Source organism: Salvelinus fontinalis, chromosome 32 (genome assembly GCF_029448725.1).
Source record: "Salvelinus fontinalis isolate EN_2023a chromosome 32, ASM2944872v1, whole genome shotgun sequence".
NCBI lineage: Eukaryota > Metazoa > Chordata > Actinopteri > Salmoniformes > Salmonidae > Salvelinus > Salvelinus fontinalis.
In genome coordinates, this window is record NC_074696.1 from 23,097,666 (window position 1) to 23,237,728 (window position 140,063).

The 140,063-nt window shown below is 43.1% G+C and overlaps 2 protein-coding genes and 1 long non-coding RNA gene across 10 annotated transcripts; 1 reads left to right on the forward strand and 2 right to left on the reverse strand.

The window, feature by feature from the left end:
• Positions 1 to 27,380: 27,380 nt before the first annotated feature.
• edn1 (endothelin 1) lies at positions 27,381 to 31,018 on the reverse strand. The gene is made up of 5 exons (XM_055893794.1): positions 30,605 to 31,018; positions 30,150 to 30,309; positions 29,891 to 30,040; positions 29,400 to 29,525; positions 27,381 to 28,447 (listed from the first exon to the last, which is right to left on the reverse strand). The coding sequence occupies exons 1-5, from the start codon at positions 30,663 to 30,665 to the stop codon at positions 28,327 to 28,329; spliced, it is 618 nt and encodes a 205-aa protein (XP_055749769.1). The 5' UTR covers positions 30,666 to 31,018; the 3' UTR covers positions 27,381 to 28,326.
• A 3,706-nt stretch (positions 31,019 to 34,724) lies between these two features.
• Positions 34,725 to 108,749, reverse strand: LOC129830941 (zinc finger protein 40-like). Of its 8 annotated transcripts, none has more exons than XM_055893802.1 (9): positions 108,672 to 108,749; positions 105,744 to 105,872; positions 61,585 to 61,641; positions 45,033 to 50,836; positions 44,698 to 44,825; positions 44,399 to 44,574; positions 39,364 to 39,462; positions 37,183 to 37,721; positions 34,725 to 36,835 (listed from the first exon to the last, which is right to left on the reverse strand). In XM_055893802.1, the coding sequence occupies exons 2-9, from the start codon at positions 105,781 to 105,783 to the stop codon at positions 35,615 to 35,617; spliced, it is 8,064 nt and encodes a 2,687-aa protein (XP_055749777.1). In that variant the 5' UTR covers positions 105,784 to 105,872; positions 108,672 to 108,749; the 3' UTR covers positions 34,725 to 35,614. The 8 variants fall into 8 exon arrangements, with proteins under 8 accessions (XP_055749777.1, XP_055749772.1, XP_055749773.1 ...); XM_055893797.1 differs by having other exon boundaries at positions 108,628 to 108,743; XM_055893798.1 differs by lacking the exon at positions 108,672 to 108,749 and adding an exon at positions 108,205 to 108,514.
• LOC129830942 (uncharacterized) lies at positions 107,759 to 120,818 on the forward strand. Its single transcript, XR_008755655.1, has 3 exons — positions 107,759 to 107,847; positions 108,727 to 108,800; positions 120,607 to 120,818. It is a non-coding gene; the product is annotated as an uncharacterized LOC129830942 (long non-coding RNA).
• The last annotated feature ends 19,245 nt before the right edge of the window (positions 120,819 to 140,063 follow it).

A 140,063-nucleotide genomic window follows, 5' to 3' on the forward strand; every position in this document is an offset into this window, starting at 1 on the left:
ATATTTAGTCAATTTTAGAATAAGGCTGTAACGTAACAAAATGTGGAAAAAGTCAAGAGGTCTGAATACTTTCCGAATGCACTGTACAATGCAGTAATATATGTCATTTAGCAAACGTATCCAAAGAAACTTACAGTTATGCATGGATAAATGTTTTATGGATGGATGGTCCCGGGAATCAAACACACTATCTTGGCGTTGCAAGCACCATGCTCTACCAACTGAGCTACAGGGCCCGAATTGTTTGTATTGTTTGTAAAATATTAATCAAATTAATACCATCAGCTTCCAAGCAAATTCACATTGAAAAACACAAAAATGCCATCTTCATAATGCATATTGTATCATTCTGGCTATGGAATGGGAAAAAAGTGTTTATATTTAAATATATTTGTAAAGAGCTGGCACGGGCTGGCAGATTGATGTCTAGTAGTGCATTCATGTGGTCAGGATATCTCAAACAAATATGAGCTGATGTAAGAAAGGATGTTGTGTAGACATGGCCAACATACTCTCCACACATGTGTATACAACACCTTCCTAATGTTGAGTTTCACCCCCTTTTGCCCTCGGAACAGCCTCAATTCATCGGGGAATGGACTCTACAAGGTGTTGAAATTGTTCACAGGGATGCTGGCCCATTTTTACTCCCATTCTTCCCACACTTGTGTCAAGTTGGCTGGATGTCCTTTGGGTGGTGAACCATTTGTTGACTATTTTTGACCGGGGCCATGGGGGTTCTGGTCACATGTAGTGCACTATATAGGAAATAGGGTGTCATTTGGGACGCAACCATAGCCTCTGTAGGACCGGGAAGAGATGACCTGCTGGGTATGAAAGGTGTGTGTGGGGTCAGGATGACACCCTGCCAGTACTGTGGAAAGACAATGGACATTATAACTGGAGAGGATCCAAACCGGTCTCTGCAAGAGGCCTACAACACATAGAAACAGGTCACTTCCTTATTCCTTTCAGCTTCTAGCAGAGCAGAGGGCCTCTACAGTGCATCTCCAGCAGACTCTATTCTAGGCGAGGTACAGGAAAGACACATAGAAATTCTGAGGACATGGGAGAGATTCAGCAACTTTACTTCTCTAGTAATTCACAGCAGTTCTGACTGTGTTCCTGTGTGGGAAAAGGTTAAGTCACAATCATTGACTACAGTTAAACTAGACCCAGAGTATGTAGATCAAGGTATTTCCTCTTTGCACTTTTCTGGTTAAAGAGGGATTATTGAGTGATTCAGAGGAGGACATGAGTGGTCAATTACTGAAACATCACACAGTGGAGGAGAATAGGCCTATCTTTTGTCAAAGTGTTGGGTTGTGTCAGGGTTAAATAAAATTGCAAACAATCACAGTTACCTGCAGATATGGTTAGAATAGCCTATAACTTAGTTTATTTGTCCAAGAATATTGAACTAATCTGATTCCTTGTAAATGGCTATAGCTAATTATCAAGTAATGAGAGGTAGTAGGTAAAGGTATGATGTTGTCATGAGCAGCACTGCAGATATTAAGATTAGCGAGATGCAAGACTTCACAGTCACACATGCTATCTGCGCATGTGCACGGGTTTGCTTCACGCTGTTATATAGTGGTTGCCACAGGACCAACGTGGGCATTTCCTCTCTCGTGTGAGCATGCTTTTCCCGTGTGAGCTCAAGGTTTCTCCATAATATCTGGCATGCTCACCCGAGAGCGGGAACTGCTGGATCTGGCCTACTGATTGCCCCCTCTGGCTAGCCCCACTGTTCCTGACAGAAAAATTGCCAGTGAGATGTCTCACCCTGGGGCAACCCCTCTCTACGGTGGGGGTAATAACTAGACCAGAGTGGCCCTGCCCCAATCCCCCAAAAATGAGGGAGTGAGGTGTCTCACTTTCTCTACCGTCTCGGGTTTAGCCCTGCGCTTCAATGCTCATAGTTGTTGCGGAAATTGACCCACTATGCTGTTTACTTTCTGCATCTGTGTCATATCACTGAGTCTACCTTTACTAGCTATTCTTGTATAGCTACACCAGAGGCTGGTAGAGGGAGGACACCTCATAATAATTAATTCATTCATTATCATTTGTTCCAGCCATTACGATGAGCCCATCCTCCCCATTTAAAGTGCCACCAGCCACCTCTGAGCGACACGTAATGCACCAGAACACAGTGACTGACAGGAAGATGAGGACCAGAGACTGCACTGTCATTAAATAAACCCTCTGCCTGTGCGCTTTGTCCAAGCACATAAACTGGAAGAAAAAACAAATAAGCAAAACATGCAAAACGTTGGTACTAATCTACTTCTATGGATTCATTTAACATCTTATTTGTACATTTTCTAAATAATTCAAGATTGTTCATGTATAAATATTGTTGTGAATTACATTTTTGGGGATGCAATCTAAAATGTTGTGGTGTAGGCCTACACATAGGTGCATTACTGATGTCATAGTTCTAGTATATTTCTGGGAAACCATTAATAGGTTCATGTAGCCCTTATCTGATCTGTTTGACTTACTTACTTAGTCTTCTTCTTACCTATGTGGAACATAAGGCCCCCCTCCACGTGTTGTTTGGAATGGGAGAAATGGTAAGTTTTCATGCCAGTAGGGTTTAATATTATGGTACTGGCTGCTCACTAACATTCTGACCAGACTGCACACATGCGTGTGTCTGCATGCGCCATCGTGCCCATGTTGATTTTGTCCCCCCCACACCAGATGCGATCAGGTCACGCAGGTTAAATATCAAAACAAACTCTGAATCAATTATTTTATTTTGGGGCCAGGTCGAAAAGCATTCAACATTTATGGCAATTAAGCTAGCTAGTTTGCTGTTGCTAGCTATTTTGTCCTGGGATATAAACATTGGATTGTTATTTTACCTGAAATGCACAAGGTCGTCTACTCTGACAATCAATCCACAGATAAAACGGTAAATTGAATTTGTTTCTCGTCATCTCTCCTCCTTCCTTCAGGCTTCTTTTTCTTCTTTGGACTTTATATGGCGGTTGGCAACCAACTTTACAGCATTACTACAACCGACTGGAGTGTGGACCTCAGTTCATCTTTCAATCACCCACGTGGGTATATGCTCCTAAAAACCAATGAGGAGATTTGAGAGGCAGGACTTGTAGTGCTATGAACATCACAAATAGAACCAAGTTCTATTTTAGCACCCAGCTACGCAGATGCTCGCTGGCGTGCACGAGCATTGTAAGTGCAATGATTGAACAACATGTATGTGTACATTTATTTTGCAACGCGACGCGAGCGGTGTGTTCAGCATGTAAGGCGCTGGAGAATAACAAATACTCCTTAAAAAAGGATTGAAATACATGTTTGATACAGTATGTTATGTCATGCTGCTACTGTTGCTGTGCATACAGTACATATTTTGTTTATTTACATGTTTCATAAAAACCCAAACATTATGGTCAGCGTGTCTCAAGTCAATTCCATGCTATACTAACATATTAAGGACTTTATGATTAATTGACAAGTGTGCTAGCTCTGGAACAGATCAAACACATGGAATGGCTGGGGGTCCCAGAGGAGAGGTTTGAGAACCCCTGGGTTAGGTTACTGGGTCTGGCCTTCCTATATCAAGGACTCTAGTGACATCGTAAATCGAGTAAATGACAAATCAGTGATTTGTTCTGATCTGAAACACCTGAAAAACAGCGGCAATTGTTACTGCATGGACTATCCTGGCTAAACACACATTCAACAGGTACAAATGGGGCGTCACAGAATGAGCCTAAACATTTGACCATACTGACTCAATCTGGTTCATGTTTTAGTTGAACAAATAAAACAATGTCCCCTTCATCCTTTACCACGTCAAAATGTAGGTCTCTACATGCGTTCAATTGTTTTACAGGGCCGAAGCTTGCTGCCATCGTGTGTGGCGGCCATATTTCTCTGGGTGAAATATGAAGGCTGGGCCATACGGACACAAAACAAGGGGGAGAAGGAAAAGAATGACCTCATCGGCCACCGCCCCTCCCCTCTGTCTCCCTCTGAGCCCTGAGGAATGCGTCCCAAATGGCAACCGATTCCCTATATAGTGCACTACAAGGACCCCCCCCCCCCCCCCAGAAGGAAGGTCACCATTTCATGAATGGCATCCTAAATAGCCCCCCTCATAAAAGGCTTGTTCAGGGACCCTGAATGGAACAGGTAAGTACATGGCCTGCACTTGAAAGCAGCAGTGAGAGGGGTGAGGGAGAGAGACCTTTGTGTGTATGTGCTCTGGAGGCATTCTTCCTTTCTATCAGTCAGACCCCCGGAACAAAGAAAACAGGTGGCCATGCTGTCGTTTTCCGCTTAATTTCACAGCCAAACACTAACAGGCTGGTGGAGAGAGGGAAGGAATGCCTCCTGTTCCTTCTCTCTCTCTCATGTACAGTGGGGCAAAAAAGTATTTAGTCAGCTACCAATTGTGCAAGTTCTCCCACTTAAAAAAGATGAGAGAGGCCTGTAATTTTCATCATAGGTACACTTCAACTATGACAGACAAAATGAGGAAAAAAAATCCAGAAAATCACATTGTAGGATTTTTTATGAATTTATTTGCAAATTATGGTGGAAAATAAGTATTTGGTCAATAACAAAAGTTTATCTCAATACTTTGTTATATACCCTTTGTTGGCAATGACAGAGGTCAAACGTTTTCTGTAAGTCTTCACAAGGTTTTCACACACTGTTGCTGGTATTTTGGCCCATTCCTCCATGCAGATCTCCTCTAGAGCAGTGATGTTTTGGGGCTGTTGCTGGGCAACACGGACTTTCAACTCCCTCCAAAGATTTTCTATGGGGTTGAGATCTGGAGACTGGCTAGGCCACTCCAGGACCTTGAAATGTTTCTTACGAAGCCACTTCTTCATTGCCCGGGCGGTATGTTTGGGATCATTGTCGTGCTGAAAGACCCAGCCACGTTTCATCTTCAATGCCCTTGCTGATGTAAGGAGGTTTTCACTCAAAATCTCACGATACATGGCCCCATTCATTCTTTCCTTTACACGGATCAGTCGTCCTGGTCCCTTTGCAGAAAAAAAGCCCCAAAGCATGATGTTTCCACCCCCATGCTTCACAGTAGGTATGGTATTCTTTGGATGCAACTCAGCATTCTTTGTCCTCCAAACACGACGAGTTGAGTTTTTACCAAAAAGTTCTATTTTGGTTTCATCTGACCATATGACATTCTCCCAATCTTCTTCTGGATCATCCAAATGCTCTCTAGCAAACTTCAGACGGGCCTGGACGTGTACTGGCTTAAGCAGGGGGACACATCTGGCACTGCAGGATTTGAGTCCCTGGCGGCGTAGTGTGTTACTGATGGTAGGTTTTGTTACTTTGGTCCCAGCTCTCTGCAGGTCATTCACTAGGTCCCCCCGTGTGGTTCTGGGATTTTTGCTCACCGTTCTTGTGATCATTTTGACCCCACAGGGTGAGATCTTGCGTGGAGCCCCAGATCGAGGGAGATTATCAGTGGTCTTGTATGTCTTCCATTTCCTAATAATTGCTCACACAGTTGATTTCATCAAACCAAGCTGCTTACCTATTGCAGATTCAGTCTTCACAGCCTGGTCCAGGTCTACAATTTTGTTTCTGGTGTCCTTTGACAGCTCTTTGGTCTTGGCCATAGTGGAGTTTGGAGTGTGACTGTTTGAGGTTGTGGACAGGTGTCTTTTATACTGATAACTGTCACGTTCCTGACCGGTTTTCTGTTATTTTGTATGTGTTTGACGGTCAGGGCCTGAGTTTGGGTGGGTAGTCTATGTTGTGTGTTTCTATGTTTGTTAAGGGTGACCTGATATGGCTCTTAATTAGAGGCAGGTGCAGTTTCATTTCCTCTGATTGAGAGCCATGTTAAGGTAGGTGTTTTCACACTGTTTGTTGTGGGTGGTTGTCTCCTGTGTCTGTGTCATTGTATGTTACGCCACACGGGACTGTTTCGGTATTGTTCGTTCGTTCGGTTTGTATGTAGTCTGTTTCCTGTTCATGCGTTCTTCGTGTTATATGTAAGTTCGTGTCCAGGTCTGTCTACATCGTTTATTTGTTTTGTAGTCTATCAAGTGTATTTCGTTTCGTCTTCGTCTTGTTTAATGAATCATTATGTCACATAACCACGCTGCATTTTGGTCGAATCACTACTCCTCCTCTTCGTATGAAGAGGAGGAGGAACGCCGTTACAGAACCACCCACCAATATACGACCAAGCAGCGTGGGGGAGCGCGACAAAATAACCAGGACTCGTGGACATGGGAGGAAATATTGGACGGAAAGGGACCCTGGGCTCAACCAGGAGAATATCGCCGCCCCAAAGCAGAGCTGGAGGCAGCGAAAGCAGAGAGGCGGCGATATAAGGAGCTAGCTCGGAGGCAGGAAAAGGATCTGGGCTACACTACGTGGGAGGAGATCGACAGGTGGGCGATCAACCCAGGGCGAGTGCCGGAGCCCGCCTGGGATTCTCTGGCGCAGTGCGAGGAGGGATACCGGCGTATGGAGGCAGCACGACGACGCGGTAGGAAGCCTGTGAGTAAACCCCAAAAATTTCTTGGGGGGGGGGCTAGAAGAGAGAGTGGCGAAGTCAGGTAGGAGACCTGCGCCCACTCCCTGTACTTACCATGGAGAGCGAGAGTACCAGCAGACACCGTGTTACGCAGTAGAGCGCATGGTGTCTCCTGTACGTGTGCATAGCCCGGTGCGGGTTATTCCACCTCCCCGCACTGGCAGGGCTAGATTGAGTATTGAGCCGGATGTCATGAAGCCGGCCTTACATATCTGGCCACCAGTACGTCTCCTCGGGCCGGCTTACATGGCACCAGCCTTACGCATGGTGTCCCCAGTTCGCCTACATAGCCCGGTGCGGGTTATTCCACCTCCCTGCACTGGTCGGGCAACGGGGAGCATTCAACCAGGTAAGGTTGGGCAGGCTCAATGCTCAAGGGAGCCAGTACGCCTACACGGTCCGGTATTTCCGGCGCCACCTCCCCGCCCCAGTCCAGTACCACCTGTGCGTCTCCAGAGCCCTGTACGCACTGTTCCTTCTCCCCGCACTCGCCCTGAGGTGCGTGCCCTCAGCCCGGTACCTCCAGTTCCGGTACCACGCACCAGGCCTATAGTGCGCATTGAGAGTCCAGTGTGCCCTGTTGTTGTTCCCCGCACTAGCCTGAAGGTGCGTGTCCTTAGCCCGGTACCTCCAGTTCCGGTACGATGCACCAGGCCTACAGTGCGTCTCAGCCGGCCAGAGTCTGCCGTCTGCCCAGCGGCGCCTGAACTGCCCGTCTGCCCAACAGCGTCTGAACTGTCCGTCTGCCCAACGCCGTCTGAACTGTCCGTCTGCCAAGCGCCGCATGAACTGCCCGTCTGTATTGAGTCTTCAAAGCCGCCCGTCGGTACTGAGCCTTCAAAGCCGCCCGTCTGCCATGAGCCTGCAAAGCCGCCCGTCTGCCATGAGCCTACAGAGCCGTCCGCCAGACAGGAGCCGCTAGAGCCTTCCGCCAGACAGGAGCCGCTAGAGCCTTCCACCCGACAGGAGCCGCCAGAGCCTTCCGCCAGACAGGATCAGCCAGAGCCTTCCGCCAGACAGGATCAGCCAGAGCCTTCCGCCAGACAGGATCAGCCAGAGCCTTCAGCGAGCCATGACCAGCCAGAGCCGTCAGCGAGCCATGACCAGCCAGAGCCGTCAGCGAGCCATGACCAGCCAGAGCCGTCAGCGAGCCATGACCGGCCAGAGCCGTCAGCGAGCCATGAGCGGCCAGAGCCGTCAGCGAGCCATGAGCGGCCAGAGCCGTCAGCCTGCCATGAGCGTCCAGACCCGTCAGCCTGCCATGAGCGTCCAGAGCCGTCAGCCAGCCATGAGCGTCCAGAGCCGTCAGCCAGTCATGAGCTACCCCTCAGCCCAGAGCGGCCATTTATCCAGAACTGCCCCTCAGTCCAGAGCTGTCTCTCTGTCCGGAGCTGCCCCTCTATCCTGAGCTACCTCTCTATCCTGACCTACCTCTCTGTCTTGAGCTATCTCTCTATCCCGGTGCTGCCCCTTGTCCCGGTGCTGCCTCTTATCGTAAGGTTATCATTAAAATTAAGTGGGTGTAAGATGAGGGTGGTCATTCAGAGGGGGAGACGTAAGCTGGGATTGACTATGGTTAGGTGGGGACCTCGCCCAGAGCCTGAGCCCCCACCGTGGTCAGACGCCCACCCAGACCCTCCCCTAGACTTTTGGTGGTGCTTTCGGAGTACGCACCTTGAGGGGGGGGGGGGGGGGTTATGTCACGTTCCTGACCGGTTTTCTGTTATTTTGTATGTGTTTGACGGTCAGTGCGTGAGTTTGGGTGGGTAGTCTATGTTGTGTGTTTCTATGTTTGTTAAGGGTGACCTGATATGGCTCTCAATTAGAGACAGGTGGTTTTCATTTCCTCTGATTGAGAGCCATATTAAGGTAGGTGTTTTCACACTGTTTGTTTGTGGGTGGTTGTCTCCTGTGTCTGTGTCACTGTATGTTACGCCACACGGGACTGTTTCGGTATGTTCGTTCGTTCGGTTTGTATGTAGTCTGTTTCCTGTTCATGCGTTCTTCGTGTTATATGTAAGTTCGTGTCCAGGTCTGTCTACATCGTTTATTTGTTTTGTAGTCTATCAAGTGTATTTCGTTTCGTCTTCGTCTTGTTTAATAAATCATTATGTCACATAACCACGCTGCATTTTGGTCGAATCACTACTCCTCCTCTTCGTATGAAGAGGAGGAGGAACGCCGTTACAGATAACAAGTTCAAACAGGTGCCATTAATACAGGTAACGAGTGGAGGACAGAGGAGCCTCTTAAAGAAGAATACAGGTCTGTGAGAGCCAGAAATCTTGCTTGTTTGTAGCTGACCAAATACTTATTTTCCACCATAATTTGCTAATAAATGCATTAAAATCCTACAATGTGATTTCTGGGAAAAAAAATCTCATTTTGTCTGTCATCGTTGAAGTGTACCTATGATGAAAATTACAGGCCTCTCTCATCTTTTTAAGTGGGAGAACTTGCACAATTGGTGGCTGACTAAATACTTTTTTTGCCCCACTGTATATATATACCCTGGTGATCTATGCTCTGGTCCTCTCTGCTCTTTATCTCCAAACCTTCAAAGTGTTAGAAAGGCTCAAATGAAGTAATATGCCCTCACTTATGTACTCGCCTATACATTCAGACATACACATAGTGATTCTGTATAATGCAACGCCACAAATTACCTTAATTTGCAAGTTCTTTAGGGTTATGGTGTTCCTGTTAGTTGTTTGGGTTAGTTGTGTGACTGAGACAGAGACTTATTCATCATTTGACCCATATGCTGTTGACAAAGTGCGCCCTTTATTTTGGGACTTTGATTCAACGTACAACTACATAGTGCAAGTGCAGACAATATTGTTTTGGTTCTGCAGCCAGATAGCTTCCCTGAAGCCAGTGTGGGGAGATTCAAACGTACCTGTTACAATACATGCAGGCACAGGGCGATTATCTTAATAGACTTTCACTGTACATGGAGTAATTACAGTTATGTATTACATAAAATGGTTTGAGCCTTATAAACGTTTGAATCATACAATTGATGACAAATGTAAAAATAAATGAAATTACATAATGATTTGAAACTGGAGGTATTCATGTTAGAGGAGAGTGAAATAGTGAAGCCCAGAAGAACCAAATGAAACATGTCGTCTTTTTTTGTTTTCTGTGTGTCTGTGAGCGTGGTATGCAGTGTCAAGTGGGGGAACCGGGGCCTTAGGTTGAGACTGGCAGCTAGGTTTGAAAAAGCTGCACCGCCCTGAAAAAAACACAGCCAGGAATGTGTAACCTCTCATTTGGAAAATACCATTAATCCTTCTCAGGTATCACCCAGAGAGAGAGAGGGAGGGGGATAAAGTGTCTGTGTCTGTGTCTGTGTCTGTGTGTGTGTGTGTGTGTGTGTGTGTCTGTGTGAGAGTGAGAGAGTGAGAGAGTGAGTGTGTGAATGAGTGAGTGAGTGTGTGAGTGAGTGTGAGTGAGTGTGTGAGTGAGTGTGAGTGAGTGTGAGAGTGACAGTGAGAGTGAGAGTCAGAGTGAGAGTGAGAGTGTGAGTGAGTGAGTGTGTGAGTGTGAGTGAGAAAAAACCAAAGCCACCCCAGCAAAGCTAATGAGTAGACACTATGTCCTCTAATGTCATCATAATAGTTTCCTAATATGAAACCGTGTCTACCAGGTGTGGAGAAATACACAGGGGTTTCCTACCAGGTTTGAAGTATAGTTTCTATTTGTTTTGGATGGGTCACCCCCCATTAGTATTGTTAGTGCCTGACATACCTGGGTTCAAATAGTATTTGAGTACAAGTGATTGTTTGTACTCTATATTGAACTCTTTTGACAATTGTATTGCAGTGTGATATGCTGCTTGTTTGTCTGAATGTACATTTATTTTGTTACCTTTATCATCTGAAACCTGTAAGTAATGTGTGACCTAGAAGCATTAAATAAAACAATTAAAATAAACACAATCTAAAAAAATCCAATACCACAGTAGCTGTGCCTGATTGGCCTCTTGAAATGGAACCAATAGAAACGTTCCAAAAGTGTAAGCCCCCATCGACATGGGTTGTGGAACTTCTGTTAAAGTTAGCCTTGTCTGAAGGTTAATGGGTCAGTGCATTAAGGATCATCGCTGCACCCTATGTAGCCCAAGGGTGTGTTGTATGCAGCACCGGATCCCACTGAGAAACCAAGGGTAGAGAAATCAGAAGTTAGATGAAAGGTGAGCCACAGGTGAAGCTATTTAAAGCCTCTTTCTTTAATCGGCTCTGATGGGAATGATGAATAATAGGCATGGATTCTAAATGTGATTTCAAAACCAAATGTTAATGCTCATTGAGTTTTCCAATCGATTTGCTGAGGGATAGAGGGTGACTCATCGGAGGAGAATAAGGATTAGGATTAGTGCATTCCTCCCGGAATAGGTAGGTCTGCTCCACAACAACAACATCCAGAGGTTCATCAAAAAGTGTGCGGCACCAATTCTGATCACTTACTCAGCACGCCAACTGGTATCACTCCAGTGTTTATTAGTAGTAGGTAGGTGTGTGTGTGTATCACCTGTCATTGAGACACAGGGTCACCGGAGTGCCCAGGGGCCTTCTCTTTGCGTGAGAGGATCAGAACTATCATTCTGTGCCAGAACTCTAGTTTTCCACACAAGGACGCTTGAAGCGTGGAGGCAATAGTAAATCAATAGACCTAAATAGAACATCACCATGGGAAAAAATCTAATGTTAAGCATGTTTTTCATGGCTGTCGTCAACATATTGTTAATTTTTAGGCAACTAAACACCAGTTTCCCATACAAAGATCCTTGAGCTTCAGAGGCAGTAAGTAGCATATCATCTACAGAACATCACCAAGGATACAATCTTCATAAGCTGTAGTCAACAAAATATTCATCCATAGAAAACTAGCTAAACCCTTTCTGGGCTTTGCACTTCTTTGTACAGACCTGTAGTAAAAGGCCTGCAGAGCTTACATCTTTGACCTAGGCCTGCACAAATCAGATCAAAGCAGTTTGATGTTTACATCCCGGGTGCATCTTCTTTGTAGCAGTGCATACATGTCAACACACCCATCATTCCTGGAAGGATCCAGTATTTATAGATCCCATTTCCAACCCAGCACCCGTATTGTTGTTACTCCCATATTTCCTTTCCCTGGCTCCCTCTGGATCTGAGTGTCACAAACTTGTGACCTTCCTCTGAACCCAATCTCATTGAGTGTTACAGGACCAAGCTTATTATTAGGCCTACCCTATTAATTTTCAATCTATCTAATGAATTACCTCATTGACATTCTCTTGCTCTTGCTACGTCTCTCAACCTTTCTGCTCCAATATCGGAATTAATCTGAGGAACTGACACATTTCTCAGTGGGTCTATTCAGAGTCCGTGACAAATTCCTCTTTAATACAGTATTCCACTGATACGGGTCTAAATGCATCACCAGACAAAGTAATTTGATTGGCTGAGATGAAATGTCAAATACGGCAGCAGGTAGCCCTTAAGCAGGGCACTAACCCCTAGTTGCTCTGGATAAGCGTTGACTAAAATGTGAAGATTGTTTGATTTATGGTAAAATAATGTTCCAGTTTCACCATGTTTCTTTTTCACAATGTTGGCACAAAAAATGAGTCACGAAATGAACATGATAATCCAAAAATACTGCCAGGAACTACTGACTGTATACGCAGAAATTCTAGTGAGGCACCGACAGCAATAATAGTTGTTATCACTTACTAAATCATGAATAATGTCAGATCAAACCACAACTTGTTTGTGGGACAATGGAAGGGCAACACCACCTGGCCAGGGATGTGAATTCAAACCCTACCATTAACAATCACTTTAAGTGTATTCCAAATGGCACCATATTCCCTATATAGTGCACTACATTGACCAGGGCCCATATGGCACTATAATAGGGAATAGGGTGCAATTTGGGACACAAGCCTTGGCATAAACCAAAACAATGAAAGGCCACTAACACAAAAGAACACGGAGGAGAGAAAGAACGAACCCTGAGCAGCAGAGTACACAATGAGTCTAACCCACTAGTTTATCACTTGGCAGTAGTCCTGTCATAACAACTACCCATGGTTCTTAGTGTTGTTGTCCCGGGCCGCCTGCCGTTGGCAGCGTGATAGAGGAGGCTCTGAGCTTGTGCCCCGTCCATGCCCCGATTAAAAGCCTAGGGCTGTGTTCCAAAGGTACCCCATTCCATATATAGGTCACTACTTGGAAATGGAGCCCAGCACCCTATTCCCAGGGCTCAATAGGGCTTTGGTCAAAAGTAGTGCACTATTGGGGAATAGGGTTCCGTTTGGGACGCACCCTAGGTATGTCTTGGGTCAATATTGCATCCTCTCTGGCCTGGTACTTTGGCGCAGGTGGCACAATTGCTGTTGCTGCATTGTTTAACTACTGCTGTTTTGTGGACATTTATCGATTGGTAACTGTGAGAAATCAATGAGAAGAAGCATGAAGAAGTCCTGATTGTCACCAGATCTTTAGGTGAGACTGTACTTCGTAAGGTCATAACAGAGCATGTTGATCCCCCCATTTGGTATTATAACAGGTGCTCAACTTTGCCCTAATTAATAGGTTACTGACTTTCATAACAGGTGGTGACATAGCAGATTTAGCATGCACTGTGATTCATCTTTGTAATTAACCTGATATTGATATCATTCCTGCATGCATCATCTACCTACTAATCTGGTCCAACGAGCCAACTACTGTCTCTCTCTCAGTCGCAATTGAGCCTGAGGACGAGGTTATCCACTTGTAGTATGAATAATGCAGCACACAGGAGTCGAAAGTAAAGATAATTAATTAATTACACTTCAGTTAATAGTTGCTCCTGTCAATGCAGGGTGTGTATCTAGTATTTCAAGTAATTCTTTATAACGAGCAGCTCTACGACAAACAGTACATAAGTTCCAGTAATTGTCCTGGCTCTCAGTATACAGATTGGACCCTTGCCGCAATTACAGCATTTTGAATACATTTGCTGTGGAGCTACCGAGAGAGAGAAAAAGAGCTTAATCGGCACCTGCATAGCAATGTACACAACGGATGGCAAAGCAAACAGCAACACTGTAGGTTTTACCACCAAGTTTTACCATCATTTGGGACGCATCACAAGTGTTACAATGTGTGCTAAATTACTCTCGGAAACGTAATCCCGAAATTATATATATTTGCTTGCAAGGGTGATTTACTGTAGATAGCAAAATGCACACTTCATTCCAATACGTTTATCAGACTCAATGTTGCGAGAGAAAACCAAGATTACACCTCTACCGGGGAGAAGCATTTGGGTACGGATGACGCGTGTTGACGCCACCGGGTCGGTATGTGCGCACGCAACCTGAACTCGTGAAACTCATTCGGGTGAAAGTGAGTTGAAATTTTGGAAAGCACAATGGGGAGATATGGCCTATTTCAGTCATGGATCAAATCATTCTGCTGGTGTTTTAACACTTATTCACTCGTTTAAAGGTGACCTTCTAAAATCCACATTTTCACAAGACGGCAGATGGGTCATAGTAAATGTTAAACTTGACAATGCTGTTTTCATCATCTGTAATGTATACGGACATAACTCACATGCTCCTAATAAGACCCTTTTTACCCAATTTACCAGGAAAGTACAGGATTTAAACATCAAATACTCAGAGGCTTTTCTAATTATTTCAGGGGATTTTAATGAAACACCTGATGCATCTGCTGATCGTGTTCCTCCAAGAACGAGTCAAAACCCTCAAAATAGTAACATTATTACTACATTATGCAAGGATCTCTGTGTTGAGGATGCCTGGCGTTATTTCAATCCGGATGCTAAGGGTTATACCTGGACCAACAAAACTATGTCACGTAAATCTAGAATAGATTTATTCCTAATTTCAATTTTTTTGTTACAATTTGTTAAAGATGTAGATCATCAGTTGGCTCCCTTTTCTGATCATCAATTGATTTCCCTGAATTTACAAGCTACTAAAATATCAAAAGGCACTCGAGGGTATTGGAAATTAAACAATACACTTCTTAAAGATACTGATCTCATTGAAAACATCAAATCATTAGCTAAAGATATTTTTGCAAGAAAAGACTTGGGTCATGGAAGTAGATGGGAATTTTTCAAATATAAAGTCAGAGTTGTAGCCATTAAACGCGCCAAAGAGCTGATGCAATTAAAGAACCATAGAGAAAAGGAGATGATGATCAAGTTTGACAGTTTTCTAAAGAAAGATAATCTATCTGAAGAAGAGGAGTCTGTGTTCAGGTCTTTACAACTAGAATTAGAACAGACTTACACGGATCTGGCAAAGGGTGCCTTTGTAAGGTCAAGAGCAAAATGGATTGAAGAGGTGGAAAGAAACACTAGTTACTTTTTTGCACTTGAAAAGAGAAACTACAAAAGAAAATCTATAACTGCACTCAAAATTAACGATGTTTTATGCAAAGATCCCATTACAATATCATCATTTGTCAATTCCTTTTATGAAAACCTTTACAGCTCTCAATTTCAGGAAGATGGCTGTGAAAGCTACATTTGCCACATTCAGAATTGTGTCCCTGTAATTGAGGATGATTTCCACTCAGTTTGCGATTCACCTGTGTCAATTGGAGAAATTAGAGAGGCTCTGAATTCAATGAAAAAAGGGAAATCACCTGGCCCTGATGGCCTGTCAGTTGAATTCTATAGACAGTTTTGGGAGTTGCTAGAAGACCCGATTTTCAATATGTTTCAAGATTGCATTAAAAATGGGGAAATGGTCTCCACTATGAAACAGGGGCTTATTTCATTGATTCCGAAGCCTGATAAAGACCCTTCTCTCATTGACAATTGGAGACCAATTACTTTATTAAATGTTGATTACAAATTGATTGCTCTGGTTTATACCAAAAGATTAAAGAAAGGAATAGATACCATTATAAATGAGACTCAAACAGGATTTATGAAGGGCCGTCACATAAGCTCTAACATTCGTTTAGTCTTGGACCTTATAGATTATTCAGATGCAATTGACTCAGATGCAGTTGTCCTATTTCTGGACTTCTGTAAAGCCTTTGACACAATTGAACATGAATTTCTCTTTAGGTCTCTTAAACTTTTTGGATTTGGTGAACATTTTATTAAAGTAATTCGCATGCTTTACAAAGATATAAATAGTTCTGTGCTACTAAACCTTATTACTTCCAAAAGATTTAGTATCAACAGAAGTGTACGATAGGGATGCCCAATTTCGCCATTTTTATTAATTTTGGTTGTGGAACTTCTATCTCTAGATATTCTGAATGGTGCAAATTTGTATGGCTTAACCATTTTTAACAAAGAAATCAAAATTTCCCAACTGGCTGATGATACTACTCTTTTCTTAAGAGACAAAGACCAGGTCGCCCATGCCCTTAATGCTATAACGTCAGTTTCTCATGCATCAGGATTCATGCTGAATGTTTCTAAATGTGAAATCTTATGTTTATTTGACTCCGATGATAAAGAAATTGAAAATATTCCTGTAAAGGACTGTGTTAAATATTTAGGAATACATCTGTCAAAAAAAACACTTAGTCAGACAACATTTGAATTTCTCTCCTAAAATTATGAGAACTAAAAATATATTTAATAATTGGCTACAAAGAGATCTTTCTATACTTGGGAGAGTACTTCTGTCCAAGGCAGAGGGACTGTCTCGTTTTGTGTACCCCTCATTATCGTTATATGTAAATCCAGCTACTTGTAAAGAGATCAATAAGACCTTTCTTGACTTCATCTGGAAAAATAAGTCTCACAAACTAAAAAAATCTGTCCTTTCTAACAAAAGAGCTGAAGGCGGTCTAGAAGTGTTGGATTTTGTTGACATAAATAACACTTTCAAGATAAACTGGCTGAAAAAATGTTTGCTCGATACTGACTCAATATGGTATTTCCTTCCAAATAATGTGTTAAATAAATTGGGAGGTCTTCGATTTTTACTGAAATGTAATTATATTCCTGAAAGATTACCTGCTAAATTGGCTAGGTTTCACCAACAAGCTTTAATGGCCTGGAAAATATGTTTCCTGCACAATTTTTCCCCTCATAAAGCTCTTTTGTGGAATAATTCAGACATTACTGTAAGGAATACGTCATTGTTTTACCCCAGCTGGCATGAGAGGAATATTGACTTTGTTCTAGATATTTTCGACAACAAGGGTAATATTCTCACATATGAACAATTTATAACAATGAAAGAGTTTCCAATACCTTTCAGATAGTTTATTTCTGTGATCAAAGCCGTTCCCAGTGGTCTAACTACACTTATGAAAAGTCATCTTAATTTTGGGAATGATCACAAAGTTTATCCAGAACTCAGATTGGAAGGCTTACTTGAGAAATCTTGTTGTAATAAATATATAAGACAAATTCTTCATTCACAAAACCAACTTACACCGAGAGGAAAGTTTTTCTGGAACATGCTTATTCCTGATGTAACAGTATAACTTTAAACCGTCCCCTCCCCCCGACGCGAACCAGGGACCTTCTGCACACATCAACAACCGTCACCCACGAAACATCGTTACCCATCGCTCCACAAAGGCCGCGGCCCTTGCAGAGCAAGGGGCAACACTACTTCTAGGTTTCAGAGCAAGTGACGTAACTGATTGAAACGCTACTAGCGCGTACCCGCTAACTAGCTAGCCATTTCACATCCGTTACACTCACCCCCCTTTCGACCTCCTCCTTTTCCGCAGCAACCAGTGATCCGGGTCAACAGCATCAATGTAACAGTATAACTTTAGTACGTCCCCTCGCCCCGACCTCAGGCGCGAACCAGGGACCCTCTGCACACATCAACAACTGACACCCACGAAGCGTCGTTACCCATCGCTCCACAAAAGCCACCCCTTGCAGAGCAAGGGGCAACACTACTTCTAGGTTTCAGAGCAAGTGACGTAACTGATTGAAACGCTAGTAGCGCGTACCCGCTAACTAGCTAGCCATTTCACATCCGTTACACTGACATTGTCTGGAAAAATGCATGGTTAAGGCCTTACAAATACTGTATACCAAACAAAGTTACGGAAGTGCACTTCAAAATTTTACATAAGATATATCCATGTAACTCTATGATTTCCAAATTTGTGGCTATTGATGATATCTGCGACAGAATCTGTCTCACTTGTTCTTTGACTGTAAATTTGTGTCAGAATTTTGGGAAAACCTTGCAAAGTACTTATTTACCATTATGAACACTGCCTATAATTTTAACATAAAATATATAATATGTTACTATTGCAATGATAACAAAACCACTGAAATTATTGTTAATTTTTTTATTCGTGTTGCCAAATACTTCATACATAAACAAAAATTCCAAAATTCTATACCAAAATTACCAATTTTTCTGATTTAATTTTATTATCTTATTAACTTCTTGAGAATACAGGGGGTGCTGTTTTAGCATTAGCATAATTTCCACTACAGATTAAACTGCCTCTTATTCAATTATTGCTCTTACAATATGCATATAATTAATACCATTGGATAGAAAACAATCTATAGTTTCTAAAACTGTTTCAATTTTGTCTCTGAGTGAAACAGAAGTCATTTGACAGCACTTTCCCTGACCAAGAAGAAGAATGCAAGATGTGTATGCTCGCTTCAACGCTCTGCCTATATATGGTCACGCCACCTATGACCCGAAACACACTTCATTCGTCTTCCTCTGGGTGTCAAGAGGACGTCAGAGGAGAAATTTTTTGTTTATCTTGTACTGACGTGAAATAAGACCTATTTCTTTGGCGTGACCGACAACTTCCGGTTCTCTGAATCGCGCGATTTGGAGGTGCGATTGTCTACTGTTTTGCTGCCGTTACGGATGAAAACTATCTCCGTCTCGAAGTTTGTTTGATACATGTGACCATATCATCTTAATGTATGTTTTTTCAATATAGTTTAATCAGATTATTTGAATTTTTTCGGGAGTTTTGCCATGTTCCGTTCTGTGAGTTTTTTTTACTTTGGACAGAACCGTGCCAGTCGACCAGTACCTATGCTAAATGAAGAGGGAAAGTTGCCATTATGAATGGAGGGAACGACTCATCAGGACTAAGGACACCTTGATCAACATTCTGATGAAAGATCAGCAATAGTAAGACCCAATTTACGATGTTATTTCATATATCTGTCGTGCATGTGAACTGGTCGTGGGCGCCCAGCTGGTTCTGGCTGGCGTGGCTATGCTAATTTAGCGCTACATTTTGTTTTCGCTATAAAACATTTAATAAATCTGAAATATTGTTTGGATTCACCAGATGTTGGGCTTTCAATATCTGTACGCTGTGTATTTTTTCTGAAATGTTTTAAGACAAGTAATTAGTTATATGACGTTGGTCTCTGTAATTGTTCTGGCTGCGTCGGCACTATTTCAAATTGCAGCTGCAATGTAGAACTGTGATTTATACCTGAAAAATGCACATTTTTCCAAAAAAAACTATGCTATACCATAAATATGTTATCAGACTGTCATCTTATGAAGTTGTTTCTTGGTTAGTGGCTTTATATATTTTTATTTAGTCGAATTAGTGATAGCTACTGACGCAGAAAAAAACTGGAAAACTGGAAACTGGAAAAAAAAATTGTGTCTTTTGCTAACGTGTTTAGCTAATAGATTTACATATTGTGTCTTCCCTGTAAAACATTATAAAAATCTGAAATGGTGGCTTTATTCACAGGATCTGTATCTTTCATTAGGTGTCTTGGACTTGTGCTTTAATGATATTTAGATGCTACTATTTAATTGTGACGCTATGCTAGCGATGCTAATCAGTGTGGGGGGGGGGGGTGGGGGGTGCTCCCGGACCCGGGGTAGGTGCTCGGTAGAGGTTAAAACACTAACCCTAGTGAATAACAACAAGAATAACATCTTCATGAATCATTATAATAAGATATTTTCAGAGTGAATATAATTGCACTTAAATTGTTTATTTTTTGTATTTTATTTTTCTATTTTTTGTATGTTTGAGCATTGTTAATACCTGTGTTTGGTTTGCTAGACATGTTTGATGTAGCAATGTAAGTTGATTTTTGTATTATGAATAAATACATAAAAAAAATAAAATAATGTAAAAACCTGAACTCGTGACGTGTTCCAAGGTCTCGGGGTGCTAAGCACATACCAGCCCGGGCACTAGCTCTGATCCAGAGTGTTATATTAGTACGTTAGTATCGTAGTGGTCGACGTTGGGAGAGTGATAACTTTACATATGAAGTGGGAGAGCTAGTGTAACAGGGGCGAGGGGACGGACATAAAGTTATACTGTTACACTAGCTAGCTAGCTATGTGTTCAGGATGAATTTAGTTTATAATTTTTTATATATAATGTTAATACCAAAAATCACCACTGTTGCTTGTGCGTTAACTGCCTGTCACCTTAAAAAATTGCTACACTGGCTAGCTAGCTAGTAGCTTAGCTAACTAGCTAGCAAAGATACTGGTAACTAGCCCCTGTCGTCTGTGCTAGCTAGCTAGTAGTGTCTAATTCTAAAAGTAATTTCACCACACCCGCTGTTGGTGGCAGTAATGCACCATCCTCTCTGGCACCATTCCACATCCTGTCTCATCTCGCATGTCTGACAGCATCTGTGGTGTGAGAAGGTACAGTATCTGCTGGAGCCAGACCCAATTGCCACTGGGAGCAATTTATGATCCTGAAAAGAATCCAACATTAAACTGCACAGTGAACTACACTTCACCTGTGGTTTTGGCAAAGGTATTCCTGCTCTACACGGTATTAACATTCTATGGCGTGACGCTCCTGATCCAAAAATACGACTACCTGCAGCTAATTCCTCTGGTTGGAGCTTTTGTTGTGAGAAGACAGGCAGGTAGGGCAGGCAGGCGTTGCTCTCTCTGGATAACAGGCCTTGAGGCATTCTCTTGTCTGACGTTGATTAACTTTACAGATGATAAATAATTACATCTGGAACCTTTCATGAGTAATGCCTGTCGTTATGTATGGCCTATGTAAAACCTGTAAAGGAAAAATGCGAAGAGATATTGTACATTCAGTGACAGTTTCCCGGACACAGTTAAAGCAAGCTCAATGAAGAATCTCCATCGAAAATAGTTTTTTTGTCCAGGACTAGGCTTTATCTGTGGCCGGGACACCGCTGCTCAAAGTACAGAGTACTGTACATGAAGTTGCGTATTTCAAACATTTCCAAAGATTGCATGTTAAAACAGAATGCTTGATTAAGTTGATTCAGTTGTTGTGCTCCTAGCTGAAATGACTGGAAACAGACAGAGAGAGAGACAGAGAGAGAGAGAGAGAGAGAGAGAGAGAGAGAGATTACTGCAGCATTCAGACAGAGTGCTGCTAATTCCCATAATCACGCCTGAGAAGTGTGCACCAGGGCACATAGAGGATCAGTAAGGTTAGTCCCTGTGGTCGAGCAGGGTTTCGTGAGATCCGTTGGCACTGGCGTTGCTGGGAGTTGGATAACAGGGTGTGTGGAGGTAGCGAGCGGCTGGGGCAGGGCGGCTGAGGCTAAGGTCTGGCCACCCCTCCCTGACGTATCTAGCACACAGTCCCATTGTTTGCATCATAGACTCGCAAATTCCTGTCGAGTCGAGGAGATTCCTTGTGGTGTAATGGGCTATTATGTTAGAAGCTGGAACTATTCAAAAGCCTAATGAGTTACACCAAAGCTAATGTCTCTGGGGAGTCCCGTGCAGAGAGGCTGCATAACTCAGAAGGTGAGGACCATTGTTGCAAGGACTGCTAGAGGCTCGGGGCCTGTCCACAAGTTGTTAACCTTTTTTAAGCATCCAGGTACACTGATGAACTAACTGCTATCCACCACAAGACAGCAACACTTTAGAGAAAGGATTAGGGGGTTAACATAACCTCTGCATACTGACGTCATGAAAGGTCGTCTTCTCTGTCTTGGGTGAACAGATCCACAGTTTGGAACCTGAATGGAAAAGTACAAAGACCCAGTGAGTCTTTTGAAATGAGTTATCAGGGTTTAGGGGCTGGAGGGCTTTTGGAAAGTTTAAATGGTGATAATGTTAAACATGTGAATGTTTATCAGTACAGCATTACGACAGCATTTTCTAAACTGGCACCACCACCATATAAAGAGCACCACCACCATATAAAGAGCACCACCACCATATAAAGAGCACCACCACCATATAAAGAGCACCACCACCATATAAAGAGCACCACCATCATATAAAGAGCACCACCACCATATAAAGAGCACCACCACCATATAAAGAGCACCACCACCATATAAAGAGCACCACCACCATATCAAGAGCACCACCACCATATCAAGAGCACCACCACCATATAAAGAGCACCACCACCATATAAAGAGCACCACCACCATATAAAGAGCACCACCACCATATCAAGAGCACCACCACCATATAAAGAGCACCACCACCATATCAAGAGCACCACCACCATATAAAGAGCACCACCACCATATAAAGAGCACCACCACCATATAAAGAGCACCACCACCATATAAAGAGCACCACCACCATATAAAGAGCACCAACACCATATAAAGAGCACCACCACCATATAAAGAGCACCACCACCATATAAAGAGCACCACCACCATATAAAGAGCACCACCACCATATAAAGAGCACCACCACCATATAAAGAGCACCACCACCATATAAAGAGCACCACCACCATATAAAGAGCACCACCACCATATAAAGAGCACCACCACCATATAAAGAGCACCACCACCATATAAAGAGCACCACCACCATATAAAGAGCACCACCACCATATAAAGAGCACCACCACCATATAAAGAGCACCACCACCATATAAAGGGCACCACCACCATATAAAGAGCACCACCACCATATAAAGAGCACCACCACCATATAAAGAGCACCACCACCATATAAAGAGCACCACCACCATATAAAGGGCACCACCACCATATAAAGGGCACCACCACCATATAAAGGGCACCACCACCATATAAAGAGCACCACCACCATATAAAGAGCACCACCACCACATAAAGAGCACCACCACCACATAAAGAGCACCACCACCACATAAAGAGCACCACCACCATATAAAGAGCACCACCACCATATAAAGGGCACCACCACCATATAAAGGGCACCACCACCATATAAAGAGCACCACCACCATATAAAGAGCACCACCACCATATAAAGGGCACCACCACCATATAAAGGGCACCACCACCACATAAAGAGCACCACCACCATATAAAGAGCACCACCACCACATAAAGAGCACCACCACCACATAAAGAGCACCACCACCACATAAAGAGCACCACCACCATATAAAGAGCACCACCACCATATAAAGAGCACCACCACCATATAAAGAGCACCACCACCATATAAAGAGCACCACCACCATATAAAGAGCACCACCACCATATAAAGAGCACCACCACCATATAAAGAGCACCACCACCATATAAAGAGCACCACCACCATATAAAGAGCACCACCACCATATAAAGAGCACCACCACCATATAAAGAGCACCACCACCATATAAAGAGCACCACCACCATATAAAGAGCACCACCACCATATAAAGAGCACCACCACCATATAAAGAGCACCACCACCATATAAAGAGCACCACCACCATATAAAGAGCACCACCACCATATAAAGAGCACCACCACCATATAAAGAGCACCACCACCATATAAAGGGCACCACCACCATATAAAGGGCACCACCACCATATAAAGGGCACCACCACCATATAAAGAGCACCACCACCATATAAAGAGCACCACCACCATATAAAGAGCACCACCACCATATAAAGAGCACCACCACCATATAAAGAGCACCACCACCATATAAAGAGCACCACCACCATATAAAGGGCACCACCACCATATAAAGAGCACCACCACCACATAAAGAGCACCACCACCACATAAAGAGCACCACCACCACATAAAGAGCACCACCACCATATAAAGAGCACCATCACCATATAAAGAGCACCACCACCATATAAAGAGCACCACCACCATATAAAGAGCACCACCACCATATAAAGAGCACCACCACCATATAAAGAGCACCACCACCATATAAAGAGCACCACCACCATATAAAGAGCACCACCACCATATAAAGAGCACCACCACCATATAAAGAGCACCACCACCATATAAAGAGCACCACCACCATATAAAGAGCACCACCACCATTTATAAAGGGCACCACCACCATCATTACTGTTGTCATTATCATCACTACTGACCACTGGTGCAATAAACATAACAGTTATCAAACATCTGATCAGAGTGTAAATATCATTAGATTGATCTCTGATAAAATCTTTCCCCTGTAGTCAACAGGAAATCCTGTAAAAACACCATCAAAGTAGAGACAGTTCTTCAGAACAGGCCAGAGGCACAATGTTTGCTGTTGATTTGTTATTTGGCTAAATAAGCTGGTAAGGAAATGTAGACTTTTCTTCTTCTATTTGCGTGTGTGTCTCTGGCACCTGTTGTAGCCGGCATCTGATTGACAGATACAATCTAGAGAGGAGGGATCGAATAGTTTGGAAGTAAAGGACTTTAAGAAATGCTGAAGATTTTGTAAAAACATAAAACAGCGTTATACATAAAACGTCTATTTTTTGGAACTCACCACAAACACATGTTGTGTAACATGCATTGAGTGCAAGGCTGAGATTTAAGAGGGGGAAATCTGACAGTTTGAAGCAAAGCAATTTCAGCACAGTAATCTCGGCTTTGCAAAAGATGCAGAAAGTGCCCGAGGTGCTGAAAATACCATCAAAGAGCTATCCAGTTCTACTCTCCAGGCTCTAGGCTATTATAGGCTGGCATGTGGCATAACCTCTTCAGTTCCTAATGGCCTGAAAACCACAGTAAGTGATCTCTGCAATGCAGTAAGGAGTCATGTAGTGAGAATTTCACAGTGTAACGAGCATAGCATTACCCGATTAGCTAAGATGTTTTGACATGTCAATAGACTTCTACAGGGTCTGTTGAAGTTGAACCCTGAGATAATCCAACAGAGTATACCACTCAATACAGAACATACACTGAGTGTACAAAACTTTTGCACTCAGGACAGCCTCAATTTGTCGGGGCATGGACTCTACAAGGTATCAAAAGCGTTCCACAGGAATGCTGGCCAATGTTCTCCAATGCTTCCCAAAGTTGTGTCAAGTTGGCTGGATGTCCTTTGGGTGGTGAACCATTCTTGATACACACAGGAAACTGAATGGCACACATAAACAATCCATGTCTCAATTGTCTCAAGGCTTAAAAATCCTTCTTTAATTAACCTGTCTCCTCCCCTTCATCTACACTGATTGAAATGCCTTTAACAAGTTGCATCAATGAGAGATCAAAGCATTCACCTGGATTCACCTGGTCAGTCCATATCACGAAGAGAGCAGGTGTTCATAATGTTTTGTACACTTAGTGTAGGCCACTGGTCAAATGTCACATATTATGTTCTAGTGTTGTAACTTACATATAACCCACACACATGTATGTTACAAAACTAAAGAACAACCATTACATTCAGTGAGCCAATGCTATCCTTCTCATGTGTAAGTGCATCTTTACAGAGCTGCCACTGATTGTCAATCAGCCAGTGAAAAACAACACAGAGTATGGAGGACAGTTTGAATTTAGTCCCGGGTCACACTCACACACTGGCCCCAATCACTGCTCTTATTGAGTTCTATGGGCCTGTAGTGAATCTGCGTCACAAATGGCACCCAATTCCCCACATAATGCCGATAGGGCTCTGGTCAAAAGTATTACACTATAGCATACCACCCTGCATATCACTACTGGCTTGCTTCTGAAGCTAAGCAGGGTTGGTCCTGGTCAGGCCCTGGATGGGAGACCAGATGCTGCTGGAAGTGGTGTTGGAGGGCCAGTAGGAGGCACTCTTTCCTCTGGTCTAAAAAAATATCCCAATGCCCCAGGGCAGTGATTGAGGACACTGCCCTGTGTAGGGTGCCGTCTTTCGGATGGGACGTTAAACGGGTGTCCTGACTCTCTGAGGTCATTAAAGATCCCATGGCACTTATCGTAAGAGTAGGGGTGTTAACCCCGGTGTCCTGGCTAAATTCCCAATCTGGCCCTCAAACCATCATGGTCACCTAATAATCCCCAGTTTACAATTGGCTCATTCATCCCCCTCCTCTCCCCTGTAACTATTCCCCAGGTCGTTGCTGCAAATGAGAACGTGTTCTCAGTCAACTTACCTGGTAAAATAACGGTAAAAAAAATAAAAATAAAAAAATATATAGGGAATAAGGTGCCATTTAGGATAGGGAAGTCAGTGGAGGGGATAATAGCAGGGCTGATTAGAATGAAAAGAAAAGGAATGCAACCATCTGCTGTGGTGTCAGGAGTTTGGGGTGTATTGTGGAGGAGGAACAAGGACACTAAGGCCCTTCAGGCTTGGTAAAGGCTGATTAAGAGATGCCAGCTGTAAATAATGGCTTTTATGTCTCAACAGAGAGACTGGAGGAAGGTGGGTCTAAGGCCAGGGCTGGTGTTAGAGAATGGCTTCAGAGTGACTAAGGCTTTATTAAACTGTTTATGTGTACATTTTGTTGAGTCACAAGTCACTTGTCTCAGAAAATGGGTGTCAGATAGCCTAAGGATTAAGAGCGTTGGGCCAGTAACTAAAAGGTTGCTGGTTTGAATCCCCAGGTTGGCTAGGTGAAAAGATCTGTAGATATGCAATTGAGCAAGTCACTTAACCCTAATTACTTCTGTAAATCAATCTGGATAGGAGTATCTGTAAAATGAAAGCAACGCTTGCATATTCATAAGAAGAACTTCAATGTACAGTTAATTGTCCTAAAATTGACACATTTCTTGATTGAAATGCAGATGAAAAGCACCTCTGACTAGCTAAAATTATGTAGTAAGCTAAGCAATGCATGTAACTTTTGTCCTGATATTCACACAAGAGATTCTCCCTTGCAGCTGTTTGACAAATTGTAAAGTTTGCATCGGTTTAGCACAGTGATAAAAGGTTGAGGTTAGCCTTATTTTTCATATCACGCTTTGGTAAGCTTCCATATAATCATTTTTATTTAACACTTTCTCTCACATTATCCCAGGTCTCCCAACAGTCTCAGAGTGCGTCACAAATGGCACAGTATTCCCTTAAGAGTACACTACTTGGCGCTGGTCAAAAGTAGTGAACTATTTAGGGAGTAGGGTACCATTTGGGATACACACTGGGGCTCAAAGGACTTCTGTTTATTCCTGTTCTTTATGGACCTCATTATTCACTGTTGACTCAATGCTAACATGCATCCCAAATGGCACCCTGTTTCTTATATAGTGCACTGCTTTTGACCAGAGCCCCATCAAAAGTAGTGCACTACATAGAGAATTGGAAACCATTTGGGATGCAGTCCTAGTCTTCAGAGGCTGCCTGTGGTTGGTATTACCTGGCTGTGTGTAGCAGTGAAGGGGAGTGCATGTTAAAACATCTTTGTGAGTACAGATCCCATTCCCACTGCTGTGGTTTCTCTGCTGCTCCGTAATTCAGATGATAAACAAAGAGGCAAGAGCTCAGACTCGGTGAAAGGTCACTGATTTGAAATCAATCGTTCTAAGGATTATTCATAAATCTGATTTTATCACCTGTTTTTATCACTAACCACTTTGATGCATCTCTTTAACTACTTGAATTGAACCATCTCATTTGGTGTTTTTGAGAATCCAGACGTGATGTGAGTGTAACAGAAGGAATGCCAGGAGATATTTAGTGATTTTAAATAAGTGTGACAATTTATTTCCCTAAGTTTTGCCAAATGTATCTTGGCGACAAAAGCATTTCACAGAAATGACATACAATTATCACATGGATGGGGCCAATATGGCTATAAATAAATTGAATAAATAAAACATAGGGACAGAACAATGTGCATTAATTATTATACAATGTGTATAGAGAAATCTCAGACGCCAATAAATAGAACCAAATATAATCAGAAAACGCTAACGTTCTAATGGATAACCATAAGATCATTTGGAAAGGTCTGTTGTCAAAAGTAGTGAAACTTAGACAAACTGTGATAACGCCTGAAATCAATCAGTTGTGTTTCTTATGCCAGGTCATAGAGTCAATTCAATAAGTCTATGAGATTGTGATCTTCTATGAATCCAATGTTTTCTTGAGAGAGCAGACACAAGAACTTTGGACAGGATACACTGTAGCAGCAACAGTGCTTCTGATGCTGTTGTGTAGCTGTCCCTCAAACCCAGTGATAATCAGAGGCATGCATAGAGTAAAGTTTCAGCCATTCAATTTATTAGCTATGAAAGTTCTCTTTGAGGGTTGCTGCTGAAGTCCAAAGGTGTGTCAACAGTACACAGGAGGACCATCGAGTGTCCGTCTTTGTCTTTAGGATGTGGTGTCAATAAGGTTGACTCAAGTTCATTGCATTTCTCCTGCATGTGTCTCCAACCATCTACATCTCTCTGATGAAGAAGGACAAGTCCAGTGGAGACGTTATGACACTGCACCCACCATCACTGCCATTCACCCCTTTTAATGACCCACACCGTGACTGAGCCAACATGGGGTCCAGTATCAGGCTTCCTGTGGAGTATCCAATGCATCTCGAGGGACCAAATCATATGAGTCCCCAATGACAGGTGGATCGAGAGAGATAGATGAATCTCTGCCCTCTGTGTGTGAGACAGAGTATGTGGACATCTCATCTCTCTTCTCGTGCCCTGTGTTGTTGTCCCACCATCCATTTCTCCAGCAGCAAGCGAGCTTTGACTGTGGCACCAAGAGCTGAGGGGCCCACTGCTTTTTGGTCTCTGTATTTCACCCTGGAGAGAAATAGGAGAGACACATTAGACACCAATGATTAGACTTAACCCAATTCAATACAACTGTATTTATCCCCTGAAGGGCTATAAAGACTGTTGAATTCAGGTGATGTTTATTTGCATACTAAAACCACAAGGTTGGCCTGGCCTGTCATACAGATGTAGGATCTTAATTTGGTCACCCCGTTGCAGGAGAACTTTCTTGCAATGCAATAAATGTAAACTTGCAGTGTATTTGAGGTTTAAAAAGGCTTCTGAAGTTAAAAATGTGTGTTTTCCCTTTACAAAAAATGTATCAAACTCTTACAAAAATGTATATTTACTATAATCAACATAGAGTAATTCACATTTCATGTTGTTGCAGGATTATTTTCCTGCTGTAATAAACTGGCTCAAATTAAGATCCTACATCTGTATCGCCTGCAGGTTTCTTTTGACACATCAAACCTAAATGCTCAGCAATTTGCCATATATGTTCCATTTTATGACTGTGAGCAGACACTGGCGCCTGACTGAGGCTTCCAACCCTGATGCCACATGAGAAGAGCTGTGCCAGGTGAAGGCTCCATTACAGGGATCACTATGACATTTATGCAAGGGAAAGTGATACATGCCCTCAGTCTGAGTGGGGAAATTCCATCACATAAATAAATTAGAGAAAGAAAACAGTTTCTTTGTTGTTTCTAAACTTTCATATTCTTACATTTCATATTTCAGTGAGACTCTCTCCCATAATATACTATGCTTGAGGGCCAGCACTCTCAAATAACGTCTTTACATCCCCCTTTGACTATACAATGCGTGACGCCTGAGCTTCACAGCCGCACTGATCCTTTTACAGTTTTACCAACGGAGAAAGTATGCACCCTGCTAGATTGCGTCTATCTTTCGTGAGGTTATAATTACAATGTCCATTTATTTAGCAAATAGACCTGTGGTATTCTCTTCTTACCTTTTAATCCTACTCGTCTTGGCTGCCAACTTGTGTTTGCACTGATGCCTCTCAGCACAGTCAGCGCCCACGGCGGGGTGGATCGCTGTGTCTGGCGTTACTGCTGCTGCTGCTGCTGCAGCGTATCTGAAGAAGAGCGAAAGTACACAATACATGAACATAGAGTCTGTCGGGTTTCCATTAATCATATAGTTTCGAAACATTTAAGGGGGGGAAATAACAAGACGACGTGTAAACCTGTTCACACAGGTTACGGTGATTTGCATTGTTGGCAGCTCAAATGAGAATCGAATTGAATAGATTGCCAAGATAAATAGAGAAGGCGTTTTGAAATACCAAGCACAGGTGATTTATTTATCATAAGCTACAATGTTGCAACATCCACACAGCAGTAGCAGAATGGAACGCGCGTAATTACCCAACATAATGTAAGAAGTTTTAGATATGTTTTAACTAAAGTTATTGGGCTAATATTACATAACATGTTGTACCTCAGGTAAATTTCAAGCTGACAGAAGTTGGTACATGTGCTGTCATCTTCATGGACGCACTTGCAGCGAGGGTCCTGCTTGGAGATGGCGGGATCCTTGATGGCGCGCTTCTTTCTAGAAGCGTTGCCCAGACCGTAGGAAACCACGCGCCTAAAGAAATTAACGAAATTATTAGCCCACTGTAACCAAGCCAGTTACATTACATATAACAATAGAATAGAATAAATATAATCAATTGTCGGTCGGAAAAGTGACTTACTCAGGCGTGTTGACCCATATGATGTCCAGGTGACAGAAGTAAACGCACTCCTTGTCCAGGAACGTTGCGCAGGAGCATCGCTTGTTCCTGATGTGGCGCACTGGCACCGTGGTGGTTGTGGTGGAAGCCGCTGTATCCTCTTCCATAGGAGCGGATGAGACTGTGAGGGAGAAAGTATGTTAATTACCTAAATTGAATACTATTATATTGATAAACCTATGGCAGAAATTCTAATATAAGATGCTATTGCATAGGCTATTGTTACTTATCGACTACGATTGCGCAGTTATTGTGTTGGATTCATTTTGCTGCTTAAGGATTAAAGAGTGTAAAATATATGTATTGTTACCTAGCCTATTGTGGCCATTCATGTTAAAAAAGTGAATCAAATAATACTGAAAACACAAGATTTTCAATAGTTGCTAAAACATGAGGCTCGTTTTGGAAGATCTTACCTGCATGTAAAATTCCAGAGTACACCATTGACAACATGGAGCAAAGTATTCTAATATCCATTTTTTGATATTTCTTAAGTACAGTTAGAATAATCTTGTTCACAAAATGGAATATTCCCTTTTTAATGAAAAGGCTCCAAAAAGCCAGCAAACAGTGACACGGTGCCAACTGCGTACGTTCGCCTACAAGGTACGTTCACAAAGGAGTGCAACAGCATTCCACTTGCACGGTTCTGTCAGTGGCTCCACATGTGCACCTTCTGCCCTTTATATACTAAGCACTTACCACCTCCTCCCTCTCCCCCTGCAGTCGCGTGTAAACAGTTTTGTCCTTTGACTTATTCGTAGACAATGCTGTTTGTTAATAATCACCGACAAGCAACGTGCAGCCCAAGATAAGAACTGTGGATGGAGACGCCGGGAGGAGGGCGGCGACGCGAGCCAAGTTTTGACCAGGGAAGTTCTGAAGACGTAAATGCACACATTTTACAGTAGATGGCGACCAAGTATCAATGTATTAGCTTTACAATCGCATCAGCCCTCTAAAACGTTTTATTTTCCAAAGAATGTATATATAGTAAGGTCCATCATTTTTGGCAACCCTGTTTTCAATACTCTAGCACTCTCCCCTTGCGAGGATAACTACACAGGCTTGATTGGAGAATTGGCCTGACCTCTTCAATTCAAACCACAGGTTTCAATTCAAACCACAAGTCCGGTGACTGAGATGGACATTGCAGAATGTTCATTTTGTTGTAAAAATAGCATTTGTGTGTGTGTGTGTGGATTTTGATTAGTGCTTCGGGTTATTGTCTTACTGGAAGATCCACTTGTGGAAATTTGTTAGCCTCATGGCAGAGTCAACCAGGTTTTTGGCTAAAATGGTCTAGTTAACGAGGGCCCCAGGACCAATGGAAGTGAAATAGCCCCATAACATCAAACATCCACCACCGTATTTTACCTTAGGTATGAGGTAGGCCTACTTTTCTGAATATGCTTTTGTTTTTCAACGCCAAACCAACCACTGCTGTGTGTGACCAAAGAGCTCTATTTTCATGTCATCTGACGATAGCTCCGGTTCCAATCCAAGTGCCAATGCCCTTTATCAAACTCCAGGCGGGGGCAATGGGCAGATTACATGAAAATAGATATCTTCAGCCATGAACACATGTGGTGAGTTTGACTTCCAGTGAGACAATAACCCAGGATCAAGGCCTAATCAAAATCCACAAAGAAATGGTTAATTGACCACAAAATACTTTTTTGCAATGGCCATCTCAGTCTCCGGCCTTGAACCTTATTGAAACCATGCGGTTTGAATTGAAAAGGGCAGTCCATAAGAGCAGAAGAAGGATATCAAGGATCTGGAAAGATTCTGTATGGAAGTATTGTGTAACACTTTCCCTGGCTGCCACTCCTCTTGCTAAAAAAAATGTCCTGTGTGTCATCACAACTTTTGGAGATATTTTAACAAAATTGATCAATTTTCTTTTTTTTTATTAAAAAGTTGTAGGTATATTCCAATGAAGTTAGATCTATAATTGTTTTTTACATATACACGTAGGAAGGCCTTAAGATAATTAATCCACTTGTTTAGAGAGAAAAATGTTGCAAAGTTCTGAGTAAAGTAGTAAGATGTTGGATGAGTGTGTTGGAGGCAACTAGTTACCCCTTTATGGTTATGAATATATTTCTACCTGTCATTTAGACAATGACTAGCCCAGTTAGCGCTAGTTTATGCTAACGTGCTAGCTAGAAACCTTACTACCAGATCATCTGAGGTAAAAAACATTTAAAAGATAATGTAACTTAATTGCAGTTGTGAATGTTTCCAATAGTGACTGATAGCTTTACAGTTAATGTTACTTTATAGCCCTTTAGCTATTTTACACAGCATTTTGTGTAAACTGTAACCGTTTATAGTTTATTCGCCTAAGCATGACCTTCATTCACATCCAAATTTTCTTCCAAAATAGATTTTTTGTGTCATAAATTAGACATTGTTCTTACGGGGGCTAGTTACCCCCTAGTACCCTATATGTAGCCCAAAACACTTTAGGCTATGTATACAGACAAAAAACTATTTTGCCTGACTGGAGAACTGTAATTAACCTAGACTCATTCCTCAACATGTTAACACAAAATTGACAAAAGTTGATGTAAATGTGCGTCAATGAAAAACATTGATGGATGGAGGAGTAAATTGGGTCTAGGGCCCAGTCCATCAGGGATTTCTGTATAGATCTATTTAATCTATACTAATATTTTGAACCAAAGTAGCTTGCCTTCTGCATAAAGACCCCAAACTGCAAGGAGAATGTAATATAAATAATGAGCCAACTTGACGCTATGTATTTCAAATACAGTATTACGCATGCATTACACACAACATAATGTCACAAAAAGTTACCTCTGATACATGGTTTGGCCAAAATGGCGCCAAGTGCATTTTCCCTCTGCCAAACTAAAGATGGTGTGAAAAGGTAGAGAGAGGCCCCGCCACAGCTGGGGAGTGCTCTGCCATCACTTTATTCTGGCTATACTGCCATTGTGGAAAACAGTGTTCATGGAAAGTGCTCTTGACACCCCTGTACACTTTATCATGCTTTCATTGATCCTTGTCCGGTTTGATTTTAGGCCTACTTTGCATAAATTTATAAAGGTTAGCAATATGATATTTGCCAACCTGTTTCTGCATGCTCATTTGAGTGTGGAAATAAAGGCAGTTAAACTTGCAATCTATTAGCAACAGTTAGGCCAAATAAAAATAGATACATTAAAGAAATTATCAAAGAATGCAATTAATCTCAAGTGCTCTTTTGTAACCTTAGGCAAAGGCTGGCCCCAAAGTTGATGTTTAATGATGACATCATCACTGATTATCTATGCTATTTAGTTGATGCATTTATGCAAAGCAACTTAGTCATGCGTGCATACATTTTTTACATATGTGGGGTCCTGGGAATTGAACCCACTATCCTCACATTGCAAGATCCATGCGCTACCAACTGAGCTCCGTTTAATCCCAATTTGAACAGCCCTATGGAAGGGTTTGGTGGCAAATTTGACTGTTGTAAACTATTTGATGGGAGAATCGAGCTACACATTTACTAATGATGGAAAGTGACGGGGGTACAAAGAGGTGCAATGTGGAAAAACTTAAAGTAAAACATCCTGAGTCAAACAGTTCTGACAGGCCTAATCAAGGGCCTGGTGTTAGACAGTTTCCATTGGCCAAGGAACAGCTTGTGCTAATGGCTGCAGGACAGGACAGCCTGTCTGGCTCCTTTCCAGTCAGGACATCAGCCTATGATACAGGGAGCAGAGCCTCAGTTTCCTATTCATAAGAGCCCTTCTTTCAGCCTTATTATAGGTGCCATCTCAAAGGGCTTTGGAGTGGACCTAGCATAACAGACCATGAAGCTGCTTTGGTGTTGCACAAACAAAGCAGGCTCTGAAAGGAAAAAGGCTACAGATAAACCTCACTCTCTCCGTGTCTCTGATTTGGTGGGTATTCTAACTTGGCAACATTCTCCCCACCCGCTCCACTACACTAGACCCATGGCTCTAACAGGGAGGGCTATTGCCCTCTAAGCGTCTCTATTGCCTCATCCCAGGATCCACCTCAGGCCCCAACAACTACTAACTAACTGAATAACAGAGGCAGACTCTCTCTCTTTCTCAAACCCTGATAGGCAGATAAGTCACCATCTACATCACAAACGGCACCCTATTCGCTATATCGGGCCAATAGGGCTCTGGTCAAAAGTAGTGCACTATGTCGGGAATAGGGTGCCATTTGGGACGCATACACAGTTTAACTAGAGTAATGAGGAGTCTTACTGTAAAAACTCTTAAGATGAGCAATACATTCTCTTCCCCACTGATGTTCCCTCTCTCTCTGGTCTGGTGTGATAGAGGTCTGATTGCATTTGTTTGGTCAGTGCCCTCCGAGAGCATTCCTGATGAAAATGGCTCTTTCCCACGCAATATGAAATCCACTATAAGGCTGATTGTGAAATTATGTAGAGCATTGGGGAACCGTGGCGTTGAAAAAGCTAATGTTGAACTGTTACCTTATAATTGAGTGTTGAATTACACATTGATGCTAACATCTGGATGGATGGAGACATTTTATTTTTAATCCGTGAACTTTTGCTGCATGTGAGATAAAATGTTGTACATAAGATCAACATAAGATCAAGAAAAAGTATTTTGTCATATGTGGTCCAGAACTCTTGTCCATCTTCTAAACAGTATGACATTTTATTAAATGTGAAAACTTAGGTGCATCTGAGACAAAAAACATGAATACCATTTGTACATTTGTAAACAAAGTTTTACTGATACAGTTGATAATAATATTGATACCGCAATGTAAAGCTACCATATTACATATACCTATGGATTTATGAATCATCATGGGCACTAAATGGAATATAATAAATAGTTGAACACAACATCTGTACACAGAAACAATGCCCCAAATCCATAGAAATGTACATATACCAGTACAACACATTTTTTTTCTCCATAAATTTACGATTGACATAAAACCTTCCAAAATAAAATTGTTATCCTCCATTTTCACTTCCATGTCATCGAAATAAACACAAGCAACTGCTGAATTTTTAAGGTATTATTTACAGGTTCCTAAAACAAGTAACTCCAAAAAGGCACAATTGTCTATACAACATGTACAAAAAAAAAATGTCTGGAGCTGACAACATTTTTTAAAAGAAAAACGATTGGTCATCATTATCATCATCATAATAATAATAATTTATGATTGCACATACAATATGAATGTCAGAAACTGTGCTTTGAAAGGCGATTTGCAGAGAAACAAACCCACCCTGAAGTGTTTTCAGTCTTAGAAAGTGACAAGCATTACAAAACGAGAACAAAGAGCTTTTCGATAGGTAGCCTGGTAACCTAGATTGAATGCTGCGATCACCATTGTAAGCTCAGCATTCGGTTTGATTTGACCAGGCTATTTGACTGGGGGTTTCAGGTGGCGATGACTAGTCTGTCCTCGTCATCGCTTGATGCTGAGTCATTGATACAGTCTTCCGTCACCTGCTGCCGTGACAGCATCGACTGCCTCCGAGGTGTGACAGACTCACTGGCTCCCCCTGCCCGCTCAACACCCCCCCCAGCAGCTGGAGCCGGGGAGGGCTGTGGTAGAGATGTTGTAACCCTCCCTTCCTTCCTTGGAGTCTGCGTGTGATCAGAGCCTCCGGAGCTCCTGTGCCCAGAGCTGCTGGGTCTGCTGCCCGATGATGTCATTTCCTGGGCGGGACTTCCTCTCAGGGTGGCAGTGGGAAGGGATGATGCAGCAGACGGACAGCTGACCAAGGGTCCTAGTTCAGTCTGAGAGGAGAGTCGGGTGGCCCCTTGGGCCTCAGGGCTGCCCTGCCTCTCAGAGGGTCCAGGGAGGGGACTGAGGGCGGAGAGAGGACTGAGCGAGGGGATGAGGGCGGGCAGGGCAATGTTGAGGATCTGTAGGCCGGGGATGGGTGTGTGGTGGGTGTGGTGATGGTGGGGGCCCGTGCTGCTCTGGGAGCTGGGGCTGGCAGTCAGGACCTGCAGGCCCAGGGTGGCGTTGAGCGTCAGGCCGTGCTGGGACAGCAGCTGAGTGGAGGTCAGGCATCCTGAGCTGGTCAGTCCCATGACGTTGAGGGTCTCCAGACCCATGGACTGCAGTGTCTGCTGGGAGGCCCCAAGGGCCTGCAGTCCGGTGACCTGCCCCAGGGGGAAGCAGGGCATGATACTGCTGATGGGCTCCTGAACCACCAGGGGCTGGTTGGTGGGGTTCAAGGCAGAGCCCTCAGGCTGGGGGGAGTTAGAGAATTTGGGGAACGGGAGTGGACTGGTATTCCGGTGGATGACACTCACTGCGGGGATGGTGAGCTGGACAGTGCCGGCCTGGATGGGCACGAAGGTGGAGTAGGCTGGCAGGCCAGCTGGCACCAGCTGGATGCCCCCCACGGGGACCATGCTGTAGGAGGAGCAAGATTGCTGCTGGGAGTGCAGAGGCAGGTGGCTGAAGAGGTGGGTGTGTCCCCCCTGTGTGGCCCCTGATCCTTGGGTCGGGCCCTGGGAGGGAAAGTGCAAGGGGCTGTAGGAGGAGGTCTGGGGGATGAAAGAGGCGGTCTGAGTGCTGACGTCTGTCCCGATAGGGACACCTGGCTCACTCGTTGGTAGGGTGGGAGGAGCCAAAGAGCCATCCTGGGAAAGAGCAAACATTTATAAAAATGAGTAATTATGACCTTCCCTACTCTACATGTCTTATCATTGGAAACAGGACATACTCCCCATATATTTTCACAGGAAAAACCCAGTGAAGACATGAGAAGATAATTTGTTACTAGAAAACAAGCCTTCTAACAAGCTGCCCATCAGAAATGCATTCACCTTTTCAAGCATTCAGAGCAACTTTGCTGAAGTGTCTCACATGCGGGATTCAAGGCAAAGAGTTTGGGTATGAAAGTGCAGAGAGACAGGGACAGAGGGATGGAGGGAGGGATGGAGAGAGAGAGGATGGGATGGGATGAGGAAAACATGGTGGGTCTCACCTGGCCGAGCTTGAAGCAGCCCTTGCCTGGTACGGGAGGACTAGGGGGCACGTCAACGTCGGGGTAGTCGATGGACATCTGCCTGCACGGCGAGACAGGGCTCATCATGTGCACCGACTCAGTGTCGGAGGTGTGGGGGGGTGGGGAGTAGGGTGGGGGGCCAGGGCTTGAGCACCCTCCGGAGATTGACATCTGCTTGACCAGGGAGACAGGGCTCAGCATGGGCACGGACTCTGTGTCCGAGGCGTCGTGGGTGTGGTGGGTGTGGGAGTCGGGGAGCTGGGGGAGGGACAGGGGAGCTGGGTGGTGGTGGTGGATGGACATCTGAGCCAGGAGGGAGCTGGGAGGGAGCTCAGCCTGGAGGGAGGAGGGTATGTGCTGGGGGCTGGCCGAGACCGAGGGGTTGGTGGACAGGCCAGACTCAGCCTGGCTGTCCTCTTCCTCTTCTTCGTTGTCATCATCGTTGTCATCGTCAGCGCCCTCCGAGTCCTCTCCGTCTGAATCTGGGCGATCTGTACTGCCCACCTGGCTACGGTCTCCTGGGGTAGAGAGATAGAGGGCACTTAGTATACGAGACAGCAATATGTACAACTATTAACCAACATTGACACAGTCACATGGAGGCTTTGGAAATCCTATATCTGGCACTGCTTCTATATCCCACTCCTAAAGTAAGAAAACGTGGCAATGAATAGCATTAAGATTGAGTACACAATGAGTGCATCCGAAAGGGTATAGGTCCCTGGTCAAAAGTGGAGCACTATATAGGGAATAGGGTGCCATTTGGGATGCAACCTAGCATTGAACGAGGCAGAATGAGAAAAACAAATATCCTATCGGCCTGGGACCATAGAAAGCCTTTTAGCCTCTGCCTCTCTCTCTCTCTTTCTAAAATTAGACGCAGCAATTTCCCTGCTAAACGCTGCCTGTGCATGCCACCCACGTGTACTCCCAGTTAACTGATAAAGAAGCTAAATTTAGAATGTCTAATTAGAAACCTAGCAGTGGCATCATGGCTATTGATTGGCATGGCTACACAACGCAGACAGGGAATAGGCATTTCATAGCTGTGTGAAGTCATTTTCGGGAACTAAAGGAAAGGGTGATTCTGTTGTTAGAATCCATATGAGATTGGTGTAAACCTTCCTAATCAAATTCACATTTTGTGTTATAAACACAGGCTTAAATCTGAATGTTAGTGCATCCCAGTTTAGCTAGGGGATCTGTGTGGATTAAGAGTTCTGATACTGAAAGTGAAAAAAGCACAAATATTACTACAAATCCGTAATATCCCTTTGAACTAAGAGGAATATGTTAATTCCTGTTGGCTTATGCTCTCTTTCAAACCTGTGATAAACTGACTTTATAACAGCCATCCTATCACATATGTCAGTACGCCTGTGTGCAGAGATGGGCAAAATTTCTGTTACATATATTTGAAATATGTATTTAAATTACTTCAGACTATTTTGTAATTTATATTACAATGGGTTGAACACTACACTCCAATTTATTTTGTAACAAGATCATTTGGGGAGCTGTAATTTGTATTTTCTAAATACAAAATACTTTTCTATACTATTTTTTATAGAGGTTCACCATATTGTGACCCCCTTTCACCCTGCATTGTTATCATAAGTCTGATGACACTATGGTGTGGTAAGAGTGTCTGCTAAATGAACTAAATATAAATGTATATGTAAAAATGAACAATTGCAAAGCATTCTGAGTATTATTCTAATGAGCTCTGCCCCAAAACAATGCCAATAATAATAATACCCAGTGTGCTTTGCAGTTACTTTTGCTATGTTCATTTTCATATGTACATTTACATTTTGGTCATTTAGCAGACACTCTTATCCAGTGCATTCAACTAAGGTAGATGAATAACAACATATCAGTCATAGCAAGTAAAACATTTCTGTAACCGTTACAGCGAATGTTGTTGCTGTTCGGGCTGCCTAATTGCAAATATATTTCTGTATTTTAAAACGCAAAATACATGTATTTTAATTAAAGTACAATGTAGTTTATTTTGATACATTGCTATTTATGGTATTTTTTAAATGTATTTCAACATTTTTGCCCATCATTGCCTGTGTGTATTACAGATCTGTGGTGAATTCATTTTTTAAATAGCCAGCACATACGACAGTGGGTCGATGCTGAAATGTGAAGTACCTGAGTCCTCTGTATCATGGTCCTCGAGGCCTGCAGACACACCCATCTCCATGCACTTCTTACTGTGGGCCTTGGACTTCATATGCTTGGTCAGATTCCCTGTAAGAAGAGATTTAAGTTTTAAATGGAAACATCATCGCATAGCAGCAATATAAAAATGAGATGCTCTTTACAAGTGGAGGACCATTCTGAAATAAAAACCAAACATCACAACCACATCATTTCTTTTTTTGAGAAAGAAGACCACAAGTTCGTTAAGGTGGGACAAGCTTACACACCACAGGAGGAGCTTACGTAAGTCTGAGAGCACTGTCTGTGCCCCAAATGACAGCCTATTCCCTACATAGTGCACTACTTTTAACTAGGGCCGATATGGTCTGGTCAAAACTGGTGCACTACATAGGGAATAGGGTGCCATTTGAGTTGGCGCCACTATCTCTAGGCAGGCTGCATGTAATGGGTGAGTAATTGATAAATAAATGTTTTTAAAGGAACGTGGGATGATGCTCTGACACCGAGTACTGTTCTGCAGTGTCGCGTGGGTAGACAGGTTCGAGAATGGTGAATCATCCTGCCTCTTTTAGAAGACAGAGAGAGAGACAAAGTCTTCAAAACCATCAAGGCTTCTAACAGGAAAAAGATTAGAGCGAAACACAGTTGTGTGCTATTGAAAGTAAAAAGGGCCTTAAAGTAGAAACAAAGGAATTAAGTGCAATATCTGGCAGGCAATTAATGTCTGCCCACACATGTCATTTAAGATTTATTATCCTGTCATTTGATTGAACATTGCATTATTGGCCTCACAATTCTTGTTTTCTTTCCCAAAGAAATATGACAATATGACTGTTTTCTGTGCATATCCCTTATGACACCAAAGCCTGCCACAGCCAGCAGCTACTGCTCGGCATTATTTGTAACTCAAGATAGCTATTTGCTTATCTACAGGGCTGGAGTTAATTCAGATTGAAGGCAGTCAATTTAGGAAGTACACTACGGGTCCAAAGTTTTAGAAGTACTACTCATTCAACGTTTTTTCTTTATTTGTACTATTTTCTACATTGTAAAATAATAGTGAAGACATCAAAACCATAAAATAACAAATATGGAATCATGTAGTAACCAAAAAAGTGTTAAACAAATCAAAATACATTTGATATATTTGAGATTCTTCAAATAGCCACCGTTTGCCTTGATGACAGAATCCTCTATTGGCATTCTCTCAACCAGCTTCACCTGGAATGCTTTTCCAACGGTCTTGGAGTTCCCACATATATTGAGCACATGTTGGCTGCTTTTCCTTCACTCTGCGGTCCGACTCATCACAAACCATCTCAATTTGGTTGAGGTCGAGTGATTGTGGAGGCCAGGTCATCTGATACAGCACTCCACCACTCTCCTTCTTGGTAAAATAGCTCTTACACTGCCTGGAGTTGTGTTGGGTCATTGTCCTGTTGAAAAACAAATGATAGTCCCACTAAGCCCAAATCAGATGGGATGGCGTATCGCTGCAGAATGCTGTGGTAGCCATGCTGGTTAACTGTGCCTTGAATTCTAAATAAATCACAGACAGTGTCACCAGCAAAGCACCCCCACACCATACCACCTCCTCCTCCAGGCTTTATGGTGGGAAATACACACATCTGTTCGCGCACACCGCGTCTCACAATGACACAGAGGTTGGAACCAAAATCTCCAATTTGGACTCCAGACCAAAGGACAAATTTCCACCGGTCCAATGTCCATTGCTCGTGTTTCTTGGTCCAAGCAATTCTCTTCTTCTTTTTGGTGTCCTTTAGTAGCGGTTTCTTTGCAGCAATTCGACCATGAAGGCCTGATTCACACAGTCTCCTCTGAACAGTTGATATTGAGATGTGTCTGTTACTTGAACTCTGTGAAGCATTTATTTGGGCTGCAATCTGAGGTGCAGTTAACTCTAACAAACGTATCCTCTGCAGCAGAGGTAACTCTGGGTCTTCCATTCCTGTGGCGTTCCTCATGAGAGCCAGTTTCATCACAGCGCTTGATGGTTTTTGAGACTGCACTTGAAGAAACTTCAAAGTTCTTGAAATGTTCCCGAATTGACTGACCTTCATGTCTTAAAGTAATGATGGACTGTCATTTCTCTTTGTTTGTTTGAGCTGTTCTTGCCATAACATGGACATGGTCTTCTACCAAATTGGGCTATCTTCTGTATACCCCCTACCTTGTCACAACACAACTGATTGGCTCAAACGCATTAAGAAGGAAATAAATTCCACAAATTAACAAGGCACACCTGTTAATTGAAATGAATTCCAGGTGATTATCTCATGAAGCTGGTTGAGAGAATGCCAAGAGTGTGCAAAGCTGTCATCATGGCAAAGGGTGGCTATTTGAAGAATCTCAAATATAAAATATATTTTGATTTGTTTAACACTTTTTAGTTACTACATGATTCCAAAAGTGTCATTTCATAGTTTTGATGTCTTCACTATTATTCTACAATGTGGAAAATAGTAAAAAATAAAGAAAAACCCTTGAATGAGTAGGTGTTTGAAAATGTTTGACTGGTAGTGTAAGTTTAAATACAAAAATACAAAATGAAAAACAGCATCAATGACTTCTTAATAAACTGAGGCGTAGAAGATATTTATTGAAAAAGTTTAAAAAATTTTGAATATTAAATTAAACTGACTGCCTTCAATTTGAATTGATCCCAAACCTGTAGATAAGCAAATAGCTATCTTGAGTTACAAATAATGTTAGCACTTGAAGATATATGTTATACCTTATAATCATTCGTTTTAAGATATTACTAATTTATAAATCTGTAATAAATAGCTGTAACCCATTGGTTAATTTATTGTAAACCAAAGGTATATAAGGTGTACCTTATATATTAAGATACACCTGCTATACATAAAAAAGGGGTTTAAGTGGGTTCAGAATTTTTTTTGATGATCAAATAGAAATTTGACATCTTGAGTTACAAATAATGGTAACACTTTACATAATGTTACACATTATAAATGGTTTATAAATAACACAAATTATTTTAAAAAAATATGAGTTTACAGTTATTATTAATTGTTAGGATTATAATTTATTAAATGCTTATAGATAATTAATACACAGGAATAACACGCTGATTCATTTATTATAAACCAAACCATGCTACTGCTGCTGATATAAATAAGCAATAAGGCCTGAGGGGGTGTGGTATATGGCCAATATACCACGGCTAAGGGCTGTTCTTAAGCACAACCCAACTCGGCGTGCCTGGACACAGCCCTTAGCCGTGGTACATTGGCCATATATCACAAACCCCCGAGGAGCCTTATTGCTATTAAACTCAGCAAAAAAAGATTCATCCCTTTTTCAGGACCCTGTCTTTCAAAGAAAATTCATAAAAATCCAAATAACTTCACAGATCTTCATTGTAAAGGGTTTAAACACTGTTTCCCATGTTTGTTCAATGAACCATAAACAATTAATGAACATGCACCTGTGGAACGGTCGTTAAGACACTAACAGCTTACAGACGGTAAGCAATTAAGGTCAGTTATGAAAACTTAGGACACTAAAGAGGCCTTTCTACGGACTCTGAAAAACACCAAAAGAAAGATGCCCAGTGTCCCTGCTCATCTGTGTAAATGTGCCTTAGGCATGCTGCAAGGAGGCATGAGAACTGCAGATGTGGCCAGGGCAATAAATTGCAATGTCCGTACTGTGAGACGCCTAAGACAGTGCTACAGGGACACAGGATGGACAGCTGATCGTCCTCGCAGTGGCAGACCACGTGTAACAACACCTACACAGGATCGGTACATCCGAAAATCACACCTGTAGGACAGGTACAGGATGGCAACAATAACTGCCCGAGTTACACCAGGAACGCACAATCCCTCCATCAGTGTTCAGACTGTCCGCAATAGGCTGAGAGAGACTGGACTGAGGGCTTGTAGGCCTGTTGTAAGGCAGGTCCTCACCAGACACAAACTCACCGTCGCTGGACTAGACAGGACTGGCAAAAAGTGCTCTTCACTGACGAGTCACGGTTTTGTCTCACAAGGGGTGATGGTCGGATTTGTGTTTATCGTCGAAGGAATGAGCGTTACACCGAGGCCTGTACTCTGGAGCGGGATCAATTTGGAGGTGGAGGGTCCGTCACGGTCTGGGGCGGTGTGTCACAGCATCATCGGACTGAGCTTGTTGTCATTGCAGGCAATCTCAATGCTGTGCGTTACAGGGAAGACATCCTCCTCCCTCATGTGGTACCCTTCCTGCAGGCTCATCCTGACATGACCCTCCAGCATGACAATGCCACCAGCCATACTGCTCGTTCTGAGCGTGATTTCCTGCAAGACAGGAACATCAGTGTTCTGCCAGCGAAGAGCCCGGATCTAAATCCCATTGAGCACGTCTGGACCTGTTGGATCGGAGGTTGAGGGCTAGGGCCATTCCCCCCAGAAATGTCCGGGAACTTGCAGGTGCCTTGGTGGAAGAGTGGGGTAACATCTCACAGCAAGAACTGGCAAGAACTCGCAGTCCATGAAAAGGAGATGCACTGCAGTACTTAATGCAGCTGGTGGCCACACCAGATACTGACTGTTACTTTTGATTTTGACCCCCCCTTGGTTCAATAACACATTATTCCATTTCTGTTAGTCACATGTCTGTGGAACTTATTCAGTTTATGTCTCAGTTGTTGAATGTTGTTATGTTCATACAAATATTTACACATGTTAAGTTTGCTGAAAATAAACGCAGTTGACAGTGAGGACTTTTCTTTTTTGCTCAGTTTATAAACTGGTTACCAAAGTAATTAGAGCAGTAAAAATACATGTTTTGTCATACCCGTGGTATACGGTCTGATATACCATGGCTTTCAGCCAATCAGAATTCCGGGTCAGAATCAGAATTTATAATGTAATATATACATTACGTTATAATATAACTTGTATTTATAAAGGGTTTATAAGCAGTTTACAGATATAACAGCTATTGATTCATTTATTAGAAACCAAACCACGCTACTGCTGCCGTAAGCTCTGACCTTTCGTCTTGAAGGAGAAGTTGCAGTGGGTGCAGTGATAGGGCCGTACGTCAGAGTGGGTGCGGATGTGTTTACGCAGCATGCTGGGCTTCTTGCAGCGGATCCCACACTCCTCACAGATGTATTTACCACGACCACGCCCACGCACATACACATAGTCCTCGTTAGATTTGAATCTGCAGGGTTCACAAGAAGGTGAAAAACAATAAGTGCATACACTCAACATGACTGAATCCTTACAATAACTAATTAAATTGAAGAGACAATGAAAATATTTATATTACGGTTAAGACACCTACCCTCCATCAAATATTTTGACCCTCCGTGGCTCTATTTTGGATGAGGAAGAATCCTTGTCTGACTCGCTGCTCACCTGACTCTCAGGTTGCACTTTGCTGTTATTCTCAGTTTTCTGAGGCTTTAGGACCTAGGGAGTAAGTTGATTTGAGAAATTAACTAAGTTCAAGACAGAAAAGATCATGTGATAACAAGCCCTTCACAAATTTCTATCATGAAATTATGGATATATTTAATTGGATTAAGAGATTAAATTATGGAAAATTAAACACAGATAATTCTACAAATAAATGTGAAAAATGCAATTAACGTTTGACAAATTATGTTTGGTTCTTACCTTAGGCATGACGTCTTTTAGCTTGCTTGAATAGGCCAAGATGTCGGATTTCATACTTGTCGTTATGGCCTCTGTGTAGTGTATTTTCTTGGAGTTCTGCTTGGAGTCAAAGAGAGACATCACCAGTTTGGTGGACAGGCCCAGTGGGTTGGGGTTGTTGGGGCTCACCGCCCAGGTGGAGTAGGCCGAGACCTTCTGGTCCGTCTGGGGGACATGCAGAGGCCTCCTCTTCATCAGGTAACACCAAGTGAAGGTGGTGGCAGTTTTCAGGCTGGGGAAAGACAGGCGATGGCTGTCTCGTGTGTTGACGACAGATACAGATGAGGCCAATTTCACCTGTCCATGGAAAGTCGAGGGCCTAATGGGAGACTTGGCGGAAGACCATCTCTCTTCCTCGCTCTTGTCTTGAGGCTTCAGGGAGGCGTTAGCTGGCACAGAGGAGGAGACATGACTCCCTGGAGCGGTGTTTAATGCAGAGCGTGGTTGTTCCTGGGGAACTACAGAAGATGGTTCATCCTTTCCGTTGCGTTCAGGTGTCATAGTCTTGCAGTTCTTAGGAGTGTGGGCATCCTTTTCACCTACTGGCTTCTCGTGTTGCAGTGGAGGGGCCTCAGTTTCAATGGGACTGTCCACTGGTTCAGTGGTGCACACCTGCCGGACTAGCATCAGCTTCCGTTGCCTAGTTACCTCCGCCATCTTGGAGTTCAGGTAGTTGACTGACCTGCCATCAGTGAGGCATGCGGCACCATGTTCATCCTTTGCTCGCTTCTGATGTTTTTCCATGGCGATATCCAAGCTGTTGGCAGGGGAGAGCATTCTCTTGCTTGAGGCAATGGGCTCTTGTTGTAGGCAAAGGGTCACAGCTGCCATTTTCTGGGTGCAGTGTAAGGACCCCAGGGAGGGAGCTCTTTGAATTTCACCAATATGGTTCTGGGTATTGGAAACTAAACCGTGTTTTACTTGAAGGCCAGTAGATGCTGGAGGCCTGTCCTTGTTCATTTCTGGTACAGTCTTTGTGTCAGTATCTACAACATACAGGTTACTCGCCACAGAGAGGGAAGGGTGCATCTGCTCATGAGTTATCAGTATCTGTGGCAATTGGAGAGCACCTGGTAGGTTATGAGAAGGTGGGTCATTTTGAAGGCTTACAGGCAAGACTATTGATTGTGTCTTATTGTCTACAATCTGAAAACACGGTTGTGCCACACAGACATTGTGGAGAACATCTGAAGACTTCGAAATACTTTGCATCTGATTGGCAATAGGTATTGTTAGGACTGGTAAAGTTGTCTGAGTACCCTGTGTGGTAGAGAGAGAGTATGTTTGGCTTGGTCTCAGAGCAGGACACTGCAGTTGGTATTTGGGCACAAAGCTTTTCTTGTCTTGAGAGTCAGCAGATTTGTTCTGGGCATCTTCTTGGCCGACCACAACATGAACCACAGATTGCTGTATATTTTGGCATGTCTGAACCCTCGACGTTAGGTGCCAAGGGTGTGGAAGGCCATGGATTTGAGGCAGTTGACCTTGGCTGCCCAAGTTAATGCTTTGCACCATTCTTTCATTCTTCTGAGGGAGAGTTCCTCCAGAATGCACAATAAAGGGTTGGGCAAGGGGAGGCTTGTTGGCAGTCTGTTGAGGCCTCTGCTGAGATGTAGAGAATACAGTGGGGAGCCTCTGGAGAGGTATGGCATGCCTCCCGACATGTTGCTGACTCTCTGGCCCAATCTTTAAAGACATCTGGCGTACCAAGGGCCCCCTTCGCCTTTCAATGAGAGGTACCTGTACAGACGGGAAGGCTTGAGCACTCGTTGGCCGTTCCATTGGTGACATTGACCTGTTGGGTGGCAGAGACCTGCTGGGGGAGACACTGCCAAAGTCAAAGGACTTGCTGCGATAGTCGCACAAGATCTCCACTGAGGGTTGAGTGCAACTGATCTGTTCTGAGACAGCACGTCTTATCATGCCAGGGACCCCCAGGGTGTTGAAGGCTATTGGTAGCCCTTGAGGCTCAGATATTTTGTTGACAAATTCTCCTCTGGAGGGGCTCTCTGACCTGGATGGCTCATCCCGGTCAAAGGAGGCTGAGATACTGGAGCATCTTGAGAGGCTACTGTCTCTGCTGAGGCTACGAGACAGTGAGGACTCAAAGCTCGATTCTCCAGAGGAGTGCTCCATCTGAGCCAAACGAATTCTCTTTTTCTTGGGTGGAAGCTTTTCTGTCGGTAGTTTGGACAGGCTCTCGCTCCTCTGGGGCCAGTTGAATGTATCTGCAACCTTTTCCCCTTGCTCAGTGCTCTGACCGTTATGCTCCCGATCGGGTTCCTCTGTGACCAGGATTTCAGGAATGTTATTTTGGCGAACCAGACGAGACTGCTGGACAGCAGCACAGCTCTCAGCCACTGCTGCTAATGTGCTGTCGACACGGTTTTCCATCCCTTGTTTCCCCTGGTCGGCACATTTAGGAATGGACATCTTTTCATGGTAGCTCTCTAATGAAAGATTGGCAGTAGCATCGGTCTTAGTTTTTCCTGTGCTATGGCCATCTTTGTACAATAAATCAACAGGAGAGGCCCTGTCAATAGATTCAGAGTTCTCAAAGGAATTGGGCTTGCTTAAAGAGTTGGTGTGTCTGATAACTGATGTACCGCTGCCTTGCCTCTGTAGGTCGCCTCTCTCTTTACCAGAGGTGTTAACCTGGGTTTCTCTGATCGGTGACAGTCTTGATTCTGATGCATCTGTACCTCTTGCTACTAGCTGATTTTGAGTTATTTGCGGTGGGTTGCTTTTAGGCTGTAGATCAACCATGATAGAGTGCTGAGAAAATGGCCGACCTGAACTGGCTGTTGATAGTTGGCAAGAATCAAAACTGACAGAGCATGGGGGATTGGTGTCAGTTGGCGATTGGTCATCATCGTCACCAACACTCTTCATTTTCCTTCTTTTTCTAATTGATTGCTGTTGGTCCATTATACCTGAAATAACTGTTCTGGGGACTAACGGCTGCTGCATGACATGTTGAAAAACATCCTGCTCAGTCTCTCTGACAGATACTGGCTTGTTTTTCGGGCCATGGAGCTCTGAACAATAGAATTTCTTGTGATTTTCAAAGTTTTCTAGTTTTCGGTACCGATTGCGACAGGTCTCACATTCATACATTGTGCCTTTGCTCTGCAGAGGCTTTCGGTTTCGGTCTTGTGCATGCTCAAAAGACCTGCTTCTTTGCATTAACTCAGTGGAGATGCTAGACCCATGGTAGCCTTCGTCCATGGAACGGACTGAGGTAAGGCCCTCACTTGTGGAGAAATCCTCCACTGCTACTTGTCGTACAAGAGTACGAGAATGTATTGCTGGATTTGGGGTAGAGGGGGCAGATGAAAACACATCATCGTTTAAGGAACTAATTTTGTCATCAAAAGACTGACAGATCCGTAGTGGGTGGGGTTGCTGGACAATGTTTGGTGGGAGACCCGAGTGCCCTGGAGTTGTGGGCATAGAATTACTTCTTGTTATTGGTAAACAGTCCATTGGTGTATACTGATTGGGTACAGATAGAAGAAATACTGGCTTAGATTTTTCTGTGGGGGTGAAAGGGGACTTGGGTATGTCTGAGCTGGAACTCGACCTTCTCGCCATTGGTTTAAGGTCAAACTGAAAAGAGTCTTTAAATATATACGATTTGGGGGAGTCTATGCTACCTCTCCTAGAAAGAGAAGTCCTTCTTGGTTTGACACTGTCCAGCTGTTTGTCGTCAACCACTGCCTCATTGTCCGATATTAACTTTGAGATTCGTTCCTCGAGAGAGAGTGCTTTTGTTTCTAACGGAGGACGCATTTGTCCTTGCACAACACGTGGCTTCTCCACAGAAGCCACATGCATGGCAGTGGCAACCACTGCTGGGAGATTAGGAAGTGCATTTTTGGTGACATCCATGTCTGTTGGTGGGGTTATTTTGACAAAGGGACTCGGGGGACTCATGGCCTGGTCTGCACTTTCAGAACGTGAGAAGTAACCAGAGTCTGTGCTGCCTAAACTGCGGGGACTAAGCAGACACTTGCCCTGCTGCTGCTGAGAAAAGTCTGTGGCTTGCTGCCTCTGAAGCTGACCATGTCCGCCTCCTGGTGGAGTCCTGCACTGCTGATCCTCATCCTCACTTCCTGCATCCTGTAGGGGGCTTGTGCAATCCACCTCTTTCAAGGACGACAGGACGCTGATGCTGGATCTCAGATGTGCCGTTTGGAAGTCCTTTTGCCGCTGGGCAGTAGCCTGCTCAGGGCTGGAGTCTGTGACTCTTGGACTGTCTGCCCGCTGAGGGGAGACATTGACAGGATAGACAACCACTTTTGGGAGGCTAGCTGTCCCTTTGGACTCATAGCCCCTCTGACTCAGAGGGAAAACAGCCGATGGGTCCCCTGCATCCCCATGATTGCCTTGTGTTGTGCCTGCACTCTGCAAACTGCTCTCAGAGAACGCTGCAACACTGCTTTGTGACGAGTCAGGGTCCAGGTCTGCTGTGCTACTTTCCTCATCGCTGTCCCCACTTTCCTCCACATCTGAATGTGTTCCAAGTGCTTTGTCAGACTCCACGGAGAGGGACCCACTTCCAAAGTCGGAACGCGCCACAAGCCCCAGTTTTATTGCGTGAGCATGGGATTTCTTATGCTTGTACAAATTGCTCTTAGTTTTGAATGAGAAGCCACAAGTAACACACGGGTAGGGCCGCTCTCCTGTGTGAGACCTGATGTGCTTGAGTAACACACTGGGCTTTGCACATGCCCGACTGCAGTATTCACACACATACTTCCCCTGCTTCTTAGGCTTTTGGTCCTTTGCTGAGATGCTACACATCTGTTCAAGCCCAAAGTTCACAACCGTGGCCTTCTGGACTGGGTTGTAACCAGGTGTAACAGGGACTTGAATGGTGCTAGGGACACTAGCCGATAGGGACTGGCATGTGTGCACCACCGGTGGCTGGCTCTGAGGCAAGGAATTGGAGCCTGAGGGAACAGGTGAATCGGAGGAGCCAGCGCTGAAGCTCACCTGCAAGCCAGGCTTTTCCCCACAGTTGCTGAAATGCTGTGTAGCATGCTGCAAAGTCTGCAAGGGAACAGCCTGGGTAGAGGACTGCATTGTGTAGGTCTCTTGTTTATTTACAAAGTCATTCTGCATATGCGCAGGCTGAATTTGGAGTCCAAAATGTATAGCTGGCATAGCATTCACTTCACTATTAGACTGAGCAGAAAGAGTTCGGCCAGGTTTTTCAACGGCTGTGACTGGAAAAGATATATTTTTTTCTGCCAAGGAGCTGAAGTCTGGTTCCATAGCCTTGAGCAAGACTTCAAGGGGAGCGCCAGCATGGTAAGGAGAGTCACCTTCACAGCTTGTTTCGCCACTCTTACTGTCCTTGAGCTGCTGAGACTCCCCAACACCAGAGACAGATTCCTCTTTACCACTAATGGGATCGAGAGACTGTGGCTTTGAGAAGGACGTATCCCTCTGGTTTAGCCTATCATTGTCAATGGAGGATGTCACTCCCTCAGAGGATTCAGCATTAGGCTGGACATACTCCGTGTCTCGGTTCTGGCTTGGTGAGCTGGCAGGGTTTTGAGAAGGGCTGCTGGGGTAGGAGCAAGAGGGTGCAGCTTCCTTGGACGAGGCAGCTTGGAGTGTTGCCACGGAGGTCTTGGACTGCAAGGACTTCTTCACAGGAGATTTGGGTATTTTCTTCAGCTGGTTTTCTGCCACAACCTTTTTCCTCTTCAGTGCCTTTATGTTATCTGCACTTCTTCGACCACCCTCATTAATCCCTGTAAGAAAACAGAAGAGAAATTAGAATGTATATTGAAATAGTATTATATAATATACAATAACAATAATAACAACAACAACATGCTATTTAGCAGACATGTTTATCCAAAGCGACTTAGAGTCATGCGTGCATTAATTTTATGTATGGGTGGTCCCAGCGGGAATCAAACACATGACCCTTTGCGTTGCAAGCGCCATGCTCTACTGCCTGAGCTGCAGTTTATAGTTTATGCAAAATGCTAAATAAAAATGATCCGATATGCTATGAGGATCTTCACTGAGAAGAATAGATATGATTCACCAATAATTCACCAACCAGATAAAAATATGGTTTGGCCTGTGTTAGAAGAAACCACCCTGCAAACTGTGCTACCAAGCATCTGTTTTGTTGATTAATTGGAAGTGAAGTTTGTTAAGCAACACTCCTCAATTAACAAATTCTTCTCAAATTTTTCTATCAATTTCATCCAAACAATTCTGTGCGCAGGTATATTCCTAGTTTATTTTTATCTTGTACAAAATATTCAGTGCATGATAATCAATTAGGGTATTTTACAAAATAAAACGCATCACCAGTTGCATTAACCATCGGTCTTTCTACCAAAGATAAAAGGCTGTACTCTACCTGTGCATCAAGATTTTTAACGGTAGCAGCAAATCACTTGTCTATGTCTGTCGTTTGGTCTGTAAAACCTCCATCCTCAACATCAACACCAGCCAACCTTTACCGCTCACTGCCTTTTGTCTCCGACAGCTCGTTCTCATGGATGAGGCTTCTTGTTTTGGGCTCTGGAAGTTCTCCTCAGCAGCGCTAGCTGTGCGTCTGAAGCCACTGAGGCCCACGCATCATTACAGTATGAATAAAACCCACCCTCTCCCTCGCTCTCTTCCTCATTCCCACTCCTTTTCAAACCATCCCTTAACATTTTCCCTTTCATAATGATGTTGAGGATAGATTAATAAAAATCTAACTGTTCCCTATAAATGTGTACCTTAATGCAATGTTATTGTATATACATTGCATATGCATACATTAAATAGGTAGTGCATGTGTATTAGAGTATATGCAAACATGTCGAGTAACGAAGTCAATCTCTGATTGCACTTAATCCTGGAGAGAACCAGCGCTACCGGTGCTAATTATTATTGAGCCAGATAATTACATAACACCAAATACAGTAATGGGAAACAACAGGTGAATTTCATTACTATGTTACTACACAATTCAGTGAAATTGCAGCTTTTATCCTATGGGTGTGCAGTCAGTTACCCAACCAAATACAGCTTCTACTCTTTTAACCAGATAGACCCATAGAGGGCTGTCCCATAACTCCTAAACCTGGCCTTGAAAGAGATGTTAATTAAAATGTCACTATTTTTCAACTTCATATTCATCATCTCCAGCACCACCCCAACATCAACATATGGGAAAACGGCAGTCTATGTTTTGTGGGGAAAAAGACAAGTGTTTCCAATGACATCATCGTGTGCATTGTGTGATTTTAACCAACTATGAGTAGGCATCGCCTAATACTTACTAATTGGTTGATGATGTCATGAGAATCACTTATTGTCTATCTTTTTTACTATAAAACATACTGTAGAAACGTTCCATCTTCACATATGTTGATGTTGGGGTGGTGATGGAGATGATGAATATGAAGTTGAAAAATAGTGACATTTAAACATAGACCTTACAGAAAAGGTTACTTCACTAAGTATTAATAATGGCCTTGCAGTGTGAGTTATTTTGCACGCGGTACCAGAATTCTATGCTGCTGTTCTAGAATTTGATGGTTGTATTTTGCCGCCATTCTCTGCACCCCTCATTGCATCAATATCGCATTTTCTGCTTCATATTAGGCGTTTATAAAACTGTATTTTTAACCACTCAATCTCTTATCCTTTCTGCTTATAGCAGTAGCAGCAAGTATCTATAGTATTATTTATAATTATATAATTAACATTATGATCTATATTAAATTAATATTATCTGAAAGAGGCGGTGGTATTAGCCTGTCTGAGGGTCTGCGCGTGTGAGACGATGTAACGATGTGCACTGAGGGTCGGGAAGCAAGTTCAGGGAGTGAGTATTATAATAAATAAATGCAACATAATACAAAAGAAGAAACACGAACGATGCACAGACATGAAACTGAAACAGAAACTATAACACCTGGGGAAGGAACCAAAGGGAGTGACATATATAGGGAAGGTAATCAGGGAAGTGATGGAGCCCAGGTAAGTCTGATGATGCGCAGGTGCGCGTAACGATGGTGACAGGTGTGCACCATAACGAGCAGCCTGGTGACCTAGAGGCCAGAGAGGGCAAACACGTGACAGGTGGGAAACCTGAGGTGTTAAATCCGGTGTGTTTGATACAATAGTGTTGAACAAACCAAAGTGATAGCGGGGTATGAGCATATATTACATATGCAGACCATGGCTAAGGGAAACGCTGGCATCCTAAATGCTTTATGTTCATTTTTAAAAATGTATTTAATTTATTCTACCCAGGAAAAACTAGGCTACAGCGGTGCCTACATTTGATCATCCTGTCAACGTATTATCACCACTGGACATTTAGCCTAAAGATGCCTGCCTCGTCGCCAAACGATGAAGATATTTTGTGTCATCAAATGCAGTAAGTATTATGGCTTGGATAGGTTTTAGCCTGGTCAGAGCAGAGGAGAGTGAGAACAGGGTCACGTAATCAACAAAGTGCGGTAGTTTGTTCGGAAGGTCAGATAAAATGTTGACTGTGTAATCAGCTATATTGTGTGCAGAGACCATGGCATTAGTGAGGTGCGGTTGTGTATATGTGTGTATATACAGTTTATTCTAAACTATGGAGCTAATCAGGATTATCTAGGTTTATACATTGGCATCATCTATGGGCTGAATGTTACATGTGCGGACCAGTTATCCTTCCAGAACGTGGTCACATTTGTATAAACTTAAAGTATTAACGCAAACTCACCCCATTCCGTACAAATGTGCGCAAACGCAACATTCAAACGAGGCTACAAAGAAAATGAATGGGACTGTAGCGACTGTGTTGACTTCAAAATCGGGGGTGTGAACTAGGTTTCTATTCAAATGTTGATCGACATGGTAATGGTTCTATAGTATTGGAGAAAAGTTGAAAAACGGACCCTCCGTTACATCGTGACGTGTCATGTCGTAACGTACAGCACGCATAAAGCAACTATTTATGTCTTACAATCTCTCTCCACCAGGTGTAGCACTTCTCTCATCGTTTAAAAACAAGAAATGGACAGTGACAGGGGTAAGGGGATCATTGCATGCGATCATCATTCTCAAAGCCGCTGTTTACTTCTAAGATCACTTTAGCACCGCCCTAAAAACCTGATTCAAATTCGACACAAACCTTCAAATAGGTATGCAATGACACATTATATAAACTCTTTATAGTGTATTATTTGCATTTTAGAGGCGATAAGGTGATAAATTGAACAGATTGAGTGAAAAAAAGCAATTTTCCCACACATGTCTCCTTCTCACTATCACGCATTAGTTTCTCTTCCCCACCCGCCATTTTTAAAAAGACCCGACGTGGCTCATTGCCTGCTTGAATTATGCAGAAACGGGCAGCGTTTAGGTCATGTAATTGATAATGTTGGAAAGGGGAGAAATTGTGCTTTACAATGGTATTGACATTACAGTTGATCTGGAAGTGTTACGTTTTTGGGGCGCTAAAATAAGGGCAATTGTACGGACCAAGGTGATGTACGAGTTTACGTTACCTACTACAAACTTCAATAAAATGGTTTCACCCAAATCTGGCAACCCTGTTTTGCTTTCACTCTACGGCTAGGCAGTACGCTTGTAATTGAGGTGATAATCTGAGATAACATTTTATTTGCTTTGTTTTGTCAAAAGCTGTAAATGACTTGTCAAGTCATGTGCTCCGGTTTTTGTATACACTATAACAAGCACATCGAAGATTTGTTATATGCTGAAAAGTTGCCTAACTAAGTTGATCTTATTCCGGCAATGGTTGCAGCCATCTTGTTTGTTTGCATTTTATTGTGAATGGCCTTCTGGGATTAGGGAGTTTACACTTGTCAAAAAAAACATGGCTGCCATCATAAAGAATGTAGCTGCTGATAGCTTAGCTGACATCTTTTTCTAAACAATATTACACTTCTATCTTGTGCTCACCAGAGATGTGTCATATTCTAAACAAGTCTAGCTGTTAGGTCACTAATTTGTGTTATGCTTTTTGTAAGCACAACCTGTTATTTAGACTGGTTTATAGAATGAGTTTGGCTGTGGATGTGTTCCGTGTGATGCTTGGATGATGAAGTTAGCATTTATCTTTAATAAAAGGTGAAATTGAGGAATACAGTTGTGAAGACCTTTATTTTCTATCAGTACAAAACATTGTTTAGATGCTTTTCAGACAACAATGCTATTTAGATGTGTTTGTTGCATATGTTCTGTTGCTACTGTTCCAATCATATACAGTTGAAGTCGGAAGTTTACATACACCTTAGCCAAACACATTTATACTCAGTTTTTCACAATTAATGACATTTAATCATAGTAAAAATTCCATGTCTTAGGTCAGTTAGGATCACCACTTTATTTTAAGAATGTGAAATGTCAGAATAATAGTAGAGTGATTTATTTCAGCTTTTATTTCTTTCATCACATTCCCAGTGGGTCAGAAGTTTACATACACTCAATTAGTATTTGGTAGCATTGCCTTTAAATTGCTTAACTTGGGTCCAACGCTTCGGATAGCCTTCCACAAGCTTCCCACAATAAGTTGGGTGAATTTTGGCCCATTCCTCCTGACAGAGTTTGTGGAACGGAGTCAGGTTTGTAGGCCTTCTTGCTCTTTTTCAGTTCTGCCCACACATTTTCTATGGGATTGAGGTCAGGGCTTTGTGATGGCCACTCCAATGACTTTGTTGTACTTAAGCCATTTTGCCACAACTTTGGAAGTATGCTTGGGGTCAATGTCTACTTGGAAGACCCATTTGTGACCACGCTTTAACTTCCTGACTGATGTCTTGAGATGTTGCTTCAATATATCCACATAATTTTCCTACCTCATGATGGCATCTATTTTGTGAAGTGCACCAGTCCCTCCTGCAGCAAAGCACCCCCACAACATGATGCTGCCACCCCCGTGCTTCAGGGTTGGGATAGTGTTCTTCGGGTTGCAAGCCTCTCCTTTTTTCCTCCAAACATAGCGATGGTCAGTTCCATTTTTGTTTCATCAGACCTGAGGACATTTCTCCAAAAAGTATGATCTTTCTTCCAATGTGCAGTTGCAAACCCTAGTCTCTCTTTTTTTTATGGCGGTTTTGGAGCAGTGGCTTCTTCCTTGCTGAGCGGCCTTTCGGGTTATGTCGATATAGGACTCATTTCACTGTGGATATAGATACTTTTGATCCTTTGTCCTCCAGCATCTTCACAAGGTCCTTTGCTGTTCTGGGATTGATTTGCACTTTTCGCACCAAAGTACGTTCATCTCTAGAACACGTCTCCTTCCTGAGTGGTATGACGGCTGCATGGTGTTTATACTTGCATACTATTGTTTGTACAGATGAACGTGGTACCTTCAAGCGTTTGGAAATTGCTCCCAAGGATGAACCAGATTTCTTTTGATTTTCCCATGATGTCAATATGAGGCACTGAGTTTGAAGGTAGGCCTTGAAATACATGCACAGGTACACCTCCAATTGACTCAAATGATGTCAATTAGCCTATCAGAAGCTTCTAAAGCCATGACATAATTTTCTGGAATTTTCCAAGCTTTTTAAAGGCCCAGTCAACTTAGTGTATGTAAACTTCTGACCAACTGGAATTGTGATACAGTGAATTATAAATCTGTCTGTAAACAATTGTTAGAAAAATTACTTGTGTCCTGCACAAAGTTGATGTCCTAACCGACTTGCCAAAACTATAGTTTGTTAACAAGAAATTTGTGGAGTGGTTGAAAAACGAGTTTTAATGACTCCAACCTAAGTGTATGTAAACTTCTGACTTCAACTGTATTTGCAATGGTACGCTGCAGGGACCACTCAACAATGATCACAAATATGTGATCGTACGCATCAAAGGGTAAAGAGTGTGGTTTTAGTGACCCATTACATAAGGTTAGCTTTACCCTGTGTGCATCCCAAATTGCACTCTATTTCCTATATATTATGTTACTTTTGACCAGGGCCTATAGGCCTGTCATGATTTCCTGGCTTTTACATTTTGTTCCCCTCCTATTACCCATAAAATTATGTCAGGATTCCTATTAGTCTCTGACATAGATAGATATTGGTTCTACAGTGCCTTCAGAAAGTATTCCACATTTGTTGTGTTCCTGCCTGAATTCAAAATTGATTAAATATATTTTCTTCTCACCCATCTACACACAACACCCCAGAAGGAAAATTTAAAAAATGTTTTTAGAAATGTATTTAAAAATAAATACAGAAATATCCGATTTAAATAAGTTTTCACACCCCTAAGTCAATACTTTGTATAATCACCTTTGGCAGCGATTACAGCAGTGAGTCTTTCTGGGTAAGTTTCTAAAAGCTTTCCACACCTGGATTGAGCAACATTTGTCCATTTATTCTTTTCAAAATTATTCAAGCTCTCAAATTGGTTATTGATCATTGCTAGACAACCATTTCCAGGTCTTGCCATAGATTTTCAAGTAAATTTAAGTCAAAACTGTAACTCGGCCACTCAGGAACATTCACTGTGTTCTTAGTAAGCAACTCCAGTGTAGATTTGGCCTTGTGGTTTTAGGTTATTGTCCAGCTGAAAGGTGGATACTTCGCCCAGTGTCTGATGGAAAGTAGACCAAACTAGGTTTTCCTCTAGGATTTTGCCTAATTCCATTCTTTTTTTATCCTGAAAACCTCCCCCTTCCTTAACGATAAAAGCATACCCATAACATTATACAGCCACCACTATGCTTGAAAATATGGGGAGTGGTACTCAGTAATGTGCTGTATTGAATTTGACCCAAACATAACACTGTACTCAGGACAAAAAGTGAATTGCTTTGCCAATTGTTTTGCAGTATTACTTTAGTGCCTTGTTGCAAACAGGATGCATGTTTTGGAAAATGTTTATTCTATACAGGCTTCCTTCTTTTTCACTCTGTCAATTAGGTTAGTATTGTGGAGTAATTAAAATATTGATCCATCCTCAGTTGTCTCCTATCACAGCCATTAAACTGTTTTAAAGTCACCATTGGCCTCATGGTAAAATCCATGAGTGGTTTCCTTCCTCTCTGGCAACTGAGTTAAGAAGGACACCTGTATCTCTGTAGTGACTGGGTGTACTGATACACCAGCCAAAGTGTAATTAATAACTTCACAATGCTAACTTCACTGGGCTCCTGAGTGGTGCAGCGGTCTAAGGCACTGCATCTCAGTGCAAGACACATCACTATAGTACCTGGTTCGTATCCAGGCTGTAACACATCCGGCTGTGATTGGGAATCCCATAGGGTGGCGCACAATTGGCCCAGCGTCGTCCGGGTTTGGCCGGAGTAGGCCGTCATTGTAAATAAGAATTTGTTCTTAACTGACTTGCCTAGTTAAATAAAAAGGAAAATCTGTCCTTCTGCCCCTGAGCAAGGTAGTTAACTCACTGTTCCCCTGGCACCGAAGACGTGAATGTCGATTAAGGCAGCCCCCCGCACCCCTCTGATTCAGAGCGTTGGGTTAAATGCGGAAGACACATTTCAGTTGAATGCATTCAGCTGTACAACTGACTAGGTATCCCCCTTTCCCTTTCTAGATCCCCCTTTCCCTTTCCTAGATGCCCTTTGCGAGGCATTGGAAAATGTCCCTGGTCGTTGTTTAATCTGTGTTTGAAATTCACTGCTCGACTGAGGGACCTCACAGATAATTGTATGTGTGGGGTACAGAGATGACGTAGTCATTAAAAAATCATGTTAAAACACTATTTTTGCACACAGTCCATGCAACTTATTATGTGACTTTTTATGCAAATGTTTACTCCTGAATTTATTTAGCCTTGCCACAACAAAAGACATTTCAGCTTTTCATTTTTATTACGTTGTAAACATTTCAGGAAAAAAACTACTTTCTACTTTGACATTGTGGGGTATTGTGTGTAGGCCAGTGACACAAAATCTCAAGTTAATACATGTTAAATTCAGGCTGTAACACAACATGTGGAATAACTCAAGGGGTGTGAATACTTTCTAAAAAGACACTAAGTAACGCTTGGTGGTCTTATAAATTAATAAGTATAAATCAATTATTTGCACTTGCAATGAAATGCATTTTTTTCCCCAGCCATGTTTTAGCTCAGATTACTATTCTGGATGACATAGTACATTGCAGGGAATGGCCATGAGTTAGAAAGCAAGGGAGGAAAATGACTGAAAGACAAGGAAAATGAGAAGCCATTGAAATGGTGTCCTAGTAGCACCTATTGATAGTGCCTTTCCATGGGGATTAACCTGTGATTGACAGGCCTGGTGACATCACCGGTGGTGTATTTGGAGAGGGGATATAGACGATCTATACATTGTTAGTTCCGAATCCTCTCGCTTCAACACATAACCCCACCCAACCTCATTCAAAAGGAGAATGAGTCAATGTCTCAAAGGGCACCTTATTCCCTATTTAGCGCACTACTTTTGGGCCCTGGTTGAAAGTACTGCACTATAAAGGGAAAAGGGTGCCATTTAGGATGGATACTATGTAGGGCCTGCTCAGAGAGCAGGGGGGATCTAAAGGGATAGAGGAAATACCGGAACCTTCCTGATGTAGTAATCTCTTTGGCATACTAACACTAATCTTCCTAGCTAAGGAACATAGCCTTAACAGCATTCAAGGCATGAGTAAATATTTGTCTGCGTCCCAAATAGCACCCTATTCTCTATATCAGTGGCTCCCAAACTTTTTTAACCGTGGCACACATTGATGGGATAAAAATTCCACACCTAAAATTCCCCAAATGTCCCTATGAACTTATTTAGTGGTGAGGACCTCCACCTCACACATACTACAAATCATCTATACAGATGTAACCATTTGTGCCATTCAATGTATTATCTGAGTGATATTCTTTCTAGACGTGACGCTTGGCATTCAGGCATTCAGGCCAAAGTGTTCAACTTTGGTTTCATCAGACCAGAGAATCTAGTTTCTAATGGTCTGAGAGTCTTTTAGGTGCCAAGCGGGCTGTCATGTGCCTTTTACTGAGGAGTGGCTTCCGTCTGGCCTGATTGGGTGAGTGCTGCAGAGATGGTTGTCCTTCTGGAAGGTACTACCATTTTCACAGAGGAACTCTGGAGCTCTGTCAGAGTGACCATCGGGTTCTTGGTCACCTCCCTGACCAAGGCCCTTCTCCTCCGATTGCACAGTTTGGCCAGCTGTAGGAAACATCTTGGTGGCTCCAAACTTCTTCCATTTAAGAATGATGGAGGCCACTGTGTTCTTGGGGACCTTCAATCCCCACATCTGTGCCGACACAATCCTGTCTCAGAGCTCTACGGACAATTATTTTGACCTCATGGCTTGGTTTTGGATCTGACATGCACTGTCAACTATGGGACCTTATATAGTAGACAGGTGTGTGTGCCTTTCCAAATCATGTCCAATAATTAACATTTACTACAGGTGGACTCCAATCAAGTTGCAGAAACATCTCAAGGATGATCAATGGAAACAGGAAGCACCTGAGCTCAATTTCGAGTCTCATAGCAAAGGGTCTGAATGCTTATGTAATTAAGGTATTTCTGTTTATTCGTCATACATTTCTAAAAACCTGGTTTGGCTTTGTTATTATGGGGTATTATGTGTAGCTTGGGGGGAGAACAATTGAATCCATTTTAGAATAAGGCTGTAACTTAACAAAATGTGGAAAAAGTCAAGGGGTCTGAATAATTTCTGAATGCACTGAGCTGGAATGTCAAGCTAACTGAAGCTGGTTAGCTTTAGAAAACACTGAGTAGATCTAGCTTGCATCGTAGGATACCCCTCTGTACAGCAGTTTTTTTTTTACAGTTAGCATCACCCCTTTCAAAAACAAAGCCTGCGCCGTATTCCACCTCATGAGCTTCTGTGATTGACCAATTAAAATGTTCCTTGCATGTATCGTACAAAAAACAAGAACATTTTGAGTTGACTGATTTTAGGGTACATTGAATGATGTGCTGTTTACATCAGTATTATCATAGGGTTGACACAGGCTACATCAATTTATCATTAACATCAGAGGACAAAATGTATTGTGAAGCCACAAGGCTTTTTCAATAAACTGACTGTCAGAAATTGCATCCTATTCCCTATGTAGTGCACTACATTTGACCAGGGCCCATGGGGTTCTGGTCAAAAGTAGTGTACTATATAGAGAATAGGGTGCCATTTCAGACGCAACCAATAACTGCCTGAGGAAACGCAGACAGAAAATATCCAGGCAGTTTTTCCTGTGTTAAAAATGTAATCTCCATAATGTAATGACTGGACTCCACTGACACAGCGCACAAATGACCAAAACTTTTTCCTATGATGAGCTCAAAGACACTCCCAGCATTTGCCACAGAACACCAGCAGTACGTAAAATGGTACAGTACGTTCTTTACAAATCACTGCGTTACTGTAAGTATGGACAGGAAAATAAATTCCCCTCACAGCATACACTTAGCTAACTAGCACATGTTGAAAGTGAAAGCATTCCATTAATTCCCTTCGATCGTTACTCATCGATTTAGAAATTATACCTTTCTGTGCGCCGGCTTTGGTATCTTTCAGTTCATTCTGTGCTTCTTCGATTTTATCTGCAACACAAGAAAGGAAGGATACCTGTTGGTTTTCAGCACAGAGAAACAAACCAGAAATAAGAGGCTGATTATTATCCACACTATAGGCAATGTAGAAAATAACTAATGATCCTGGGGATGCTTCCTACACTGGTGTTGTGGTATGGAGAGGTTTTTTATTATAATAAGAACCAGACCTTCTTACATGGCGAAGGGATAATACCAGAGTATTACAAAAACCATCATTATGAGAACAGCTCTTAGGGCTAGTACACACATAGGTAATGTCCCAAATGGCACCCTATTCCCAATTTAGTGCACTACTTTTGACAAGTAGTGGGCCCTTTTCCAAATTAGTGCACTATAGGGAATAAGGTACGAATTGGGACAGTGTTGAGAGCTCTTAAAATGCCTCAATTCCACAGCATATGCATGATACATGTTAGTGGAAAATGAGCTAAACAAATTAACGCAGAGTGATAATGTAATTCTAATTACCTTTAAGAAACTGAAGGGATTCCATGAGGATCAATGTATCGATAAGATCAAGCACAACCTAGGCTACATGACAACACAACACACATGGCTGTGTAATATTTCCATCTCGATTAGACCTTTTATAGTGTGTGTCTTTGTCCCAAATGTATTCACACCCTTGACCTTAAGCTTACTACCATGTGAGCATTGCTGCACTTATGATGTGAAGAAATAAACTATTAGGCTATCAACATTTTAAGCTAAACATTCTGATCTGTTGCGTAAGCCACAGTAGGTAAAAAAAATGTTTAATTCTACTGGTTGTATTAATTTGTAATCTATTGCATCCCACAACTGTCCCAGACCATGTTAGGAATATTTATTTCTCACACAGAATAGGTCGACTTTGTACAATGGGGGATATTAGATTAACATAGGCTTGTGCTTTTGCTGTTCGTTAGGCCTACTCATCTTGTTGGCTGCCGAAAAGTAAATGTAGTTCTTACAATATCTTCAATATGCACCTCGGAATTGAATTAGGACGCGAGCAGTTGTGTCCCGGATGTGTCTGTCTTCACTTGTAGCCTGCAAAAGTCATGGATTTTTTTAGGATGCATTACGGCCACACAAAGGGGATGCTGCAGGGAAATTGGAGGCATTATCAAGTGCTTCTCAAATTGAAGTCTACGCAAAAAAAAACTAAGCAGAGCTCAATCCTTTCAAGCAACTTTTTTCAAATCATCATTAGTCGCATCATGCTGCCTTACAAAACATACAGCCCAACGTTTGTAGAACTAAAGTTACATTAATAACTCTAAATTAAGCATATAGGAATACCTATTTCTTTGTTAACCGCACAACACAGAATAGCCGCATGTGCTCACTCCCTCTAATCATTTGGAGAAAATATAATTTCTATTTTATTCAGCTTTGTTCATTTGTATTCTTCATACTATAAAATAATGCCACGGAATTCTAAGCAAATCTTTTCTGCTAAATGAACTAGTGTAGCCCACAGCCATTTGAAATAGACTAATGGATTTATTGTGAAGGTGTAGGCTATATTACATGGATTTATTAGACTTTTGAAAATGTAGATGTTCCAAAGGTCTGCTTCAGTGGCTTGTAGGCTCTGTGGTAGCCAGGATATTATGTGTTTGTTAATTAACTGTCAATTACCGTGAGACCAACAGTTATTTGCTTGACAATCATCGTCTGACGAAATTGTGACCCCCCCCCCCCCCCCAACAATCGTAAACAGCCACAGTTTGCGCACGTGTGTGTATTTACTTATTTGGGAGCATGTTGTGGCATGTGTGTATGAATGAGTGTGTGAACTGAGATAACCCTCTGACAAGGGATACAGACTGATAGCATGTTCTTGGCACTGAGGCCTGGTTGGTATGCCTCCAGTGACAGGATCAGTAACCACAGAGTAACAGAGTCCCTCCAACACACACACACACACACACACACACACACTTCCCTCAGCTTCAGTTCATAGAACCACATTGCCTACGAGGCATTCACGATAACTACCAACCCAAAGCTCCCTAAAGCATACCACAAATGATATTATTGCAACCCAATTTAAAATAATAATACTCATTTTCATTGGTCAGGGGATTTTGAGGATAGACTTTTACTATTATGCTTTATTGTTTGTACATGTATTGCGTTAGACCACACTGGCAATCTAATCTTCACTGATTACTACTACAACAGAACAATCTGAGGGGTAATATGGGGTATGAGACCAGGGACAGCATTCACCATAGATCGGATTACACACACCAAATGATTGACAGACACCTATTAAGTAAAAGCCACTATGCCTAGTACTGAGTGCACACCGCCTCTGAACCGCGGTGAACGACGCCGCCGCCTCTGAACCGCGGTGAACGACGCCGCCGCCTCTGAACCGCGGTGAACGACGCCGCCGCCTCTGAACCGCGGTGAACGACGCCGCCGCCTCTGAACCGCGGTGAACGACGCCGCCGCCTCTGAACCGCGGTGAACGACTCCGCCGCCTCTGAACCGCGGTGAACGACGCCGCCGCCTCTGAACCGCGGTGAACGACGCCGCCGCCTCTGAACCGCGGTGAACGACGCCGCCGCCTCTGAACCGCGGTGAACGACGCCGCCGCCTCTGAACCGCGGTGAACGACGCCGCCGCCTCTGAACCGCGGTGAACGACGCCGCCGCCTCTGAACCGCGGTGAACGACGCCGCCGCCTCTGAACCGCGGTGAACGACGCCGCCGCCTCTGAACCGCGGTGAACGACGCCGCCGCCTCTGAACCGCGGTGAACGACGCCGCCGCCTCTGAACCGCGGTGAACGACGCCGCCGCCTCTGAACCGCGGTGAACGACGCCGCCGCCTCTGAACCGCGGTGAACGACGGCGCCTCTGAACCGCGGTGAACGACGGCGCCTCTGAACCGCGGTGAACGCCGCCGCCTCTGAACCGCGGTGAACGCCGCCGCCTCTGAACCGCGGTGAACAACGCCGCCGCCTCTGAACCGCGGTGAACAACGCCGCCGCCTCTGAACCGCGGTGAACAACGCCGCCGCCTCTGAACCGCGGTGAACAACGCCGCCGCCTCTGAACCGCGGTGAACAACGCCGCCGCCTCTGAACCGCGGTGAACAACAAAGTTACAGTATGAAGCAGTGAAGGAGAGAGAAAGGGAGGCACTGGCTGCATACCAAATGACACCCCATTTCCTTTATAGTGCACTACTTTTGAACAAGGCCCATGACAAGAGTCCAAATGTCAGGGACCCCAAAAGTAGTGCACTATAAAGGAAATAGGGTGTGATTTGGGATGAAGGGTACACACTTAATCAGAATGCTAGGAGTTATTAAGACCGTGGGGAATGATTATATTGTTGTTCCTATTCCCCTCATTAAGATTCGTAGCTACTGTTGTTATTACTGTGTGTGTTATTACAGTACCCCTGTTATTAAAGGCAAGCTTTCAGAAGAGCCTTTTATGATGTGATGTTTGACATGGTTGGGATGACAGCCAGACAGCTACGTGTTTCGTGAGAGGGAGAAAATGGAGAGATGTTAATCATGCAATTTTTACATGATTAATAAAATATAACGTAAAAGATAAACACTGCATTTATGTTGCCGGTGACGATGAACAGAGCACAATCATCTATAAAACGGGTGATGTCCCAAATGGCACCCTATTCCCTATATAGTGCACTGCTTTTGAACAGAGTCCTCTAAAACTAGTGCACTATATAGGGAATAGAGTGCCATTTGGGATACATGCCTGACTGGAATTTAAACGGAGGGAGGGTCAACATTGTTTTAGGGTATTGAACTCATGAAGCTATGTTATGGTTGCCAGTGACTGGACTGCTGTCGAGTGCAGGCTTAAGGAAAACAGAAAAATCTGAAGTTCATAAGATGCTTTCATACAAGAAAGCAGAGACTATAAATCAGTTCAATGCAGCTGTTTTCCATTTGACACAAGGCACTGCACCAACCTAGGCAGAGTCTGTAGTAGTACAAGTAGGTTATAACACCCTTTGGTTACACTTTCATAGATTAATTCCTTTATTTTAGTTAGTTAATTATTACAACTTAGGCAGCTGCTTTCACCATGTATTCAAGCAGCAAAACTGGAACATAACACCCAGTATAATATGTCACATGGTTGTGATAAATTCAGAATTGATTCCCATTCAACTCATGAGTTGAAATTCAAAATTGAATTGTCCACACCCCACAGGATGTAGAATTAGAATTTCAGTTTGAGTGAGAGGAAATATAATTTCATTCAGTGCAATTCAAATAAATTCCACTCTGTCATATAACATGAATGTTTCATTGAATCTGCAAGGTCAGATACAGTTACTTTTATCTGGAAACAATGTTCATATACTCTTAACCTTAGTGTTAGAATAGCTAATTATGTTTCCATCAACCATTTAATTTGTTTGCTATTTTTAAAGCTTCATGCTCAACTTGAGGGTTAAACTAATGCATTCAGGGATTATTTTCCACATATTGAACAACATTTTTGTGATTTTGTTTTCCTTGATCACTCATTTTAAGAGTTGGTCCTGACAATTGCATGTATATAATGACATGTTTTATGTACACAATGACCAGTTTATTAGGTACACCCATCTAGTACAGGGTCGGACCCCCTTTGCCTCCAGAACAGCCTAAATTCTTTGGGGCATGGCATTGGGGTGGCAGGTAGCCTAGTGGTTAGAGCGTTGGGCCAGTAACCAAAAGGTTGCTAGATCGAATCCCCGAGCTGACAAGGTAAAAATCTGTCATTCTGCCCCTGAACAAGGCAGGTAACCCCACTGTTCCTAGGCTGTCATTGTGAATAAGAATTTGTTCTTAAAAACTGATTTGGAAAGGGGGCAGTATTGTCACCTCCGGATGAGAAGCGCGCCCAAAGTAAACTGCCTGTTACTCAGGCCCAGAAGCTAGGATATGCATATAGTTGGTAAATTTGGATAGAAAACACTCTAAAGTTTCCAAAACTGTTAAAATAATGTCTATGTATTACAGAACTGATATAGCAGGTGAAAATCCATCCAGGAAGTGCTATTATTTTTAAATGGGTGTTTTCCATTGAAAGCCTATCCACCATACAAAGGGATATGACCCAGATTGCGTTCCCTATTGCTTCCACTAGCTGTGAACAGTCTTTAGACATTGTTTCAGTTTCTTTTATTCTGAAAAATGAGGGAGAATGACCACTTTCAATGAGTGGACAGTGGAAAGTCCCAGAGCTGTTTGGGGGCGCGCGACCCCAACGATCGTTGTTTTTCTTTTATATTGACGACGCTATTGTTCGGTTTAAATATTATTGACTATTTAGACAAACAACCTGGGGATTGATTATAAACATCGTTTGACATGTTTATACGAACTTTACTGGTACTTTGAGCCAATGGATTACTGAACAAAACGCGCCAACAAAACAGAGGTTTTTGGACATAAAGATGGACTTTATCGAACAAAACGAAAATATATTGTGTAACATGGAGTCTTGTGAGTGCAACCATATGAAGATGATCAAAGTTAAGTGATTAATTTTATTGCTATTTCTGACTTTCGTGACTAATCTACTTGGCTGGAAAATGTTTGTATGGTTTTGTGTGCTGGGCGCTGTCCTCAGATAATCGCATGGTTTACTTTCGCCGTAAAGCCTTTTTGAAATCTGACACAGCGGCTGGATTAACAGGAAGTTAAGCTTTATTTTGATGTATTACACTTGTGATTTTATGAAAGTTAAATATTTATAATAATTTAATTTGAATTTGGCGCTCTGCAATTTCACCAGATGTTGTCGAGGTGTCCCGCTAGCGGCACGCCTTTCCCAAACAGGTTGCCTAGTTCAATAAAAGGTTAAATAAATCAAAATCTATTGGTATCAAGAGACCTTATGTGTGCCAGAAACATTCCCCACACCAGTACACCACTGCCACCAGGATAGATCCATGGACTCATGCCGTTTACCCCAAATCCTGACTCTGCCATCAGCATGACGCAACAGGAACCGGGATTCGTCGGACTAGGCGATCTTTGTCCAGCGTTGGTGATTGTGTGCCCAGTGGAGTTGCTTCTTCTTGTTTTTAGTTGTTAGGAGTGGAACCCGGTGTGGTCGTCTGCTGCAATAGCCCATCAGTGACAAGGTTGGCGAGTTGTGCGTTTACCTAAAACTGTCCACTAAGTGTATATTTGTATAGACTACACCTAATATAGAGTAGAAGATGCATTTTGAATTTCAGAACATTTCACTGAATTCAATTCTGTTTCCATTCATTAAAATTTCTGAATCCTGTTTCCCACTTCAATTCAAATTAAAGAACTCAATTTAATTCTGAATTAAGCACAACCTGTGTGTGTGGGCAGAGCTGCTACAGGGCAGATGGATCAGCTGCAGAGGTGTGACGGATGGCTTCTGATCCTTAAGTGGCTTCCCTCTCCTTCCTACTCTTTCCCTCGCTTTTCTCTCTTTCCCTCTCTTACCTCTTTCTTTCACCCCACCGCCCACTTTTTACCTCCAATTTCTTTACCGCTCCGTCTCTCCATCTCCCTTTAACCCCTATCTCTCCCTATTTTATTACCTTTACAGTATCTCACTCTGTTTTACCTCTCATTCACTCTCAAATCTCTGATATGGTGAGGATGAGCCCAGTCAGCAACCCATTAAGAGGCAGCATACAAAATGGCACCCTATTCCTTACTTGGTGCACTACTTTTTGGTACTATTTGGGATGCAGACAAAGTCTCCAGGTAGAGACCCTCATGTCAAACTTTGATCCAGGCAACGTGATTATATCTGGGGGTCAGATTGGTGGTGGAAGGGGCTTGTGTGGGCAGGATGCATGTCAATTAAGCTGCAGAGCCGTGGGCCTAGAACGAGTCATCGTTGGCGCTACCATGACAACCAGGAATCCTATCCTCATTGCAGGCTGCCCCCCCCCCCCCCCCACACACACACACACCCTGCCCACTCTTTGCTCACTTCAGTGTGAGGTGGAATGTGATTAAACTGATCCCCATGGATCAAAAATGACAAATCACAACCACCACATGTGAAACATAATTGACTTGGCTACAACGCCCACATGTTAGTGAATTCCCGAAACACCAAGCCACAGCGAGGAGGAGGAGCATAGCTTACTCTAACTCAATGAAACAGGGCTCCTGTCAGCATTAGGCCCAAATTAATACAATTGGAGGAGTGTGCCCATGAGGTGCAGGGCACATCTGCAGCAGACGCCTGGCTCGTGACAGGCAGCACCCACTACCTGCTACCCGTCTCAACCTGCTACTAGAAAACCACCAAGCTCCTCATCCCCTGCCTGCCCACCTCCCCCTGCCAGGCAGTAACACATTTAGCTCAGCTCAACAGCCTGCTCTGCCCTTCTGGTGCCTGGGCCTAGCCATGCCCACTATGCCAAACAACTAAGTCCATCTGTGATTGGCATATGTGTGTTCAGTTCAACAATGGAGCACAATGCCTGGTGGGCTGCAGAGCAAATAGTATGGTGGATGGCTTTATTATTGGCTGCATTCCAAATGGCACCCCATCCCCTATATAATGCACTACTTTTGACCAGGGCCAATAGTGCACTATGTATCTGGCACTAAACAGAGACTACACAGTGGCAGAAAACCTGACCACTAACTGACCCTAAATGAAGAAAATCTTTGACTATGTCCAGACTCAGGGAGCATAGCCTTGCTATTGAGAGAGGCCGTCGTGGGCAGACCTGGCCCTCGAGAAAAGACGGGCTATGTACACACTGTCCACAAAATGAGGTGGAAACTAATTTCTAATATTTTTTTGTTGATGCTGTTGTCTTCTCACTTCTGTTTGTTTATTTCACTTGCTTAGGCAATATAAAATGTTTCCAATGCCAATAAAGCCCCAATGAATTGAGAGAGAGAAAGTGAGACTGATGCTGCTGCAGATGAGATAGGAACAGACAGCCACCCCCCACTTCTCTGTCACAGCAAGGGAGGGAGATGAAGGTTGTGTAACTCAAAGAGCTACCTCAGGCACTCTTCCTGTCGTCGGAAAATGAGATATTGCTTTTTCTGCAGCTCTCAGCGGAGACCTCCTGAAGAAGATAGCTACTGTACAGTACGGTCTGTCTGACACATGTTTAGGTCGCACCCTTACAAGAAACCATTGGAGACGCCCATGGGTCTGGAGAAAACAACCAATCACAGACAAGAAAAGATACCAAAAAAAGAAGACCCTACACCCAGTATTCTAGGAAGTACAGTAAGCTCCTGGTTACAGTCATAGGGTGACACACACACTGTGGTAGATGAGATGAGGAAGCCCAGTGACTAGTGTCCTATTACCAACAGTCTATCATCACCAGCAGACTTACAGGCTAGTGCACACTGCTTTGACCTTCCCCACTCCCACAGACACTCACTGGAGCGACTGGCTCCATCAGCCTTAATAGACCAGGAGGTATGGAGAGAGTGTGTGAGGATGAGAAAGAAATAACCACCCAGACTACCCTGTGCTAGACTGCAGTGCTGTGCTGAGTGCTCCGACGCTCTCCGTCAATCCTAGTAGACATGGAGGGAGGGATGGAGAGAGAGAGAATGAGGAGAAAGAAAAAGGAAACCACGCAGACTTCAGTGCTGACTGCACGTCTGAGAGTTTCGCTTCCCAAAAGCCGTGCAGCATGACAAACAAATAATTCAAGCGAATCTCTCGCCGTCTCTCTCTCTGTAGTTACGGGATCAGCTTCCGACTACTAAGCACTCTGTGAGGAAAGGAGGAGGGGAGGCAGCGTGGGAGGATGGGATGGTGCAGCATTCCCTGTTGGGGCTCAGCGCGTCTCGCTCCATTGGGATAGACTGGGAGGGAGGTGGTTGTGGTGTGTATAGGCAAGGTAGTGAATGGACACAACATGCGTTATGCACAAACTGAGACGAACACCCAGTCACAACGTACACGTTTGGTTTCGAACATGTACACACACAGGTTTTGGTGTGGGTTCTTTACAGTGCGGCTGGCCCCACAGGAAACAGTGGGAGGTAGGTAGGTAGGCAGGCAGGCAGTAGACCGGCACGCAGCAAACAGGCGTCCATTGATTGGTGGGAATCTTCCTTGAACAGTACCAGTCAAAAGTTTGGACACACCGACTTATTCAACCGTTTTTCATTATTTTTACTATTTTCTACATTGTAGAATAAGCAGCCAACAAGTGCTCAGCATATGTGGGAACTCCTTCAAGACTGTTGGAAAAGCATTCCAGGTGAAGCTGGTTGAGAGATTGCCAAGAGTGTACAAAGCTGTCATCAAGGCAAAGGGTGGATACTTTGAAGAATCTCAAATATATTTAGATTTGTTTAGCACTTATTTTGGTTACTACATGATTCCATATGTGTAATTTCATAGTTTTGATGTCTTCTATTTATTCTACAATGTAGATAAATAGTCAAAAGTAAGAGAACCTTTAATGAGTAGGTGTGTCAACATTTGACTGGTACTGTATATAAAACTACAGTAGTCAGATTGAGATGTGTTGGTTGGGGGGTTTGTGTGGGTGTGTGTCTGCGTAATGGCGCGGGTGGTGGCAAATGTGAATTCTGAAACTTCCATCGCTATTAGACAAAAATCTGGCCTGTGTAAATAAAGAGACAGACTGCCAAACCAAAACACATGGCCAAGCAGAGCTAAATTATGATTTGTTTCTTTCTCAGTTGCCGATCATGGAAGGTGTGATTATGGTGCTGAAATAGACCCAATGATTCAGACTGGCCCTAGAAAACAGAACTAAATGACATTGTTTGTTAAATGTACATATCAACCAGCAATCAGGAACACATCAAACAGGTATGTGATTCAATGTGTCTTACAAATCACTCACGGAATGTAAAATGTCATAAAATATGTTGTAACAGTGGAATGGGTAAAAATTGATCTAATTGAAATTGATAAAAAGATCAAATAAAACAACACAAATTAAACTAAACGCTAATTAAGTAAAGAAATTAGGGAAAAGAAAATGGAGAAATCAGTCCATGTGATTGGTAATTGAAATGCTACAGCCAGCCCAAGTATGTATGTATATATGTATATATGTATATATGCATGCACACACACACACACACACACACACACACACACACACTCTCTTTCCTTTCTCTGCATAAAACTCCAAAACGGGAAACAAAACAAGCCACACGTCAAAGTTGATCGGGTTAAAATCTCAAGTTCCCCATTGGTTGGTTCTTCTAGGGGCCGTGAACCAAAGCTAGTGTGTGTGTGTGCGTGTGTGTGTGTGTGTGTGTGTGTGTGTGACAGAACGAACATCCAGACTGCAGTTCCACTCAACTGACTCCACGGACTGACAGCCAGCCAAGGCGACCGGGACCGCACGGGGCAGGAAGCCTGTTCCATTAGATTCAGTGTAAAATCTAACTTCACATGCAGTCACACACATACACACGCACAACAAACCACACACAAGCTCTTCGGACCAGCGGAGGTAAGATGAGGGCTGGGAGATTGTCACACGGCTGAGGCTTTCTTTTATGCATTCCGTAATCACATTAATTAAATAGATACTTTAGCCCGAAGTCGCCATGTCTTCTGCACACTTGGCTAAAGCTAAATGCTACATCAACACAGTCATTACCTGAAGCAGGTCGTTTGGAGAAGCCTCTGCCACTCACTCACTGCAGGTCTGAGTCCCAAAGAGCACCTTATTCCCTACAGTATATAGTGCCCTACCTTTGACCAGAGCCCTAGGGGTGGGATATAGGGAATAGGGTGTCATTTCGGACACAGCCTCAGTCACACAACTCCAGAAGACTGTGTGGAGAAATTCAGCACGGAGAAATTCAGCACGGGTGTGTGGTACATTAATATTAGGCTACCCTGGAAAAATACTACGCCTAAGAAACGCTATTAGCGCACACCCCGCTAACTAGCTAGCCATTTCACACCGGTTACACTAACAAGCTGTTCTATCTAAAACAAACCCACACCTTGCATGTTCATTTAACATTTGCTTCAGATAGGTCTACTGTGGATAAACGTTAAAACAGACAGTAGTTTTCTGAGGCAAAAACTGCAGGCTACATGAACTCTATTTCATTCCTAAAATGTCCATTCCCTCATCCCTGGCCCCTTACCATATGACTGTCCATATTAAATTGGTTGCCGTTGTTGTTACAGTTGCTCTATGAGTGACAGCAGCCGAGCTGCTCCCTGTCACCTCTGCTCTCATCAAACACGTTGCTGTGGATGGTGGCAGTTAGCGGCACTCAACCCTGAACGCTCCCTCAACCCCTGGGGAGCAGTCCACCCATTCAGCGCACACACACACACACACACAGTGTACAAGTCATGGGGGGTATATATATTAGCATTAGTGGGTGCTTATATTTGTCCTATTTCACAAAAGTACAGGTGTGTATTATACACGTGTGTGAATTTGAGATATATTTTTTAATTCCCACTCCCTCCGAGACCCTCAGAGTTGAGGGGAGCTGGGCCAGCAGGGTCTGCCATTATCAACAGTGATCCTGGAGCAATTCAAGTGCCTTGCTCAAAGGCACATCGACAGATTATTCACCTTGTCGGCTCGGGTATTCGAACTAGCGAACTTTCGGTTACTGGCCCAATGCTCTAACCGCTAGCCTACATACTGACTACTGTAAAGTATGTATCTCTCCATCCAGATACTATATAGAAGCTAGCTAGTCTGATCTCACATTAAACAAACACTTGACGACTGGCCTTTGTCCTGAAACGCAAACAACAAGTCTTTTGTATAGCTTACATACTCATCCATCAGTCAACACACAGTCATAAGTCATCATTTTTGGCCAAACAGCTGTGGAGCTGCAGCGGTAGCCACAGTAACTTGGCGATGAGGAGGGGAATTCCTGTCAGGGCAGAAGAGAGGGAAGGTGGAGATAGGAGCAACGGGGAAGAGGAAGGAGGGGAGCTGGGCCAGCCAAAACACAGTGGTGGAGTATGGTGACGTCACTAGAAAAAGCTCTGGTACCCTCCAGGGGTTCCGGCTCTCAGCTCTCTCGTTCTTTTTTCTCTCTCAGCTCTTTTTCTTGCTCTCTCTTTTTGGAACAAGAGCGTTCCTCTGAAGTGCCAGAGGCAATGGTGGAAGGAGAGGAAAGGGAGGAGCGGAGGGGGGAGAACAGGAGTTGGGGTGGTAGGCTCTGCCAACTGCCTTCTGCCCAAATTCTAACTCAACAAGGAGGAGATACAGGTGTTGAGTGAGCCAGTAAATTTTTTCCTCCTCTCTCAGATCTGGTAAACAACTCAGACTCTGTTCTTTGTCTTAGCAGCTGTGGTGTTAACTTACTAAATGCACAAAAACATTCTTAAGGTAGGCCTACTTATTTAGAGGGAAATTTAACAGATCGTAGGCCTATAGCAAAACTGGGGATACACAATTAATGTGGCATCTTAAAGGCATCTTTCAAAATGAATCACTCAATTCGTTGTTCAACTAAAACTTAAACAACTTAAAGGCCCTGTATAGCCAAAAACGGGATTTCCTTGTGTTTTATATGTCTGGAACTCTATTGGAGGGATGTGACACCATTCTCCCACAAGAAATTCCATTTGTAGTTTTGTTGACTGTGGTGGAAATCTCTCCAGAATCTCACAAATGTTCAATTGAGTCGAGATCTGGTGACTGAGACGGCCATTGCTTATGGTTTACATCGTTTTCATGCTCATCAAACCATTCAGTGACAACTCGTGCCCTGGCATTGTCATTCTATGAGGGTGTAGCCATGGTAGCCAAAATATTGGCCTGCCCAGCATTTTTATACATTACCCTAAGCATGATGATGTTAATTTATTAATTAAATCAGGAACCACATCTGTGTGGGACCACCTGCGTTCAATATACACTGTAGCCCTCATTTCTCAAGGGTTTCCAATATACCTGTACAGTATATTTCCACACTGAGTTTGGAATAATACTATGAAATTGTGAAAATGATTATAATGCCCTTTTAGTGTTAGAGCAGTTAGAAAAGACCACCTGAATGGAGTTTTGGCCTGCCTATTTGGGCCTGGCTATATAAAGAGGGAACTTCCCTGGGTTTCAGTTTTGGATATGGCTATTAGGGGAAGTCCTGAAGGCTAAAATAACCAGCCAACCTAAACAAGTGGCTTCACTCAATCAGATAAATATTTACCAAGGCCAGGGACAAACACAGGTCAATTCCCAAATGGCACCCTATTCCCTATACAGTGCACTACTTTTGACCAGAGTCGTATGGGCCCTGATCAAAAGAAGTGCACATCTGTACATAGGAATAAGGTGCAATTTGGGATACTGAACTAGTGAGTTACCACACTGTTTTTTGCAATGTCACTGTGAAGTGGTGGTAAATAAATAGGCATTTATGTGTTCTGGTAAATTGTTGCAAAACAAAACCCAAACAGTGAAAACAAACCCAACACTAATTAGGGAAACACTGGGATAATTTGGCAGTAGTGTACTGTGGTAAGTTTAGACAGGAATAAAGGTCTCAGCCTGTAAACAACAAAGAACTACAGTACGAGTCAAAAGTTTGGACACCTACTCATTTAAGGGTTTTTCATTCTTTAAAAAAATATTTGACATTGTAGAATAATAGTGAATACATCAAAACTATGAAATAACACATATGGAATCATGTAGTAACCAAAAGTGTTCAAGAAAATATATTTGAGATTCTTCAAACTAGCCTCCTTTTGCCTTGATGACAGCTTTGCACACTCTTGTCATTCTCTCAACCAGATTCACCTGGAATGCTTTTCCAACAGTCTTGAAGGAGTACCCACATATGCTGAGCACTTGTTGTCTGCTTTTCCTTCACTTTGCGGTCCAACTCATCCCATACCATCTGAAGTGGGTTGAGGTCGGATGATTGTGGAGGCCAGGTCATCTGATGCAGCACTCCATCACTCTCTTAGGTCAAATAGCGCTTACACAGCCTGGAGGTGTGTTGGGTCATTGTCCAGTTGAAAAACAAATGTACCCGCAAAACACCAGTCTCAATGTCAACAGTGAAGAGGCGACTCCGGGATGCTGCCCTTCTAGGCAGAGTTGCAAAGAAAAGCCATATTTCAGACTGGTCAATAAAAAAAAAGATTAAGATGAGCAAAAGAACACAGACACTGGACAGAGGAACTCTGCTTAGAAGGCCAGCATCCTGGAGTCGCCTCTTCACTGTTGACATTGAGACTGGTGTTTTGCAGGTACTATTTAACAAAACTGCCAGATGAGGACTTGTGATGCGTTTGTTTCTCAAACTAGACACTTTAATGTACTTGTCCTCTTGCTTAGTGGTGCACCGAGGCCTCCCACTCCTCTTTCTATTCTGGTTAGAGCCAGTTTCGCGGTGTTCTGTGAAGGGAGTAGTACAGTGTTGTCCCAGATCTTCAGTTTCTAGGCAATTTCTTGCATGGAATAGCCTTCATTTCTCAGAACAAGAATAGACTGACGAGTTTAAGAAGAAAGTGCTTTGTTTCTGGCCATTTTGAGCCTGTAATCGAACCCACAAATGCCGATAATCCAGATACTCAACTAGTCTAAAGGTCAGTTTTGTTGCTTCTTTAAATCAGAACAACAGTGTTCAGTTGTGCTAACATATTTCCAAAAGGGTTTTCTAATGATTAATTAGCCTTTTTTTAAATGATAAACTTGGAGTAGCTAACACAACGTGCCATTGGAACACAGGGGTGATGGTTGCTGATAAATGGGCCTCTATGCCTATATAGATATTTCATTTAAAAAATCTGCCGTCAGCTACAATAGCCATTTACAGCATTAACAATGTCTACACTATATTTCTGATCAATTTTATATTTTAAATGGACAAATTTAGCTTTTCTTTCAAAAACAAGGACATTTCTAAGTGACCCCAAACTTGACCCCGAACGGTAGTGTATATTTTACCTCAATAACCTCGACTAACCGGTGCCCCTCACATTGACTCTGTACCGGTACCCTCTGTATATAGCCTCCCTATTTTACTGCTGCTCTTTAATTATTTGTTACTGTGATTACTTTTTTACTTACCTATTTTTTTACTTAACACTTCATTTTACTTAAATGCTTTGTTGGTTAACTTCTTTGGGACTTGGGGGCAGTATTAAGTAGCTTGGATAAAAAGGTGCCCAGAGTAAACTGCCTGCTACTCAGTCCTAAAAGCTAGAATATGCATATAATTAGTAGATTTGGATAGAAAACACTCTGAAGTTTCTAAAACTGTTTGAATGATGTCTGAGTATAACAGAACTCATATGGCAGGCAAAAACCTGAGAAAGAATCCAACCAGGAAGTGGAAAATCTGAGGTTTGTAGTTTTTCAAGTCATTGCCTATCGAATATACAGTGTCTATGGGGTCATATTGCACTTCCTAAGGCTTCCACTAGATGTGAACAGTCTTTAGAACCTTGTTTTATGCTTCTACTGTGAAGGATGAGGGAATAAGAGCTGATTGAGTCAGGGGTCTGTCAGAGTGCCACGAGCTCAGTCTCGCGCACTCCTGTGAGAGTTAGCTGCGTTCCATTGCATTTCTACAGACAAAGGAATTCTCCGGTTTAAACATTATTGAAGATTTATGATAAAAACATCCTAAAGATTGATTCTATACTTCGTTTGACATGTTTCTACGAACTGTAATATGACTTTTCGTCTGAACTTTCGCCTGGACTTGCCCGTGCCTCCTGAGTTTGGATTTGTGTACTAAACGCGCGAACAAAAAGGAGGTATTTGGACATAAATTATGGACTTTATCGAACAAAACAAACATCTATTGTGGAACTGGGATTCCTGGAAGTGGATTCTGATGAAGATCATCAAAGGTAAGTGAATATTTATAATGCTATTTCTGACTTCTGTTGACTCCACAACATGGCGGGTATCTGTATGGCTTGTTTTGTGTCTGAGCGCCGTACTCCGATTATTGTATGGTGTGCATTTTCCGGATTTTGGGGGGGAAAATCTGACACAGCGGTTGAATTAAGGAGAAGTTTATCTATAATTCCATGCATAACAATTGTATCTTTTAGCAATGTTTATTATGAGTATTTCTGTAAATTGATGTGGCTCTCTGCAAAATTACCGGATGTTTTGGAGGCAAAACATTACTGAACATAACGCGCCAATGTAAACTAAGATTTTTGGATATAAATATGAACTTTATCGAACAAAACATACATGTATTGTGTAACATGAAGTCCTATGAGTGTCATTTGATGAAGATCATCAAAGGTTAGTGATTCATTTTATCTCTATTTCTGCTTTTTGTGACTCCTCTCTTTGGCTGGAAAAATTACTGTTTTTCTGTGACTAGGTGCTGACCTAACATAATTGTTTGGTGTGCTTTCGTCGTAAAGCCTTTTTCAAATCGGACACTGTGGCTGGATTTACAACAAGTGTATCTTTAAAATGGTGTCAAATACTTGTATGTTTGAGGAATTTTAATTATGGGATTTCTGTTGTTTTGAATTTGGCGCCCTGCAATTTCACTGGCTGTTGTTGAGGTGGGACGCTAGCGTCCCGAATATCCCAGCGAGGTTAAGGGCTTGTAAGTAAGCATTTCACTGTAAGGTCCACATCTGTTGTATTCGGCGCATGTGACAAATAAAATTTGAATTGAACTCTGGGACTTCCTTTCCTGTGGCAGTCCTCATGAGAGCCAGTTTCATCATAGCGCTTGATGGTTTTTGCGACGGCACTTGAAGAAACTTTCAGAAAAGTTCTTTACATTTTCCGGATTGACTGACCTTCATGTCGTATATAATGATGGACTGTCGTTTCTCTTTGCTTATTTGAGCTGTTCTTGCCATAATATGGACTTGGTATTTTACCATATAGGGCTATATTCTATATACCACCCCTACCTTGTCACAACACAACTGATTGGCTCAAATGCATTAAAAGGAAAGCAATTCCACAAATTATTTTTTAACAAGTCACACCTGTTAATTGAAATGCAATCCAGGTGACTACCTCATGAAGGTGGTTGAGAGAATGCCAAGAGTGTGCAAAGCTGTCATCAAGGCAAAGGGTGGCTACTTTGAAGAATCTCAAATCTCAAATATATTTTTATTTAACACTTTTTGGTTACTTTATGATTCCACATTGTTGTTTTGATGTCTTCACTATTATTCTACAATGTAGAAAATAGTAAAAAATAAAGAAACCCTGGAATGAGTAGGTGTGTCAAACTTCTCACTGGTACTGTGCGTGTGCATCCATGAGTGTGTTAATGGACGATTAAGAGTGTGCATGTGTGTGTTTGTATTAATGGAATGTTCATGGCAGGATACGAACATCTGAGTTAATGTATGTGTGTGTGTAATATTCATAGGGTTACATTTTACAACTCACACAGTTACACACACAAACATGAAATTACAAGAATTCCTCTGATTTAAAGCAATTGCTTCGATCAAACCCCCTGCCTCCCATCCACAGTGACAAAATGACAGATGAACAACGACTGTATTGAAGAAGCCTGCCTCTTCTTTAATAACATTCCCTATGAGAGGCATTTATATCAGTCTTTTCTCTAGACCGCAGCATAATGTTTGTGTCAAATATGGTTGCGATCAGAACCGCAGGAATGGGACAGAAAGGCCTCGTTCAAATGCTCCTTTATGCATCTGAAATGAACTGCTCGGCCAAGACCTTTATCAAAGATAATGTCAGCCTGTCTTTTGAACAACTGAGTGCACAGAAAATAAAATGTTCTTCACTTATTATAGCTAAATATGAAAGATAAGGAAGACACGAGGAGTGTCAAAAATGTGCACTATTAAGCTTGTTACTGTTGCAAAATGGCATAAAATCAGTGGAATCTGACACCAGTCCACAGAAAGAAAGGAGGGTCTCAGTAGGCTGAGAGGAGAGAGGCACTGCTTGCTAGCTACCTTGATGTTATTGCTGCTGCCATGCCTCTGCCTCACGTTGTTACTCTGTGCCAATCACGACAGGCAGGAGGTAACATTACATAATCACACCCAGTGGAACACCGCTGACAGAGGAGAGCCTTCTCTCTACCCTCCCCCCACTCTCGCCATCTCTCCCACTCCTCACTCTTTCCATCTCTCTCCCCCTCCCCACTCTCTCCTCCTCTCTCCTTTTTTCCCTTCCATCTATTTTGCACCTGTTTAAAAGCATAACAAAAGACATCCACTGAACATCAGGTTAATGTCGTGTATCAGACCACTGTTACAGAGTATTACTGCACCCAGATGGTAAAGAGATTGAAACAATCCTGTAAGCTTGTTTTCCCCACCATTTAATTTCATTATGGTGAATGGTGGGCCCTGATCAAAAGTAGTGCACTATAAAGGGAATAGGGTGCCATTTGAGATGGTGTCCTTGTACCTCTAGCAGAGGTAGTAGGATGATTATGTCATTAAAATACCTTGATGAAATAAAGCAGGGAGACCATGGCTATGTGGAACAAAACACTGAGGGAGGGAGATCTCTTTCTCTCTCACACACACACACAAATAAATGTGCAACCCTACGCGCATAGAAACACAAACATGACTGTGCGCATGCACCACAAACAGACACACATGCACAAACACACATCACCCTATTGCTGTCATAGGGACTAGCTAATATTAAACCATGCATAGCAGGGATTGTGTCTGAATGAGCTGATGAGCTCATGGTGGGTGGAAGAGTCAGTCAAGACCACCTCCTCTCACACATATGCGCGAGCACACACACACACACACACACGCAGCTCTCATCTGTGGGACTTGGCTGTCTGTTATGTAATCAACCCCCATCCAGCAGCTCATCCTGCTGGGTTCACCTCGTCCTCCTTGGTCCTACGTCACTCTGCCCATGAAGAAACACCACAAACATGTGCAGTAAGTAAGCCCTGCTTAAGGACTCACTCACTGATTGGACTGACTGAGGAGTGGAGTTAGCATTTAGCCTTGTTAGCCCCTGATCAACCATCCTGCCAATGTCAAGGCCAACAGACAGAGAGTAGCCTGCATTTACATTTTTTACATTCAAATGTAACCTTTATTTTACTAGGCAAGTCAGTAAAAAACAAATTCTTACTTACAATGAAGGCCTACTGGGGAACAGTGGGTTAACTGCCTTGTTCAGAGGCAGAAGGATAGATTTTTACCTTGTCAGCTCGGGTATTCGATCCAGCAACCTTTCGGTAACTGGCCAAACGCTCTAACTACTAGGCTACCTGCATCATCTGGTTGGGCACATATAATGACCAAAAAACATATCCCCACTAGGGTATTTTTCTTATTATACACTCTTAAAGACACAGGCACTCTTTAAGATGTTACACATCATCCATAACATACCATCCTCCAACCTTGATACGTATTATTTTACAGTAAAGGTAAAACAAATTCAAAAAGGATCAGGGAAAAGGGAGGCCTCAATCCCAACTCCACCTGGACAGGATATGACATAAACAGTTCACAGTGCCACACAAAAACACCACAAAGTAGCAGCAGCACTCTTAATGGTCAAAGAAGTTAGATGAAAGGAGAGAGAGATAACGAAAGGAGGTGAAGAGAGGAGTCAATCAGAACCATGGCTACAGTAGAGGAGGTAAAGAAAGAGGGGATCAATGAGGATAGTGAAGGACCGATAATCGGCCGAGCCGATATATCGGGCCGATATTTGCCTTTTCTATTTAGCCCTTCTCTGTTGGCTTTGCCGATAGTCCCTTTACATAGCAAAACTGTTGGTACTGTATGCCACGAGCACTGCAGAATGCAGAGGAATGTCTAGCTAGGAAAATCAGCAGCAAGCTAGCTGTGACTGGAAATATTAGTTTAGTTAATTCACTAATAATAAAGCTTGTGTCGACGTGCCCGGACATGCATGCAATAAACAAGCTAGCTAAGCAGACAGCTATGTGCCCTGTTAGTAAAGATTATTATAACTAACCCTTTCATCTGTGGTGCTAGCTAGATTAGCTACTATGCTAGCTACTGTAGCTGGCTAGATAAACACCCCTGCTAAGATATAAGGAGATAATAGCCAACGTAGCTAGCCAACATTAGCTGGTTATCCTTTTGAACATGTACCATTCTTGGCAACGAGCCATCTGACTTGGGGTGTAAGGTTAGCTATTTACTGGTGTGCTGATCTGACCAGCCACAATCGTAAATTGACAGTTGATAGTCAGATTAGATGATTGTTGTAATAGGGAAAGGAGGAAGTGTTTTAAACTGCCTAAATAAAGGTTGGAAATAGGTTTAGCAACCTAAGAATCTTCCTGCAGGTTTAGGGGCCAAGAAAGCTGTAGATCAGCGCGAGCGAGTGTGCATTCTCACTTCACAAACTATGGACAGACTTGAGTCACAGACAGAACATGCATAGTTTTTTCAGCTTTTTTTCTACCCTCAGTGTCCTTGTTAAATATTATTCACATGTATGGATTGGTTGCAAATGTCATTGCCATTGAGCTAGTTCTCATAGTAGCAGTAAACAGCAGCAAGTGATATGAGCGATGGGGAGATATGTAACAGTAGGATCAAGTTACAATACGCCCATTTCTTGACAGATAGCTGAACTAGCCATTTGAGTCACTTGTTAAATCCACTTCAAATCAATGACGATGAAGGGGAGGAGACAGGTTAAAGAAGGATTTTTAAGCAAACTCAATATTAAGAAGGTGTTCTTAATGTTGTGTACACTCTGTGTAAGTCCCAAATGGAAGGAAAACAAGCTCAATAACTCAATGCATGCACACACTCTTACTGACTACACAGTCACCTGTTTTGTGAGTAGGCCTATGTCATCTTAATTCATCCAGTTTATCAAGAGATTTACCATTCAAATAAGTATTCAAGTATTACAATGATGTTGCTTTGTAGTTAAATTTGCAAAAATATATATATATCTTGTTTGAGAAAAAAATGTATGCATAAATCTCTGGGAACATTTGTCATAAAAATGTACAAATATAATGCTTTTGAATATCGGTCTAAAATATCAGCCATCGGCCTCCTTCACCCCCAAAAATCAATATCGGCCCTAAAAAATCCATATTTCCACCATGAAAACCATTGATACATTAGGAGGTAAAGAAAGAGGGGATCAATGAAAAACATGGATACAGTAGAGGAGAAAACTGAAACTCAACAAGCTCTATATGAGTATATAATGCTGTTGCAATAACACGCAACCATAAATCAACGCACGCACGCACGCACGCACAAACACATCACAATACCTGTGCAAGAGAACTCTGTTCTGTTGTGTAGTCTGAAGTCTGTCTTCTCTTCTCGTCTTTCCTTCGAGTCAGACAGCATGTAGCTTACAGGGGAACACCTGACCTAACATTCCCCACACAGTCGGTCAGTCAGACATGCTCCTCCCGAACAATAACCGGCTGACATTCCTTCTTGCCCCCTCCTCAACTCCTGAAATGCCACAGCGGAACAGAGCGGAAGGCAGAGAGCCTCCGTCTGGTCAAAGTCTGTCTGTCTGTCTGAGAACTCACTCACTCAAAACTCCACTGAGTGAGACAAGCGTCTGAGCGTTCTCTTTACACTTCTGCCTGCCTCCCCTTTTGCTGGAGCGGCAGCTAGCATGCAGCCAAGCTTCCCTTCCTTCTCTCTCTTTCTGCCTTCCCTTTTTTTCATACCCCTCTCGTCCAGTTTTTTTAATCCCTGCTCTAAATCAGGGAAAGCCCTGGCTGCCACTGTGCTGACTTCCCCTACCAAAGCGTCAGCTCTCTCGCTCGCTCGCTCACTCAAATCAAATCTTATTTGTCACATGCTTCATAAAACAACAGGTGCAGACGAAATGCTTACTTACGGGCCCTTCCCAACAACTCAGAGAGAGAAAAATAGAATAATTGAAAATAAAACACGTAATAATAAAATAAGTAATAAATACACGATAACTTGGCTATATCTCTCTCAAAACAATCTAACCAAAGCAGGATGCAGGGGTAAAAAAAAAAAGATCTGGTGCCTAATTCCGCTTCACACAAATACAGACACACATAGGCGTAATGCACCCATTATTTTAGAGGGGGCATGAAGTATGTGAGATTGGGGGAGGGGTGGAAATTGGAGAATTTACCATTTTTCAAACACCCAAAACAGCTTTTTTCCTGCAATCTTGAGCCATAGTCATTATGTTCAATTGTAATTTTAATGAGGGTGTCAGACTGACTGTTGTTAATCTCACATACTGACTGTTGTTAATCACACAACAGACTGCACTAAAATGCCTAGGATGTTACATCCACATTACAACACAGTACATGGGATGATAATCCCCAAAAATTGGAAAGCTGCCACGGTCATCCCCCTCTTCAAAGGGGGAGACACTCTAGACCCAAACTGTTAGACCTATATCCATCCTACCCTGCCTTTCTAAGGTCTTCGAAAGCCAAGTTAACAAACAGATCACCGACCATTTCAGATCCCACCGTTCCTTCTCCGCTATGCAATCTGGTTTCCCAGCTGGTCATGGGTGCACCTCAGGCACGCTTAAAGTCCTAAATGATATCACAACCGCCATCGATAAAAGACATTACTGTGCAACCGTAGTCATCGACCTGGCCAAGTCTTTTGACTCTGTCAATCACTGCATTCTTATCGGCAGACTTAACAGCCTTGGTGTCTCAAATGACTGCCTCGCCTGCTTCACCAACTACTTCTCAGATATAGTTCAGTGTGTCAAATCGGAGGGCCTGTTGTCCGGACCTCTGGCAGTCTCTATGGGGGTGGCACAGGGTTCAATTCTCGGGCCGACTCTTTTCTCTGTATACATCAATGATGTCGCTCTTGCTGCTGGTGATTCTCTGATCCACCTCTACGCAGACGACACCATTCTGTATACTTCTGGCCCTTCTTTGGGACACTGTGTTAACTAACCTCCAGACGAGCTTCAATGCCATAACTCTCCTTCCGTGGCCTCCAACTGCTCTTAAATGCAAGTAAAACTAAATGCATGCTCTTCAAACGATCGCTGCCCGCACCTGCTCGCCGTCTAGCATCACTACTCTGGACGGTTCTGACTTCGAATATGTGGACAACTACAAATACCTAGGTGTCTGGTTAGACTGTAAACTCTCCTTCCAGACTCACATTAAGCATCTCCAATCCAAAATTAAATCTAGAATCAACTTCCTATTTCGCAACAAAGCATCTTTCACTCATACAGACAAACATACCCTCGTAAAACTGACAATCCTACCGATCCTTGACTTTGGCGATGTCATTTACAAAATAGCTTCCAACACTCTACTCAGCAAATTGGATGCAGTCTATCACAGTGCCATCCGATTTGTCACCAAAGCCCCATATACTACCCACCACTGCAACCTGTATGCTCTCGTTGGCTGGCCCTCGCTTCATATTCGTCGCCAAACCCACTGGCTCCAGGTCATCTATAAGTCTTTGCTAGGTAAAGCCCCGCCTTATCTCAGCTCACTGGTCACCATAGCAGCACCCACCCGTAGCACGCGCTCCAGCAGGTACTCCACTGATCACCCCCAAAGCCAATTCCTCATTGGCCGCCTTTCCTTCCAGTTCTCTGCTGCCAATGACTGGAACGACTGCAAAAATCACTGAAGCTGGAGACGCATATCACCCTCACTAACACTAGCATCAGCTGTCAGAGCGGCTTACAGATCATTGCACCTGTGCATAGTCCATCTGTAAATAGCCCACCCAACTACCTCATCCCCATATTGTTATTTATTGTTTTGCTCCTTTGCACCCAAGTATCTCTACTTGCACATTCATATTCTGCACATCTATCACTCCAGTCTTTAATTGCTAAATTGTAATTATTTCGCCACTATGGCCTATTTATTGCCTTACCTCCCTAATCTTACCTCATTTGCACACCCTGTATGTAGACTTTTCTATTGTGTTATTGACTGTACGTTTGTTTATTCCATGTGTAACTCTGTGTTGATGTTTGTGTCGCACTGCTTTTTTTTTTTATCTTGGCCAGGTCACAGTTGTAAATGAGAACTTGTTCTCAACTGGCCTACCTGGTTAAATAAAGGTGAAATAAAAAAATAATTAACACACATCATCAATACAGGCACATATCATGGCATCATAATTAATACACAAATATCATGATATTATCATAAAATGCCAGATTACATTTAAACCACGTATGTTCTGTATATCTAAGCATACCTCTTGAACTGTATGTATCCTCGACTGGTGGTTCTTTTTTTTAAAGAAACTAAATATCCTTCTCTGTGTCTCTAGTAAAATCTTGGGGGAAAAATATGTCTTATTCAGTACATTTAGTAATTGCTTGCTTTTCTAAAATCTATCAACCTTGCCAGCAAGCATGCAAGCTAAGATAGTTAGACAAACGACTCGAACTCCATTGATACCCTGAATTGGCTTGGTAGCTAGTTATGAGGTTGGGAGACTGGGAACCTATCTAGCTGGTTAGCTAAAGCCAACTTCATAAAATGGCTGTTGCTAGTGTTACAGAGAAACAACAACATGTTCATTATATTAATCAAGAAGGAATCAATAGGCTACATATCTTGAGCAAATGAATTTACAAACATACCTCCTGCGAGTCCTGCCTATCACCGGCAGCTAAAGTCAAATCAAACAATGTGTGTATTTTCTCCGTGGTGCATCTTGAAAGGAACCCCTTACTAAGGAGAATAAGAGGGGGGGGGGGGGGTTCCAGTCACTGTGCCCCCTCCTCAAAATACAGCTGACAGATATGATTATGAATAATCATGATAAAACGTGGGCATAAAAATTAAGTGTAGTAATTAAATGAACGTCTTAAAAATAAAATAAAAACTTGACAAATCTGAGGGGGTGTACCCTTGTGACCCATATGGGCATGACGCCTCTGCACACACACACACACACTGCTCAACAGCAGAGCAGATTAGCCGCTAACCCACTTGTGGTTCACAACAACATCCCATGGCCCCACAGCAGCTTTGAATACACATCGATCTGTCCTGTGCATTGATCCTATCTGCTGCTGGACCACGAGTTCTTGCTTTGCTCCTGCCGAAGAGGACATCCGTAGCTAATACACAAACAGGGACTAATGAGTGAAGCTAACACACACATACACACATAGCAGGACGGAAATAGACACAGAGAAACAGACACACACACAAACACACATTCTCACATACAAACAGACACACACACACACACATAAAAAGAGAAACATGCACACACACGCGCTCTCTCACACACGCACAGTATACACACACTCTCTCTCACACACACACACACACACACACACACACACACACACACACACACACACACACACACACACACACACACACACACACACACACACACACACACACACACACACACACACACACACACACAGAGAAAGACATAGAGAAACAGACACACACAAACACACATTCCTACATAGAAACAGACACACACAAACACACTCCCACATAAAAAGAGAAACAGGGAAAAGTGCACACACACACGCTCTCTCCCTCTCGCTCTCTCACACACACAGTATACACTCTCCTTATTTCTCTCCCACTATTTCACACACACATACACTCTTCCTCTCTCTCTCTCCCACTATTTCACACACACATACACTCTTCCTCTCTCTCTCTCTCACACACACACACACACACACACACACACACACACACACACACACACACACACACACACACACACACACACACACACACACACACACACACACACACACACACACACACACACACACACACACACACACACACACACACACACACACACACACACACACACACACACACCAGGAAGTCTCAGCAGAGGGATTGCTGCACATTGTGTGCTGTGTACTTGCTGCTTGGTCTCGGCTGTGTTGTTCTCTCTGCAAGCTAGTGCTACAGCAGCCTCTCTCTCTGTCTGTCTGTCTGTCAGTCACCTGGTTACAGAGTGACTCCACCAACACACTCCTGAGACCCACCCCAGTTAGTCATTGGCGCACCCACACACGTGCAAACTCACTCACAAAAACTGGGAGAGACACAGTTGATTTTTTATAGCTCTTTGTATATATATATATATTTTTTATAAGGAACACCTGAGGGAGCATTGAGTCACAGCCCAGCAGTTTCATTGCGGAATTTGTAGTCATAAACACACACACACCATGTGAGAGCACACACACTCTCACTCTCTATAAAATAAACTACGTATAGTCTAGTTCATGATAATATCCAGGGCCTCTAAAACAGAATTTATGCTTTGTTTAGAAACACAATCCTGTTTCAGTGGGATCTACAGTATCTCGAAAAAACAATCATACAATTTAAGCACCTTCTCTCAGCCTCGACAGACAGACAGACAGACAGACAGACAGACAGACAGACAGACAGACAACACAAGTCGGTTTGGGACAGTCGCAGGGAGCTTTGAAATCCCCAGACAGTCAGAGTCTCTCTCTCCTGAGTATGCGAGTGAGGCGTAGTGAGCTCAGAAACCACCTCCCCTCGCCATTTTTCCCCATGGCAACAGCTGCTAAAGGAAGACGGCCCACATGTTACACAACCAGCAGGCAGTCAACCCCCTCCTCCTTCATCCCCCCTTCCCCCTCCTCCATCCCCCTTACTCATACAGCTATTTCTATTGCATCCTTAAGAGCTCAACAAAGGCTACGCAAACGGAGCAGACACAGCCGCACAAATGTACGTAGAACTATGTAGAGCAACACAAACGGACCTCAGTCAGCTCTGTTGGCATAGACCCCTTCAACTCTTTTTACAGTAGACCCCCCCCCTAGTCTCTGTGTATTTCTCCAACACCTCATCTCCTACTCGCTCTCTTTCACACCCTCAATATCCTGGGCCTTGGTCAACATTTTTCACATTTTCTTTGGGAGTCCCAAATGGCATCTTATTCCCTATATAGTGCACTGTTTACTAGGTATAGGACGCCATTTGGGAGGCAGCTTGGAAAGAAACACTGGTGTCATGGCTGACTGGCTTTTCCATTAGAAAAGGCTATTTCCAAAGTGAGTCTGGTCAACAAACTGAAGTGCTGTGTCTCAAATGGCACCCCATTCTCTATTTAGTGCACTACTTTTGACAAGGACTAGAGGAGTGGAGGAGTGGAGCGTGAGTTTCCCATCATAAACCAGATCCTCCAGAGTCCAGACAATACATCAACCCCTTACATCTGACTGCCACCTGTCAGTACGGACTCTGCTGCCTGTACACTGTCTGAGAGGTGAAAGGTCAGAAACCGTCTGAACCCGATCCCTCAGGAGTTAGTTAGTGAGTGTGTGTGTATAATATTGACCTGACCGACCCTGCTGACCCCACATTCATGTTCCTGATGACTCACACACCCACAGTGGGGGTCTTTCAATATATCAACATCGACCCACCCGCTAGAATCCATCAGGTCCACACCACCAAGGACAGGGCCATGCTGACACCGGCACACACTTCAGACCATAGGCCTATACACTCAATTCCTCCTCCACCTCCTCTCCCTTCCTACAAATCCATACACACACACCCACGCACCCACACAAGACCATCATTACCGGTACTGGGGGGGTTCAATTATTAAAACAACTAATTGAGGAATGTACACAACACAACGATGAGAGGGACAGAGACAGTTTGTGAAAGTATGTCTTATCTACTTTGAAGAACTAGTAAAATAATTTAGTCAGACAGCTCTGCAGCATACTTAGGCAGGCTAGTTAAATAGCAGCGTATTGGGAGCACATAGATAAGATGGTCTGGCTGGCTGACTGCAACTGTCTGAGTAAAGATGAGATGATGACTAAGGAATAAAACATAATAGTAATCAAATAAAAACTAAAGTAATATACACAACTGAAATATTTTATTATTTCATAGTAATTTCTTATTTTTCTATTGATGTCTACCCAATGTGGACCTGACAGAGACAATGGAATATTTTCAATGTTTTGGCAATTGAATGTTCACTATTTTGGGCTTTGGAATTTCAATTGCAAATAATAATCATTGTCATGTCATTATTTCATTATGCATTAAATGTTTACAAAAATAACATTGAAACCGAAACCGTGACAAAAAGAAAATTATAATCGAAACCGAAACAACCTCAAAAAGCACTAAATCGCTCAGCACGAATCCTTACAAAACCAGGCAGGAATATCTGTAGGGTTACAACAACAAACACACAAAGCACCAGTTAACATTACATAAGCATCGTGGAGAATGGCACCAGATTGCTTGTTGTGCTGTTCATTCCAGACCATCCTTTAACTGGACCTTGAACAGTATATTGCAACCACAAAAATACACAGCATTAGTTAACAAAACAAAACCTGTGTAGAACAAATCTTCCCAATAATGTCAGATAGATGTTGTGTTGCTTATTACAGAGAACCTTCAGCATCATTCTACTGGACCTTGAAGACAATTCACCTCGGAATGTCCTCCCCCTCAACACACCACGGAGGCTGTGTCACAAATCGCACCTTATTCCCGAAATGTTCACTACTTTTGACCAGGGCTCTGGTTAAGGGGTCTAATCAAAAGAAATGGGCTCTGGTCAAAAGTAGTGCAGTAAATTAGGAATAGGAGTAGTGCACTACTGTACATAGGGAATAGGGTATAATTTCAGAGCAACCTGAGAGCCACACACACAGGTGTGCTGAAGATAGGAGAGCTTGAGCTTACAGTTCACAGTGTTGCGGGGACAGACAGCCCGTGCAAAACCAATCCCTTAACACACAAATGTCAGATGCTTCATAAACAACAGTGAAATGCTTACTTCCCAACAATGCAGAGATATATATATATATTTTTTTTTTTTTTCTATAATAGAAAAATAATTACACAAGGAATAAATACACAATGAGTAACGATAACTTGGCTATATACACGGGGTACCAGTACCGAGTTGATGTGCAGGGGTACGAGGTAACTGAGGTAGATTTGTAAATATAGGTAGGGATAAAGTGACTAGGTAACAGGATAGATAATAAACAGTAGCAGCAGTGTATGTCACGAGTCAAAAAAGGGTCAACGCAGATCGTAAAATAGGTAAACAACAGCTACCTGGACGAACTATTTAGCAGTCTTATGGCTTGGGGGTAGAAGCTGTTCAGGGTCCTGTTGGTTCCAGACTTGATGCATCGGTACAGTAGTGTCGCTAGAGATACAACTTTAAGCCTTTAGCGTGACCTTAACCCAACCACCACACAAATTCCACCTAACTTCCCTTCTGTCCGCCCACCTGCCCCTCTCAACCCATGTGTCAGCCCCAACATCTGGTAGGTCGAGACCACCTACTGTCAAACACACATCACCGGCCAAAGCCTGTTTGCCACCTGTAGTCAAAGACAACATCGTATAGCAAGGCTGGAGAAAGGGTGTGTGTACAAGTGTGCGTGAAAAAGAGAGGCAGGAGTCATATGTGCTCGTATCATATAGCCCTCTGTGTGTGTGTGTGTGTGTGTGTGTGTGTGTGTGTGTGTGTGTGTGTGTGTGTGTGTGTGTGTGTGTGTGTGTGTGTGTGTGTGTGTGTGTGTGTGTGTGTGTGTGTGTGTGTGTGTGTGTGTGTGTGTGTGTGTGTGTGTGTGTGTGTGAAGTATGTAACGGCTCTTTAATGTGTGTGCGTCAGATGGTGTACGGTCTAATGTGTGTTCACTGTATGAATGCAGAATATAAATGTTGACATTGAATTAATGATCTGCTTAGCTATTAAGTTCAGGCAACTAACTGTGTCATTAATAGTAATGACCACCGCTGCCAATAGGTTGTTGACATGGATTGCATCTCAAATGGCACCCTATCCCCTACGTAGTGCACTACTTTTGACCAGAGCCCTATAACCAAAAGGGTACATGGTACACTTACAGGCCAAGGAATAAATGATATTTGATGATTTGAGGGGTTCCATTATTGGACTAGAGATGGTGAATGGAAAAGGGAGGAAAAGAGGGAAACATTATGAGAACAGTGGTGATTCAAACCCCAGCCTAGAGACTCAGGGATTCAGAGAGCATATCATTGTTGCCAGCGAGGAGGCTGGCTGTTATTATTTTCCTTCAGTATGTCACTGTGGAGCAGAAAGCGAAAAGAGACTTTAGGGGGGTTAACACTGCATGGCTGTCCTCTCTGGCCGGTAGATCTAAGCTGACGTGCGTCCACACACTCTCTCTTGTCACTGTGCCAACCCTCCCAATAGCCATAACCCCCCCCATTCTCCACACCGCTATTCTTCTGCCAGTCACTCTGGCTTGCTGAATTTATTGCATTGTTGCTCCTACTCTGTTAACTACTCTTCTCTCCCATTCTCTACTTCTCATTCTCTCCCTCAGTCATCCCTGCTCTTTGCAGTAGTATGACTTTTCTTACGGGCCCCTACCGAGCATCAGCTGAGGTCCAGGACTGTCCTCAAAGACTCTGGAGTCCTTTTGTGTGAAATTCTTCTTCTTCCCCTTTTTCTCCCTCTGTTATTTTTCCCCCTTTATTTCATCCCCTGTTAGTGTTGTAACTAGGCTTTCTTAAAATCACTCTCTCCCTCGTTTATGTACTTCACTACTTCTATCAAACCCATTTTATCAGTCTTACCTGAGCTGCCCAGTGCTCCCTCTCCTCCCTCTCTCCCTCCCTCTCTCTCATCATAGGAGGCTCCAGGAGTAGGACACAAGGAACAGCACCTGCACACTAAGACTCATGCTGATCCGTTGCCCTGGCAACCGCTACATCAGGCTTCGCTTGTGCAAACCATTAGGCATTGCCAGCACACTGCGCTCACACACAAAGACACACAAATACACCCCCACGCAACCACCCTATTAAGGGTTTCCGGCTGGCATACGTCAGTTCTACTGCCTCTCTTTTTCACCCAAAGCTGTTTTTCCAAATCCTTTTTATTTGAACTGAAGTGAATTAACTCACATTTTCCCCAATCATAAAAGGAGCCTGAGGGGAAACAGAACGCAGTGTGTGAACTTCACACAGAGGTGTAGTGTTTTGTTCAAGAGGCATTTCTCTGGGAATGACACATTCTCTAAAGCAGATCAGATAGAGGGAGGATCTACTTTACCTCCCCCGCTGTGTCGTGATTCCTGAACGGGTGTCAAAACCACACTAGGTCCAATCATTGGACCGTTTCATGACCGCAGGGGACTTCTCCCACGGTTCCAGATTTATAGTGCTGACGCGGACGGATGCAATTGAAAGGGGGCTCGACCGCTCCCATGCGGTTTTTCCCCTCAGTCCGGGTCGGTCAAAATGCAAACATGTCCCTTTTTTAAACATGCCAACATCAATGCCGCTATACCAAGGTTCCAGGAAGTGGTGTTGGAATGGAGCCCCGGGCTGCTGAGCTCACCTATGGAACGTGTGTCTGTGTGTCTGTGTGTGTGTGTCTACGCACGTGTGTGTGAACGGGGGGTGTAGTGGGGAGGCCTCTGTTCGCCAGCTCTTCACTTGAACTTCAGTTTAAAACGAGTCAACAATTGCACAATCAATGATTCAGTCCAACGGATTGAGAAATAGTCACCATTACTAACCCACACAGAAAGAGAAGACACAGAAACACACACACTATAGGGAGGGCCAGTCAGGAGGTCAGACCTACTGGCATCAGGGAGTAGTGTTCTAAATAGTGGTTAGTTGAGGTGAGAGACGCATACAGTGCCTTCAGAAAGTATTCCTACAGCGCCTTCAGAAAGTATTCCTACAGTGCCTTCAGAAAGTATTCCTACAGTGCCTTCAGAAAGTATTCCTACAGTGCCTTCAAAAAGTATTCATATGGTGCCTTCAGAAAGTATTCCTACAGTGGCTTCAGAAAGTATTCCTACGGTGCCTTCAGAAAGTATTCCTACAGTGGCTTCAGAAAGTATTCATATGGTGCCTTCAGAAAGTATTCCTACAGTGGCTTCAGAAAGTATTCCTACAGTGCCTTCAGAAAGTATTCATATGGTGCCTTCAGAAAGTATTCCTACAGTGGCTTCAGAAAGTATTCCTACGGTGCCTTCAGAAAGTATTCCTACAGTGCCTTCAGAAAGTATTCCTACAGTGCCTTCAGAAAGTATTCATACGGTGCCTTCAGAAAGTATTCATACAGTGCCTTCAGAAAGTATTCATATGGTGCCTTCAGAAAGTATTCCTACAGTGCCTTCAGAAAGTATTCATACGGTGCCTTCAGAAAGTATTCCTACAGTGCCTTCAGAAAGTATTCCTACAGTGGCTTCAGAAAGTATTCCTACGGTGCCTTCAGAAAGTATTCATACGGTGCCTTCAGAAAGTATTCCTACAGTGCCTTCAAAAAGTATTCATACCCCTTCACTTATTCATACAGTACCATCAGAAAGTATTCCTACAGTGCCTTCAGAAAGTATTCCTACGGTGCCTTCAGAAAGTATTCCTACAGTGCCTTCAGAAAGTATTCATACGGTGCCTTCAGAAAGTATTCCTACAGTGCCTTCAGAAAGTATTCCTACAGTGGCTTCAGAAAGTATTCCTACGGTGCCTTCAGAAAGTATTCCTACAGTGCCTTCAGAAAGTATTCATACGGTGCCTTCAGAAAGTATTCCTACAGTGCCTTCAAAAAGTATTCATACCCCTTCACTTATTCATACAGTACCATCAGAAAGTATTCCTACAGTGCCTTCAGAAAGTATTCCTACGGTGCCTTCAGAAAGTATTCATACGGTGCCTTCAGAAAGTATTCCTACAGTGCCTTCAAAAAGTATTCATACCCCTTCACTTATTCATACAGTACCATCAGAAAGTATTCATACAGTGCCTTCAGAAAGAATTCATACCCATTCACGTATTCCACATTTTGTTGTGTTACAGCCTCAATTCAAAATAGATGAAAACGTTAATTGAAAATTAAATACAGAAATATATAATTTACCAAAGTATTCACACCCCTGAGTCAATACATTAGAATCACATTTGGCAGCGACTACAGCTGTGAGTCTTTCTGGGTAACAGGGTTCATACAGACAGTGGCAAGTAAAATTTAAGGACTTATAAGGACTTTTTGAAGCACTAATATTTATTTTGGAGGACCATCAATTGGTAATAGTTCCTATTATGCAATTGTTTGTAGTCGCCACCAGGTGGCAGTATATTGCCACAACCTTATGAAAAAAAAACAATTAATTTACTATTCATCACTACCTTACAAGTTCTACTCAATAATACCTTGTTTTACTACATACATGAATGGTAAGGCAGTACTGATAATGTAATTTGAGTAGTGATGAGCAAAGTTTTGGGACATGCCTACTGGTGAACACACATTTCCTATTCGCATTAATACACAATTCCAGCTTAATGACTATATTGTATTTTTATTGGGCATTTGGGGATCTACTACTTAATATCTACGTAAAAGCATCTTGCATATTCACATATGTTATAGGTTAGACCCTATTTTACATAATCTGAGGTTATGGTGCTCTTGAAAATGGGTGGGTGTCATTTCAATCTTAGAAATACAACTCATAGAATGGGCATATCCCTTCAGACAACTGCAATTTATCTGGTGCAACATTGAATTTGAAATTTAACTGAAATTGTAAATTCCACAATGATGGCCACCAGTCCACCAAAAATATAAACGCAACATGCAACAATAACAAAGATTTTATTGAGTTACAGTTCATATATGGGAATCAGTCAATTGAAACAAATTCATTAGGATATGGATTTCACATGACTGGGAATGTTGGTCACAGATACCATTAAAAAAAAGGTAGGTGCATGGATTAGAAAACCAGGCAGTATCTGGTGACCACTATTTGCCTCATACAGCGCGACACATCTCCGTTGCATAGAGTCGATCACGCTGTTGATTGTGGGCTGTGGAATGTTGTCTCACTCCACTTCAATGGCTGTGCGAAGTTGCTGTATATTGGTGGGAACTGAACACGCTGTGTACGCGTCGACCCAGAGCATCCCAAACATTTTCAGTGTCCAGGAATTGTGTACAGATCCTTGTGACACGTGGCCGTGCATTATCATGCTGAAACATGACGTGATGGCGCCGGATGAATGGCATGACAATGGGCCTTCAGGATCTCGTATCTCTGTGCATTCAAATTGCCATTGATAAAATGTAATTCTGTTCATTGTGCGTAGCTTAAGCCTGCCCATACCATAACCCCAACACCATCACGGGGAACTCTGTTCACAACATTGACATCAGCAAACCGCTCACCGACACGACGCCATACACGTGGTGTGCAGTTGTGAGGTCGGTTGGACATAATGACAAATTTTCCAAAACGATGTTGGAGGCGGCTTATGGTAGAGAAATTAACAATACATTATCTGGCAATAGCTCTGGTGTCTATTCTATTATCTATATTTCTATGATTTCAACAGGTTTCCTATGGAGGACTGACAGTATTAATGTTAATGGTTAAAAAAAATGTCATTTTTAGCTAGCCAGCAACTTAACCCTGTTGCCCGAAGCTAACGTTTTAAGCAGCCAGCTAGCTTCATCTGGCTAGTAAGGCTGAAACAGGACCGGGTTATGTGTTGTGAAGCTAGCCACAATAAGGATTAGGCACAATAGTGGAATGTGCGGTTTGCATTCAAAATAAAAGTATGTCATTGACAGTGATGCAAATGAATACAAATAGTAGAATTATGCCATACTTTTATTTTGAAGGCTAACCGCAAAGTCCACTATTGTGGCTAATCCTTATTGTGGCTAGCTTCACATAGATGGGTCCGACCACCATTTAATCAAATAAAAACTCTTATAAATTAGGGTTATTTTAGATGATGACACCTAGCTATATAGTTAGCTAGCTAACTAGAGCTACTGAAACAAATTGTTGTTTTGCTATGTTTTTGGGGAAGAACATTGTTTGCATCCATGAGCTAGCTAGCTTTATTTTGTGACCAGCACTGTAGGTGCGCGAGTCAACTTTACCAGCATCATAGCATAAGTGGCGATTAATCGTTGTGACATATGAAATACGAGTGATAGTGTAATCAATGTGTAATAACTACGTAAAAAATGTATGAACTCGTTAAATGATGTGACGTGCAGTCATTATTCATGTCCTGATTGGTCAACAAGCTTATTTGACACGTCAAAATAGTGTTATTTGACGTGTATCTTTTTTGACAAGCAAAGACCCAAACGGCGTTCCATAAAAATCCTGATTGAGAATGAAACGACTGAACAAACTGAACAAATGAACAACAAAACAGCACAGCAAAAAAGTGAAAGAAATAGGTTTTGATTATGGGGATATACGTAAATGCCAGCAAAATACATTTTTGGTCAGTGTGGTGTGTGTGTAACCTTTATTTAACTAGGCAAGTCAGTTAAGAACACATTCTTATTTACAATGACGGCCCGGACGACGCTGGGCCAATTGTGCGCCGCTCTATGGGACTCCCAATCACGGCCGGATGTGATACAGCCTGGGTACGAACCAGCGACTGTAGTGACGCCTCTTGCAATGAGATGCAGTGCCTTAGACCGCTGCATTCATGTGTGTGTTAACTATTTATCTGTACTAGAATGCTTAAAAGGCCGCAAGAAAATGTAATATCGGTTATCGGTATAATTTTTTGGGCAAGGAAAATATCAGGTATCGGCCAAAAATGACATATCGGTGCATCACTAGTATGTATGGAAGGTTTCGTTCAAATCCAAAAGATTGCTGTCAAAAGGTGATCGAGGTCAAATGGATTTAACATCAACGCAGGATGTCTCAACTCTGACAAGTAAATTATACAGTTGACAAACAATGAATAAACTGTCTTGAGTTCCATTTTAAAGGGTAAGGCACATTCTGAGAAGTACTGAACAGAAATAAAATGTTTCATTGCCTTCACAGTAGGACGCAGGCAACACACACTAGATACACACACACAGGGCCTTCTCTGCGCAGACATGTGGGTGGTGTGAGCACTGGTATTAGTCACCATACAGTGTCTGATAAACAGGCAGTGTTTTTGACAGACATTCAAACCGAAACTGTCTGAAAAGAGCGCATGGTTTGAGAGGAGGTGGGAGGAATAAAAGAAAGTAGGCCTCAAACAGTGAGAGAGAAAATAAACAACTGAGAACAAGAAAACAACACAAGCGTTCCAATCCCCAGCTTAAAAAATGAACTAGTACCAAGTTAACTCAACTGCAGCTCGAGGGCCTGAGAGTCAAGTCGTGGGTTGGGTTCCTATCCAAGTAACTATCAACGAGTTCTGGCCTATTTCATTGGAAATTCACATCCAAAAGGATCTAATTACCTGTATGGACTGCTGCCATCTGAGATTGTTGGAAATTGGCCATCGGTTAAGTGCTTCCTCAAGAACATATGTTTGCCGGTAATGGAGAGGTCATCAGAGCAGACAAGACTTGCCCTGCCCTCTCCTCTAGGCTAGGTGATTTGTCAGTGAACTCCCACCTCTTTAGAGAAAAAACAGCCCCAACGTGATAAAAAAGCTTCTCTTGGAGACTGGAGAGACACCCCTGATGATTTGAATCCCGACCAAATGGTGGGGGGAAAAGTATTCTAATGTTATCAAGAGTTACAGCTAAACTACATATTGGAAATCATAGGTCTACTTTTCCGTTGTTGAATATAAATCTATCACATTGGCTACGGTCTCTTTGGTGGCTTCCAGTGAAAGTGAAAACACAGTAAGCAGTAAAACACACTGCCTTTTCCCTCTTGTAAAGGAGATGGCTTGCAATTTAACCCACATTACAGATGACAGAGTGAACAGCCTGTGTGTGTTTTTTCAATGTATTCAATTTCATTCACACAAAATATGACCATAAAAATTATATTTTGTCTCCCTTGTCCCCTCCCTGTCTTTCTCACCTCCCTCCCTTCCTCTTTCCTCTCAAAGTGAAAGGCTTCTCCCGTTCTCAGAGGTCAACACTAAGTTAAACAGACGTCCATGAACCTGTTCCAGCCTGTCTGTTGTACTAGTTACTGTTGCTAAAACCCTGGGTTCTTCCTGCCTCTGGGGCAGAAGTTCCCTTTGTGTGAATCTTGCTGGTTTCTAACACACTGGTTTGGCTTCCTAAGCATGACACAACGTGTAGAAATCCATGCACAGGAGTCAGGGTGTTAGCTCTTTCTCTGCACCATTGACTCTAGCTGAGCTAAACTCAAAGTACAGTAGACAGACAGACACTATGCTATACAACATATCGTTTGATTGATTTAACCTTTATTTGTCCAGGACGTCTCATTGAGGTCATGAGACCTATTTTACAAGAGAGACCTGGCCAGTAATATAGAGCATGCTTGTTGGGCTATTTACTGAGGATATTAAGAATCTGGTGTCAAGCATATAGAGTCCAATCCAGGCGCCAATCCAGCCCTTACATCGCAAATAAAGTGCTTACTAAGTTGACTTAACTGCTTACAGGATGGGGGCTCCTCTCCTGGGAGGAGGACCTAAGTATGGAGGGAAAGGGAATCTCCTAGATTGCGTCACAAATGGCACCCTATTCCCTTTATAGTGCACTACTTTTGACCTGGGCCCATAGTGACTTTTCAGACCCTAACCCTCCGGTAGCCCTGAGCTGGGAATTCAGAGGGGTTCACTGGGCATCAGGACAGGGCAGGGGAGCAGTCCGCAGAGGCCTGGTAGGGCATAGAGCTAACAGAGAGGAGGAGCCAGACCAGCAACACAGAGCACTCTTAAAGAGCCACTGAACACACCGATTGGAACATGTGTTTTCTGTTGCTCATTAGAAAAACTAGATTTCAGTCTTGGAGGTGTTTCCTGACCGATTCTGCATTTGGTTAACTTCTCTGGGATAGGTGGGACGGTAGCATCCCACTTGGCCAAAATCCAGAAAAAATGTAGCGCCAAATTCAAATATATTACTTTAAAAATCAATCTTTCATGAAATCACACATGAAAGACACCAAATTAAAGCTACACATGTTGTGAATCCAGCCAACATGTCTGATTTCAAAAAGGATTTATGGGGAAAGCACACCAAACAATTATGTTAGCACAGCACATAGCCACAGAAAAACACAGCCATTTTCCCAGCAAAAGATAGTAGTCACAAAAAGCAGAAATAGAGATCAAATTCATCACTAACCTATGATGATCTTCATCAGATGACACTCATAGGACATCATGTTACACAATACATTTATGTTTCGTTCGATAATGTGCATATTTATATCCACAAATCTTGGTTTACATTGGCGCCATGTTCAGAAATGCCCCTAAAATATCCAGAGTAATTGCAGAGAGCCACGTCAAATAACAGAAATACTCATCATAAACTTTGATGAAAGATACGTGTCAGATTTTTTTTTACTTTACGTAAAAAGCACACCATGCAATAATCTGAGACAGAGCTCAGATTTAACAAAATTTCTCCGCCATGTTGGAGTCAACAGAAATACGAATTTACATCGTAAATATTCCCTTACCTTTGATTATGTTCATCAGAATGCACTGCCAGGAATCCTAGTTCCACAATAAATCGTTGTTTTGTTCGATAATGTCCATTACTTATGTTCAATTAGCTACTTTTGCTAGCATGTGTATTACACGTGTCCAAACGCTGACGCAGATGCAGGCAAACGTCGGACGAAAACTTCAAAAAGTTAAATTACAAGTCGAATAAACTGGTCAAACTTAGTAGAGAATCAATCTTCAGGATGTTGTTATCATATATATCGAATAACGTTCCAACCAGAGCATTTCTTCTTGTCTGTATAAGTAATGGAACGCAAGGCGATATTATCAGGAAAGCACGTGAGCAAGAACTGGCAATCTGCCAGACCAATGACTGAAACACCTCCCATCCGGCCCCACATCACACTAGAGGCTTCATTCAGCGTTCTACAGACTGTTGACATCTAGTGGAAGGCGTAGGAAGTGCAAACAGATCCATATATTACAGGGAATTGAATAGGCGATGACTTTAACATCAACCAGTCTCAGAATTCTCACTTCCTGTTTGGATATTTTCTCAGGTTTTTGCCTGCCATATGAGTTCTGTTACACTCACAGACATCATTCAAACAGTTTTAGAAACTTCAGAGTGTTTTCTATCCAATAGTAATAATAATATGCATATATTAGTATCTGGGACAGAGTAGGAGGCAGTTCACTATGGGCACGCAATTCATCCAAAAGTGAAAATGCTGCCCCCTATATCAAAGAAGTTAAGGATGTTTGTCCCCCATGAGGCACTGTAGACACAGAAGCCTATTTCACTTCCTGAAAAATCCACAGAATTAGTCTAAGATAACTCAAGACATCTGTAATTAATTTTGACGCATTAGTTGTGCAATTTTGCAATTAATGTGTGTGGTGCAGCATTTCTCAAGTAAAAAACATAACAGACTGCTATTGGATAGAGAGCAATCACCGCAGCTGTCCACTCCATGTTAGTGGGTAAATGAACAGTCAAATCAAAACCCGTTGTGACACATGGATGTGACACATGGATGTCCCAAACCCCGTTTTCGACAAGACTGACTTTATGACCGAAATTAGCGTATTTACACATTGTACTATATTTTGACACTAGAATAGCTGTTTCTGACTCACATCAAAACCACATAGGACGTTTTCAAAGGGATTCGTTGCTTTTTAAAGGCAGTCGCTCTTTAACCTCTTGACCAAATAGAGGAGACAAGATATCATGTTACCCTTCCCCCTTCTGAGTGTGTTAGTTTTGGTTAACGAAATAAAATCCTGTAAATAAATAAATAGGCTTAACTACAGCAAATGCATTACAGAAAGAAAAAAAACACTGTGTCGTTGAAACCATAAAAAGACAAGTGAATAGCCTAAATAAATACAGTAAATACACGCACCAAGCAGGACGAAAAAACACATTATTGTAGTCTTGAAACCATGAACAAGTGAGAATGAGTGTGTGTCTCCCATATCTCTAGTTTACTGTGTGAGTTAGACCAGGGACTCTGACCCCAAAATACCTAACCAGTAACCACTGGTAGCAATGAAGTCATTGATTGCAGATCCATGGGTTGATTATTAACAGACTACATCACAAATGGCATCCTGTTCTCTATACTATGTAGTGCACTACTTTCAACCAGGGCCCATAGGGTAAAGTAATATATAGGGAATAGGGTGCTTATTGGGACACAGACAGAGTGATGTTGGTATGGTCAGAAACTACCGTATTGGTGAAATATTCAACTGGCTGACAGAGCCGTTATCCACACACAGAGCACACACTATATCAACTTAAGCTATTACCCAGTTAATGCAATAGCCTATACAGTTTGCAGAGATTGAATGTATTTTTCCCTCTAAAAGGGTAAAAGGTAAAACCTTGTTAAATGTGTGGACCCCTGCATAGCAATTGTTCACCATTTTGCAGACAGTGTTTTGTTTGCTAAAGCAGGGGTCCAGACATACTGAGCCTTGGTGAGATTAAACCTTTTATAAGACAGGAGGAATGCAAGCTCGGTGCTATAATAAAAACTGGTGTGGTTAACAAGACTGGGCATTTTCAGGGGCACAATAAAAAGGAATATGAGGTGAGGGTAGCTAGGGGGTGAGCTGAGGTGCCATGCTACTGCAAGTCAACACCGACCAAACACAACATAAACTGAACAGTACCAGTCTACACATCATAAAGTTTACAAGACCACTGACATAAATAATCCAACACAAAAAATAATCCAAGATCATGGACACTTGGTAAGGAGAATAATTACATTTTCAGCAAATGTTTTGCATTTGTAATTAAAAAAAATTAAAAAGCAGATCCCAAGGAGCTGTGTCTCAATGGTGAATGTATGTATGATGGCCATTGAGTGTGAATCTGTCAGTCAGTGATGGGGGAAGTGGCAGGCTAGACCAAGGGGAACTACTGTTATGACCTGGCGCCTGCCAAGCCAAAGCTGTTGGAAACCAGCTGTTTGAAGTAAACAGAAGACCTGGATGGGGGTCCAGAGTTCCTGACTTCCTGCTTTACTACCCGCAAACTGCGTCACAGCATTCCTGTCATGTTGACATCACACACACACATCGGAGCTTCACCCTGTTTTAACTTCAACTGATTGCACCCTGCCCATACAGCTGGGTTGAGAGTCAATAAAACAAAGACTCTTGTGTATCTCTTGACAGGACCCAATGTGAGAACCTAAAGAGAATACATGGTGACACACAGACAAATACACACAAGGGTGGTTCCCTCACTGACATGATTGTTGGTAATCATGGTACCAGTAGTCAGTACAGAGCTTCAAGCCAAAAAGAAAATGGAGGGAACTTTGGCCTTCAACACTGACTTTGATTATTTTCTAAAATAGCCTTTCGCAACTGCAATATTCTCTGCTGTTCTGAAACATGGCTCTCGGGCAAGATACCCCCATGGCTATCCAACTTGATGGATTCTCCATTCACCGTGCCAACAGGACAGTGGATTCTGGGAAATCAAGGGGGGAGAGGGTTGCCTCTTCGTCAACAACACCTGGTGTGCTGTCTCGAGCATGGTGGAAGTCTCAAACCACCCAAGCCATAGACTGTTCTCTCTGCTTTCGCACGGCAAGCAGTACTGGTGCAAGTCTGACACCAACAGGCTCCTGAACAGCTTCTATCCCCATGGCATAAGACTGCTAAATAGCTAAGAAAATGGCTACACGGACTATCTGAGTTTAAAATAACAATAAATTACAGTCTCTATGCACACTCACAGGGCCCTACACACTATGCACACTGATACTCCAACACACATACAAAACTCACTCCATAATTTGCTCACACACATAATATGCACATAAATGTATACTGAGTCTACACACACCCACTCACATACAATCATCATATATGCTGCTGCTACTTTGTTCATCATATATTCTGATGCCTAGTCACCTTACCCTTATACATATCTACGTCTATCGATCCAGTATGCCTGCACATTGTAAATATGGTACTGGAACTGACCCTGTATATAGTACGCTTACTTATTTTATCGTGTTCTTCTTATTTTGATATATTTTGTGTTTTTGTTCTACATTGTTATTTTCAGTATTAGATTGTTATTGATTACTGCATCGTTGGGGTTAGAGCTTGTAAGAAAGGCATTTCACTGTACTTGTGCATGTGACATTAAAACTTGAAACTTATGCCTTCATAATCACACACAATAAAAAAAAAATGGGATGGGAGGAGGGTGTGTGGGGTTCCCAAGAAGAACGTTACAAGGATCTGAGTGGTATGACTCTCACTTCAGCAGAATGCGAGTTTGCCTGTGATAGCATGCTACGCCACGCACTAAGCAGCATAGCATTTCCTGTCTGACTAATCAACCTCTAAGCACAGAAGGGGGGAGGTGATGAAACAGGTCAAAGGTCAAAAGCCACAATACAGAAGCTGTAAACGACCCCGTGTCAATTCAATATAAAGTACCAGAAGCTGTAAAATACTGTTATAGTATTTGTAATGGTGGATTTACATCTACAGGCACCAAGTAATAACTATTATTTTTAATATATCTGATCCTCTCATTTCCTTGAGCTCCTATTGAAACTACACTGAGAAACTTCAGATGGAAAAAGAGAGGGAGACTAAAGTTGTTGGATCTTAATTTGAGCCAGTTTTGTACAGCAGGAAAATAATCCTGCAGTATCAGGAAATGTGGATTATTATATGGATTAAAATTCGTAGGAATTTTTGTAGGGGTTGAAACATTTTTTGTAAGGGAAAATCAAGTCAGAAATTTCAAAGTGGAAATTTCTCCTGCAACGGGGTGATCAAATTCAGGTCCTACTTCTGTATGAGAGGGGACTATGGGGTAAGAGGAACAGAGGAATGCATCAGAGAGAACAGGACAGGACATCCTTGTTCAATGCAGTATTTGCATGTGTAACAAAACAAAATCCATACTTTGCCAGAGGAAACAATTGAGGAAATATAAATTGTTCTTCCATTCCTTAATTCATTAGGTCCTGCCTTTAGGTGACAGACATTTCTTCTTTTTCATTTGCTCATTCACATTGATTGATCCTAACTTTATAACAGCTCATCAAAATGATGTTGCCCCAACCCCACCCTTTAGACCACATATGGACAGCTGGCATGGATATACCCACATTACATGACATTTACATTACCTCTGCCTAGCCCTGCTACTAATAAAACTGGGCGTTTCCACTCGCTCTAAAATAGTAACTGGTCTAATGTGGCTGGGGAAATGTACTATCCCACAGTCCTCCATTGGGCAATCTGCTGTTATAAAACTAAATTATTTACGTTGTTTGGCCAAGTAAGCTCAAAGCAATAAACTTGTGGGTGGGGATGGGGGGGGGGGGGTGTTATGATAAATAAACAGTCAAATCTGGGTCGCTGCTTGCCGACATTGGCAAAGTACGTTTTTTTCTCATTTTATTCTTATGGACTTTGCATGCAACACACATAGAAACACACACAAACATCTAAATAAATCCATTACTCGTGTACATGCCTTAGGTTCTGACAGATACTTCGCCTCTGCGATAACGCATAATTGTCCGATAATTAGCCTATCAAAGGCAAATTATAAAGTCGAAGAAAAGCTCTGTTATTGATTAACAGTCATGCACTTGTAAACATAAGCCGTTATAGCCTACACACTAACATATGGACTCCAACGACATAAAGGGAGGTTCCACCATAGAACGACACAATTGATTCTAGTTGTTTCCTATAGGTTCCACAGCACACACAGATTGGAAAACCAAGCACTAATAGTGAAGACAATTGTGTAACAAAAGACAAAACGAAAAAAATCACAAAAGGAAAGTGGACAACCACGGCTCAGCAGATTCTATAGACATTTGGTCAGCAAGTGTGGACAGAGAAGTAGGTAGGGGGCAAGTGTGTACAGAAGTCTGTAAGGGACTAGGGGACTGTGGGAGGACAGATGGCTCAGTGATCCCTTCTATTTCTCCCTCCATCTCTCGCTTTTGAATATTAAATTAAAGTCTGAACTAAGATGACCTTTCTTTTTTTAAAGAACTTTCATTTGTTTACCCAGGATAGTACACTTAGTAACAATTTACAGGGAGTCCTGAGTTTGATCAAATCAATAAGAACATACACATTACATGCCCCCCAAAAATGTAACAACACAGCACACAGTAGCATGACATGACATAGGCCTACACACACGGACATTTAAAACGCAGCAGTTCAGGTTGGCAACTCACCTTTAAGGTTCTTCGGATTGTTCTGCTTGGTTCGCGGCATCTTTTCTTGTTGGTTGTTTCACTGACACATCTTCTGAAAGGTTGTCAATTCTCTAATGCAGGTGGACCTGGAACACCCTCTGGGTTCATCTACAAAGCACACATACACACACCAGAGAGGGTCAGTGTCAGCTCAACACACCATAGATCAATAAACACTAAGCAGCCCTTATCTTCTTACTAAGTGTGTGTGCGTGTGTGTCTGTGGCTGTCTGTGTGCAGTCTCCCGTTCTCTCACTTGGCAAGAATCAGAAAGGACACTGCTGTTGTTGCGTCTGTCAGTTTAACAGTTGTCCCTGTCTAAATTCTAATTCCAGTCCAAACCTGCACGGTCTAAATTTTTATTCTAGTCAAAACGTACATGGTCTAAATTCTTATTCCAGTCCAAACGTACACAGTATAAATTCTAATTCCAGTTCAAACGTACAAGGCTTACATTCTTGTTCCAGTCCAAACGTACACAAAACAAAGCCCAGTGAGCACAATATGTTGAAAAGACGTTTATCAACGTCTTGTCAACATCTTTTTCCCATTGGGTGGCTCCTGCTAAGTTTGATGGCATAATATCCAATACAGCACCACTGACAGGGTGCTCCTCTACCGATATCAGGTGAGTTCTGGACCGACTCTGAGATGTGAATGCATCTCTCTCCATATAAATATAAACCTTGGAGTGGCTATCTATAATCTGATCTAAACCAAGAGGAGATGGCAGTTTTTTTGGTGAACAACTGATTGACAAGTCCATGTCAGATACACTGCCCTGCCCTTCGCTTTGACGACACACACGTTTCAGATGACGAAAGACGCAAACAATAAGGCCTTGTGTCTGGCGGGTAGTCAGCGCTCCAGGGTGCTTAGGCGGTTAGCGGGCTACAATCAGACGGATCTTCTTGTAAAAGTGAACACCCCATAGATCATTGCATCACCATCAGACATAAGCAAACACTGAAAGGGCATCTTGATCTCAAAGCTGTATGATCTGTTTAATCTTAGTGTATTGCAGCTAATGATACCCTTTTTACAGTGGATGAAAGGTGACTAATTTTAGACTTCATGCAAATCTGAGCTCTGCAAAAGAAACATCAGCAGACACCATCAGCAGTATGTTGAAGCTAAATGTTACCAAATCTTGACCTTTAAAAAACCCAAGGCAAAGCAAAGAACAAGCAGAATGAATGATCAGCAGAGCTCCCTCGGTCCCTCCCGATACATTTCTATAGACATGATCTATAGCCTACATAAAATGCACATACATTGCTCTAGTCTATACATTATCTATACATAAAAATACATGTATTGAAAATGACTAAACCTTTTACATAGTATATACTGTATTATGCTTATAGATAAATCCCTACATGTTCTTCCTAGATCAATCCCTTCCACTGTACATTTTGTTCCACCATCCAGTCTGTTCCGTTTGCCAATGTTACATAACAGTTCGTTACTACAGCTGTAGCATTTTTGACCATATACTGGTACGCGTGCGCTGCTACAGCAATGACATCATTGAGCTCGCAAAATATATCGGCAGTAATGTACACCGCGCATGCACCAGGTCACAGAGCCCAGTAAGAACGACAATGAAAGTCATACAATCAAACATGTTCACCTGCCTCCCAGGGAGAACGAAGGACAGGTCGAATACCTTTAGTTCAGACGATGCTGGTGATTTGGAGGAGAGCGAGCCGTGCGTGTGCGGCGAGCGTATCAGCTGAGAAATATTTGAGGAAACACCCTGAAACTGACAGCTTGATGAGGATACCACAATAAGCGGCTGAGTAAATGTTGCAGTAGGCCTAGTCCTATCCGAAAGCTGTCCGAAAGGAATGTTCTCTCTAAATCCCTGACGACAGACTTACGCCTCATTCAACACACACCTAGGAGGATTCCTTCCAGTCACCTTGCAGCATTTTACAGCAACATTGTAACCGCATGTAAATGGACATGATGTCCTTCATTGTGAAATATGAACACTGAATAGCCAAACCCCTGTGACATAATCAAATGCCTCTATCTATCCAACCAATAACGGTGGCTTCAAGTGACACATCTAAAACAGGTAAACAACCCTGTTTCCTTGTGGCCATGCATCAATGTCTTTATACAATACATGTTACATCACAACATTCCCATCTTATTGTTAGGGAATGCAGTCTAAATTAAAAAAACAATGACTGGGTTATAGCGTATTTTATGCCTGTAGCACAAGCAACACATGAACGCGCTTTAACTGAGGGAGGAGTCAGGGAAAACCCCTCGCTCTCTGCAACACTACGGCGGCACTTCCCTAATTCAACAAATATGCGACATTATTTTTTAACACTTTCTTTTTGAACACTTTCTCATCTGTTGCGTAATATCTATGTATCAGATAAATGGCTAATGTATCAGATAAATGGCAATAGATCAGGCTTACCTATTGGCGCAAAGGCAGGCACATTCAGTAGCAAGCAAGACAGCAACATTACACACACCACATTAGAATGCTGCAGACGTATAACGTTACACCAAAACAACGATTCTATAGTAAGCAACGACGGTTCTGAAAGCTTAACTTGTTTGATCCCAAAATGTGACATTCCTTCTTTGCAAACGTGAAAGCACAGGCGTGAGCTAAACGAAACACAACCGTGAATACATTGAATACAAATAACTAGCCGAACCAGCAAGAACGTCCCCGACAGGCGTTGTAGCCTACACGATCGCCCAGTGAGAGTACTAACGTTACCCCAGAACACTTCCACATGCATGCAGCCCAAAGTTTCAACCACATTTACGACAAATAATATATATATATATATATATATATATATATATATATATATATATATATACTTACAAGTGAGGTCTTAATAGTTGTCAGGGATTTCTGGTGTAACACACCTTAAGGGTAAAGGTCTGTTTTTGTCGCTTCTCCCTCTCTCACTTTCTATTGCAGGAAACAGACAGGCCAACTGACGTCAACGGGGGTCCCGTCTCCGCCTCCCAACCACAGGATGTCATCTCCGGGAGGTATGCGACGATCAAACTACGACCAAATAAATTACTAAAAACAATATCACCAGGGCCTTATTTTTTACCATATTCATTAAAATATATTTCAAACGTATATTAAGTAAGTTTAGACCATATTTACGACTGAACCCGTGTCTAAAAGAGTGTTTATTTTAAGCGTCGTTTGTCGTGCACCCCCTAAAGATCTTCCTTTTGCACATAGTTTGGGACTGACAGTTTTCCCGGAGGTTCCTTGTTGTCAGGTCACGTTGCGCCCATCCACTGCCGACTGGGCTTTCCCATGCAGATCTCCCATTGCAATTACTAAACCATTTATTTTCAAGCCTAACAGACTTTGAACTTGCCTGAGGTACTGAGGTAGGATGAGTTTGAAAATCGAAGATTATATAGCATAGTTCAAAGCTACACTAGGGTGCCATACAGTGATTGCAGTCGGGTTTTGCATAGCCTGCATTCTTGTTTTTTCCCCATCCATAGAGTATAAATCCAATTTAATTGAACTTGTTTTAATTTTAATGAAATTAAACATGAAATTGCATACTAGCATAATATAATAAATTCTGTAAGATGCACCCGACAGAATACTCCATACTTGACTGTTACTGAATTGCATTTATGTGAACTAAGAAAGGCCTATTCCCAATGGAATTGTATCCTGCACACCTTGACTTTGGATAGAGTCTGCCTTCTACTTCCTTATTATTTTCCAGGTTTCCAGGTTCCTACATTTGTAAATAGTACATTTTTCTCATTCAAAAGAATGTGTTGGCTATTTGAGGTTCACATCAGGTTAAGTAAGATAAGCTACTATGGGAACTGTATCTATGGGAGTTTTATCTAATGGAGATATACTTCAACATACTGTACAGTAGTTGGAATTCTTGCTACTGCAATAAATTGAGTCACAGCACCCCATTGTCTGCTAAGAGAAGATACATGTGAATTCAGATGATGCTGCGTGTGGGTTATTTTTAACCCATGCCTGTGTGCCTCAAATCATGATGGCTACCACTGTGTTCAGCTATGACACATCACCTAATGAAAAAGGTCAAGGTATATTTTTGTCGTTGCGAACAGAAATACCTCACTAATGAACGTGCGTGGCAGAAGTGGCCGTTTTTCTATGTGGAACAGATTCCCCACACAATGGTCAACAACCTGGTCAAAAGTAATGCACTATGTAGGGAATGGGGTGCCATTTAGGACGCTACCTACGGTTGAAGTCGAGAGTTTACATACACTTTAGCCAAATACATTTCAACTCAGTTTTTCACAATTCCTGACATTTAATCCTAGCAAAAAGTCCCTGTCTTAGGTCAGTTAGGATCACCACTTTATTTTAAGAATGTGAAATATCAGAATAATAGTAGAGAGAATTATTTATTTCAGCTTTTATTTCTTTCATCACATTCCCAGTGGGTCACAAGTTTACATACACTCAATTAGTATTTGATAGCATTGCCTTTAAATAGTTTAACTTGGGTCAAACGTTTCGGGTAGCCTTCCACAAACTTCCTACAATAAGGTGGGTGAATTTTGGCCCGTTCCTCCTGGCAGTGCTGGTGTAACTGAGTCAGCTTTGTATGCCTCCTTGCTGGCACACGCTTTTTCAGTTCTGCCCACAAATGTGATATGGGATTGAGGTCAGGGCTTTGTGATGGCCACTCCAATACCTTGACTTTGTTGGCCTTAAGCCATTTTGCCACAACTTTGGAATTATGCTTGGGGTCATTGTCCATTTGGCAGACCCATTTGCGACCAAGCTTTAACTTCCTGACTGATGTCTTGCGATGTTGCTTCAATATATTCACATAATTTTCCTTCCTCGTGTTGCCATCTATTTTGTGAAGTGCACCAGACCCTCCTGCATTAAAGAACCTCCACAACATGATGCTGCCACCCCCGAGCGTGACGGTTGGGAGGGTGTTCTTCGGCTTGCAAGCGTCCCCCTTTTTTCTCCAAACATAATGATGGTCATTATGGCCAAACAGTTCTGTTTTTGTTTCATCAGACCAGAGGGCGAAAAAAGTACGATCTTTGTCCTCATGTGCAGTTGCAAACATTAGTCTGGCTTTTTTATGGCGGTTTTGGAGCAGTGGCTTCTTCCTTGCTGAGCGGCTTTTCAGGTTATGTCGATATAGGACTCGTTTTACTGTGGATATAGATACTTTTGTACCTGTTTCCTCCATCATCTTCACAAGGTCCTTTGCTGTTGTACTGGGATTGATTTGCACTTCTCGCACCAAAGTACGTTCATCTCTAGGAGACAGAACGCGTCTCCTTCCTGAGCGGTATGACGGCTGCGTGGTCCCATGGTGTTTATACTTGCGTACTATTGTTTGTACAGATGAACGTGGTACCTTCAGGCGTTTGGAAATTGCTCCCAAGGATGAACCAGACTTGTGGAGGTCTACCATTTTTTTCTGAGGTCTTGGCTGATTTCTTTTGATTTTCCCATGATGTCAAGCAAAGACGCACTGAGTTTGAAGGTATGACTTGAAATACATCCACAGGTACACCTCCAATTGACTCAAATTATGTCAATTAGCCCATCAGAAGCTTCTAAAGGCATGACATCATTTTCCTGAACTTTCCAAGCTGTTTAAAGCCACAGTCAACTTAGTGTATGTAAACTTCTGACCCACTGGAATTGTGATACAGTGAATTATAAGTGAAATAATCTGTCTGTAAACAATTGTTGTAAAAATGACTTGTGTCATGCACAAAGTAGATGTCCTAACCGACTTGCCAAAACTATAGTTTGTTAACAAGAAATTGGAGTGGTTCAAAAACAAGTTTTAATGACTCCAACCTAAGTGTATGTAAACTTCCGACTTTAACTGTGTGTGCACTAACATGCATATATGGTTGGAGGGAGATAACGAATGGATACAAAATAGCACCACGTGAATCTACTATTTTTAGGGGTGTATTACCAGGCCAAGCTATTTTTGTTGAAGGAAATAGCTCACTGTGATAAATGTTTTCTGGACTAAACCTAATTCCATCTTCAGTCATTGCGAAATGTATTCATTTATATAATATGTTAACTGTGTGAATAGCTGCTGGGTTGTTCCACGAAATGAGGGACTTTTGCATCCCTTTAATATTTTAAGTGGACATTCCGCAACAAATGCCTGTTATATTCAATGAAGTGCTTTTTCATATAGACCACATGGAGAATTCAATGAATACAGTTTTATTATGAATAAAGACTTGCTAAAGTGTCCCTCCATGTACCTCCTTTTACTTCCAGGAAGATTGTAATTCACTTAACCACAATACTTTTCACCATCATTATAAAGCCCAAGTTATTTTGTTTTTTTGACCAAGTCATTTCTGCAGATAATTATTTTTTTCATGTGATTCGTGATTAATTTTAACGTAAAAAATAAATAATTAAGGTCAACTCTGTTAGGTGAACTGGACTCGTTTTAAAATGGTGAAACTATTCCTTTTTAATATTATTTTCAAAAGAAACATTGAACATCTAATAGTCAAATCATAGTGTAAAAGCAGGTGAGCTGGTTCTACTCTTTTTGGAAAATGTCTGGTGTTTTGTGGTGGAAAACTGAGTGTGTCGAGCATAACACATCAACCCTGTTACCCATAGGCTAGAAATGTTTCAACAATTACAAAAACAATTGTGAAGCTTAAATTCAATTGCCCCTTCCTGTTGCACATAACAAGCTTCCATTTCCCCTGCCACAAAGAGATGTATAATAATTAGGTGGGTGCTTACATTTGTCTTAGTAGTGTTCATTATACATGTGTGGATTGGAAATATTTTTTTTACATATCCCACTCCCCCTGAGACACCCTCTGAGACTGGGGTCATAGTCAGGGATCAGACATTATTTACGGCAACCCTGTAGCAATTAGGGTTAAGTACCTTGCTCAAGGGCACATCGGCAGATCTATCACCTATTCGGCTTGGGGATTCAAACCAGCGACTATTAGTCTACTGGCCCAAAGTTCTTAACCACTAGGCTACCTGCTGCCCATTTATGGCTGATTTCAGATTAAATCTCAAAGCTGTTATGGTCAACCCTGTTACTTTATTTGGCACTTAATAGGCACTTTCTACAGCTTTTTTTATGAATTAGAACATGCACTTTTTTCTATATAAGAGAGTGTTAGTTAATGCAATAGTCGCTCAGAAATTGTGTGACGAGTTTGATTGGTTCTCTCAAATGTTGAGACCTCTCGTTGTTCTGATTTGAAAATCCAACCGTTGTAATAGAAGGGGGCGGCACTCAGGGGTTGTGTGGCTGTGGGTGTTTGAGAGGGACAGAGAGTGCCAACCAGTAAAACCACAGTCCCCTTCATTATCAACGCATTGTGCCGACAACAGCAAAGAGCCATTCCAGACTCTGAAGTCAGAAGGACTGGTCTTAGAAAACTCAACAAGGCAGTTAAGATTTAGGAATTAATTCCATTTAAATACAAAAAATACTCATGTCTATAATGGTGGCCAATTTGTGTTTTCTGTCAAAGGGTACAGAAAGAAGTAAGAAAGCACATGCTCCTTCTACAGTCAATGCACTGGTACACTTTCTGACACTACACCAGTGTCATTAGTCACAGACTGTGGTCAATCTTCCATTGAAAGGTCCATTGAAAGGTGGTCCTGTGAAAGCTACCACATCACATCACATCTCAGACTACCTGTAGAGTTGAACTACTAGGCCACTCACCCATTGTGACTAACTTTTTCAACTGCATCCTACAGAACCACACAGAATATAGCCTATGGAATAGAGTATGTAATATTAGTACATTTTGACAAAGACAAGTTTTGCTAAATATATCAAGTTTGTTGGTGTAAGTCAGTTTATTTGAGTGAATATATTCACATATGTACATTTATTCAGTATGTATGTTGTTTTTCCTTGACCTTGAGCAAATGCATAATAATTTTAATAATTAGGGAAAAAATAAGGGACTGATCTCTCTCTAATATTAAAAAGTGTATGCTTTTTAGAAGTTCAGTTATATAACAAAGCCTACAGAAGACGATAATGCAGCACAGATATGATCTAAAGGGCACTCTCCCACACATCCGTCTCATTTTCTCGAAGAGACATAACCTCATTTGCATTCACCACTGTCTTCCCACCCACAGAGCTAGATGTTTTATTATTGCAGAGAAAGAGAGCGCATGAGGGTGTGATATGAAATGTTTTATGTAACTGCTTTTCTTCCATGCAGACAGGTAAGGCAATTAACATTATTTATAATAAGGGTTACATGGAGAATTTCTGACTTTTCTGAAATGAAAATGGATGGCTGTCACGTATCCCGCCGAAGATGGTGTCTCTTCCTGTTCGGGCGGCGCTCGGCGGTCGTCGTCTCCGGCCTACTAGCTACCACCGATCCCCTTTTCTGTTTCAGTTAGTTTTGTCTGATTAGTTTCACCTGTTTCTTGTTTGGGTTTTGTTTTGGGCTATTTAAACCCGGTATGTCCGCTGGTTTTTGTGCGGGCTTGTTTTTCTGTTCATGGTGTGTGGATTATTGTGGATTAATTTTTCTGGACAGTTTCGTCCTATTTGTTGGACTGGGTATTTATGCGCCCTTGTGTTTGGCGTGACCCTTACTCTGTTCTTGGAATAAAGATCCACGTTTTGAACTACCCTGCTCTCTGTGCCTGACTCCTCCACCCACTACTCCTAGAAGCCATTACAATGGCCTTCCTTTCAAAAAATATATTTGATCTAAACCCTCCCTGAACGCTTGAAAAAAAAAAAAAAAAAGTGACCCTTCCCTAAAACCGAAATAATAATTAAAACAAAGTGGATAGCAGAGAACATGTCTTCCGTTTACCCTCACTTCTTGGACAGACCACAGCCTTAAAGCCAATTTATGCTTGGTCCGAATATGTGGTCGGAGGCTTTGTCTGGAGGATGTAAAGCAATTGCGGAGCCTCCGGAGGCATGCAGAGGCCAAATCAAGCTCCTTACTAAATCGCCGTCCACCTCTAAAATGTAGGTGGGGGCAGTACGTCCTGTATAAACACAAACTCACTTCCTTGACAACTTTAACAATTGCTCTGCTCCGCAAAGCACAAGAAGTATGAAAGCCCCGAGGCTGCATCAAAGTAAATGTTGTATGGCCACTTCAGATGTCGGATTGACCATGCAGTGCATTTTTAAAGGCTCTGCCTATTCAATCCGACATCTGCATTGGCCGTGCGGCATCTATGGTGATGTGACCTCTGCAGAAGTCAGGGCATTCATACTTCTTGAGCTTCGCAGAGCAGCAAAGACCTGTTGTGAAGGAAGTTGTCAAGGAATTCAGTTTGTGTTTATACAGGAACTCCCGCCCTCACCTACTGTCAACCAATCATGTCAATGCGGAGCTATACTGTTAAGGCAGATTTCCTCCTCTTCGTCTGAAGAGGAGGTGTAGGGATCGGACCAAAACGCAGAGTGGAAAGTGTCCATGTTTTATTATGAAATAACCTGAACACTACACGAAACAAAATAACAAAGAGAATCTACCCGAACAACAGTCCCGTGTGGCACGAACACTGACACGAAATACAAACACCCACAAAACACACGTAAAACCCCGGCTGCCTAAGTATGATTCTCAATCAGGGACAACGATTGACAGCTGCCTCTGATTGAGAATCATACCAGGCCGAACACAAAAAACCCAACATAGAAAACACACACAGACAACCCACCCCAACTCACGCCCTGACCATACTAACTAAATACAAAATAAGGGAAAATAAGGTCAGGAACGTGACATAACCCCCCCCCCCCCCCCCTTAAGGTCCGAACTCCGGGCGCACCACCTAAAACTCTAGGGGAGGGTCTGGGTGGGCGTCTCTGGCGCGGGACGTGGACCCCACTTCTAAAATGATTTTGTCCGCCTCCTTAATCGCCCCCCGTGGCCTTTTATGAGCGGCAATCCTCGCCGCCAACCTTGGCCTGGGGACCCTAGCCATGGGTCCCGAATGCACGGGGAATTCCGGCAGCGCCGGACAGGTGGGAGACTCCGGCAGCGCTGGAGTGAAGGACGCCTCCGGCAGCTCCAGAGTGAAGAGCGGTTTAGGCATCGCCTGGCTGACTGCAGGCTCTGGCGGATCCTGGCTGACTGCAGGCTCTGGCGGATCCTGGCTGGCTGGCTCTGGCAGCTCCTGGCTGGCTGGCGGCTCTGGCAGATCCTGGCTGACTGGCAGCTCTGGCAGCTCCTGGCTGGCTGGTTCTGGCAGATCCTGGCTGGCTGGCTCTGGCAGATCCTGGCTGGCTGGCTCTGGCAGGTCCTGGCTGGCTGACGGCACTGGCTGCTCCTGTCTGGCGTACGGCTCTGGCTGCTCCTGTCTGGCGTACGGCTCTGGCTGCTCCTGTCTGGCGTACGGCTCTGGCTGCAACTGTCTGGTGGACGGCTCTGGCTGCTCCTGTCTGGCGGGCGGCTCTAGCTGCTCCTGTCTGGCGAACGGCTCTGGCTGCTCCTGTCTGGCGGACGGCTCTAGCGGCTCGGGACAGACGGACAGCTCTGACGGCTCGGGACAGACGTACAGCTCTGACGGCTCGGGACAGACGGGCAGCTCTGACGGCTCGGGACAGACGGGCAGCTCTGACGGCTCGGGACAGACGGGCAGCTCTGACGGCTCGGGACAGACGAGCAGCTCTGACGGCTCGGGACAGACTTGCAGCTCTGACGTCTCTGGACAGACGGGCGGCTCAGATGACGCTGGGCAGGCAGGCAGCTCAAACAGCGCTGGGCAGGCAGGCAGTTCAGACAGCGCTGGGCAGGCAGGCAGTTCAGGCAGCGCTGGGCAGGCAGGCAGTTCAGACAGCGCTGGGCAGGCAGGCAGTTCAGGCAGTGCTGGGCAGGCAGGTACACCTGGAGAGAGGAGACGGAGAGACAGCCTGGTGCGGGGGGCTGCCACCGGAGGACTGGTACGTGGAGGTGGCACCGGATATACCGGACTGTGAAGGAGGACATGCGCTCTTGAGCACCGAGCCTGCCCAACCTTACCAGGTTGAATGGTCCCCGTAGCCCTGCCAGTGCGGCGAGGTGGAATAGCCCGCACTGGGCTATGCTGGCGAACCGGGGACACCATTTGTAAGGCTGGTGCCATGTACGCCGGCCCGAGGAGACGCACTGGAGACCAGATGCGTTGGGCCGGCTTCATGACACCCGGCTCGATGCCCAACCTAGCCCTACCAGTGCGGCGAGGTGGAATAGCCCGCACTGGGCTAAGCACGCGTAATGGGGACACCGTGCGCTCCACCGCATAACACGGTGTCTGACCAGTACGACGCCCTCTCACTCCACGGTAAGCACAGGGAGTTGGCTCAGGTCTCCTACCCGGCTTTGCCACACTCCGCGTGTGCCCCCCCCAATACATTTTTGGGTCTGACTCTCGGGCTCCCAACTGCGTCGCCGCGCTGCCTCCTCATACCAGCGCCTCTCTGCCTTCGCTGCCTCCAACTCTGCCTTGGGACGGCGATATTCCCCTGGCTGAGCCCAGGGTCCTTTGCCGTCCAGGATCTCTTCCCAAGTCCAGGAGTCCTGGGTTTTTGGCCGCTGCTGCTGCCCTTTTACACTCCGCTTGGTCCTTTGGTGGTGGGTGTTTCTGTTACGGCAGATTTCCTCCTCTTCGTCTGAAGAGGGATCGGAGGGATAGGGATCGGACCAAAACGCAGAGTGGAAAGTGTACATGTTCTATTATGAAATAACCTGAACACTAAACGAAACATTTTTACATTTTTTTTTTTACATTTTAGTCATTTAGCTCTTATCCAGCGCGACTTACAGTAGAGTGCATACATTTTTATTACATTTTACATACTGAGACAAGGATATCCCTACCGGCCAAACCCTCCCTAACCCGGACGACGCTATGCCAATTGTGCGTCGCCCCACGGACCTCCCGGTTGCGGCAGGCTGCGACAGAGCCTGGGCGCGAACCCAGCCCAGCCTGGGCGCGAACCCAGAGACTCTGGTGGCGCAGCTACCACCCGGGAGGTCAAACAAAATAACAAAGAGAATCTACCCGAACAACAGTCCCGTGTGGCACGAACACTGACACGAAATACAAACACCCACAAAACATACGTGAAACCCCGGCTGCCTAAGTATGATTCTCAATCAGGGACAACGATTGACAGCTGCCTCTGATTGAGAATCATACCAGGCCGAACACAAAAAAAAAAAACATAGAAAACACACACAGACAACCCACCCCAACTCACGCCCTGACCATACTAACTAAATACAAAATAAGGGAAAATAAGGTCTGGAACGTGACATATACAGAGCCCTCCATATTGTTAAAAATGTTGAAAGGCGCACGGTGATGCGGTACAGAACTCAATTACAGAGCTCAGCATGCCTCCAGAGGCTCTGCAATTGCGTCACACTATCCATACGGCACCCCCAACCACATTTTTATATCAGGCATACATTTGCACACAGGGCTGCGGGCCAGAAGGTTGTGGGTTTGCAGAACACTGTGGACAACTAATTAGAGACAGGCTAGTCTTTGGGTTAGCAGACATGCGTCTATCAGACAATCGTGGAGCGATTATACTTTTTTCGCGATTGCACTTAAATCATCCCCCCGTTTGGCGAAGTAGACTGTGATTCGATGATAAATTAACAGGCACCGCATTGATTGTATGCAACGCAGGACAAGCTAGTTAACCTAGTAATATCATCAACCATGTGTTGTTAACTAGTGATTATGTGAATATTGATTGTTTTTTATAAGATAAGTTTAATGCTAGCTAACAACTTACCTTGGCTCCTTGCTGCAATAGCGTAACAGGTGGTCAGCCTGCCACACAGTTTCCTCATGGAATGCAATGTAATCGGCCATAATTGCCGTCCAAAAATGACGATTACCGATTGTTATGAAAACTTGAAATCGGCCCTAATTAATCGGCCTCTAGTCCAGAGTAGTGATGATTGACGGGCGGGCGGTTGCGGGCAGCAATCTGTTAAAGAACATGCATTTAGTTTTACTTGCATTTAATTAAGAGCAGTTGGAGGCCATGGAAGGTGTGTTGTATGAATTGGAGCTCGTCTGGAGGATTGTTTACACAGTGTCCAAAGAAGGGCCAGAAGTATACAGAATGGTGTCGTCTGCGCAGAGGTGGATCAGAGAATCACCAGCAGCAAGAGCGACATCATTGATATATACAGAGAAAAGAGTCGGCTTGAGAATTGAACCCTGTGGCACCCCCATAGAGACTGCCAGAGGTCCGGACAACAGGCCCTCCGATTTGACACACTGAACTATATCTGAGAAGTAGTTGGTGAAGCAGGCGAGGCAGTCATTTGAGAAACCAAGGCTGTTAAGTCTGCCGATAAGAATGCGGTCATTAATAGAGTCGAAAGCCGTGGCCAGGTCGATGAATACGGCTGCACAGTACTGTCTTTTATCGATGGCGGTTATGATATCGTTTAGGACCTTGAGCGTGGCTGAGGTGCACCCATGACCAGCTCGGAAACCAGATTGCATAGCGGAGAAAGTACGGTGGGATTCTTTGTTCTCTGAAAAGGAGAGATGTGGTATAATTTGCATATTGCATAGCCTACTGGCTATGGATCATTTGATTGAGACCACACTAAATAGCCTATGGGCACACTTGATATTGTGCGCCCAGCGGAGAATCAAAGATGAGGGACGGCATCGGGCACACATCGATATATAGCCTAATAAGCAACTAATTCTAACACACAGAGAAATAAAGACATTTCGTCAATTACAAATTACATGACCCTCCCCTGGACTAGATATTTTCCTCCAGGTAATCATTCTTTAAATTTTGGTACATCCATAATGAGTTGGTTTGAGGAGCTACTGCAATATGCCAGAAGTGGAAGACTTCCCACTGGGCAAAAACTGGTTGAATCAACGTTATTTCCACGTCATTTCAATCCAACAAATTAATGTGATGATGTTGATTCAACGTGGAAAACTGGTTGGATTTGCAAAAAGTCATCAACGAAAAAAGTCATATTTCTTTCCCCCAACTTTTAACCGAAATTCATGAAATGGTGACATTTTTTTGTGGATTTCACGTTGAATTCACGTTAGTTGACACCTCAACCTCAATGTAAATCAAAACTAGATGTTGAACTGATGTCTCTGCACCATGGGCCTGTAAAAGGAATAAAAATCTGAAGAACTACCGCGTTACGCCAGAAGTTAATACCTGTAAAAGCTCCGGCTCGTCAGCCAAAGTAAGGGCAAGATCATGTTTGGACTTGAGAGTAGCCAATGTTTTCAACAGAAGCATTGGCATGTCATAACTGTTTCGCAGCAGAAATTGTAGGTCCTTTTGGGAACAGTCTTGGTTTAGGATGCTATTGGTTTAGCATGCTATTGGTTTAGCCAAGCCACAGAGAAGCAATCTGCATGCCCCGATAAACCCCTACCTCTTCTATACTGAACAAAAATAGAAACATGTAAAGTGTTAGTCCCATGTTTCATGAGCTGAAATAAAAGATCCCAGAAATGATCCATATGCAAATTTTCTCTCAAATGTTGTGCACAAATTTGTTTACATCCCTGTTAGTGAGCATTTCTCCTTTGCCAAGATAATCCATCCACCTGACATGTGTGGCATATCAAGAAGATGATTGAACAGCATCATCATTACACAGGTGCACCTTATGCTGGGGACAATAAAAGGTCACTGTAAAATGTGCAGTTTTGTCACACAACACAATGCCACAGATGTCTCAAGTTTTAGGGAGCGTGCAATTGGCATGTTGACTGCAGGAATGTCCACCAGAGCGTTTGCCAGAGAATTGACTGTTAATTTCTCTACCATAGGCCGTCTCCAACGTCGTTTTAGAGAGTTTGGCAGTACGCCCAAGCGGCCTCACAACCACAGACCATGTGTAACCACGCCAGCCCAGGACCTCCACATCCGGCTTCGTCACCTGCGGGATGGACTGAGACCAGCCACCAGACAGCTGATGAAACTGAGGAGTATTGCTGTCTGTAATAAAGCCCTTTTGTGTGGAAAAACTCATTCTGATTGGCTGGGCCTAGCTTCCCAATGGGTGGGCCTATGCCATCCAAGGCCCACCCATGGCTGTGCCCCTGTCTAGTCATGTGAAATCCATAGATTAGGAGCTAATGAATTTATTTCAATTGACTGGTTTCTTGAATTGAACTGTAACTCAGTAAAATCATTGAAATTGTTACATGTTGCGTTTATGTTTTTGTTCAGTAGATCACATTAAATCAAACTTTATTTGTCACATGCGCCGAATACAACAAGTGTAGACTTTACAGTATATATACAGGGGGCACCGGTACCGAGTCAGTGTGCAGGGGTACAGGCTAGTTGAGGTAATCTGTACATGTAGGTGGGGGCGTAGTGACAATGCATGGATAACAAACAAACAGCGAGTAGCAGCAGTGTACAAAAGGGAGGGGGGTGGGGGGGTCAATTTAAATTATTTAGTGGCGATTTTATGAATTCTTCAGCAGTTTTATGGCTTGGGGTAGAAGCTGTTGAGGAGCCTTTTGGTCCTAGACTATAACTTGGGTGACTGGAGTCTCTGACAATTTTATGGGCTTTCCTCTGACACCGCCTATTATATAGGTCCTGGGTGGCAGGAAGCTTGGCCCCAGTGATGTACTGGGCCGTTCGCACTACCCTCTGTAGCGCCTTATGGTCAGATGCTGAGTAGTTGCCATACCAGGCGGTGATGCATCCGGTCAGGATGCTCTCGATGGTGGAGCTGTAGAACCTTTTGAGGATCTGAGGACCCATGCCAAATCTTTTCAGTCTCCTGAGGGGGGAAAGGTTTTGTCGTGCCCTCTTCACGACTGTCTTGGTATGTTTGGACCATGATAGTTCGTTGGTGATGTGGAAACCAAGGAACATGAAACTCTCGACCCACTCCACTACAGCCCCGTTGATGTTAATGGGGGCCTGTTCAGCCTTTTCCTGTAGTCCACGATTATCTCCTTTGTCTTTCTCACACTGAGGGAGAGGTTGTTTCCCTGGCACCACACTGCCAGTTCTCTGACCTCCTCCCTGTAGGCCGTCTCATCTTTGTCGGTGATCACTGTTGTGTCATCAGCAAACTTAATGATGGTGTTGGAGTCGTGTTTGGCCACGCAGTCATGGGTGAACAGGGAATACAGGAGGGGACTAAGTACACACCCCTGAGGGGCCCCAGTGTTAAGGATCAGCATGGCAGACGTGTTGTTGCCTACTATTACCACCTGGGGGTGGCCCGTCAGGAAGTCCAGGATCCAGTTGCAGAGGGAGGTGTTTAGTCCCAGAGTACTTAGCTTAGTGATGCGCTTCGTGGGCATTATGGTGTTGAACACTGAGCTGTAGTCAAAGAACAGGTGTTCCTTTTGTCCAGGTGAGAAAGGGCAGTATGGAGTGCAACTTAGATTGCGTCATCTTTAGGATCTTTAGGGGCGGTATGCGATTTGGAGTGGGTCCGACGTGAGTGCCACGGGGAAGTAATCTTTTAGACAGGTTACCTTTGCTTCCTTGGGTACAGGGACTATGGTGGTCTGCTTGAAACATGTAGGTATTACAGACTCGGTCAGGGAGAGGTTGAAAATGTCAGTGAAGACACTTGACAGTTGGTCCGCGCATGCTTTGAGTACACGTCCTGGTAATCTGTCTGACCCAGCGGCTTTGTGAATGTTGACCTGTTTAAAGGTTTTGTTCACATCGGCTACTGCGAGCGCTATCACACAGTCATCCAGAACAGCTGGTTCTCTTGTGCATGCTTCATTGATGCTTGCCTCGAAGCGAGCACAAAAGGCATTTAGCTCGTCTAATAGGCTCCCGTCACTGGGCAGCTCGCGTCTGGGTTTTTGATTTGTTGTCTGTAATAGTTTTCATGCCCTGTCATATCCGACGAGCGTCAGAGTCGGTGTAGTAGGATTTAATCTTAATCCCGTATATTGACACTTTGCTTGTTTGATGGTTCGTCTGAGGGCATAGCGTGATTTCTTATAAGCATCCGGATTAGTCTCCCAATCCTTGAAAGCGGCAGCTCTAGCCTTTAGCTCGATGCGGATGTTGCCTGTAATCCATGGCTTCTGGTTGGGATATGTACGTACAGTCACAGTGGGGACGACGTCATCGATGCACTTATTGATGAAGCCGATGACTGAGGTGGTGTACTCCTCAATGCCATTAAATGAAACCCAGAACATATTCCAGTCTGTGCTAGCAGAACAGTCCTGTAGTGTAGCATCGACGTCACCTGACCACTTACGTATTGAGCAAGTCACTGGTACTTCCTGCTTTAGTTTTTGCTTATAAGCAGGAATCAGGAGGATAGAATTATGGTCAGATTTGCGAAACGGAGGGCGTGGGAGAGCGTTGTATGCATCTCTGTGTGTGGAGTAAAGGTGGTCTTGGATTTTTTCCCCCCTGGTTGCACATGTGACATGCTGGTAAAAATGTGTTAAAACTGATTTAAGTTTGCCTGCATTAAAGTCCTTGGCCACTAGGAGCGCCGCTTCTGGGTGAGCATTTTCTTCTTTGCCTACGGCCTTATAGAGTTGGTTGAGAGCAGTCTTAGTGCCAGCTTCGTTCTGTGGTGGTAAATAGACGACTACGAATAATATAGATGAGAACTCTCCTGGTAGATAGTGTGGTCCACAGCTCATCATAAGCTACTCTACCTCAGGCGAGCAATACCTCGAGACTTCTTTAATATTAGACATCACGCACCAGCTGTTATTGACAAATAGACACACACCCCCACCCCTCGTCTTACAAGAGGTAGCGTCTCTGTTCTGCTGGTGCATGGAAAATCCCGCTAGCTACAGTTTTTAATGTCCCGTTGCTAGGATAAAATAGGATAAAATAAAATAGCGCAATTGGTTCCGGGAATGTAAAACGTCAACCATGTTCTTCGTCGCCATCTTTATATAGACACGAATGTCAATTTACAGGGAATAAGGTGCCATTTTGGACACAATCACAGTCTAATTTGAAGAATGGAGAGTCATCCCTCCTCCCCTTAGCTGAATCGCATTAGTGTAAACCAATACTGTTCACAGGCCTGGTTGTTGTGTTAACCAATACTATTCTCAGGCCTGGCAGGCCTGGTTGTAGCGAGATATTTTTGAGTCATGTCGGGGACGATTTTAGTGTTTTAGCCAACCCTAACACTTTTCCTCACCTTATTCTCCTAACCTGCTTCAAAAAGCCACTTCTGCTAGTCAACACTGTCAGACCTGCACTGAGAGCTGTGTGAGTATCAACTAATGCGATACAGCCTCCACTTATGGGCTCCTATCCGGTCCACAAGGATAACCTTCCTCAAGCCGAGAAACCCCAGATTTCCAACACTTGGCCAATGCCACCTAAACCTGTGACAATGTTCCAATAAAAGCACATTTTGGTCACATTACAAGAGGGGAACTGCCTCCACAGCAGTCATAGCCAATGGCTCCACCAGCGAATGGCTATTAATAATCTGGGTGGTTTCAGTGAATAAGCACAGCTGCCCTCCAGAACTGTCCTGCTGAACAATGGCCTCTTATGTGACTGGGTTGAGAGGAAGGAGGTCGCTTCTGGTTGGGGCCTATTATCCCCAACCATAGCTCTGTCCCAAATGGCACCCTATTCCCTACATAGTGCACTACTTTTGACTATGCACTATCAAATCAAATCAAATTTTATTTGACACATATGCCGAATACAACAGGTGTAGACCTTACTGTGAAATTCTTACTTACCATCCCTTAACCAACAATGCAGTTCAAGAAATAGATTTAATAAAATATTTACAAAATAAACTAAAGTGATTAAAAAATAAAAAAGAATAATTAATTATTATATATTTGATATATATAATTATATATATATATATATATATATATACATATATATATATCAAAGAGTAACACAAGAAAAGTACATAACAATAAGGGGGCTATATACAGGGGGTACCTGTACCGAGTCAACGTGCGGGGGTACAGGTTAGATGAGGTCATTTGTAAAGTGACTATATATAGATAATAAACAGCGAGTAGCAGAAGTTTAAAAACGAAGGGGGTGGGGGGGGGGTCAATATAAATAGTCAGACTGTTCAGCAGTCTTATGGCTTGGGGGTGCCTTTTGGTCCGAGACTTTGCACTCTGGTACCGCTTGCCATGCGGTAGCAGAGAGAACAGTCTATGACTTCGGTGACCGGAATCTTTGACAATTTTTTGGGCCTTCCTCTGACACCGCCTAGTATATACAGTTGAAGTCGGAAGTTTATATGCACCTTAGCCAAACACATTTAAACTCAGTTTTTCACAATTCCTGACATTAAATCCTAGTAAAAATTCCCTGTCTTAGGTCAGTTAGGATCACCACTTTATTTTAAGAATGTGAAATGTCAGAATAATAGTAGAGAGAATGATTTATTTCAGCTTTTCTTTCTTTCATCACATTCCCAGTGGGTCACAAGTTTATATACACTCAATTAGTATTTAGTAGCATTGCCTTTAAATTGTTTAACTTGGGTCAAACGTTTCGGGTAGCCTTCCACAAGCTTCCCACAATCAGTTGGGTGAATTTTGGTCCATTTTTCCTGACAGAGCTGGTGTAACGTAGTCAGGTTTGTATGCCTCCTGCTTGGCACACGCTTTTTCAGTTCTGCCCACAAATTTTCTATAGGATTGAGGTCATTGAGGTCATGGTTTGTGATGACTACTCCAATACCTTGACTTTGTTGTCCTGAAGCCATTTTGCCACAACTTTGGAAGTATGTTGCTTCAATATATACACATAATTTTCCAGCCTCATGAAGCCATCTATTTTGTGAAGTGCACAAGTCCCTCCTGCAGCAAAGCACCCCCACAACATGATGCTGCCACCCCCGTGCTTCATGGTTGGGATGGTGTTCTTCGGCTTGCAAGCATCCCCCTTTGTCCTCCAAACATAACGATGGTCATTATAGCCAAACAGTTCTATCTTTGTTTCATCAGACCAGAGGACATTTCTCCAAAAAGTACAATCTTTGTCCCCATGTGCAGTTGCAAACCGTAGTCTGGCTTTTTTATGGCGGTTTTGGAGCAGTGGCTTCTTCCTTGCTGAGCCGCCTTTCAGGTTATGTCGATATAGGACTCATTTTACTGTGGATATAGATACTTTTGTACCTGTTTCCTCCAGCATCTTCACAAGGTCCTTTGCTGTTCTGGGATTGATTTGCACTTTTCGCACCAAAGTACGTTCATCTCTAGGAGACAGAACGCGTCTCCTTCCTGAGAGGTATGACAGCTGCGTGCTCCTATGGTGTTTACACTTGCGTACTATTGTTTGTACAGATAAGCGTGGTACCTTCAGGCATTTGGAAATTGCTCCCAAGGATGAACCAGACGTGTGGAGGTCAACAATTTTTCTTCTGAGGTCTTGGCTGATTTCTTTAGATTTTCCCATGATGTCAAGCAAAGAGGCACTGAGTTTGAATGTAGGCCTTGAAATACATCCACAGGTACACCTCAAATTGACTCAAAATATTGTAACGCTCGCCGTTGGAATGAGGTGAGGACCAATGCGCAGCGTGGTATGTGTCCATATTGTTTTAATACGAATAAATGAACACTGAACAAACACAAACAAATGACAAACGAACACTCCTTGTACGGTGAAACAGCAAACAGAAAATAATCACTCACAAAACACAATGAAAAACAGGCTACCTAAATATGGCTCCCATTCAGAGACAACGACTGACACCTGCCTCTGATTGAGAACCATACTAGGCCAAACACATAGAAAAGGACAATAGAACAAAACATAGAAAAAACAACATAGAATGCCCACCCCAACTCACGCCCTGACCAAACTAAAATAAAGACATAACAATGATGTCAGAACTTCTAAAGCCATGAATTTCCCAAGCTTTTTAAAGGCACAGTCAACTTGGTGTATGTAAACTTCTGACCCACTGGAATTGTGATACAGTGAATTACAAGTGAAGTAATCTGTCTGTGAACAATTGTTGGAGAAATGACTTGTGTCATGCACAAAGTAGATGTCCTAACCGACTTGCCAAAACTATAGTTTGTTAACAAGAAATTTGTGGAGTGGTTGAAAAACGAGTTTTAATGACTCCAACTTAAGTGTATGTAAACTTCTGACTTCAACTGTAGGTCCTGGATGTCAGGAAGCTTGGCCACAGTGATATACCAGGCCGTACGCACTACCCTCTGTAGCGCCTTATGGTCAGATGCCGAGCAGTTGCCATACCAGACGGTGATGCAACCGGTTAGGATGCTCTCGATGGTGCAGCTTCAGAACTTTTTGAGGATCTGGGGACCCATGCCAAATCTTTTCAGTCTCCTGAGGGGGAAAGGTGTTGTCATGCCCTCTTCACAACTGTCTTGGTGTGTTTGGACCATGATAGTGCATTGGTGATGTAGACACCAAGGAACGTGAAACTCTCGATCCTCTCCACTTCAGCCCCGTCGATGTTAATCGGGGCCTGTTCGGCCCTCCTTTTCCTATAGTCCACGATCAACTCTGTCTTGCTCACATTGAGGGAGAGGTTGTTGACCTGGCACACTGCCAGGTCCCTGACCTCCTCCCTATAATATAAGCTGTCTCATCGTTGTCGGTGACCAGGCCTACCACTGTTGTGTCGTCAGCAAACTTAATGATGGTGTTGGAGTCGTGTTTGGCCACGCAGTCGTGGGTGACTATGCACACACCCGTGAGGGTCCCAGTGTTGAGGATCAGCGTGGCAGATGTGTTTTTGCCCACCCTTACCGCATGGGGGCGGCCCGTCAGAAAGTCCAGGATCCAATTGCAGATGGAGGTGTTTAGTCCCAGGGTCATTAGCTTAAGGATGAGCTTTGTGGGCACTATGGTGTTGAATGCTGAGCAGTAGTCAGTGAATAGCATTCTCACATAGGTGTCCTTTTTGTCCAAGTGGGAAAGGGCAGTGTGGAGTGCGATTGAGATTGTGTCATCTGTGGATCTGTTGTGGCGTTATGCGAATTGGAGTGGGTCTAGGGTTTCCGACATGATGGTGTTGATGTGAGCCAAGACCAGCCTTTCAAAGCACTTCATGGCTACCGACGTGAGTGCTACGGGGCGGTAATCATTTCAGCAGGTTACCTTCGTTTTCTTGAGATTGAAGAATGTAGGGAATAGGGTGCCATTTGGGACACAACTATGTTTAAGTGGGTTTTTTATTGCGTTCTGGTATGTTTTTCTTGGCGGGATTAATAAATACTCATTGAATGCAAAAACAAGCCCACAAATTAAGCAAGCTTTTCTCAGGGGCATGCTTGCATAAAGGCTGCACATATTCCTCTTAGCACATTTGTTCTTCATAGAGTATAGATTTATGTCCTTATTGAAGTATATAGGTTGAAGTGCTTTCATTTATTTCCACCATCCATTTTACAGTGCTTATGATATTTAAAGGGATTTACCTCACTTGAACACCGTAACATAAATTCTCTAATTTTTCCTTCACTACAAGGAGCTGTCTTCCAGTGATAAGCACTACTATATACAAATATCACACAAGACAGTTTTTCAAATTAAATGCTATTATATATCTGAAGCCACAGAGCAAACAGCTGGTAAGTCCCCAAGCAAACTATATTTCAATATTTTCTGTTAGGGCTACCACGCATTGCTGTAAAAATGCTCCTATTATTGTAAGCAAGCGTTAAAGGGAGGGAAAGAGGGAACACTGCTGGGGCGCTTTGTTTACACCTTGCCATATGATGTTACATAACTGAGGCTGTTGCCCCGGCAACGCTGACTCTGACTCCACTCCAAGGCCCCCCTGCTCATGAGAGAGAGAGGACATTCTGTGGCCACATGAGTGACTGACTGATTTAATGCTGCTCATGTAAAAGACTTCACGCTGCTTACTTAGTGAGTACCATTTCCTCCCGATTTGGCCCATACCTAGAGTTAACTCAGGACCTCTGCCTCACAAACACACGTGACTTCTTACCCAAGCGTCTTAGCCGATCGCACCACCTCATAAGCTAGCTAATGAAGCAACACAAGCGGGACACTTTAGGCTGAGGAGTAAGTTTCACACATCCCCATGTGCTACACTCACCGATAGATATACACCCCGTAATGAGATGGCTAGTTGTCTCTCTTTCTCTCTGGTGCCCTGAAATTTTATTTCTAAGAGGGCCTTAATAGATACCTTGGGGCTGAGATGCACACCATTTAAATAGCCACATTAATGAAGAGTTTAGTGACGCACCTGTGCGTCAATCTAAGTAACATAATAAACAAATCCCCATCAAAATCTGTCAGTTTAAGCTAGAGAATCTGTTTTTGTTGTTGGCCTTATGCATCTGTGGTGGAGGTGGTCAAGCTACAACGATGTTTGTCAGACCATGAGACATCCTGAAAATCAGTATTCTCACGAAAATGTCTATAGCGTCCAAATGGTTTAATATGGTAAGATGAGACTCTCACAAACACAATAGTATTTTTCATTTTTCTCTACGACCCCCACAAGCCCCACGGGACTCGTCTGAATGTAACGCATACAAATGAATGGAAGTATGGAGGTAGTTTTGTGTGAAATATGTGTCAAATACAAATAAAAAATATATCCTAGATATTGGACAAACATTTCGAAACCTTATTCCTTATGATAAAATTGTTCTATGGGCTATAGTAGTAAAGGCCAAATTCAATATTTTATCAAATAATGTTTAATAATGTTCAAATAGCTAAAGAATCCATGGTATGACCATCTTAAAACAATTCCATATGTAAACTTTTTTTTGCCCCTTTTTTCATGATATCCAATTAGTAGTTACAGTCTTGTCCCATCACTGGAACTCCCCTATGGACTTGGGAGAGGCGAAGGTCGAGAGCCATGCGTCCTCCGAAACACAACCTTGCCAAGCCGCACTGCTTCTTGACACACTTCTTAACCCGGAAGCCAGCCATACCATTGTGTCGGAGGAAACACCGTCCAGCTGGCGACAGTAGTCAGCTTGCAGGTGACTGGCCCGCCACTAGGATTTCGCTAGAGCGCCATGGGACAAGAAAATCCCGGCCGGCCAAACCCTCCCCTAACCAGGACGACGCTGGGCCAGTGTATTAGACCACTGCGCCACTCGGGAAGCCCTCCATATGTTAACTTATTAGAACCCCCCACACCCTAACGGCTTAGACTTTTAGAGGTTTTTAAAGGGGATCTGCGGGAGGGGATTGATGATGAAGGAATTATGAATCCATTTATCATCATGAGGGGATCTTATGTTGCATCTGTGTAGTAGGAATAGTACAATATATTAAAATGTTTTTTTTATGGCATTTTATCATATACATCTGAAGCAGCCTTGGTCCTTCACAATTTAATTTACCCCAAAGTATCAAATGTCAAACATATTGTTGCACAAAAAAGCAAACCCCTAGGTAGCCTTACCTTGAGAGAAATGTAAGGAGGCTACTTCCTGTTCAAGTCACATACAAACACACAATATCACTGGTAACAATACGAGTCAATTCTCATTACTTTGTGGGTGTAATCCCCTCTAGAAGATGGACTCAAGGTCACAGGCACTGGTCCTCCTGAGCCGTAGCCGTACAATAACAGCACCCGGCTTCCCCACAGAAGAAGCTGTCTCTTTGTATTCCAGGGAACATCCCTGAGTGCTCTCTCAGCTCTCAACACTGCCGCTCCCTTCTCCATTCATAGAGCCTACCATGTGACTTTAGTCCTTCACATCAGCCTTTCTGGAATAAGTAGAAGCTTCCATGTTTCCAATCGGCAAGTCTGAGCATTCTTTGCTTGCTTTGCCTTTCTAGCAATCAATGAAAAACTCAATGAAGTGCCATTTTTCTCTTCACCTTTTTGCTGATCTGTGCTTCTCAACTATTCACTTAGAGAGTATTGATGTCTGTGCTCTCTACAATATCCTTGATAGATTTGAGCTTGAAACATCCACATCCATAAAAGCAATTTGGGAGGATGAAAATTGAAAACCCTCTGACGTTAAGAGGTCTGTATTAGAGATAAACCCAGTGATCTTTTTATATGGTCATTGGACCTCGAGGGCTTCTGCTTGAGCATGAATGTCAGTTTTAGCCACATATAGAGAACTGTTACGATGTGTTCTTGCCCTGGATTGGCCATACTGGATGGTATGAGTTCCAAGTCACATTTTGGTGTGCATGCGTGTGTCCATGCGTGCGTGCATATTGGTATTACGAACCCACCAAAAAGGCCATTGCGAGAGTACTTTGTGCAGAGGAAGCCAATGACTATGATTCACAAGGTATTTGAGGGGCTTCCGGACAAGTACAAATCAAAGTAACTACTCCACCCACAGGCACCGAGCCACACAGATGCAGAGATTCTTATCAAGAGAATGGAGGGGAGAATTAAGAGTGTGCACATGAAGACTTGACATGAGGCTGGTGGAACAGCTACATGGAATATACAGTATCCCCATGTGATCCATCATGGAGCTGTAGGTGCAGTGAATACATAATGACACATATGAGGACATTGGCCTGGTTGCATAAAACAACTTAAGTGTTTCCTTTAAGGGTTTACCTTAAGGAAACCACTCAAACATTTCCTTAGGTAAGTGTCATGTCTGCTCCCGCTCCCCCACTCTGGCGCTGGAGGCTGCCAGGCTGCTCATCAATTACGCAGACGTGTCACCATCTTACGCACACCAGCGCTTCATCAGACTCACCTGGACTTCATCACGTCATTGATTGCCTCCCCTATATCTGGCACGTCCTCACTTTCATTCCCGTGTCTGCATTGATGTTGTATTGTTTTTCTTGTCCAGACGCTGTTCTTGTTTAGTTTCATGTCTATTTATGATTCACTTTTTCACCCTGTACTTGCTTCCCGTCTCCCAGTGTCTGTGGTTACGGAACCGTTACAGGTAAGGGCATAATGAAGCACTTTCCTGCAGTCTAATGACCTAGTGGCTTTATGGGTGTAATGTTGTTCATATTTTTCATAACTAATAAACTATTTCAAAAACCCGCCGAAAATCCGGTGTTTCTATGTCAAACGGTTTTGTTATATTTCAGTCTTTTGTGAGGTGTGTGTGTATATAAAGTGTGAAATTGAGTACAATTTACCTGTACCATGTCATATATATATATAATATACACTGCTCAAAAAAATAAAGGGAACACTAAAATAACACATCCTAGATCTGAATGAATGAAATATTCTTATTAAATAACTTTTTCTTTACATAGTTGAATGTGCTGACAACAAAATCACACAAAAATGATCAATGGAAATCAAATTTATCAACCCATGGAGGTCTGGATTTGGAGTCACACTCAAAATTAAAGTGGAAAACCACACTACAGGCTGATCCAACTTTGATGTAATGTCCTTAAAACAAGTCAAAATAAGGCTCAGTAGTGTGTGTGGCCTCCACGTGCCTGTATGACCTCCCTACAATGCCTGGGCATGCTCCTGATGAGGTGGCGGATGGTCTCCTGAGGGATCTCCTCCCAGACCTGGACTAAAGCATCTGCCAACTCCTGGACAGTCTGTGGTGCAACGTGGCGTTGGTGGATGGAGCGAGACATGATGTCCCAGATGTGCTCAATTGGATTCACGTCTGGGGAACGGGCGGGCCAGTCCATAGCATCAATGCCTTCCTCTTGCAGGAACTGCTGACACACTCCAGCCACATGAGGTCTAGCATTGTCTTGCATTAGGAGGAACCCAGGGCCAACCGCACCAGCATATGATCTCACAAGGGGTCTGAGGATCTCATCTCGGTACCTAATGGCAGTCAGGCTACCTCCGGCGAGCACATGGAGGGCTCTGCGGCCCACCAAAGAAATGCCACCCCACACCATGACTGACCCACCGCCAAACCGGTCATGCTGGAGGATGTTGCAGGCAGCAGAACGTTCTCCACGGCGTCTCCAGACTCTGTCACGTCTGTCACATGTGCTCAGTGTGAACCTGCTTTCATCTGTGAAGAGCACAGGGCGCCAGTGGCGAATTTGCCAATCTTGGTGTTCTCTGGCAAATGCCAAACTTCCTGCACGGTGTTGGGCTGTAAGCACAACCCCCACCTGTGGACGTTGGGCCCTCATACCACCCTCCTGGAGTCTGTTTCTGACCGTTTGAGCAGACACATGCACATTTGTGGCCTGCTGGAGGTCATTTTGCAGGGCTCTGGCAGTGCACCTCCTTGCACAAAGGCGGAGGTAGCGGTCCTGCTGCTGGGTTGTTGCCCTCCTACGGCCTCCTCCACGTCTCCTGATGTACTGGTCTGTCTCCTGGTAGCGCCTCCATGCTCTGGACACTACGCTGACAGACACAGCAAACCTTCTTGCCACAGCTCGCATTGATGTGCCATCCTGGATGAGCTGCACTAGCTGAGCCACTTGTGTGGGTTGTAGACTCCGTCTCATGCTTTACACTAGAGTGAAGCACCGCCAGCATTCAAAAGTGACCAAAACATCAGCCAGGAAGCATAGGAACTGAGAAGTGGTCTGTGGTCACCACCTGCAGAACCACTCCTTTATTGGGGGTGTCTTGCTAATTGCCTATAATTTCCATCTGTTGTCTATTCCATTTGCAAAACAGCATGTGAAATTGATTGTCAATCAGTGTTGCTTCCAAAGTGGACAGTTTGATTTCACAGAAGTGTGATTGACTTGGAGTTACATTGTGTTGTTTAAGTGTTCCCTTTATTTTTTTGAGCAGTATATATATATATATAGAGAGAGAGAGAGAGAGAGAGAGAGAGAGAGAGAGAGAGAGAGAGAGAGAGAGAGAGAGAGAGAGAGAGAGAGAGAGAGAGAGAGAGAGAGAGAGAGAGAGAGAGAGAGAGAGAGAGAGAGAGAGAGAGAGAGAGAGAGAGAGAGAGAGAGAGAGAGAGAGAGAGAGAGAGTTGTCTTTTTTTTAAGCCCGTAACCATATGTGTGAGGTATATACTTTTGTTTCAAAGTAGATCTGTTTAAGACTACCAAGAAATACTCTGTGTGACCCTGATTTATTTAGCCCACTGCAGTAAAAGGTGTAAGGTTTTGCAGTAGTTTGAAGGCATGTATGACAGAAAGAGTCTCTGGTTACCATGGAGACAACCTGATTCACTGAATGTCTTGTCAAAGAGATCTCATTTATTTTGGGAGATTGCAAATGGAACTTCTACATTCAAGAGAAACAAATTCAGTCAGAAGATAATAAAACACTTATTTTAGCAACTTTTTCTCAACTTTTTTATATTACTTTTTCACGTCAAGTTAACTTTGGCCTTGTAGCCATGGATTGTGCACCTTCTATTGTTTAGCTAAGTAGCTAGCTGGTGGATGTTTTCTTTTTGAAACCAGGGCAGAGGAAAGCAACATTCACCTCCACAAATGCTGTTTACATTATCCATACTGAATTAAGCATTTAAGGGACCTCAAGAGCAACCTTAACTTTTTCTCTTGATTTAAGGGGGAAATTCACCTTAATGTTTTGTGCAACTGAATTAAAAACCTCTAAAAGGGGGGAACCGCTTTGAATAACACAAAGACAAAAATTGCTACAGTCAGAAGTTGGCACAGCAGTGTTACTGACTTCAAATTAGTCCTGTGACATTTGTGGGGGTTGTGGGAAAAAATGGAGAACAGCATTGTGTTCATGCGATTCTCCCTTTTCCATAGTGGGGTCATATTCCATAGTGGGGTCATATTCCATAGTGGGGTCATATTCCATAGTGGGGTCATATTCCATAGTGGGGTCATATTCCATAGTGGGGTCATATTCGTTTTTTCGCTCAAACTGGATGCTACAGACAGAAGTTGGCACATCAGCATTACTGACTTAAAACCAGTCCCGTGATCCTTGTGGGGGTTATAGAGCAAAATGGAGAACCCCATCATGTTCGTGAGAATCTCCCCCTTCTATAGTTTATAGGATGCTACAGAAATTTTTGTGAGAAGACAATTTTTGGGACGTGTCATGGTCTGACAAACACCGCCGTAGCATGGCTACCTTCCACCGCAGATGCGGAAGGCTGACATAGGCGGATGTGGTGGATTGAGACGCAGCCCACATCGATCTTAAAATGACCGTTTTTATTATGCTACACGGGTGTGTCAATTATAGACCCTTAAGGATTAAAGTTAAGGAAACTAAGGGGAAAATTCACTTAAGATGTTTTATTCATCCAAGCCCCTTTTCCTTTTGTTGCAAAAGAATGTGTTCAGAATTCTTATGAATAAAGCAATGATATCACCATGACCTTACCTTACACAGGGTGCATAGCATATGCCTTCTCAAATGTGACATTTTCTCTGGGTTTGTAAACATGAAAGTAGATAGCAAACATTGATTTGAAAAAGGCAGTGTTTGAATTGAGCATTTAATGCAAACTACCCTCATCAGTGCTGCCACTGTAATGGAATATAACGTTATGACATCCACTGAGGGAGAAGTCTAAAAATATTCTTACACCTTAATACTAATCCCTGGTGAGAAAATCACTCTGCCCTGCATCAGCTTTAACCTGTCTAGGATCAGCGTGGCGCTAGCGGCACACCCCCCCCCCCCCCCACTGAAAAACCAGTGCCGCGAAATTCAAAAAAAATATTTTTTTCAAATATTTAACTTTCACACATTAAAGTCCAATACAGCTAATGAAAGACACAGATCTTGTGAATCCAGTCAACATTTCCGATTTTTAAAATGTTTTACAGGGAAGACACAATATGTAAAGATGTACATCTATTACCTAAAAACACATTAGCATAATCCACCATCTTTTATTTGTCCACCAACACCAGTAGCCATCACCAATTCGGCTAAACTAAGATATTTATAGCCCCTAACCAACAAAAAAACTCATTAGATGACAGTCTGATAACATATTTATGGTATGGGATAGGTTTTGTTAGAAAAAAGTGCATATTTCAGGTATATGGCATAGTTTACAATTGCACCCACCATCACAAATGGACTAGAATAATTACAATGAGCAACGTGTTTACCTAACTACTAATCATCAAACATTTCGTAAAAATACACAGCATACACGAATCGAAAGACACAGATCCTGTGAAGACAGACAATATTTCAGATTTTCTAAGTGTCTTACAGCGAAAACACAATAAATCGTTATATTAGCTTAGCACATAGCAATTAGCAGCCCAGCATTGATTCTAGCCAAAGTGAGCGATAAAAGTCAACATCGCCAAAAGATATTAATTTTTTCACTAACCTTCTCAGAATTCTTCCGATGACACTCCTGTAACATCACATTACAACATGCATATACAGTTTGATCGAAAATGTTTATATTTAGCCACCAAAATCATGGTTAGACAATGTGAAATGTAGACAAGCTGGTAAAGAAAATGTCCTTGCGCCACTTAGACAGTGATCTACTCTTATACATAAATACTCATAAACGTGACTAAAAAATACAGGGTGGACAGGGATTGATAGACAATTTAATTCTTAATACAATTGCGTTATTACATTTTTTAATTTATCCTTACTTTTCAATACAGTTTGCGCCAAGCGAAGCTACGTCAAAAAACATGGCGTCCTAAGCCACTAAAATGTTTAGACAGAAACACGATTTATCATAATAAAAATGTCCTACCTTGAGCTGTTCTTCCATCAGTATCTTGGGCAAAGGATCCTTTCTTGGGAGAAATCGTCTTTTGGTGGAAAGCTGTCCTCTTGCCATGTGGAAATGTCAACTGCGTTCGGGATGATCTGAAAAGCGTGCCCAACTTTTCACATCGTTGCAAAAATAAATGTCCCAAAATCGCACTAAACGGATATAAAATTGCTATAAAACGCTTTAAATTAACTACCTTGTGATGTTTGTAACTCCTATAACGAGTGAAAAGATGACCGGGAGAAATATAACAGGCTAAACTATACGCTTGGAACAGGAGTGCGCGCCGGTGTCCTCCACGCGCGTCATGACGCAGCTCCCAAAGACTTGACTAGCTTCAGAGTTTTTTTCATTTGTAGGGCCTGTGAACGCGCAATCGACCCCGTTGGAATCGTCATCACGTAAAGGCATCCAGGGGAAGACGTAAGAAGTGTCCGTATAGTCATAGCAACGACAGTGCCCCTTTAACTGACTTCAGAAGAGTGGCCAACATTTCTCAAATCTGACTCCATGTCAGGGAAATTGCTGTAGAATGGGCTCTGTTCCACTTAGAGACAAAATTTCAACTCCTATAGAAACTATAGACTGTTTTCTATCCAATAATAATAATAATATGCATATTGTACGATCAAGGATTTTGTGGGAAGCCGTTTAAAAAATTAGCCAAATTAGCATAAATAGTCTAAACAGCGCCCCCATCCCCAACAGGTTAAGCAGAGTGTTTCTCTGAAAAACGAACATTGCTGCCTGCCTGCGGTAAACCCTGATTCGGTGCTCCCTTCGACCTACGGCTGCCTGGCTGCGGTAAACCCTGATTCGGTGCTCCCTTCGACCTACGGCTGCCTGGCTGCGGTAAACCCTGATTCGGTGCTCCCTTCGACCTACGGCTGCCTGCCTGCGGTAAACCCTGATTCGGTGCTCCCTTCGACCTACGGCTGCCTGCCTGCGGTAAACCCTGATTCGGTGCTCCCTTCGACCTACGGCTGCCTGCCTGCGGTAAACCCTGATTCGGTGCTCCCTTCGACCTACGGCTGCCTGCCTGCGGTAAACCCTGATTCGGTGCTCCCTTCGACCTACGGCTGCCTGGCTGGATCCAACTCTCTGCTTTCTCTCTCCACAAAACGAGGCTTGAGAAGAAAAAAAATCCCATTTTAATTGTCCCCATGTGACCTGGCCAGGGGAGGAAGAATACAAGAGAAAGATGCATTTTTAAGGGCACTTCTTTCAAGTGTGGCCAGATTTATTAGGAAGTGCCTTACTTCTTTGGGGGATTTTTGTTGGGCCTATTTAAACAAAGAGTCACTGACCCGGTCATGGTGCGAGTGGATTACTACAGTCCATTTTCCTGCAGCGTTCAACTGAAGACCAGCCAGGCCAGCAGGGCACAACTGAGCCGATGTTATGGCAACGTTGTGGCAACAATTCAGCAATGATCCACGGTGGGATGAGAGGGAACCTCACCCAGGGGGGAGAGAAGGGAGACTGGAAACCTGGATGCTTGGTGTGTTTTGGGACTTGGGAGAAGCCTATTATTTTGTCAACATTTCCAGTGACATTATTTGAGGGAAAAAGCTGCTTGGGTTGTTGGTAAGGCAAGTCCCTGAGGAGAGGTCTATATTAAGAAGGCTAAAAGACAAGCCCAATAGACACCATGAGACAAGTAATTTTAATAGAGCAGTCTGAGGAAGAGAGCTGAGGAAAGCAAAAGCATATTGTTATTCCAATCACTTTTATTCCATTGCTTTTATATAAAGTCTCAGATAACAATGCTACTGCATACACGTACGCATGGTTATGAGAAAACACTACTGAAGCTGTTTTACCCTTTTCTATGAACAAAGTGAAAATAGAAGACTGCAAAGCACATACAGTCTGAAATGGCTGCAGTGGAAAAAACATCTTTGGAAAAAAACAAGGAAAGTCCAAGTCATGGAAAAGCTCTGACTGTGCGGCCACTCCTTTTATGAGCCATCACTGGAAAGAAAAGCCCTACCTAACCCAAGCGCTACCTTACCACCCTTCTTTCAGACACCTCTCTTTGTCTACACACTTGAAAAGCATTTGAAAAGCTCAATTTGTGGGGAGCTGTGGGGTGAGGTGGTGGTGGTGCCAGATGCAGGTAGATCATACATCAGATGATTTATGAGCTCCCCACACCACTTAGTAATTCTCCTCATGCAGGCTGCAGTGTCACTAGCTGGTCCTCTGTGTTGCTGGGCCCGGAGCCCTGGGGAGCAGTGGTATGGCACATGACTGTTCTGCGTCCCAAATGGAACCCTATTCCCTATTTAGTGCACTACTTTTGACCAGAGGGCTATGAGATTTCCATATGGAACCTGGTCAAAATTAGTGCACTAAATAAAGAATAGGGTGCCATTTGGGGCGCACATGGTCTGCCTGCAGAGAGGAAGAGACCTGCGTTTCAATGTCTTTCTGACGCCTCCACTGGATTAGCTACCGCTCACTCAACTCTATTGATCACTGATTGATTTTTTTCTCTCTCTCTCTCTCTCTCTCTCTCTCTCTCTCTCTCTCTCTCTCTCTCTCCTCTCTCTCTCTCTCTCTCTCTCTCTCTCTCCTCTCTCTCTCTCTCTCTCTCTCTCTCTCTCTCTCTCTCTCTCTCTCTCTCTCTCTCTCTCTCTCTCTCTCTCTCTCAATTCAAAGGGCAATATATGTTTACATTTTACATTGGCAAAGCAAGTGAAATAGATAATAAACAATATAAAATGAACAGTTAACATTACACTCACAAAAGTTCCAAAGAAATAGAGACATTTCAAATGCCATATTATAGCTATATACAGTGTTGTGACGATGTGCAAATAGTTAAAGTACAAAAGGGAAAATAAATAAACAGAAATATGGGTTGTATTTACAATGGTGTTTGTTCTTCACTGGTTGCCCTTTTCTTGTTGCAACAGGTCACAAATCTCGCTGCTGTGATGGCACACTGGTATTTCACGTAATAGGTATGGGAGTTTATCAAAATTGGATTTGTTATCGAATTCTTTGTGGGTCTGTGTAATCTGAGGGAGATACAGTGCATTCTGAAAGTATTCAGACCACTTGACTTTTTCCACAATTTCTTACGTTACGGCCTTATTCTAAAATATACAGTTGAAGTTGGAAGTTTACATACACTTAGGTTGGAGTCATTAAAACTCGTTTTTCAACCACTCCCCAAATTTCTTGTTAACAAACTATAGTTTTGGCAAGTCGGTTAGGACATCTACTTTTTGCATGACACAAGTAATTTTTCCAACAATTGTTTACAGACAGATTATTTCACTTATTCACTGTATCACAATTCCAGTGGGTCAGAAGTTTACATACACTAAGTTGACTGTGCCTTTAAACTGCTTGGAAAATTCCAGAACATGATGTCATGGCTTTAGAAGCTTCTGATAGGCTAATTAACATAATTTGAGTCAATTGGAGGTGTAACTGTGGATGTATTTCAAGGCCTACCTTTAAATTCAGTGCCTCTTTGCTTGACATCATGGGAAAATCAAAAGAAATCAGCCAAGACCTCAGAAAAAAAATGGTAGACCTCCACAAGTCTGGTTCATCCTTGGGAGCAATTTCCAAATGCCTGAAGGTACCACGTTCATCTGTACAAACAATAGTACGCAAGTATAAACACCATGGGACCACGCAGCCGTCATACTGCTCAGGAAGGAGACGCGTTCTGT

What these genes read in the sequence shown, in the direction of transcription:
- edn1 (XM_055893794.1), bottom strand. Translation starts at nt 30,665, where the DNA reads ATGGATATTAGAATACTTTGCTCCATGTTGTCAATGGTGTACTCTGGA. An exon ending in CTCTGGAATTTTACATGCAG is followed by an intron (nt 30,310 to 30,604) that starts GTAAGATCTTCC and finishes TCTCCCTCACAG; the next exon opens with TCTCATCCGCTCCTATGGAA. An exon ending in ATATGGGTCAACACGCCTGA is followed by an intron (nt 30,041 to 30,149) that starts GTAAGTCACTTT and finishes TAATTTCTTTAG; the next exon opens with GCGCGTGGTTTCCTACGGTC.
- LOC129830941 (XM_055893796.1), bottom strand. Translation starts at nt 82,912, where the DNA reads ATGCTGTCTGACTCGAAGGAAAGACGAGAAGAGAAGACAGACTTCAGA. An exon ending in CAAAGCCGGCGCACAGAAAG is followed by an intron (nt 50,837 to 61,584) that starts GTATAATTTCTA and finishes GTTTTCTTACAG; the next exon opens with GGATTAATGAGGGTGGTCGA. An exon ending in GTCAAAATATTTGATGGAGG is followed by an intron (nt 44,575 to 44,697) that starts GTAGGTGTCTTA and finishes TGAACCCTGCAG; the next exon opens with ATTCAAATCTAACGAGGACT.